The sequence below is a fragment of the Pteropus medius genome, unplaced genomic scaffold (assembly GCF_902729225.1).
Source record: "Pteropus medius unplaced genomic scaffold, Ma_sr-lr_union100, whole genome shotgun sequence".
Classification (NCBI taxonomy): domain Eukaryota; kingdom Metazoa; phylum Chordata; class Mammalia; order Chiroptera; family Pteropodidae; genus Pteropus; species Pteropus medius.
Genome location: NW_024355830.1, coordinates 2,343 through 146,521, shown reverse-complemented (window position 1 = coordinate 146,521; position 144,179 = coordinate 2,343). Strand labels below are relative to the sequence as shown.

General features: G+C 37.8%; 1 protein-coding gene, 1 long non-coding RNA gene, 1 other non-coding gene and 4 pseudogenes across 15 annotated transcripts; 4 read left to right on the top strand and 3 right to left on the bottom strand.

Annotated features, from left to right (window-relative positions):
• Positions 1-47,122: 47,122 nt before the first annotated feature.
• LOC120599918 (uncharacterized) lies at positions 47,123-49,232 on the bottom strand. Its single transcript, XR_005652025.1, has 2 exons — positions 48,209-49,232; positions 47,123-47,422 (listed from the first exon to the last, which is right to left on the bottom strand). It is a non-coding gene; the product is annotated as an uncharacterized LOC120599918 (long non-coding RNA).
• Positions 49,233-59,019: 9,787 nt separating this feature from the next.
• Positions 59,020-59,093, bottom strand: TRNAI-UAU (transfer RNA isoleucine (anticodon UAU)). The gene has a single exon. It is a non-coding gene; the product is annotated as a tRNA-Ile (tRNA).
• A 1,126-nt stretch (positions 59,094-60,219) lies between these two features.
• DPY19L4 (dpy-19 like 4) lies at positions 60,220-123,471 on the bottom strand. 13 transcript variants are annotated; one of them, XM_039859087.1, is made up of 22 exons: positions 123,317-123,384; positions 119,640-119,706; positions 118,761-118,871; positions 116,792-116,888; positions 115,307-115,436; positions 112,794-112,918; positions 105,795-105,885; positions 105,411-105,532; positions 105,154-105,299; positions 97,287-97,410; positions 92,478-92,612; positions 89,872-90,003; positions 89,672-89,770; positions 89,041-89,114; positions 86,379-86,537; positions 85,550-85,669; positions 77,184-77,304; positions 75,373-75,429; positions 74,639-74,721; positions 72,067-72,199; positions 62,395-62,553; positions 61,050-61,277 (listed from the first exon to the last, which is right to left on the bottom strand). In XM_039859087.1, exons 5-22 carry the CDS (start codon positions 115,308-115,310, stop codon positions 61,113-61,115), a joined length of 2,049 nt encoding a protein of 682 aa, XP_039715021.1. In that variant the 5' UTR covers positions 115,311-115,436; positions 116,792-116,888; positions 118,761-118,871; positions 119,640-119,706; positions 123,317-123,384; the 3' UTR covers positions 61,050-61,112. The 13 variants fall into 13 exon arrangements, with proteins under 13 accessions (XP_039715015.1, XP_039715021.1, XP_039715019.1 ...); XM_039859085.1 differs by lacking the exon at positions 119,640-119,706 and having other exon boundaries at positions 123,277-123,393; XM_039859081.1 differs by lacking the exons at positions 115,307-115,436; positions 116,792-116,888; positions 119,640-119,706 and adding an exon at positions 122,148-122,215 and having other exon boundaries at positions 60,220-61,277; positions 123,277-123,417.
• On the top strand, positions 80,062-81,093 carry LOC120599922 (heterogeneous nuclear ribonucleoprotein A1-like; annotated as a pseudogene).
• Positions 116,954-117,072, top strand: LOC120599923 (uncharacterized; annotated as a pseudogene).
• An 8,141-nt stretch (positions 123,472-131,612) lies between the features above and the next one.
• On the top strand, positions 131,613-143,471 carry LOC120599919 (glutathione S-transferase P-like; annotated as a pseudogene).
• LOC120599924 (uncharacterized) lies at positions 132,921-133,039 on the top strand (annotated as a pseudogene).
• Positions 143,472-144,179: the final 708 nt, after the last annotated feature.

The window sequence follows — 144,179 nt, the reverse complement described above, 5'->3', positions numbered from 1 at the left end:
GCCAAGTTGTACACAAGGATTTCAGGTAACAAGAGCCATGCTTGATGGTTGTGGGCCTAGGTTTTGAGGAAGGACATTGTTACCAATTGGATCGTTTTGAAGTTGTGGGCCTGTGCTTTAACTGTGTCCTTCTAGGAAGTCCAGACTTAGTTCAGAATTCTACATCCCACGTTCTATTATTTCTTTCCTAGAAAGGTTTTTGCTTTGAGACAATGACTTCAGGCAACTTTTGATTCCAGAGAACAGGATTGGATTATGAGCTACACCAACTTTTCAGTCTATATGCAGAAAGTCGTAAGGGTTGCTCTGGGCTAATTTCTAAAATCTACTTTCTGGAAATGGAGGTAGAGATTGTAACAGCAATCAAGGATAGCACACTGGATCCCAATTGGAAATGCAGGCAGAAGAAAGGGTCCTAGGATTTGAGATAGGACTCAAATTCCATGAGGACAGACTTGCTCTGTGATTTAAGTTATTCTATCTACTCGATTTCAGATAGCATAGGCTTAGCGCCTTGATTCACAGTCTCCATTGTTCTTTTTGTTAGCAAACGTCAGGCCTTGTGCCCTGGGCCTGCGTCACTTATCCACATCCTCACAAGGGAAGATGATGTAGTTCTTTCTTTGAAGTGATGAGTGTATATTACTGAGAAAATTCACACCAACACTGAGAATTCACTAGTATTCGTGGAACAGAATGTGGATGAGGCAGACTTCGTACTGACCTCCACTCGAAGGTCATGGCCACATTCCCAATCTTATCTGAGATCCAGGGTATATGAAGGCAGTCAGTGATCTGTAAGTCGCCACTGCATTTGTCTATTTGTCAGGAAACCTGCCTATTTCAGTGGAGGCAGAAGTGCCACATTGGGTGCTTTCATAATAGAGCCTGATTATGCTGTAAGGAAGCGAATGGATAGCGTTTGGAATCATAGCTGCCATATAGCTTTATTGTGAGGAAAATGCTGAGTCATTGTGTGGTTACTTCTTCATTGCCAAAATAAACAACTGCTTCAGAATTTCTCTTCAGGCTCCTTAAGACTGAAAGTCTGCAAGAGAATGGCTAAACCAATATGAAAAAAAAAGCTGAGATACAGACATTGAGGCAGTGTCTTCAAAGTGTTCTTAAAAGGCTTCTTTGTCCTAGCAGAGGTAATGAAGTGGAAGTCAACTAGAAGTCTCCTACCAAGAATTAGGAAATCTTGCGATACTAACGAGATTTTTCCGCGGGATTCAGGTGAGAAGTAAGCTACTGGTTGAGGGTAACACACAAAAGTCATGTGAAATTGGGATGATGGTGTTTCGCTCACTTTTGTGTTACCTTTCTATATTCATTAGGAACATTACATAAATATTAAGGAAATAATTTTATCTGTGTATCATAGCCATCCAACAGCCTTTGGAAATGTCATGTATGCAAGAGAAGACTTGCTTGAGGACAGCGGCATAGGGTAACACACACTTGTCTTATTTATCTGCACTGATATTTCAGCTCTGGTCATGCAACCTGCCTGCATACAATGAAAGCAGTGGTCACAGATTAACCATGTTGAAATTTACAGGCCGACTCTGATTAATGAAGTTACCATAGAGTGGTGGAAACCATCAAGAAATTATGCTGTATTGTAACAGAAATTCACAGTCATTGTGAGCATTAGGCTTAACGATTCTGGTGGAAGATCCTCGCTGTTCTTGAAGGTGAAGTTTAGGCTACTACGGAAGAGAGGAAATTGTTTAAAGGCCAAGGATACAATGCAGAATATTGAAAATAAGAGTTTGTGAGATGAGTTTTTAAAAAATTGTTTGAAAATGGAAGAAGAGTAATAAGGTGGAATTCAATTGAAAATCACTTAGAAATCACTAGGGAATCACAAGGAGATCAAGTAAACAACCAGTGGAATTCACATTGGGATCAAAGATTACCACACACTAATTAGAAATCTTCCAAGTGACCAGTCTTGTTGCTGTGGCTGTACATTTTCACTTTACTTCGTAGAATGAACCAGGCTTCATAGCATGAATTAAACTGCAAATGACTTTACCATATATATAACATTGGCGTGACATTGTGTTCTCAAACGTCCACTCAACTTACCCTTGTTCCTACAGAGGACTGCCTCATAGGTCATGGACTTTCAACGACTTTTCTTTTCCTACCGAGAATGTCTTGGGACCGTTTGCCAGGTCCTCTACCTAAAGATGCGTTATCAAAAGTTAGGCTAGATTCTGCGGGCCAAGGTCTCCCCTCTACATCCTACATATAGGAGCAAAACTTGGTTCTGATTCCAAGCTCCACAAACCAGTTTTTTAAAGAAAGGTTCAGATTTTTTCTAGATTTTGTAATGCCCACACTACCTTCTCTTATGAGAAAAAATGCTTGGTGATGCACGGTATGGTCACCTTGCAATAAATGTCTTCAACATGTTCTTAAAGGCTTGTTTATCCTAGCAGAGGTAATGAAGTGGAAGTTGACTGGAAATCTACCAAGAATTAAGAAATCTCGCAATAGTCATGAAGTTTTCCCTCGTGATTCAGTGACCAGGAAGAGACTGACCTGAGGGCAACACACAAATATCATGAGAAATTGGGGTGATGGTGTGGCACTCACTCTTGTGTTACCCTTCTACATTCCTTAGTAACATGACATAAAGACTGAGAAAAGATTATCTGTGTATCTTAACCACAAAAGAAGATTATCTGTGTATCTTCTCATATCTGCATGAGAAGACTCGCTTGAGGACAGCAGCATAGGCTAAGCCTCAGTTCTCATAGGTAAATGCCCTGAGGATTCATCTCTGGTCAGACAACCTACTTGTATACAATAAAAAGAGCGGTCACACATTAACTGCGTTGAAATGTAGAGGCTGTGTCTGAATGACAAAGCTACCTTAGAGCGGTGGGAACTCTAAGTGCCATGATGAGGTATTGTCAAAGAAATGTTGAGTCATTGTGAGCATAACCCTTAAGGTGTGATGGGATAGCCACCCTGTTCTTGAAGATGAAACTTCAGCTATGAGTGTCAAGAAGAATTGCTTAAAGGCCAAGGTCTCCCCTCTACATCCTACATATAGGAGCAAAACTTGGTTCTGATTCCAAGCTCCACAAACCAGTTTTTTAAAGAAAGGTTCAGATTTTTTCTAGATTTTGTAATGCCCACACTACCTTCTCTTATGAGAAAAAATGCTTGGTGATGCACGGTATGGTCACCTTGCAATAAATGTCTTCAACATGTTCTTAAAGGCTTGTTTATCCTAGCAGAGGTAATGAAGTGGAAGTTGACTGGAAATCTACCAAGAATTAAGAAATCTCGCAATAGTCATGAAGGAAATATTGAAAATAAGAGTTTTCAATAGGAAACTCTTATTTTCAACGAGGAAATATTGAAAATAAGAGTTTATGAGACTTGTTTTGAAAACACTTCTTGGTGGCTAGGGGAAGTGGAATAAGGTGCAAGTCACGCAAAAGTCACGTAGTAATCACCACAAAAAGAATGGAGGACAAATGAATACCTGGAAGGATTCATGTGGGGAACAAGAAAGACCCTGCAGGAATCTGCTGTCTACCAGGTGACCAGTCTTGTAACTGTGGCTTTAGGCTTTTACCTTACCTCTTACAATGAATCAGGCTTCAGTTTGTGAATTGTCTAGCTGTGTAGAGTATCCTGTAAATGAGACTGGCGTGGTGGTGTGTATTCAAATGTCCATACAACTTAGCTGCTTTCCCACAGAGGACTAGGCCCTGGGCCACAGACTTCCATCGGCCTTTATTCCTAGCAAAATGTCTTGTGACCATGTGTCATATCCTCCATGTAAAGATCCACTCGGTTAAGTTCGGCCAGGTTCGGCGTGCCTAGGTCCAACCTGCGTTCTGCAAATGAAGAAATGATTAGCCGTGCTTCTAGGCTATCCAATCGAGTAACTTACAAAGCAGGCCAGGTTTTGATTTAGGTTTCCTGATGCCTAAACTATGTTGTATTACCAGAGGAGCAGCTTCGTGCTATAAGGTATGGTCACCTTTCAATCACTGGTTCAAAGGAAAATTAGTGACATGGAACCATTTTGTGCTAGATATGCTGTTATGATGATACTGGTTGGTGTCTTTGGCCCAATTCCCATCGTCAATACTTTTAGTAGAGTACAGGGTCACAGGTGTGCACCAAGTCCACCCATCTTTCTTCTTCCAGGAGATGACAGCTTGATTCCGTAGGCCAAAGTGTTCACAATAGTTCCAGCTACCAGAGGAAAGACTGCCTGTTTGTGGACCTACGTCTTCCCCCTGGATATTTTTAAAATTAGATGATCTTGATGTTGTGGCCCTGAGTTTAACTGCTTCCTTTATTTGGTCAAGGCTTGGTTCTGATGTCCACATTCCCGTTATAATTTTCTATTATAAAGAAAACTTTGGCTTAGATCCAGGGCTCAAGGTGACATTCATTCACAGAAAACAGGCCTGGAACTTGGGCTTACACCACATGCAGTCTATGTCAGAGAAAGTAGGAAGAAATACTGTGGGCTATTTTCTCAGATCTACTTTTTCGAAAAAGCGGAAGGGATTAGAACTGCAAAACATAGGTCAACACCCTGGTTTCTAATAGGAAATAGAGGCCTGAGACAAGGTCCTCATTTCCGTAGTGCCCAAACTACATTCTATTACCAGGGGAAAGGCTTGGTACTGTAAGGTATGGTCACCTTTCAATAACTGTATCAAAGGAAAATTGGTGATGTGGAACCAGTTTGTGCTGAATGTACTGTTATGATGCCACAGGTTGGTGTCTTTGGCCCACTGTCTCTTGTCAATACTTTCAAGGGAGGACAGTCTTGGAACCGTGCACCGAGATCTCCATTCTTCCACCTTCAAGGAGATGACAGCTTGATTCTCGGGGCCAAGTTGTCTAAGTAGATTCAGTTAGCAGGGGCCAGGCTGGATATTTGTGGACCTAGATCTTCAAACTGGTTATGGTTACCAATTGGATGATCTTGACATTGTGGCCCGGAGTTTAACTGCTTCCCCTATGTGGTCAAGACTTGGTTCAGATTTCCACAGTCTCCCTTTTATATTTAATCTATACAGAAAGCTTTTGCGTTCAGCCATGGCTCCAGGCAACATTTGTTCACAGAAAACAGGCTTGTAACTTGGGCTTTAGCCATGTTTCCAGTCTAGGTCAGAGAATGTCAGAAGAAATATTGTGGGCTAATTTCTCAGATCGACTTCCAGGAAATGGGGTAAGGGATTGATACTGTTTGTGCTGAATGTACTGTTATGATGACACAGGTTGGTGTCTTCGGCCTGTTGTGGGGAGATCAATTCTAAGACCCACGGAGCCAATTGAGATGAATTATGAGCCTTTATTAGCAGGCCAGCGACTGACACTCTACCAGGCAAGGTTCAAGGAGATTAGCTCCCAGCTCCCAAAAGAGGCAGTTTATAAAGCCTAGAACCACACCCTGGTTTAACATCAAACAAGCAAACAGATTAACCACACCCTAGTTAACATCCAACAAGCAAGCAGATTACAGAAACAGAAGTTGGCTGTTAGCATACCTTTGCCCAGAACCACACCCTTAACATTCCTCACTGGTTTCTAGGGGAATTCAAATCATTGATTTGTCAACCTGGAGAGGTGGGTAGTGAGTTATGAGAACCATGAGTTTCACTGCCTGCGACCTTTTTTGACATACATAGTAAACAGTAGGTCTAATCCTCTCCTATTCTGTCAGTTTCACCTAAAAGCCATACAAAGACACCCTTTCTTTAGCAGGGAGAGAATTAAGATGGTCCAGCCTGGACCCTTGATAATCTTATCTTTAGTGGGTCCTTTGTCCAACACAGGGTCCATTGTTCTGATGTTTGTTGTGGATGTGCAGCCTTGATCCTGGTATGGTGAATCCAATGACGGCGTCCAGCTACTTTGACCATGGTGGGTGTTGTGAGGATGACAGGGAAAGGTCCGTCCCAGCGGCGCTCAAGAAAAGCAGGCTGTACCTTTTTCACCCAGATCCAATCGCCTGGAGCATGATTGTGTGGCTGGACTGGATACTGAACAGTTCTGGTGGCAGAGACCAGTTGGTGGGTCTCTTGCCATGCGAGATAGAGGGCCTGCAAGGACTTAAACAGTGAAAAATTATGAACTTCTGTTAGCTTTTCTTTCTCTAACTTGGGGAGGAGAGATGGGGGTCTTCCAAACATTATTTCATAAGACGTGATGCCCTTACAATAGGGAGGGTACCGTGCCCTTAACAGAACAAAGGGGAAGAGATTCACCCAGTTTTCTCCAGTTTACAGCTTGAACTTAGTTTGGGTTCCTTTCAAGGTTCTATTCATTCTTTCTACTTACCCTGAACTCTGAGGCCTATAAATGCAATGCAATTTCTAATTGATCCCTAACACCTTTGCTAGAGATTGGCTGGTCTGGGCAATGAACGCCAGGCCGTATCAGACCCCAGTGTTATGGGCAGGCCAAATCAAGGCACTATTTCTGAGACTAATTTCTTTGCTACTACCTGAGCAGTTTCCTGCTTAGTGAGGAAGGCTACAGTCCATCCTTAGAAAGTGTCAATGAACATAAGCAAGTACTTGAATCCGAAGGTTTCCAGGCTGACCTCAGTGAAATCCAACTCCCAATGTTCCCCCGGTGCCTGACCACGGAGTCTTGTCCCTTGTTGTGTTTCCTTGGAGGGCCCTGGATTCACTTGTGCGCAGATGTGGCACCGGGGTGATACCTGGTTGGCCATTTGTTGCAGCCCCGGAATGTAATAGTCTCTTTTCAACTGTTCAATTAACTTGGTCCCTCTCAAGTGAGTGCTCTGGTGAACCTGGGTTATAAGGACTCAGCTCAAGGCCTCAGGTACTACAATGCGGCCGTCCGGGAGCCTAACCCACCTAGTAGACTTCTCTTTGCCTCCCAGCTTGTTGCACAGTCCAACTTCCTCTAGAGTGTAGGTAGAGGTGTCTATTAGCACCCTGGGCAGTAGGGCCGGCAGAATGTCAATTGGCCCCACTGGTTTTTGGGTAGCCTCCTTTGCTGTTTGATCAGCGAAAGAGTTGCCTTGTGCTACCTCTGAGTCCGAGTTCTGGTGCCCTGGGCAGTGGATGATTGCCACTTCCTTTGGCAGCCAAATTACCTCAAGCAGGGCTAGTATTTCTTCCTTATTCTTAATTTCTTTTCTTCCCGAGGTCAGTAACCCCCTTTCCTTATATAATGCCCCATGACATGTGCCGTGGCAAAGGCATACCTGCTGTCCGTGTAGATGTTAACAGTCTTGTTTTCACCCCACTGCAGAGCTTGAGTCACTGCTACTAGTTCAGCCCGCTGAGATGAAGTTCCATGGCTTAGGGCTTGTGCCCAGATGACAGTTTCAGTGGTAACCACTGCAGCCCTGGCATACCTGAGTCCTTCTGAGACGAAGCTATTTCCATCCATAAATAGAGTAGCATCCAATTCAGCCAAGGGCTGTCTGTCAGGTCTGGTCTGGTGCAGGTGACATTCTCTAGGACCTCAAGGCAGTCATACAGGGGTTGGCGAGGGTCATTTCAGGTAGTAGGGTAGCTGGGTTGAGTGCAGCAGTTTTCAGGAACTGTATGTGAGGTGGGTTGAGAAGCAGAACCTGATTTGAGCATTGGAAATCCACCAGTCCAGTGGACTGCGAAGCACTGACTCAACTACGTGTGGGGTGATGATCTGGAGGGTCTGCCCTAGTGTCAATTTTAGGGCTTCCTTGGTGAGGATTGCAGTGGCAGCAATCGCCTTCAAACAGTTGGGCCATCCTGCTACCACGCAGTCCAATCTTTTGGAGAGGTATCAACTGGTCGCTTCCAGGGTCCTAGGGTCTGTGTCAGGACCCCTTTCGCGATTCCCTGTACCTCGGTAACAAAGAGCTGGAATGGCTTTTCCAGGCTGGACAGGGCTAATGCAGGGGCTGTGGTTAAGGCTGCCTTCGGGACTTCAAATGCTTTCCTTTCTTCTTTTCCCCAGGCTAGGTCCTCTCCTTTCCCTCTGGTACTAGTGTACAGGGGCTTAGTTATTTCTGTGAACCCCGGAATCCAAAACCTGCAGTAACCTACTGCTCCCAGGAACTCTCGAACCTGTCGCTTGGTGTGCGACTGAGGTATCCTTAGAATAGCCTCAATCCAACTAGAGGACAGGGTTCTTTTTCCTTTCTGTAGATTGTATCCTAGGTACGTCTCTCGGGGAGTGCAAAGTTGAGCATTCTTAGCAGACACCCGATACCCATTCTTGTCTAACTCCTGGAGTAGGTCTTCAGTAGCCTGTTTACACTCTTAATTCTGTTTCAGTCACTACCAAAAGATCATTAACATATTGTAGAAGTACTACCTTAGGGCGCCTCTGGCGGAATTCTATTAAGTCCTGACTTAGGGCTTCATTGAACAGGGTTGGGGAGTTCCTGAAACCCTGAGGCAGTCGAATCCAAGTCAACTGTCCTGAGTAAAGTCTGTCTGGGTCTTCCCATTCAAAAGCAAAGATGGGCTGGCTAGCTTTGGCCAGCGGCAGAGTAAAGAAAGCATCCTTCAGATCTAGGACAGAATATACTTGATGACTTGGGGTTAGTTGGCTGATAAGAGTGTAAGGGTTTGGATGGTCTCAACTCACTTATTAACCTCCCTGAGATCCTGGACAGGTAGGTAGTCATTGGTTCCGGGCTTCTGTACTGGGAGCAAGGGAGTGTCCTAGGGGGAGTGGCAGGGAACTAAGACTCCTGCCTTCCTCAACCTTCAAATATGAACAGCAATACTCATTCGGGCCTTCTGACTGACAGGGTATTGATGTACCCAGGCTGGAGTAGAATCACTATAATAGGAGGATGATGTGCTGCCAGACCAGGGGAATTTGCCTCTGCCCAGACACCAGAATCCTTTGTTGGAATTCAGTTAACAGGGGGTTTTTAGGCAAGACCCCCGGTGAGTTTGCTAGGGGCTCCTCTAGCAAAAGGTATTCCTCAGACAATGGGCAGGTGAGTAGAATGGCCGGTGGGCCTGACCCAACAGTCAGTTCAGTATGCCCTTCCTTGAAGGAGATCATGGCCTGTAAATTCTGTAGCAAATCTCTACCCAGCAGCGGGTATAGGCATTCTGGCATAACTAGAAATGAATGGGTAATCGTTCCTTTTCCCAGATCTGTTACCCAGGCTTGGGTCCAAGGGTAAGATTTCTCTTGTCCAGTGGCCCCTTTTATATGTCTTTTCCTTTGAGAGTGGGCCCTGGGAGCTCTGTAGGACAGAGTAGGTAGCTCCTGTGTCCACCAAGAAGTTCACAGGCTTCCCCCCAACTTGTAAAGTTACACTGGGCTCCCAGGGGCTCATAATATAGGAGCCCTGACCTCTTCATTCTGTGTCCTCGAAGAGGACAAGGGGGGCCTTCTTTTGGGGGGCTGGTCCTTTTTCAGGGCACTCATTCTTCCAATGTCCATTTTTCTTGCAATATGCGCAGTTTCTTTCTAATATCTGGGACCAACTGACTGACAAAGGCTAAATTCACAGCCCTCCTATTATTATGGTCCTTTGGGTCAATAGGGGTATACAACCGGTACAACTCTAAGAGTCGTTCCAGGAACGCCGCCAGTGATTCATCCTTAGTTTGGATGACCTCGCTTACCTTAGATAAGTTAGTGGGTCGTCGGGTAGCAGACCGGAGGCCCTGGAGCAGAAGCTGGTGATACCGTTGGAGAATCTCCTTACGTTGGTTGGTGTCAGGGTCCCAAGGCAGACGGGTGTTCAGGAGAACATGTTGGACGTGTGTCAGATCGGTGGAAGGCTGCCCGTTGGGCTCTAATACCACTTTTGCAGCCTCCCTCAGGATCCGCTCCTCTGAGGTAAAAAGGACTTGAAGGAGTTGCTGACAATCGTCCCAGGTTGGCTGGTGGGTAAAGAAAATAGTCTCTAGGAGAGAGGTTAATCCCTGGGGTTTTTCTGAGAACGAGGGGTTCTGGTGTTTCCAATTGTATGAATCACTGGTGGAGAAAGGGACATAGACCATGAATGGCCTCTGGGTTTCTCCCCCAACCAGGGAAGCCAATTGCCAGAGTGGGGCCAGGACTGCTGCCTGGTTCGAAGAGTCAGGGAAAGGACCATGGTCTTGTTGGGGCCAGTACACAACCCCAGTGCGGGTGTGGGGAGGACTCTGGAGGGGTTCTGCCTCCCTGTTAGATGGAGACAGGAACAGTTCACGAGGGGAGTAAGGGGGAGGATTAGTGATCTCAGGGTCCTCAGGGCATGCCTGTAAGACTGGGTAAAGAGAGTTAAGTGTCTGTCCAGATGGTTTCTCTTTTGGCACCTTTGGTGTGGAGAGAAGGGCAGACTTGGGAGTCGCCTTTGACTCTTGGCCGCAGTGGCATTCCTTCAAGTACTTAGGGGCATCAGAAACAATATCAATCCACACTTCGATATATGAAGCCTGATCAGGGTGGCCAGGATTTCCGTAGATAATACCCCGTACCTGAAAAGCTGTTCATCAGAGTGACCCCTCTGATGGCCATCCTGTTCCAAATATGGGCCAATCTAACTGGCAGAAGGTCAAAGAGAGTGACACTGGCTCTGTAGGCTTGGGCTCATCTCCTGAAATCCTTAAAATGGTTAAGGAGGCACTGAAGTGGGATAAGACAATTCGAGGAAGAAGCCTGACCCATGTTAGTAAAAAGAGGCAAGATCCCCACAAAAGCCAAATAAGCCAGGGCTAGGATCAGCCCCTGACTTAGCGTCCAGTTGGACAGGGCCACAGAAGCCAGACCTAAGGAAAGAATTGAAATACCACACATCAATATATGGAGTAAACTTATGAAGACCAAGGCAATAGGAGGGTAACAGTACATTTGACCAGTCCAGACAGACAGACACAATACAGACAGACAAGACAAACTAAGGGTAGGACAAAATGCTAGCATACCCAAAAACCTGAATACCTGAACAAGAAACCTGAATACTTGAAGTCAAGTCTGACGTCTCAGACCTTGACCAAACTAGGGAAGTATTGCTGCGTCCAGCCTTCCACTAGTTTTCTTTAGGGCCCACTGAGAGACAGATCCAAGTGCAATCTGACTCACCGGTGAAGCTGCTCCAGATGGCTCGTGGCCAATTGTTACAGAATTGAACCTTTTGTCCACCTGCCCTCCTGGGAGAGTCTGCTTGGCGTCCGGTGCTGAGGAACATGTCTCAGCGGCCGTCCCCTGGATGGGGCAGGTCCTCGCCCAAGGTGGCTGGGGTTGCAGGTCTTAGGAGATCTCCCCCTCTGGAGAGATCTCACCAGGGCCTCCAAATGTTGTGGGGCGATCAATTCTAAGACCCACGGAGCCAATTGAGATGAATTATGAGCCTTTATTAGCTGGCCAGCTACTTACTCTTTACCACACAGGGTTTCAGAAGATCAGACCCTAGCTCCCAAAAGAGGCAGTTTATAAAGCCTAGAACCACACCCTGGTTTAATATCAAACAAACAAACAGATTAACCACACCCTAGTTAACATTAAACAAGCAAGCAGATTACAGAAGCAGAAGTTGGCCATTAGCATATCTTTGTCCAGAACCACACCCTTAATAGGCCCAATGTCTACTGTCAATACTTTCAAAGGAGGACAGTCTTGGAAACCTGCACCGAGATCTCCATTCTTCCACCTTCAAGGAGATGACAGCTTGATTCTCGGGGCGAAGTTGTCTACAGCAGAATCAGTTAGCAGAGGCAGGCTGTATATTTGTGGATCTACATCTTCAGACTGGATATTGTTACCAATTGGATGATCTTGACATTGTGACCCTGAGTTTAACTGCTTCCCCTGTGTGGTCAAGACTTGGTTCAGATTTCCACAGTCTCCCTTTTATATTTAATCTATAAAGAAGGCTTTTGCTTTTGGCCATGGCTCCAGGCAACATTTGTTCACAGAAAACAGGCTTGTAACTTGGGCTTTAGCCACATTTCCAGACTAGGTCAGAGAATGTCAGGAGAAATACTGTGGGCTAATTTCTCAGATGGACTTCCAGGAAATAAGGAAAGGGATTTATACTGCAAAATCGAGGTCAGCATCCTGGTTCCTAACAGGAAATAGAGGTCGGAGACAAGGTTATAGGTTTATAGAGAAGACTCAATTACATGAGGTTAGCCTTTCCCTTTGATTTAGGCTTTCTTATCTAATAGTTTTGAGAGTAAACAGGCTTAGTGCTTTAAGTCCAAGTCTCCTTTCTACTTTTTGTTAGGCAAAGACAGGCCCTGAGGCATTAGCTAGTGTCAATAATCCATATCTTCAAGGGAGGATGATGTCTTATGCCCTTTGTAGTGAAAAGTGCATATCACTGAGCAAATTCTCATTCACACTGACATGTCATTAGTCTCCTGGAGTAGAAGGAGGAGGAGACAGCCTCCTAACTGTCCTCCAATGTAATGTTGTGTCCACATTACGAATCTCCTTTGAAGTCAATAGTATATGCGGGTAGTCGATGATCTTTAATTCGCCTCGAATTTTGTCTATTTATCAGGAAAACTGCCTTCTGTTTGTTGAGGCAACAGTCGCACATCAGCGGCATAGATCATTGAGAATGACTGTGCTGTGAGGTAGCGACTGGATAGTGGTGGGAACAATAGCCGCCAATTTTCTGGATTGTAGGCAAAATGCTGAGTCATTGTGAGGATACCACTTGAAGCCGGAAAGAATAGATGCCTCACAATTTCTCTGTGCAAACCTCAGACTGCAAATTCTGAGAGGGACTGGCTTAACCACCAGGGAAAGAAATTTGAGATATCGATATTGAGGTTCTTCCATCAACGTGTTCTGAAGCGGCTGATTGCAGCCTAGCAGAGGAAAGTGAGGTGGAAGTCATCTGGAAATCTAGTAACAAGAAGTAGAGAATGTCACAATAGGAGGCTTCCCTGCGGGATTCACACAACTGTCAAGAGACAGGCTTGAGGGCATCACAGGGAGTCACATGATATTGAGCCGATGGTGTAGCGCTCACTTTTGATTGCCCTTCTCAAGTTTTTGGTAAAATTTAAATAAGCACTGAGAAAATTATTGTGTCTGTGGAACATAGTCAACTAAAGGTCCTTCAATGGAAAGGTCGTGTCTGCGTGAGAAGGTTGGCTTGAGGACAGCGGCGTAGACTAACAGACAATTTTTGTTACATAACTGGCCTTGGGTTTCATCTCTTTTCAGGCAACCTGTTTAAATGCAGTGAAGCTGCTGTCGAACATGATCTGCATTGTAATTTGGAGGCTGTCTCTTTGACGAAGCCACTTTAGAGCGGTGTAAACTGGAAGCGCCATTTTCTGTATTATAGCAAAAATGCTGGGTCATTGTGAGTAAAATTCTGAACGGCTTCATCTGAGACTCCCGCACTATTTTAATGTGTACTTTTGGCCACAGTTGTCGACAGAAAATTGCTTCAAGTTCAATGACACAGTGCTGAATAGTGAAAAGATGATTTTATGAGATGAGTTTTGAAAACACTTGTTTAAAAATAAGGGGAGAGAAATAAGGTGGAAATCACCTGAAAATCACTTGGAAATCACTAGGAAATCATGCAGAGATCCAGTAAATACCTGGTGGAATTCACATAGGGATCATGGAATACTCCACATTAATCTGATATCTACCAAGAGAACAGTCTTGTTGCTGTCGCAGTACATTTTCACTTTATTCATAGAATGTACCAGGCTTCAGAGCATGAATCGAATTGCAGTCGAGATTACTGCATGTATGAGGTTGTGTGTTGTTGTGCTTTAAAAGGTCTACCATACTTACTCCTGTCCAGCAGATAAGTGACCTCTAGGACACAATTGTCACTTAATCAATGCCAATTTCCTCAAGAGACCTTCTCATGCAGAGTTGTACTTTTGATTGAAGGGACATTAGGTGACTATGTTACACAGAGACTATCATTTTCGCAGTGGTTATCTAAATTTTACCAAGGAACAGAATATGGTAAGTCAAAATAGAGCGCCACACCATCACCCTAATTTCATGTGATTTTCATGTATGGCTCTTAGGCAAGTCTCTTCCGGGTCACGTGAATCCCACGAGAAACCTCATGGTATCGCAAGATTATCTAATTTTGGTATGAGATATGAGGCGACTTCCACCTCACTTTTCCCTGTTAAGCTAAATGAGGCTCTTCAGAACACGTTGATTGACCTGACTAAATGTCAATATCTCAGAGGTTTTTTTTGGTGGTTAAGCAATCCCTCTCAGAATTTGTAGTTAGAGGTTTGGTATAGAGAAATTCTGACGCAGCCATTCTCTACGCCATCAAGTGGTATCCTCAAAATGACACAGCATTTTTTCTACAATACAGAAAATTAGGCTATGGTTTCCACTATTCTCCAGTTGCTGCTGCACAGCTCACTCAGGCTCAACAATCAACGATGCTAATGTGTGACTCTTGACTCCATGAATAGAAGGCAGTTTTTTTGACAGACAAAAGTAGAGGCGAAATAAAGATCATTGACTGCCCTCATATACCGTCGTCTTCAAATTAGATTTGTAATGTGGACACAACATTCAATCGGAAGAGAGTTAGGAGGCGGTCTCAGTCACCTTCTGCTCTACGTAGACTAATGACTTCTCAGAGTTCTTTTGAATTGTTTCAGTGATATATTTTTTTTACAACAAAGGGAAGAGTACATCATCTTCCCTTGTGATGATTTGAATTACTGACATGGGACCAAGGCACAAGGCCTCTCTTTTCCTAACAAAAAGTGGAAGGGATACTGGAATCCAAAGAATTAAGCTTGTCCTCTCTGAAAACTAGTAGATAGGAGAACTTAATCTAAATGGCAAGCCTGTCCTCATGTAAAATGAGTCTTATCTAGAAACCTAGGACCTTTTCTCCAGCCCCTATTTCCTAGTAGGAACCCAGGTACTAACCTGGGTTTTTCAGTTCCAATCCGTACTCCTATTTCCATATAGATCTGAGAATTTAGCCCACAGGATTTTTTCCACTTTCTCTGAAATAGACTGAAATGTTGTCATAAGCCCAAGTTATAAGCCTTTTTTCTCTGAATGAATGTTGTCAGGAGGCCTGGCTCCAAGCAAATGCTTTCTTTATGGAAGAAAAATCAAATGGAGACTATGGAAATCTGAACCAAGTTTAGTCCACCTAAAAAAAAAGCAGTTAAACTCAGGGCTACAACGTCAAGATCATCCAATTGGTAACAATATCAAATCTGAAGACCTAGACCCACAAAAATCCAACCTGGACCCTACTACCTGAAACTATTTTGGACACCTTGGCCAACAGAATCATGCTGACATTTCTTAGAAGGCAGAAGAATGAAGGACTCCGTGCACGTTTCCCAGTCTGTCCTACCTTTAAATTATTTACAATAGAAATTGGGCCGAAGACAACAACCTGTGTCATCATACCAGCACATTCAACACAAACTGGTTCCATGGCACCAATTTTCTTGTTATAGAATTATTGAAAGGTGACCATAATTTATAGCACCAAGCCTTTCTCCTGATAATAGAACACAGTTTAGGAACTAAAAAACCTGGATCAAAGCCTGAACTCTTTTGTAAGTTACTCGATTGGAAAACTTGGAAGCACGGTCAAGCATTGCTTTTAATTTCAAGAAGTGGAGTGGAGACCTTAGCACACAAAATCCATCCTAACTTTACTTAATGGATTTTTAGATAGAGAAGGTGGCACATGGTCACAATCCCTTCTCGGTAAGAAAAAATATCGGTGGATATCCATGGCCCAAGATCCAGTCTTCTGCAGGAACTAGAGTTAGTTGTGTGGAAGTTCGTATGCACAAAACCATGTCGGTCTCATTTTCAGGGCACACTCAAGTGAAAAACATTTCACAAACTAAAGCCTGATTCATTGTCAGAGGTTAGGTGAAAACCTACAGCCACAGCAACAATACTCGTCACTCAGGAGACACCAGATTCCTGCAGGGTATTGTTTGATCTCCACATGAATGCCTCCAGGTATGCACTTGAATGCCATGTACTTCCATAGTGTTTACTACGTGATTTTCAGATGACTTCCAACTTATTCTTCTTCCTCTATCCTCAAACAAGTGTTTCCAAAACACGTCTCATAAGTATTTTCAATATTTCAGCATTGAGGCGTTGGCATTTAAATAATTTCTTTTCGACTGTAGTAGCCTAAGGTTCACCTTCAAGAATAGCGTGGATCTCCCACCAGAAGCATTAAGGGTATGCTCACAATGACTCAGAATTTCTGATACAATACAGCATAATGTTGTTTAGAGTTTCTATGCTCTAAGATAGCTTCATCTTTCAGAGTCAGCCTCTAAATTTCAATGTGGTTAATGTGTGACCGATGTTCCCATTCTTTATAAGCAGTTTGCCTGACCAAAGACAAAACCTCCGGGCTGTTACCTAGCAACAGTCGTGTATTAGTCGGTGCCGCTGTCCTCAATCAAGTCCTCTCATCCCAAAATGACTCTTCAATTGAAGAGCTGTGAGGTGGCTATGTTACACAGGTAATCTCATTTTCTCAGTACTTTTGTGAATTTTACTAAGGAATGTAGGAGAGTAACACAAAAGTGTTTTTCGAGAGTTGTCCTCAGGCCAGTCTCTTCCTGGTGATGGGAATCCCACAGGAAACCCTCGTAAGTATGGCGAGATTTCTTAATTCTTGCTACCAGATTTCCAGGTGACTTTCACCTCATTACCTTTACTAAAATAATACAAGTCTTTTAAGAATGTGATGAAAAAACTGCCCCAATATTAGTTTCTCAGCTTTTTTTTTTTCATATTGGTTTAGCTAGCTCTCGCAGATATTTAGTCAGTGGTTTGATATAGAGAATTTATTAAGCAGCCACCTTTTTTGCAATGAAATGGTAACCACTCAATGAATCAGCATTTTTCGTACAATAAAGCAATATGGTAGCTATGGTTTCAACCATTTACTTCCTCACAGCACACTGAGGCTCTGAATGAACGCAGACAATGTGCGACTTCTCCCACCGCTGACATAGGCAGTATTCCTGACAAACAGACAAAAGTAGAGGCAAATTAAAGGTCATTGAATGCCCGCATATACCACTGACCTCACAAAAGATGTTTAATGTAGACATGACATTCGATTGGAGGTCAAAAAAATAAATCTGTCTTGCCTACTTTTTGTTCTGCACATACTAGTGATTTCTCAGTGTTGATGTGAATTTTCTAAGTGATATGCTCTTGTCACTTCAAAGAATACAATACATCATCTTATCTTGTGAAGGTGTGGATTGGTGACATGGCCCAAGTCACAAAGCCTGCCTTTTCATAACAAAATGTAGAACGGAGACTGGGATCCAAGGCACTAAGCCTATGCTCTCTGAAAACTAGTAGATAGAATAAGTTAAACCATAGGGCATGTCTATCCTCATGTAAACTGTGTCTTATCTTGAAACCTAGGACCTGGTCCCATGCCTGCATTTTCTATTGACATCCAGTGTGCTATCATTGGTTGCAGTTATAATTTCTACTTCTAATTCCCTAAAGTAGATTTGAGAAATTAGCGCAAGCCCTTATTTCCAATTCTGTTCTCTGTGAACAAATGTTGCCTGAAGTCCTTGTCACAAAGCAAAAAACTTCTTAGGAAAGAAAAAAATAAAAAGGAGATTTTGGAAATCTGAGCCTAGCCTGGACCTCCTCAAATGACATAGTTAAAGTCCAGGCCCACATCATCTAGACCATTCACTTGGTAACAATATCCAGCCTCAAGAACTAGACCCACAAACATTCAGCCTGGTCCTAGTTACCTGAAACTCTTATGGACAATTTGGCCTATAGAAGCAACCTGTCATCTCTTAGGAGGATGAAGAATGGACGACTTAGTGCACGCATCCTAGACTGCACTCTCTTGAAAGCATTTACGATAGAAATTAGGCTGATGACACCAACCCTGTGTCATCATATCAGTACATTCAGCACAAAATGGTCCCCCTTCAGCAATTTCTCTTTTACACAATTATTGAAAGGTGAATATAGCTTGCAACATCAAGCCTTTCTTCTGGAAAGAGAAGGTAGTGTGGGGACTAAGAAACCTGGCCAAAGCCTGGACTATTTTTTAAAATATTTGACTGGGAGCTTGGAATTACAACTAAGTATTGCTCCTATTTCTAGGAAGTAGAGTGGAGTCCATGGCCCACAGAATCTAGCCCTATATTACATAACAAGACTTTAGGTAGAGGACTTGGCAAACAGTCACATGACATTCTTGATAGGGAAAAAAAATCGTTGGAAGTCCATGGCCTAGGAGACAGTCCTCTGCTGGAACAGGGGTAAGTTCGCAGGATGTTTGAAAACACAACACCAGGCCAAACTCATATATAAAGTAAATTCCATAGCAATAAGATTCATGCTCTGAACCTTGGTTCATTCATTGAAGTAAAGTGCAAACCTATGGCCAAAGCAACAAGACTGTTCACTTGGTAGATACCAGATAGTGAGTGGTATTCCTTTTTCCCCATGTGAATTCTACCAGGTGTTTACTTGATGTCTACGTGATTCCCTAGTGATTTCTAAGTGATTTTCAGGTAATTTCTTTCTTATTCCCTTTTGCCTGATTTCAAAAAACTGTTTTCAAAACTCGTCTCATTAAACTCTTATTTTCAATATATATCATTGAGTTATTGGCCTTTCAGCAATTCTCTGTCGATAGTAGTGGCCAGTGATCTGCATAAAAGAATATTGCTTGAGTCCCACATGAAGCTATTCAAAGCTGTACTCACAAAGATTCAGCATTTTTGGTATAATACAGAAAAATGGCGCTTATAGTTTACTCCGCGCTAAAGCAGCTTCGTAAAGCAGAGTCAGCCTCCAAATATCAACCAGTTAATATTCAACAGCAGCTTCCATTGCATTCAAACTGGTTGTCTGACCACAGATGTAACCTCAGGCTAGTTATCCAACAAATATTGTCTGTTAACCTATGCCACCCTCCTCAAGGGAACATTGTCCTATAGACATGACATTTTGATTGAAGGGCCATTAGGTGGCTACGTTACACAGACACTACTATTTTCTCAGTGGTATTCTAAACTTTACCAAAGAATGGAAAAGGGTAACTCAAAAGTGAGTGCCACACCATAAACCATATATCACGTGATTCCCTGTGATGCCCTCAGTCCTGTCTCTTGACGGTTACATGAATCCCATGGGAAAGCCTCATGAGTAGCCCGAGATTTCCTAATTCTTGGTATGAGATTTCCAGGTGACTTCCACCTCATTACCTCTGCTAGGCTAATATAAGCCTTTTCAGAATACGTTGGATAAACTACCTCAATTTCTGTATCTCAACTTTAAATTAAGCCAGTCTCTCATTGATTTTTAGTCTACGGATTGATATAGAGAAATTCTTAAGCAGTCGTTCTTTTTGCATTGAAGAGGTATCCTTACAATGACTCAGCATTTTTCCTACAATAAAGCTCTTAGGTAGCTATGGTTCTAACCGCTATCCATTATCTTCCTATCAGCACACTCAGACTCAATTATGAATGCAGCAAATGTGTGACTTCTGCCTCCACTGACATAAACAGTTTTCTTGACAATCAGACAAAAGTAGAGGAGAATTAAAGATCATTAACTGCCCGCATAAACTGTTTACCTCAGATAAGATATGTAATGTGGACATGACTTTCAATTGGAAATCAGTGCTAATTCTGTCTCGGCTACATTCTTTTCCACCCATAATAACGATTTCTCAGTGTTGATGTAAATTTTCTCAGTGATATGAACTCGTCACTTCAAAGAAAGCATTACATCATTTTCCCTTGTGAAGATGGGGATTGGTGACATGGGCTCAAGGTACAAGGCCTGTCTTTTCCTAACAAAAAGTAGAAGGGAGTCTGGGAACTAAGGCACTAAGCATATCCTCTCTGAAAACTAATAGAAAGTATAATTTAAATCTCAAGGCAAGTTTGTCCTCATATAATTTGAGTCTTATCCCAAAACCTAAGACCCTGTCTCCTGCCTGCCTTTCCTATTGGGATCCAGTGTGCTGTCCTTGGTTGCAGTTACAATACCTACCTCTGTTTCCAGAAAGAAGATTTGAATAATTAGCCCAGAGTATTTCTTATGACTTTCTCTGACATAGAATGAAAGAGTGGCATAAGCCCATAGTTCCAAGCCTGTTCTCTGTGAACAAATGTTGCAGAAGTACTTGTCTCAAAGCAAATGCTTTCTTTAGGGGAGAAAAAATAAAACGGAGACTGTGGAATTCTGAACCAAGCCTGGACTTCCTAAAAGGACATAGATAAACCCCAGGCCCACAACGTCAAGACCATCTACTTGATAACAATGTCCAGTCTTAAGATATAGGCCCACAAACATCTAGCCTAGCCCTCGTTACTTGAAACTCTTGTGCACTCCTGGGCCTTTAGAACCAAGCTGTCCTCTCTTAGGAGGAGGAAGAATGGTGGACTCGGCGCACGCCTCTAAGGCGTACTCCCTTGAAAGCATTTACAATAGAAATTGGGCCGATGGCACCAAACCTGTGTCATCATAATAGTACATTCAGCAAAACCTGGTCCCGCGTCACCAATTTTCCTTTAAGACAATTATAAAAGGCGACCATAGCTTGTAGCATCAAGCCTTTCCTCTGGCAAGAGAAGGTAGTGTGGGCACTAAGAAACCTGGCCACAGTCTGAACTGTTCTTTAAAAAACTGGATTGAGGAGCTTGGAATCACAACTATGTATTGCTCTTATTTCTAGGAAGTAGAGTGGAGACAGGGGCCCACAGAATCTATTCCTAATTTTACATAATGAATATTTAGGTAGATGACTTGGCAAACGGTCACAAGACATTCTTGGTAGGAAGAGAAAAGTCGTTTGAAATCCACGACCTAGAAAGTAGTCCTCTGCCGGAACTTGGGTAAGTTGGGTGGACGTTTGAAAACACGGCACCACACTAATCTCATATATAAAGTAAACTCGATTACAATACAATTCATGCTCTGAAGCCTCTTTCACTCTATGATGTAAAGTGAAAACCTACGGCCACAGAAATAAGATGGGTCACTTGATAGATAACAGCTTAGAGCAGGGTATTCCTTGATTACCATGTGAATTTCACCAGGTGTTTACTTGTACTTTGTGTGATTCCCTAGTGATTTCTAAGTGATTTTTCTGGTGATTTCCATCTTATTACTCTTCCTCTATTTTCAAACAAGTTATTTCAAAACTCGTCTCATAAACTTTTATTTTCAATATATATCATTGAGTCATTGGCTTTAAAGTAATTCCTTGTCTACGGTAGTGGCCAAATTTTCGCATAAAAGAATACGCGGGAGTCTCACATGAAGCCCTTCAGAGTTGTACTCACAATGATTCAATATTTTTGCTATAATACAGTAAAAATGGCACTTACACTTTACACTGCTCTAAAGTAGCTACGTCAAGGAGACTCAGCCTCCAAGTATCAACGCAGTTAATGTTTGACAAAGCTTCCATTCCATTCAAACAGGGTGCCTTAGGTCATTTATCTAACAACAATTTTCTGTTAACCCAGATGCCGTCCTCAAGCTAACCTGCTCCTACACACATGACCTTTCAGTTGAAGGACCTTTTGGAGGCTATGTTACAGAGGCATTATTATTTCCTCAGTGGTTATCTAAATTTTACCAAGGAATGGAGAAGGGTAACTCAAAAGTGAGCGCCACAGCAACAACCCAATATCACATGACTCCCTATGATTCCCGCAGGCCTGTCTCTTGATAGTCACATGAATCCCTCAGGGAGACCTCGTGAGTATCGCAAGATTCCCTAATCTTGGTACGAGATTTCAAGGCGACTTCCACCTCACTATGCTATGTTAGGCAAAAATACACCTCTTCATAACATGTTCATGGAACAGCCTCAATGTCAATATCACAGATTTCTTTCCTTGGTGGTCAAGCAAGTCCTTCTAGAATTTGTAGTCTGAGGTTTGGTTTAGAAAATTCTGAGGCAGCTGTTTTTTTCCGTCATCAAGTGGTATCCTCACAATGACTCAGCATTTTTCCTACAATACAGAAAAATATGGCTATTGTTTCCACAACTATCCAGTTGTGCCTCATAGCATACTTTGGCTAAATTATCAACACTGCTAATGTGTGACATCTGCCTCCACGAACAGAAGGTAGTGTTCTTGACAAACAGACAAGACCAGAGGCGAATTAAAGATCATTGACTGGACTGCCTGCATATACCATTGACTTCAAATTAGATTTGTAATGTGGACCACATTCTATTGGAGGACAGTTAGGAGGCTGTCCTGGCCACCTTCTGCTCCACGTAGACTAATGACTTCTCATTGCTGATGTGAATCTTCTCAGAAGTGTGCACTTGTCGCTAAAAAGGGAGCACTACATCATTTTCCCTTCAGAAAATATGGTTGGTGACACAGGCCAAAGACCAAGGCCTGTCCTTTCCTAACAAAAAGTAGAAGGGAGACTGGGACCCAGAGCACTAAGCCTGTCCTCTCTGAAAACGAGTAGTTAGGAGAACTTAATCCAAAGGGCAATTCTGTGCTCACGTAATTTGAGGCTTGTCTCAAAAACTAGGACCTTGTCTCTGGCCTCTATTTCCTATTAGGAATCAAGGTGTCGACCTTGGTTTTGCATTTCTAATCCCTCCCTACCCCTATTTCCAGAAAATAGATCTGAGAAATTAACACACAGCATTTCTTAAGACTTTCTCCAACATTGACTGAAATGTTGGCATAAGCCCAAGTTCCAACCTGTTTTCTGTGAGCAAATATTGCCTGGAGCCCAGGCTCAAAGCAACATTCTTCTTTATGGAAAAGAAAATAAAACAGAGACTTTGGATATCTGAATCAAGCCTTGACCACCTAAAAGGAAGCAGTTAAACTCAAGGCCACCACGTCATGATCATCCGATTGGTAACAATATCCAGTCTGAAGACATAGGCCCACAAACATCCAACCTGGCCCCAGCTACCTAAAACTATTGTGGATATCTTGGCCTACAGAATTAAGAAGTCATATTCTAGAAAAATGAAGAATGGAGGACTCGGTGCATGGTTCCAAGACTGTCCCCACTTGAAAGTGTTTACGATAGAAATTGGGCCGAGGACACCAACATGTGTCATCATAACAGTACATTCAGCAAAATCTAGTTCCATATAACTAATTTTTTGGAAAAATTATTGAAAGTTACCAAACCTTACAGCACCAAGCCTTCCCGTGAACATAGTTTGGGCAGTAGGCAATCTGGATCAAAGCCTGAGTTTTTCTGTAAATTACTCGATTGGAGATCCTGGAAATTGGCCAAGTGTTACTTTTCTTTACAGGAAGTAGCGTGGAAACCTTGGCACACAGAATCTAGCCTAAATTTGCTGAATGAATCTTTAGATAGAGGACGTGGCACACGGTCACAAGACTTTCTTGGTAGGAAAAAAATGTCGATGGAAGTCCATGGCCCAGGATCCAGTCCTCTGCCGGAACCAGGGTAAGTTCTGTGGACTTTTAAATACACAACACCATGCTGGTCTCATTTACAATGCACACTCGAGTGCAAAACATTTCACAAACTGAAGTCTGATTCATTTTAGAGGTAAGTGAAAACCTACAGCCACAGCAATGAGACTAGTCAGCTGGTAGACACCAGATTCTTGCAGGGTTTTCCTTGAATCTCACGTGAATCCCTGCAGGTCTTCACTTGACCTCCATGTAATTCCCTGGAGATTTCTACATGACATTCAGGTGATATCCATCTTATTCCTCTTCCCATATCCTCAAACAAGTGTTTTAAAAACATATCTCATAAACTCTTATTTTCAATATTTCAACATTGAGTCATTGGCCTTTAAGCAATTTCTTCTTGACAGTAGTAGCCTAAGGTTCCCCTTCAAGAATAGCGTGGACATCCTATGAGAACCTTTAAGGGTTATTCTCACAATGGCTCAGCATTTCTGCTACAATACATCATAATGGCTCTTAGACTTTCCTCCCCTCGAAAGTAGTTTCATCATTCAGACTCAGCCTCTAAATTTCAACATGGTTAATGTATGACCGCAGCTCTCATTGTATACAAGCAGGTTGCCAGACCAGAGATGAAACTTCAAGGCACTTACCTAATGACAAGTGTGTGTTAGCCTATGCCACTTTCCTCAAGCAAGTTTTCTCATGCAGACATGACCTTTCAATTGAAGGGCTGTTTGGTGGCTGTGTTACACAGGTAATCTCATTTTTTCAGTGTTTATGTGAATTTTACCAAGGAATGTAGAAGGGTAATAAAAAAGTGAGCCCCACACCATCACCCCAATTTCACGTGATTTTCATGTTTTTCCTTCAGGCCAGTCTCTTCCTGATCACATGAATCCCACAGGAAAGCTTCGTGAGTATGGTGAGATTCTCTAAATCTTGTTAAGAGCTTTCTAGGACACTTCCACCTGATTACCTCTGCTAGGCTAATTCAAATCTTTTTAGAACACGTTGAAGAAACTGCCTCAATGTCAGTATCTCACCTTTTTTTTCATATTGGTTAAGCCAATCTGTTCCAGATTTTTAGTCTATTGTTTGATATAGTGAAATTCTTAAGCATCCTTTCTTTTTGCAATGAAGAGGTATCCTCACAATGACTCAGCATTTTTCCTACAATAAAGCTATTAGGCAGCTATGGTTTCAAACGCCATCCATTCGCTTCCTCACAGCATATTCAGGCTCAATTATGAATGAAATCAATGTTCAATTTCTGCCTCCATTGAAATAGGCAGTTTTCCTGACAAACAGACAAAACTAGAGGTGAGTTAAAGATCATTGACTGCCCACATATACCGTTAACTTCAAAGTAGATTTGTAATGCAGACACAATATTCAATTAGTGGACAGTTAGGAGGTGGTCTCGACCACCTTCTGCTCCATGTAGATAATGACTTCTCAGTGTTGATGTGAATTTTCTCAGTGATATGCCCTTTTCCTACAAAGGGAGCCCTACATCATTATCTCTTGTGAGGATATGGATTGGTGACATGGGCCCAAAGCACAAGGCCTGTCTTTGCCTAACAAATAGAAGAAAGCAGACAGGCACCCAAAGCACTAAGCCTGTACACTCTGAAAACTAGTAGATAGGAAAACCTAACCCAAAGGATAAGCCTATCCTCATATAATTTGAGTCTTATCTAGAAACCTAAACCTTGTCTCCAGCCTATATTTCCTATTAGGAACCAAAGTGCTGACCTTGGTTTTACAGTTCCAATCCCTTCCCCTATTTCCAGAAAGTAGATCTGAAAAATTAGCCCACAGTATTTCTTCCAGCTTTCTCTGACTTAGACTGAAAAAGTGAGGTAAGCCCAAGTTCCAAGCCTGTTTTCTGTGAACAAATGTTGCCTGGAGCTCTGGCTCAAAGCTAAAGCCTTCTTTGTAGAAGAAAAAATAAAACGGAGTGTATGGTAATCTGAACCTATTACGAACCACCTAAAGGAAGCAGTTAAACTCAAGACCATAATGTCCAAAACATTCAGTTGGTAACAATATCCATTCTGAAGAACTAGGCCCACAAACATCAGCTTGACCCATGCTACTTGAAACTATTGTGGTCACTTTGGCCTACAGAATCAAGCTGACATATCCTAGAAGGAGGAAGAGTGGAGTACTCGGCGCATGGTTCCATGAGTGTCCTCGCTTTAAAGTACTTACGATAGAAATTGGGCCATAGACACAAATCTGTGTCATCATAACTGTACATTCAGCACAAACTGGTTTCACGTCACCAATTTTCCTTTGATACAATTATTGAAAGGTGACCATACCTATAGCGGCAAGCTTTTCCCTAGATAACAGAACATATTTTGGGCAATAAGAAACTTGGATCAATGTCTGAACTGTTTTGTAAGATTGGAGACCATAGAAGCACATCCAAGCAATGCTATTATTTCCAGGAAGTAGACCGGAGACCTTGACACACAGAATCTGGCCTAACATTACTTAACAGATCTTTAGATAAAGGACGTGGCACACGGTCACAAGAATTTCTTGGAAAAAAGAAATGTCAAATGATGTCCATGTTCGAGGACCTAGTCCTCTGCTGGAACTAGGGTAAGTTGTGTGAACTTTTGAATACACAGTGTCACGCCAGTCTCTTTTACAGGGTACACTCGATAGCAAAATATTTCACTAAATGAAGCCTGATGCATTGTAAGAGGTAAGGTGAAAACCTACAGTCACAGCAACAAGACTCGTCACCTGGTAGACACTAGATTTCCGCAGTGTCTTCCTTGATCCCCACATGAATCCCTCCAGGAATTCACTTGACCTCCATGTTATTCCCTGGTTATTACTACATGATTTTCAGGTGACTTCAACCTTATTCCTCTTCCCCTATACTCAAACAAGTGTTTCCAAAAGTCATCTCATAAACTCTTATTTTCAATATTTAGCATCGAGTCATTGGCCTTTAAGGAATTCCCTGTAACAACAGTGGCCAAAGGTACACAAAAAAGAATAGTGTGGGAGACCTACATGAAGCTGTTCAGAGTGATACCCAAAATGACTCAGAATTTTTGATATACTGCAGTAAAATTACGCTTACAATTTACAATGCTCTAAAGTAGCTCTGTCAAGTAGACTCAGCCTCTATTTATCAACGCAGTTAATGTTTGACATCAGCTTCCTCTTCCCCTATAACTGTCCTCCAATCGAATGTCGTGTCCTAATTACAAATCTCAGTTGAAATCAACGGTTTATGATGGGAAGTTAATGATCTTTACTTCATCTGTAATTTTGTCTATTTTTTCAGCAAAACATCCTTTTGTTCATGGAGGCAACTTTCGCACATTGACAGTGTTGGTCATTGAGCCTGAGTGAGCTGTGAGGCCATGACTGGATAGTGGTGAAAACAATAGCCGTCAATTTTCTGTATTGTAGGTGAAATGCTGAGTCATTATGAGGATACCACTTGCAGGTGGAAAGAACGGCTGCCTCAGAATTTCTCTATACCAGATCTCAGACTACAAATTCTGAGAGAGACTGGCTTAACCACAAAGGAAAGATAATTGAGATATTGACACTGAGGCTCTTCCATCAATGTGTTCTGAACAGCTTATTTTAGCGTAGCAGAGGAAACTGAGGTGGAAGTCGCCTGCATATCTCATCATAAGATAAAGGAATGTCATGATACTCATGAGTCTTCTCCTCTGGATTCACATGATCTTCAAGAGGCAAGCCTGAGGGCATCACAGGAAAACACGTGATATTGGGTTGATGGTGTGGCTTTCATTTTTGAGTTATCCTTCTCCATTCCTTGGTAAAATTTAGATAACCACTGAAAAAATGATAATGTCTATGGAACATAGTCACCTAATGGCCCTTTAATTGAAAGGTCATGTCTGCATGAGAAAGTTCACTTGAAGACAGCGGCATAGGTTAAAAGAATATAATTGTTAGATTACTGGCCTTACATTTCATCTGTGGTCAGACAACCTGTTGGAACACAGTGGAAGCTGCTGTGGAACACTAAATGTGTTGATATTTGGAGGCTTAGTATGCTTGACGAAGCTACTTTAGAGTGGTGTAAACTGTAAGCGCCATTTTGCTGCATTATAGCAAAAAAGTTAAAGCATTGTGAGCATACCTCTGAACAGCTTCATGTAGAAGTCCCGCAGTATTCTTTTATGTGGACCTTTAGACACTACTGTGGACAGGGAATTGTTTAAGCGCCACTGACTCAATGCTGAATAATGAAAATAAGAGTTTATGAGATGAGTTTTGAAAACATTTGTTTGAAAATAGGGGAAAAGTAATAGGGGAAATGACCTGAAAATCACTTAGAAATCACTGGAGAATCACGCAAAGATCAAGTAAACACCTGGTGAATTTCACATGGGGATCAAGGAATACCCTACACTAATCTGGTATGTACCAAGTGACCAGTCTTGTTGCTGTGGCCATAAGTTTTCACTTTTTTTCCTAAAATGAACCAGGCTTCAGAGCATGAATCTTATTGCAATCGAGTTTACCTTATATGTGAAATTGGCGTGGCATTGTGTTTTCAAAGTCCACCCAAATTATCCCAGTTCCAGCAGAGGACTGACTCCTAGCCTATGGACTTCCAACAACTTTTATTTTCCTACCAAGAATGTCTTGTGACCATTTGCCATGTCCTCTACCTAAAGATTAGTTAGGTAAAGTTAGGCTAGATTCTGTGTCCAAGGTCTCACTCTACTTCCTAGAAATAGAAGCGATCTTTGGTTGTGTTTCCAAGCTCTCCAATCAATTTTGTTAAAGAATAGTCCAGGCTTTGGCCAGGTTTCTTAGTGCCCACAATATCTTCTCTTACCAGAATAAAGTCTTGATGCTGCAAAGTATGGTCACCTTTCAATAATTGTTTAAAAGGAAAATTGGTAATGATGTACAAGGTTGTGCTGAATGTACTGTTATGATGACATGAGTTTTGTGCCATCAGCCCAATTTCTATCGTAAATGCTTTCAAGGAAGTACAGTCTTGGAGGCATGCACTGAGTTCTCCATTCTTCCCCTCCAAGGAGATGACAGCTTGGTTCTATAAGCCAAGATGTTCACAAATGTTTCAGGGAACCAGGGCCAAGCTTGATGTTTGTGGACCCAGGTCTTGAAACTGGACATTGTTACCATTTGGATGGTCTTGACGTTGTGGGCCTGGGCTTTAACTATGTCCTTTTTGTAGGTCCAAGCTTGTTTCAGATTTCCGCAGTCTTCATTTCATATTTTCTTCCCTAAAGAAGGCTTTTGCTTTGAGACATGGACTTTAGACAACAATTGTTCACAGAGAACATGTTTGGAACTCTGGGTTGATTTCTCAAATCTGCTTGCTGGAAATAGAGGTAGAGATTGTAATTGTAACAAAGGAAAACACAATGGATCCCAATAGGAAATTCATGTAGGAGACAAGGTCCTAGGTGTTGAGATTAGACTCAAATTACATGAGGTTAACCTGCCCTGTGGATTAAGTTATCCTATCTACTAGTTTTCAGAAAGCATAGGCTTAGTGCCTTGGTTCCCAGTCTCCCTTCTACTTTTTGTTAGGAACAGACAGGCCTTGTACATAGGGCTCATGTCACCAATCCACATTCTCACAAGGGAAGATGATACAGTGCTTTCTTTGAAGTGACGAGTGCATATCACTGAGAAAATTCATATCAACACTGAGAAATCACAGAAAGGGGACGAGACGGACTCCGTACAGACCTCCAATCAAATGTCATGTCCACATTACAAATCTTATGTGAGGTCAATGGCACATGCGGACTGTCAATAATCTTTAATTCGCTTCTACTTTTGTGTGTTTGTCAGGAAAACTGCCTATGACAGTGGTGGCAGAATTCACACATTGGCTGCGTTCATAATTGAGCATGAGAGTGCTGTGAGGCAGTGAATGGATAGCGGTCAAAACCATAGCTGCCACTTGTTTTATTGCAGGAAAAATGCTGAGTCATTGCGAGGACACCTCTTCATTGCAAAAGAATGGCTGCTTAAGAATTTCTCTATATTTAACCAAGGACTAAAATCTGCAAGAGACTGGTTTAACAAATATGGAAAATAGCTGAGATACTGACATTTAGGCAGTTTCTTCAACATGTTTTGAAAAGGCTTGTATTAGCCTAGTGGAGGTAATAAGTGGAAGTCACGTGGAAATCTCGTAGAAAGAAATAAGGCATCGCAATACTCATGAGGCTTTCCTGAGGGATTCACATGACCAGGAAGAGATTGGCCTGAGGGCAAAACACGAAAGCCACGTGAAATTGGGGTGATGGTGTGTCACTCACTTTTGTGTAACCTTTCTACTTTCCTTGGCAAAATTCAGTAAGCACTAGAAAATGGGATTACCTGTGTAACATAGCCACCTAATAGTCCTTCAATTGAGAGGTCATGTCTACATGAGAAGACTTGCTTGAGGACAGTGGCATAGGCTAACACACACTTGTCATTAGGAAACTGCCCTGAGGTTTCGTCTCTGGTCAGGCAACCTGCTTGTATACAATGAAAGCAGCGGTCACACATTAAAGGCGTTGAAGTTTAGAGGCTGAGTCTGAAGGATGAAACTATTTTAGAGTGGTGGAATCTCTAAGTGCCATTATGCTGTATTGTAGCAGAAATGCTGAGTATTTGTGAGCATAACACTGAAGGTTTCTGTTGGGAGTTCCACACTATTCTTGAAGGTGAACCTTAAGCTACTATTGTCGAGAGGAAATTGCTTAAAGGCCAATGACTAAATGCTGAAATATTGAAAATAATGGTTTATGAGATATATTTTGAAAACAAATGTTTGAGAAAAGGGGAAGAAGAACCAGGTGGAAGACATTTGAAAATCACATAGTAATCACCGAGGAATTACATGGAGGTCAAGTGAATACCTGGAGGGGTTCACATGGAGATCAAGAAAAAACCTGCAGAAATCTGTTATCAACAAGGTAACTAGCTAGTCTTGTGGCTTTAGCTGTAGGTTTTCACCCTACCACTTTCAATGAATCAAGCTTCAGTTTGTGAATTGTTTTGCCGTGTAAATGAGACCAGCATGGTGTTGTATATTCAAACGTCCACACAATTTACCTAATTTCCGAATGAGGACTGAGTCCTGAGCCATGGACTCTGATCGACATTTTTTTCTACCAAGAAGGTCTTCTGATGGTGTGCCACGTCCTCTATCTAAAGATCAGTTAAGTACAGTTAGGCTGGATTCTGTGTGCGAATGCCTACAGGCTACTTCCTGGAAATAAAAGCAATGCTTCACTGTACTTTACGGCGGTAGAACCGTGCACTGAGTCCTCCATATTACTTCCTTCTAGGACATGATAGCTTGATTCTGTAGGCCAAGGTGTCCACAGTAGTTTCAGGTTGCAGCGTCCAGGCTATTCGTTTATGGGACTATGTCTTCAGACTAGGTATTGTTATCAATTGGATGATTTTGACATTTTGGCCCTGAGTTTAACTGCTTGTTTTTAGGTAGTCCAGGCTTTGTTCAGATTTCCGCAGTGCCCGTTTTACTTTTTCTTCCATAAAGAATTCTTTTGCTTTGATCCAGGTCTCCCAGCAAAATTTGTTCACAGAAAACAGGCTAGGAACTAGGGCTTACTCCAGCATTTCAGTCTGTGTTGGAGAAAATCAGAAGGAATGCTGTGGGCTAATTACTCAGACTATTACCTAAAAATATGGGTAGGGATTGGAAGTGCAAAACCAAGGTACAGTAAACCAGGCTTCGGAGCATGAAACGTATTTCAATCGAGTACTTATATATGAGACTGGCGTGGTGTTGTGTTTTCAACGTCCACACAAATTACCCCAGTTCCAGCAGAGGACTGCCTTTTAGGCCATGGACTTCCAACGACTTTACTTTTCCTCCCAAGAATGTCTTGTGACTGTTTGCCAAGTCCTCTAACTAAAGATTCATGTAAAGTTAAGTTTGTTTGTGTTTCTAAGCTCCCCAATCGAGTATTTTAAAGAACAGTCCAGAGTTTTGCCAGGTTTTTTAATGCCCACACTACCTTCTCTTACCAGAAGAAAGACTTGACGCTGCAAGGTATGGTAAACTTTCAATAATTTTCTAAAAGGAAAATTGGTGAAATGGGACCAAGTTGTGCTGAATGTACTGTTATGATGACGCAGGGTTGGTGCTATCGACCCAATTTCTATCGGAAATGCTTTCAAGGGGATACAGTCTTGGAGGCGTGCACCGAGTTCTTCCTCCTCCAAGGAGAGGACAGTTTGGTTCTATGGGCCAAGGTGTCCACACGAGTTTCAGGTAAGAAGGGCCAGCTTGGATGTTTGTGGGCTTAGGTCTTGAGATTGGACATTGTTACCAATTGGATGGTCTTGACGTTGTGGGCCTAGGCTTTAACTATGTCTTTTTCGGAGGTCCAGGTTTGGTTCATAGTTCCACAAGCTCCATTTTATTTTATCTTCTCTAAAGAAAGTTTTTGCTTTGAGACAAAAACTTCAAGCAACATTTGTCCACAGAGAACAGGCTTGGATCTTTGGGCTTACATCCGCTTTCAGTCAATGTCGGAAAAAGTCAAAAGAAATGCTCTGGGCTAATTTCTCAAATCTACTTTCTGAAAATAGAGGTAAGGAATTTAACTGCAACCTAGGACAGCACATTGGTTCCCAAATGCAGGCAAGAGACAGAGTTCTAGGTTTCGAAATAAGACTCAAAATACATGAGGATAGACTTGCCCTGTGGTTGGAGTTATACTATCTAATAGTTTTCTGAGAGGAGAGGCTTAGTGCCATGGTTTCCAGTTTCCCTTCGAATTTTTCTCAGGAAATGACAGGCCTTGTGTCTTGGGCCCATGTCACCAATTCGTATCCTCATAAGGAAAGATGATGTAGTGCTTTCATGGAAGTGACAAGTGCATACATCAAAGAAAATTCGCATCAACACTGAGAAATCATTAGTATGTGTGGAAGAGAAGGTGGCCGAAACAGACTGCCTACTGATGTCCAATGGAACGTCATGTCAACATTACAAGTCTTATATGGGGGGTCAGTGGTATATGCTGGCAGTCAAAGATCTTTAATTCGCCTCTACTTTGGTCTGTTTGTCAAGAAAACTGCCTATGTCAATGGAGGCAGAAGTCATATATTGGCTGCTTTCATAATTGTGCCTGAGTGTGCTGTGAGGAAGCGAATGGATAGTGCTTGAAACCATAGCTGCCATGTTATTTTATTGTAGGAAATATGCTGAGTCACTGTGAGGATACCTCTTAATTGCAAAAATAACGGCTGTTTAAGAATTGCAAAAAGAACAGCTGTTTAAGAATATCAAACAACAGACTAAAAGTCTGCAAGAGACTGGCTTAACCAATATGGAAACACAGTTGAAATACTGACATTTAAGCGGTTTCTTTAATGTATTCTGAAAAGGCTTGTATTAGCCTAGCAATGGTAATGAGGTGGAAGTCACCTGGAAATCTCGTACTAACAATTAGGAAATTTTGTGATACTCACGAGTCTCCCCTGTGAGATTCACATAACTGTCAAGAGACAGGCCTGAGGGTTTCACAGGGAGTCACATGATACTGGGTTGATGGTGTGGTGCTCATTTTTGAGTTATCCTTCTCCATTCCTTGGTAAAATTTACATAACCACTAAGAAAATGATAGTGTCTGTGAAACATAGCAACCTAACAGCCCTTCAACAAAGGTCATGTCTGCATGAGAAGATTTGCTTGAGGAGAGCAGCAAAAGCTAACACACGCTAGTCATTAGGTAACTGCCCTAAGGTTTAGTCTCTGGTCTGGCAACCTGCTTGTATACAATGGAAGCAGTGTTCACACATAAACCGGGTTAAAATTTAGAGGCTGAGTCGAATGAGGAAGCCACGTTAGAGCAGTGGAAACTCTAAGTGCCTTGATGATATATTGTAGCAGAAATGTTGAGTCATTGTGAGCATAACCTCAACAGTTCTGGTGGGATATCCACGCTATTCTTGAAGGTGAACTTTTGTCCTCTACTGTCGAAAACATTTGCTTAAAGGCCAATGACTAATTGCTGATATATTGAAAATAAGGGTTTATGAGACATGTTTTGAAAACACTTGTTTGAGGATAGTGGAAGAGGAATAAGGTAGAAGTCACCTGAAATCATGTAGTAATCACCAGGGAATTATATGGAGATAAGTGAATACCTATAGGGATTCACGTGGGGATCAAGTACAACCCTGCAGGAATCTGGTGTCTACCAGGTGATGAGTCTTGTTGCTTTGGCTGTATGTTTTCACCTTACAACTTACAATGAATCAGGTTTCAGTTTGTGAACTGTTTTGCACTCAAGTGTACCCTGTAAATGAGACCAGCGTGGTGTTGTGTATTCAAATGTCTACACAACTTACCCTAGTTCTGGTAGAGGACTGGGTACTGGGCCTTGGACATCCATCGACAATTTTTCCTACAATAAGGTCTTGTGACCATGTGCCACGTCCTCTATCTAAGACTCAAAGTACATCAGGAAAAACTTGCCCTGCGGTTTAAGTTATTCTATCGTCTAGTGTTCAGAGAGGATGGGCATAGTGCTTTGGTTCCCAGTCTCTGTTCTACTTTTTGTTAGGAAAAGACAGGCCTTGTGCCTTGGGCCCATGTCACCAAACCAAATTCTCACAAGAAAAGACAATGTAGTGCTTTCTTTAAAGTGACAAGTACATATCACTGAGAAAATTTATATCAACACTGAGAAAGCATTCGTATGCGTGGAACTGAAGGTAGCTGAGAAAGACTTTGTACTAACCTCCAGTCAAATGTCATGTCCACATTAAAATCTTATGCGAGGTCAACGGTATATGCAGGCAGTCAATGATCTTTAATTCATCTATACTTTTGTCTGTCAGAAAAACTGTCTACGTCAGTGGAGGCGGAAGTCGCACAATGGCTTCATTCATAATTGAATGTGAGTGTGCTGTTAGGCAGCAAATGGATAGCGGTTGAAACCATAGCTGCCATATTGCTTTATTGTAGGAAAAATGCTGAGTCATTGTGAAGTTAACTCTTCGTTGCAAAAAGAGCAGCTGCTTAAGAATTTCTTTGTATCAAATAACAGACTAAAAATCAGCGAGAGACTGGCTAAACTAATATGGAAAAAAAGCTGAGAATCGAACATTGAGGCAGTTTCTTCAACATATTTTTAAAAGGCTTGTATTATTGTAGCAGAGGCAATGATGTGGACATCGCCTAGAAATCCCATACCAAGAAGGAGGGAATCTCAGAATACTCATAAGGCTTTCCCATGGGATTCATGTGACCAGGAAGAGACTGGCTTGAGGGCATACATGGAAATCATGGGAAATTGGGGTGATGGTGTAGTGCTCACTTTTGTGTAACCCTTCTACATTTCTTGGTAAAATTCACATGAGCACTGAGAAAATGAGATTACCTGTGTAATCAATGGAAAGGTCCTGTCTGTATGAGAAGACTTGCTTGAGGTCGAAAGCATACGCTAACACACACTAGTCCTTAGGTAACTGCACTGAGGTTTCGTCTCTGGTCAGGCAACCTGCTTGTATACAATGGGAGTAGCGGTCACACATGAACCACATTGAAATTTAGAGCCTGAGTTTAAATGCCGAAGCTGTCTTAGGGTAGTGGAAACTCAAAGCACCATTATGCTTTATTGCAGCAGAAATGCTGAGTCATTGTGAGCATAACCTTTAACGGTTCTGGTGGGATATTCATGCTATTCTTGAAGGTGAACCTTAGGCTGTTCTGTCAAGAATTTGCTTAAAGGCCAATGACTCAATGATGAATACCGAAAATAAGTTTATGAGACAAGTTTTGAAAACACTTGTTTTAAAATAGGGGAAGAGGAATAAGGTGGAAATCACCTAAAAATCACATAGTAATCAACAGGGAATTACATGGAAGCCAAGAGAATAACTGGAGGGATTCACATGGGGATCAAGGAGGACCCTGCAGGAATCTGGTATCTAGCAGATGATGAGTGTTGTTGCTGTGGTTGTAGGTTTTCACCTTACCTCTTACAATGAATCAGGCTTCATTTAGTGAAATATTTTGCAATTGAGTATACCCTGTAAAAGAGACCGGTGTGTATTCAAAACTTACCCTAGTTCCAGCAGAGGACTGAGTCCTGGGCCATGGACATCCATAGCCATTTTTTTTTTTTTTTTTTACCAAGAAAGTCTTGAGACCATGTGCCACATCCTTTATCTAAAGATCCGTCAAGTAACGTTAGGCTAGATTCTGGGTGCCAAGGTTCCATTCTACTTCCTGGAAATGATAGCATTGCTTAGCCGTGCTTCCATGATCTCCAATTGAGTAACTTACAAAACAGTTCAGACATTGATCCAGGTTTCTTACTTCCCAAACTATGTTCTTTTACCAGGTAAAAGGCTAGGTGCTCTAAGGTATGGTCACCTTTCAACAATTGTAAAAATGGAAAATTGGTGACGTGGAACCAGTTTGGACTGAATGTACTTTATGATGACAAAGATTCGTGCCTACGACCCAATTTCTATCACAAATACTTTAAAGGGAGGACACTCTTGGAACCATGCACCGAATCCTGCATTCTTCCTCCTTCTAGGACATGACAACTTGATTCTGCAGGCCAAGATGTCAACAATAGTTGCTGGTAGCATGCGCCAGGCCGGTTGTTTGTGGGCCTAGGTCTTCAGATGGGATATTGTTATCAATTGGATGATCTTGACATTGTGGTCTTGAGTTTAACAGCTTCCTTTAGGTGGTCCATACTTGGTTCGGGTTTCCACAGTTGGTCAGGAAGGATGCTTGACCACAGATGAAAGCTAAGGTCATTTATCTAACAACAATTGTCTGTTAACCTATGCCGTCGTCATTAAGCCAACCTGCTCCTACAGACATGACCTTTCAATTGAAGAGCCTTTAGTTGGCTCTGCTACACAGGCACTATCATTAGCTCAGTGCTTGTCTAAATTTTACCAAGGAAAGGAGAAAGATAACACAAAAGTGAGCACCACACCATCAGCCCCACATCATGTGACTCCCTGTGATGCCCTCAGCCTTGTCTCTTGACAGTCGTGTGAATCCCTCAGGGAGGCCTGGTGAGTATCGTGAGATTCTCTAATCCTTGGTAAGAGATTTCAAGGCAACTTCCACCTCACTTTCCTCTGCTAGGCTAAAATAAGCATCTTCAGAACATGTTGATGGAACAGCCTCAATGTCAGTATCTCCGATATCTTTCCTTGATGGTCAAACCAGTCCCTCTCAGAATTGGTAGCCTGAGTTTTGCTATAGAGAAATTATGAGATAGCCATTCTTTCTATCATCAAGTGATATCCTCACAATGACTCAGCATGTTTCCTACAATACAGTAAATAGGCAGCTATTGTTTCTACAACTATCCAGTCTTGCCTCAAAGAACACTCAATTATCAACACTCAATTATCAACACCACCAATGTGCGACTGTTGCTTCCACGAACATCAGGCATTTTTCCTGAGAAAAAGGCAAAACTAAAGGCGAATTAAAGATCATCGACTTCCTGCATATACCGTTGACTTCAAATTAGTTTGTTAATGTGGACACAACATTCAATTGGAGGACAATTAGGAGACTGTCTCGACCAACTTCTGCTCCACGTAGACTAATGACTTCTCCGTGCTAATGTGAATCTTCTCAGTGATATGCACTTGTCACTACAAAGGGAGCACTTCATCCTCAATTGAGAAGATATGTTTGGTGACATGGGTCCAAGGCACAAGGCCTGTCTTTTCCTAACAAAAAGTAGAAGGGAAACTGGGACCCAAAGCACTAAGCTTGTCCTCTCTGAAAATAGTAGATAGGAGAATTTAATCCTAAAGGCAAGCCTGTCCTCATGTAATTTGAGTCTTATCTAGAAACCTAAAACCTTGTCTCCGGCCTTGCTTTGAAGTTTCAGTTTCTACTTCTATTTCCAGGAAGTAGATATGATAAATTAGCCCACAGCATTTCTTCCGACTTTCTCCACCTTAGATTGATATGGTGGCATAAGCCCAAGTTCCAAGCCTATTTTCTGTGAACAAATAAAGCTTGGAACCCAGGCACAAGCTAAAGCCTTCTTTATGGAAGGAAAAATATGACAGAGACTGGAAATCTGAACCAAGCCTTGACCACCTAAAAGAAAGCAGTTAAACTCAGGGCCACTATGTTGAGATCATCCAATTGGTAACAACAATCCAGTCTGAAGACCTAGGTACGCAGACATGCAGCCTGGCCCCTGTTACCTGAATCTATTGTGGCAACCTTGGCATACAACATCAAGATGTCATCTTAAAGGAGAAAGAATGGAGGATTCGGTGCACGGTTCCAAGACTGTCCTCCCTTGAAAGTATTGACGATAGAAATTGGGACGAGGTCATCATAACAGTACATTCAGCACGAACTAGTTCCACATCACCAATTTTCCTCTGATACAGTTATTGAAAGGTGACCATACCTTACAGCACCAAGCCTTTCCCCTGGTCAAAGAACATACTTTGAGCTGTCAGAAACCTGAACTGTTCTGTAAGTTACTCAAATGGAGAGCCTGGAAACATGGCCAAACATTGCTTTTATTTCTGGAAAGCAGGTTGGAGAACTTGGCACATAGAATCTAGCCTAACTTTTCTGAATGGATCGTTACATAAAGGATGTTGCACACAGTCACAAGACCTTCTTGGTAGGAAAAAATGTCGATGGAAGTCCAAGGCCCAGGACCCAGCCCTCTGCCGGAACTAGGGTAATTTGAATGGACATTTCAATACACAACACCACGCCGGTCTCTATTACAGTGTACGCTCGAGTGCAAAACATTTCACAAACTGAAGCCTGATTCATTGTAAGGGGTAAGGTGAAAACCTAAAGCCACAGAAAACAGACTCATCACCTGGTAGACACCAAATTCCTGCAAGGTCTTCATGATCACCACGTGAATATCTCCAGGTATTCCCCTGCCTTCCATGTAATTCCTTGGTGATTACTACGTGATTTTCTGGTGACTTCCACCTTTTTCCTCATCCATATCCTCAAACAAGTGTTTTCAAAACACATCTCATAAACTTTTATTTTCAATATTTCAGCATTGAGTCATTGACCTTTAAGCACTTTCTTCTCAACAGTAGTAGCCTAAGGTTCACCTTCAAGAATAGTGTGGATCTCCCACCAGAACCGTTATGGATTGTGCTTAAAATGACTCAGCATTTCTGCTACAGTACAGCATAATGGGCTTAGAGTTTCAACCGCTGTAAGGAAGCTACATCATTTAGATTCAGCCTCTAAATTTCAACGCAGTTAATGTGTGACCGCTGCACTTGTTGTATACAGGCAAGTTGCCTGACCAGAGATGAAACCTCAGGGCAGTTTCTTAATGACAAGTGTGTGTTAGCTTATGATGCTGTTGTCAAGCAAAGTTTCTCAGGCAGCCATGATCTTTCAATTGAAGGGCTGTTAGGTGGCTATGCTACACAGGTAATCTTATTTTCTTAGTGCTTATGTGAATTTTACCAAGGAATGTAGAAGGGTAACACAAAAGTGAGCACCATGCCATCACCCCAATTTCACGTGATATCTTGAGTTGCCTTCAGTCTCTTTCTGGTCACGTGAATCCCAAGGGAAAAATCTTATGAGTATAGTGAGATTTACTAATTCTTGGTATGAAAATTCCAGTGACTTCCACCTCACTTTCCTCTGGTAGGCTAAAATGAGCCTCTTCAGAACACTTTCATGGAGCAGCTTCAATGTCAATATTTCAGTTTTCTTTCCTTGTTGGTTAAGCCAGTTCCTCACAGAATTTGTAGTCTAGGTTTGGTATAGAGAAACTCTGAGGCAGCCATTCTTTTCACCAACAACTGGTATCCTCACAATGACTCAACATATTTTCTACAATACGGAAAAATGGCAGCTATTGTTTCCACCACTATCCAGTTGCTGCCTCACAGCACACTCAGAGTCAAAGATCAATACCGTCAATGCGCGACTGTTTTCTCTACAAAAATATGGCAGTTTCCTTGACAAACAAACAAAACAAGAGGCGAATTAAAGATTATTTACTGCCCACATATACCATTGACTCAAATTAGATTTGTAATATGGACATGACATTCAACTGGAGAACAGTTAGAAGGTTATCCTGGCCACCTTCTGCTCCACATAGACTAATGTCTTCTCAGTGTTGATGAGAATTTTTTTGGTGATATGCATTTGTCACTACAAAGGGAGCACTACATCACCCTCCCTCATGAGGATATGGATTAGTGACAGGGGCCAAGGCACAAGGCTTGTTTATTCCTAACAAAAAGTAGAAAGGAAACCGGGACCCAAAGACTTAGTCTGTCTACTCTGAAAACGAGTAGATAGGAAAACATAGTCCAAAAGGCAAACCTGTTCTCATGTAATCTGAGTCTTATCTAGAAACCAAGGACCTTGTTTCAGGCCTCTATTTCCTATTAGGAGCCAGGGTGCTGACGTTGGTTTTGCAGTTCCAATCCCTACCCCTATTTCCAGGAAATAAATCTGAGAAATTAGCCCACAGCATTTCTTTCCACTTTCCCAACACAGACTGAAATGTTGATGTAATCCAAAGTTTCAAGCCTGTTTTCTATGAACAAATGTTGCCTGGAGCTCTGGGTCAAAGCAAAAGACTTCTTTATTGAAGAAAAATATAAAACGGAGCCTCTGGAAATCTGAACCAAGGCTGGAGAACCTAAAAAGGAGCAGTTAAAATCTGGGCCACACAATCAAGATTATCCAATTGGTAACAATATCCAGTTTGAAGATCTAGGTCCATAAACATACAGCCTCGCCACTGCTACCAGTAACTATCGTGAACACCTTGGCCTACAGAATCAAGCTACCATGTCCTAGAAGGAGGAAGAATGGAGGACTCGGTTGACGGCTCTAAGACTGTCTTACTTTAAAGTATTTACAATAGAAATGAGGCCAAAGACACCAACCTGTGTCATCATAACAGTACATTCAGCACAAAGTGGTTCCACGTCACCAATTTTCCTTTTAGACAATTATCGAAAGGTGAACATACCTTACAGCACCAAGCCTTTCCCCTGGTAAGACAACATAGTTTGGGCACAAAGAAACCTATGTCAAAGTCTGAACTGTTTTGTAAGTTACTTGAATGAAGAGCCTGTAAGTACAGCCAAACATTGCTTTTATTTCTAGGAAGTAGATAGGAGACCTTGGCACACAGAATCTTGCCTATCTTTACATAACGAATCTTTAGGAGGAGGACATGGTACAAGGTCACAAGACTTTCTGGCAGGAAAAAATGTCGATGGAATTCAATTGCCCAGGACCCAGCCCTCTGTCAGAACTAGGGTAAGCAGTACAGATGTTTGAATACACAACACCACGCCGGTGTGCTGTCAGGCAGCAACTGGATAGTGGTGGAAACAATAGCCACGAAATTTCAGTGTTGTAGGAAGAATGCTGACTCATTGTGAGGATACCACTTGACGGTGGAAAAAACGGCTGCCTCAGAATTTCTCTATACCAAACTTCAGATTACAAATTCTGAGAGAAATTGGTTTAACCATCAAGGCACAAAAACTGAGATATTAACCTTGAGGCTGTTCCATCAGTTTGTTCTGAACAGGCTTATTTTGGGGTAGCAGAGGAAATTGAGGTGGAAGTCACCTGGATATCTCGTTACAAGAATTAGGGAATGGCGCAATACTCACGAGTCTTCTCTGTGGGATTCACGGACCCTCAAGAGACAAGCCTGAGAGCATCACAGGGAATCACGTGATATTGAGTTGAAGGTTTGGCGCTCACTTTTGAGTTACTTTTCTCGATTCCTTGGTAAAATTTAGATAACCACTGAGAAAATTATAGTGTCTGTGGAACATAGCCACCTAATGGCCCTTCAAACAAAAGGTCATGTCTGCGTGAAAAGGTTCACTCGAGGACATATTTGCTTCCAAAAAACAGACTATTATTGTTAGATTACTGACCTTAGTTTCATCTGTGGTCAGACAAGCTGCTGGAACACAATGGAAGCTGCTGTCTAACACTAAGTGTGTTGATATTTGGAGGCTGAGTATGCTTGACGAAGATACATTAGAGTGGTATAAACTTTAAGCGCTATTTTGCTGTATTATAGCAAAAATGCTGAGTCATTGTGAGCATAACTCTGAAAGGCTTCATGTGGGACTTCTATACTATTCTTTTATGTGGAAGTTTGGACACTACTGTCAGCAGGGAATTGTTTAAATGCCATTGACTCAATTCTGAATATTGAAAATTAGAGTTTTTGAGACGAGTTTTTAAAACACTTGTTTGAACATAGGGAAAAGTAATAAGGTAGAAATGACCTGAAAATCACTTAGAAATCACTAGGGTGTCACGTGGACATCAACTAAATACCTGGTGGAATTCACATAGATATCAAGGAATACCCCGCACTAACCTCATATCAACCAAGTGACCAGGCTTTTTGCTGTGGCCATAGGTTTTCACGTTACTTCATATAATGAACCAGGCTTCAGAGCATGAATCATATTGCCATCGAATTTACCTTATATATGAGATTAGTCTAGTGTTGTATTTTCAAACGTCCACCCAACTTACCCCTATTCAAGTAGAGGCCTGACTCCTAGGTCATGGACTTCCAACGACATTTCTTTTCCTACCAAGAATGTCTTGTGACCGTTTGCTGAGTCCTCTACCTAAAGATTCATTATGTAAAGTTAGACTACATTCTGTGGGCCAAGGTACCCACTCTACTTCTAAGAAATAGCACTACTTGGTCATGATTCCAAGCTTTCCAATCGAGTTTTTAAGGAACAGTTCACGCTTTGGCGAGGGTTTTTAGTGCCCACCCTACCTACTCTTACCAGAAGAAAGACTTAGTGCTAAAAGGTATAGTCACCTTTCAATAATTGTCTAAAAGGAAAATTGGTGACGTTGGACCAGGTTTTACACAATATACTGTTCTGATGACACAGGGTTGGTGCCATTGGTCCACTTTCTATTGTAAATTCTGTCAAGAGAGTAGAGTTTGGAGGCATGCACCTAGTCTTGAGAAATGCAAAAGCTGAATTCATACTGTTGATGATCTCTCAGACCCCAGTTGCCCATGTGCAGTTCTGATGGTGATAGTATGGTGGTGATTATGGGGTGGGGTCATTCCTGTGAACACAGTCACTTCTGGAGCCACTCAGGGGCTGGGCAAAGTCAACAAGAGGTGGGTTATAGCAGTGATCTCCAACCATTTTAGCACCAGGGACTGGTGTTCCTATGATAATCTAATGCCCGATGATCTGAGATGGAGCTGAGGTGGTGAGTGATGCTAGCGCTGGGGAGCGGCTATAAATACAGATGAAGCTTCGCTCTGCTCACCTGCTGTACGGTCTGTTCCTAACAAGCCACGGACTATGCAGATATGCGGCCCCGGGGTTGGGGACCCCTACTCTACAATGTCTTGTTTCTGTCCTTTTTTCTACAACCTGATTCAAATTTCCTGCCCTTGTCATGTTTTCTCTCCCACTTCTAGACATGTTTGTATTGTGTATAAATCTGTTTTCTAATATTTACTTAGTGTTCTGTATTAAATTAGTGCTAGTGATTTTCTTTTTCAATTATTTTTTGCTGCATATGAAATGCCAAATCAACTTCTGCCATGTATTAGCAGGTGAGCCCTGACAGCTGGTGTCAGTGATTCTCTGAGTGGCTCATGATGGTAATTGGTGAATCCTGATGGGTTGAATTTCCTTGAGGTTCTCTCAATCCTAACCCTGGACACTGAGAATACACTGGGAATAATTGCACAGGCAGTGAGGTGTAATGTGAGTCTTTATCTTTTATACATTTAAATGATAGTTTTATTGATTCTAGTGAAGACTGACAGTGTGTAGTTCAACAAATTCAGCTGACGAAATACTCCAAGATGCCATGTTTCCTTTTCATAAATAGCTGAAAATAAGGAGAATTTTATACTGTATGCTTAACACAAGGTTCACTTTTCGGGAGAAGCAGGAACACGCTAATGAGAAACAGAAACAGGGTGATCGGTTCACATTTTTTTGTTAGGCTGGGATGCCATGGTGCTGACATTCTATGGCTTAGCAACACCCTGGCCTTTGGGAGGCCCTGGATAATTGCCAAAATCACCTAATAGTGGAGCTGTTTTGTCGGCTAGTTCTTTCTGAAATTAATGGTATAGACTGAAGCGATCCATGCTCAGTGTTAAGAAATCAGGAAAATAGAGAAAACTATAAAGAAAAATACAAAAATTCAAGTAGACTGAGATTGTTGGGAAGAAAAGATTTAAGGGCACACACACTTCAAATTTTAACAAAATTAGGATCATTCACTGCTTATTTTTTGGTCCTAATTTTTTGCTTTCTATTTCATTATGAGCATTTTCCTATGACATTTTTCAAAAGCACAAATTTTAATAGCTATGCAACATTTTACTTGTAGTGAAAAACACTGCTTTAACTATTCCCCTGCTGCAAAAACATTGATATTTCCTTTAATTTCTTACTATTTCTATTTGTTTTGCTTTTATAAATAGCACTGTAATAGCATACTTAAATCTAAAATCATCTCTATAATAAATTCCTAGATATGGAATGATTGGGATAAAATATATGATTGCTTTTCAAGATTGCAATACATATTGTCAAATTGTTTTTCATAAAAACTGTAACATAAGTTTAATCGGCAATTTTCTTTTCTTTTTTTTTTTTGTGTGTCAAAATGAAAGTTTATTAGAAAAGGGATAACACTCCAGACAGTGTGGTCTCCTCTCAGAGGCAGAGAGTGAGAAAGACCTGTGGCAATTTTCAATATTTCAGAAAGCCTAAAGAAAATCATAAATTCATAATAACTAAGTCATTTTTCCTTTAGACTGAATTTATATAAACTCTGTAGGGTAATAACAGCACCTACCCCATAGTAGGTGCTTGCATTAGCCAAAGTTATCTGGAGAAACAGAACCAATAGGATATGTACATGTATGTTTATGTATATATGTTGTACGTGTATATATAGATTGATTGATTGACTGATTTTAAGGAATTGGCTCATGCAGTTATTGAGGCTGAGAAGCCCCAAGAGCTCCAGTACAAAGGTATAAATTCCATGTCGAGTCTGAAGGCCCAAGAAGACCCATGTCCCAGACCAAAAGCTGTCAGGCTGAGAGAATGAATTCTCTCTTGCTCAGGCTTTTGTTCTATTGAGGACTTAAAATGGACTGGATGAGGCCCACACACACGGGGAGGGGAATTTGCTTTACTCAGTCTGTGGATTAAAATGTTAATCTCATCCAGAAATACCCTCATGGACATACTCACAATAATGTTTAACCCAACATCTGGGCACCCCATGGCAAGTCAAGTTGATACATAAAATTAACCATCACAGTGCTCAATAGCTTGCTTTCTTCCTTCTTTCACAGAAAGAAAAAGGAATGCCGTGGTGGTGATACAGTTTTTCTCTACTGCCTTATTAGGCTCAAGGTGTTGCCCCTTGCTACTTGATTTTCTAGTGCAACACTTGGAATACCCATGAGAATGTTTCTCTAAGATTTTGTCTCTACTGGAAAAACTATTCATTATCCTTAGTGCACCGGCAAAGTCCAGTTATGATCTACAATATTATATTGCTCAGGGTTCTTGGTTGCAGACAACAGAATCCAGTCTAATTAAAAAAGTGGTTATTATAGAGTATTAGGCACCTTAAGGGATTTCTTTCAAAGACTTAAGATTTTTTAAAGTGCAGTTTTAAGTTCACAGCAAAATTGACAGGAAAGTAGAGTTCCCATATACTACTTGCCCCCCCACACACATAGCCTTCCCCACTGTCAACATCTCCCACCAGAGTAGTACATTTGTTACAGTTGATGAACCTACATTGATATGTCATTATCATCCAAATTTAAGTACATAGTTTACCTTAGAGTTGGTTCACTCTTGGTGTTGTATATTCTATGGGTCTGGACAAATGAATAATGAGATATATCCATCATGATAGTATTGTAGTTTTACTGCCTTAAAAATCCTCTGTGCTCTGCCTATTCTACCTTTCCCCAACCTCACCCCTAAACTCCTGCAACCTCTGATCTTTTCACTATCTCCATAGTTTTCCTTTTCCAGGATGTAATGTAGTTGAAACACAGAACATAGCCTTTTCTGATTACCAAGTGCTTCGTGCGCTTAGTAATATGCATTTAAGTTTCCTCCATGTTTTTTCATGGCTTGATAGCTTATTTCTTTTTAGTACTGAATAATATTCTATTGTCTCAATGCATCACAGTTTATTTATCCACTCACCTGGTGAAGGACCTCTTGGTTGTTTCCAAGATTTTTTGGGCAATTGTGAATTAAGCTTCCATAAACATTTGTGTGCAGGTTTTGTGTGGTCATAAGTTTTCAATTCTTTGCTGAAAGGAGTCATTGTATGGTAAGAGCATGTTCATTTTTGTAAGAAACTGCTAAACTATTTTCTAAAGTAACTATGCCATTTTACATTTTCATCAGCAATGAATGAGTTCTTGTTGCTCCACATCCTCATCAACATTTGGTGTTGTCAATGTTCTTGATTTTGGCCTTTCTAATGGGTGTGTAGTGGTGTCTCATTGCTCTTTTATTTTGCATCTCCCTGATGACATATGATGTGGAGAATCTTTTCATATACTTATTTGCTATGGTGAGTTTTCCGTTTAAAATCCTTGTTAGTTAATTTGGTGTTTTCTTATCGTTGAGTTTTAAGAGTTCTTTGTATATTTTGGAGCTTTCTATTGGTATAGTCTCAAGCTCAAGCTTTCCTTACCCATGTCCAGTCTACTAATAAGCCCATTGAAGGTATTCTTTATTTCTGTTACAGTATCTTTTATCTGTTGCATTTCTTTTTGGTACTTTCTGGGAATTTCTATCTCCCTGCTTACAGTTCCCATCTGTTCTTGCATGCTGTCTACTTTATCCTTTAGAGCCCTTAGCATATTATATCCTAAATTCCTGGTTGGATAATTCCCTCTATGCCTAGTTTTGATGATTGCTCTGTTGCTTTGTCTTTTTGTATGAGAGTCATTATTTTTCACGGAAAAGCAGAACTTTTTGTTTCACTGGAGCAGTGATAGTCCTTTTACAAATCAGTTCTGAGCTCCCAACACATTTTTTCAAGTCACATAGAAAGTTTAAAAACATGTTGTCCAATACAAACCCGAAAGTAGGACTAAGTGTTTGTGAGTCAGGCAGGACCTACCATTTTATGGCACCCTTCCTCTGGAAGAGTTTAAGTGTGCATACATATCGCAGCCGTTTCATAGGTACCTCAAATGTAGTAGATGGCCCTCAGGCACCCCACACTGCCCACCAATCCAGGGCAGCCACAGCCTGCCCTCTGCTCCCACCATCAGGGCCAAAGAAGCCACGAAAGGGGCTGTGAGCAATCACTTGTCAGGGCTCTGCTCACTCACAACCTCTGCTGCCCTTGGCCTCCTCTCCCCATGCCCTCAGGAAGCATTAGCCTTGAGAGGGGCCTTAGTTTTTGCCTTTTTATTGCACACAAAATGAGGGCCACATGGGGAAATGAGGTCTAAAGTCTATGATTTCAGAGCTGAGGGAAGACCACCACACCAGAAGACCAATTCAGCCCACAGGCTACCCAGGAAAGAGATGGATAAGCTGCCCATTACAAGAAAATGTGTGAAGGGCCTCATGTTGCAAACTGCTATGGGAGTGCCAACTGTTATTTTCCCAGGGCTGCTGTAACAAAGTACCACAAATCAGGTGGCTTAAAACAACAGAAATTTATTCTCTCACATTTCTAGAGACTAGATGTCCAAAATCAAGTTGTGGGCAGGGTTGGTTCCTTCTGAGGGCTCAGAGGAAAAATCTATTCCATGCCTCTTGTGTAGCTTCTGGTAACCACCAGCGTTCCTTGGCTTGTAGACACATCACTCCAATCACTATCTCTGTCTCTGTCTTCATGTGGCCTTCTCCCTATATGTCTCTGTCTTCTCATGGCATTCTCTTATTAGAATACCAGTCATATCTGATTAGGGCCTACTCTAATGGCCTCATCTTGATTACATCTGCAAAGACGATTTCCAAATAAGGCGACATTCATAGGTTAGCACTTCAATAAATCTTTTTGGGAGATACAATCCAACCTATAACATGTAGCAAAAGAACAGATATCTGTCTGCAGGTGGGGAAAAGCTTCAAGGAAGAGGTAATAAAGAGGAGAACCTGGCCAAGGCCTTATCACACACGGTTACTTGATGCTTCAAAATCATTCTGTTTTGAAATGATAAAGGTGTAACCAAGAGTTACAGCATAAATTCTGAGAAGGCAGCTGCATGGGCTTATGTGTCAAATCCCACTACCCTCATCTCCAGTTTTTTGGATCCCGGCAAGCTCTCTCTGAGCCTCTTATCTCCTCATCTGTAACAATACAAGTATCACTACCTGCTCCACAATGTGAGATGTGAGTTCAGTGCCTGGCACAAATAAGCCCGCAGAAAAATGGCTTCCTACCTGCTCCCTCCTGTCCCCTGCCAACTTTGTCAACATTCTCTTTACTGCCCATTTTACCTACTTTTAAAGATACTAGTTGAATAAAGAAATGAACTGAATCCTATACATCCCTTCAAGAATACAGACCTCTCCTGTTTAATGCTGAATGGTTTAACTTTGGGTATTTTACAGTAATTAGAGTAGTACTTCTGAAAGACGTTTGATTTAATTTTACATATTCTACAAAAGTTTACCCACATAACTGGTATGAATCTCTTTCTTGATGTAACATTAGATTCTAGGCTCCATTGCACCAGGCTGGTAGAGAATGTAACCCCAATCACTCCTGGGCTCTCACTCACCTTCCTGGGGCAGTGTTGAGCTTTGAGTCATAACATGATGCCAAAGTTTCTCTCATTCCAGCTGCATGAGCTCTTGGGTCTGTGGCTCTGTGGCATCCAAGCCAAGAACAGCGTCCCCACCAGTGTTCCACTTAGCCAAGCCCTGCGAGGCTCTGCCCTCCTCCAGACCAGACACAAAGCAGGGGTCTCCCTGCCTGGGAGAATATTCAGTACCCTCCCCACCCCATCAAGAATGCATCATGTATCCTGCTACCTGCTGGAATGAGAGACTATAAAGGGAGAAATAAGGAGTAAAAACTACAGATAAATTTTTCAAGAATCCGTCTCTCCATGCAGGATTTTCCCTAAGGTTCACCCAGATAGAAGCATGGGCATGTCAGCAAAGGAGAACCTCTAACGGCACATTTCAACAACCAGCTTTAAAATGCTAGGGGGGGAAAAAGTTTTGACCACAAGTTAAAATCCTTGAAAACTATTTTCTTAAAAGAGAAGCTAAAGAGAAAAGATGCCTAAATAAAAGTGTCTATGTTGGAGAGGGGAGGCAGTAAGAATCCGTGACCCTCAGGAAACCATTTCACCTCTTCTAAAGCTATCTGCCTCGTAGGACTGTTGGGAGGATTAAAGGAGAGTCAGCACATAAAACAGTGCAGGCTGCACAGAGCTTGATAAATTTGTGTATGTTACTATTGTTATGACTACAAATGGGAGTCATCACTACGGACAGCAATTAGAAACGATGCCCAACATTATTTTTCTTTCACTATATATACAGTACTAGAAGCAGCCTTCCCATTTCTGCAAAATTCTCGAAAAGCCCTTTCCGGAGATTTTTAAAGGAACACACACTTACCCCAAAGGCCTGAACAAAGGTCATATAACTTGACTTTCTTCCTTCAACCCATGAAGACAATTCAAGTTATGACTTCAAGTTCAGGGGCCGAAGACACTGAAGGCTAAGCTTCCTACATCATGAAACCATTTTTTCTGGCCACAATTCATGTGAAGAGGTAAGTCTGTGCATTAAAATTACTCTTGCAGCTATAAATCTCATGCATATTTCATATTTACAGCCTAAGAATCTGAAAACACACAGTGAAAGACTAGCATATCACTTCTCCAGAAAGAAAAATCCCCATCCCTATCCTGTGCCTTCCCTCAATGGGCAACTAAGAAGTTTAGCTTTCTAAAGAACCAAAACTATCAAGAAAGGTACATTTAAAAACTTAACTTGGCTCACTGTGTCCCACCATGCCACGATAGCTTTAAAGCACAGCCAAAACAATAGACCTAGGGCTGATCGCAGTCCGGTTAAAGTCAGGCAAGTTTAGGATGATTAAAATGATCGTTGCAAGAGTCAGCAGGAGCTATTCAAACAAGGACAAGTGTTTCAATCAAATGACTTGCCAGCTTCTACACTGTTTGGTTTACACCAACTGGAGACTTACTGTGTGCATGGGGAGTAAAGGCAACAGCTGTAGGCAGTCCTCTTCCCACACCGGGACAGGGATGCAGGGCACATCTCGAGTATGGTCTGAGGTCCAAAGGACATTAGTCAGTGGGCACCATAATGTGAGTTCCCAAGAGTTAATGGAAAAGCAGAAACTTGAGCAAAGAGAAGTATGGGGCTGAGGGTAGGGAAAAGAGTTCCAGAATAAAAAAAGCATCTTTGAAACGCATATACTATAATTAAACATTGCATATCATAGTTAAGCTAAAAGTACCAACAAGTAGAGTTGTGAGTTAAACTATACTAACTTTTTGTCAAAGTGTCATATTTATTGTAGTACTTATAAATTTTGTAACCACTTAACATTTGTAACACCATTTTTTATTATCTTTTTTTAAAAAATGTGTCACTGGTGAAGTTTTTGAGGATTGTGTACCAACCTCACTTATTCCATAAGCCCTATAGTTTTTTTTAATAACTTATCTTGAAATAATAATACAGGAAGTTACAAAAATAATACAAAAATTCCCCTGTACCCTTCACCCAACTTCTGCCAATAGTGACATCTTCTGGAGCAATAACCAAGACACTGGTACAGCACTGTTAACCACAGACCTTCTTCCATTTTGAGCATTTTTTAAAATATGCATTCATTCATGTGTTAAGCGACCTCTTCTCATGTCACATGCACCTTTCTCATTCACCTTTCCTCACTACTTTCTTTCCATCTACAAGCCGAACCACTTACCTAACCTAACTCTCCATGCATCCTCATTTCCCTATTCTGATCTCCTCTACCACTTAAGTTTATCTTGTGCTATTATATTTATGCAAACTAGTCCAAAACCTTTTGGAATAACAAAGAGAAACATATATATTACATATTACATATATATCTATATTAAACTTTGGTTTATGTCTCAACACCTTTGCAAACATTCCCTCTCAAAAAAAATATTTTAAAGAATCTATTTCTTCTACTTAAAATCTCTGTCTCATCAAATTCCTGTTCATCCTCTACTCTGGGTATCTTCCTAATTTGGCTGAAGGCTGGAACATCCTTCAGCCAAATTAGGAAACCTCTGTCTATTCTTCCAGGCAGCACTTATCAGAATGTATAAATGATTCTGATGTGTTAATACACTAATAAAATGTATTAACTGTTTATTTACATATTTGTCTTCTTGACCAGACTAGTAGAACAAGGAACATTTTTCTTCCTCCTTGCTTCCTTCCTTCAACAATTACTTCCTGAGACCTACTCTGTGCCAGGTTGTACAGTGGGAGCCAGCTCTGCTCTCAGGGAATTTCTGTCAGGACATGCATATTAGCCTTTGTAGGCTACTGGCAATAACTGGAACTACATAAACATTTACTGGTTGACATTTCAAGCAATTCCTCACCCTTCCCACCAATGTAAGCCTATGAATATGACATGACACTCATAGGTATCTCTACAATCTTCAGTTCCCACGCAGAATATCTTGGGCACCTTTAAAAAATTGTGAAATTCGAATCGCCAAGCTGGCAGGGCTGCTAGCCTGAATCAGTGGGCAAGGCAGCAAGCATTTACCTCCTGGTGACCTGAAGGGAAAAAAAAAGGCTTTCTGCACTGAAAGCTCTCCAAAATCTTGTAACTTCACGCTTCGCAAAGCCTGACTCCATACCTGGTACCAGGGCGCAACAACAGAGCTGCGCGGGCAAAGCCCCTATGCCACACTCACCGCTACAATTTTCGTCTGAATCTCGCTCAGATTTGCTCCTTCCTCCCATCAGAGTGCCTTGAACTCTTCGTCAGGTCAACTCTTCGCCGGGTCGTTCATGGTTCCCAGGTAGGCGCCAAGTACCGCCACACGCCCACACTTACAAAACGTCAAGAAGGTCAATTTAAGGAACGTCAAATTAAGACCTCGTCTCCCCGAGTCCTTCACTGCCCCTCCGGTTCTCGGAGAAGACCAACTCTACCAGGAGAGTCCCAGAGAGGGTAGCAAGAAATGAGCACACGCAAAAGTGAGGGTCCCTGACCCCCAGGGCAGAGTCAGCGCCGCAGGGTGCCCGGGCGGGGGCGAGACCCAGAAGCTTCAATCAATACCGCCCTCTAAAATCAGAAACGACGCGTGCCAACATTAGAGTCTCCGAGCGAGATCCAAAATCAGGGCTCGAACATCACCCACAGGACATCTCGGGCCGCCCCTCCCGAGGCTCTCCTCTCTTTCTCCCATGCCCGACGGCGCGCTGCAGCCGGCCACCTCCACTTCCCCGGGCAGCGGCGGTGCTGGCACAGCCTGGGGAATGGCCACGGAGGCCGCAGAACTGGGACCACCCGCCGCCTCAAGACGCCGGACAGTGCCCGCTGGGGGAAGGGTCAACTGGCCCGCCCGTCGGGCAGTTTCCTCACGGCGGGTGCACCTTGATGCAACCCCACAGAGTCCCGCGTGTCTAACTGGCGCCGCCTCTGGGTCGCCCTGGAGCAGCTAAATCCGGCCGCTGTCCCCGGAGAAGCGCTGGTCTGGGGGAGCCGTGAAGAACAGTTGGTCTTCAGGCACTAGGCGTGACGCCCTCCGGGTTCCAGCGGAGGAAGCAAGGAAGGGCGGGAGCCACACGACCTTTTCAGGCCGTCTGGGTGAGAGCGGGCCCCTCCGAAGCTCAGATTGAAAGGAAGCCCGACGAACGGGTAAAAGCAAGGCAGAGAAGCTTCGGCGGGAGAAGCCCACAGCCCAGAGCTTCCAGCGAAGGGGACGACTCCGCCCCAGATCCTCCGCAGCCAATCCGCTCCCCTCGATTAGCATCGGCCCCGACACTACAGTCGCATCCGGGACAGCTAGAGACCTCGCGGCTACAGGTGTTCGCTGGGGGCGGGGCAGGCTTCCCTTCACTTTGTTAACTCGGTTTCTTTTAGTGCCAAAACAGCGTTCTCCTCTAAATACTCGCCCGGGGTCAGGATGCCTCCCAGCGGGAACCGACTCCGGAAACAGTCTCCGCGTAGTCCGCCCACCTGGGCCTATTCTCAGGTGTGCCCAACCTTGCTGCAGCAGCCTAGATACCCGGCAGGGGGCCCACGTGCACTGTGCAGCCAGCTTAGACGCGGGCGTGGGGGCGTGGAGGCTCGGGAACTGCCGCACAGAGCTGTGGCGTCAGCAGCTATCCTGTGGTATTTTTGCTTGTTTCCTAAGACAAAGCTTGCGCAGCTGAGAATGATCTGAATCCGCTTCCGGCTGAGGTTGCTGCTCAATTCTGCCAAAGAAGTCCTCATCTTTTAGATCTCCTATTTCCATAAATCTGAGGTAAATGCCAGAAGCTAGCAGAGAGTGGATTCAGCTTTAAATCCTAGTTACATTTAGTTGTATAACTGTTATTTGTAAAAAGGGCATGATAGTACTAGAGTTGTTAAAGGATTAAATGAAAGAATTATGTCAAAACATATAGCCTGGTGACTAGTACAAAGTAAAAGTTCAATAAGCTTATTATTAGATATGGCCAATGGCCTGGTCCAAAACTCAAGTTGGGCCAGATTCTCTCTCCCAGAAATTTGAAATAATAATAGGTTACAGCAATAAATAAAAGGGAGTTGAAGCTGAAAAGATGCCATGACCCATGGAATGGGCCAGGCCCAGGTAATAAGGAAGTGGGAAATGAATAGGTAGAAGTAAGTAATTGTTAAGAGAACAAAGGAGATGCAATGAGATGCAAAGACCACTTGAGGACCATGTAGCAAATAAGACTCTGGTTACTTAAGAGGTTTTGGCTCCTGATACTTTTTCCTACAATGAAACCACTCCCTCCTCAACTTTTATTAAGGTAAATTAACTTCTGCTCTTTGCAAGTGGAAGTGCGAGACTACAGGATTCCTCAGTTGTGATTGGAACAAACTGACATGATATCACTTAAGTTGCTGGCTTAATCCAGCAACTTAAATAGGAGTTTCCAGTTGGTTCTCTGCTCCAGAAAAGCAGGTGGTCATTGGAAGAGACCCATTTTAACTCTGATCACACATTTTTCATGTGACTAAAGCAGGGTTAATTTAAGAGCTAGTCCTGTGTGATGATGCTTTTCACCATTAAAGATGACTGAATACTTAAATCTAATCATAAAAGTTAATAACAAATTTGTTCATATTAATACTCACTAGGGACTTTAGAAAGTATCTTAAAAATTTTTTAAATGAATTTTTTTTTTTTTTGCTTAGAAGAATTATAAGTCCTTTGAGTAATATAAAGGTATATTGCTAGTTACTTGGTCCGATGAATTTCTATTTTACTTAATAAGCCAATCCTTAGGGTTAACTCTTGCAGAATTCCTAATGCAATATTTAACAATTAAAAAAAAAGACTGTATAAGAGCTGTGCAAGTGTTTACATTGCTATATATCAGGAAGTGGATAAAAACTTGATATTGAGATATTAGCTTACATTTACTAGATACTATGTGACAGGAACTAAAAATGCTATACTTAAAATCAAATTTTTATTTACCAATTATCCTACAGCGTAAACATTATCCTCATTTTGTACTTTGTCACTGCGATTAGGAAGTTCACTGAAGAGTATAACTGAATATCTGCAGCAATTACTTGAGCCTAGTTTTTATTCTTGAGACATTTAGTTTATCAAACTGACAAATCGCTATTTCCTCATTCAATAGCTCGTCACATTTTTCCAGGTAAGCAATAACTATTAATTTTATTTCCTTACCAATGATACTACCAAGAGAGGAGAACCAATTAGTAACTACTATAAATGATCTGCTAAATTTTTCTCGTCATTAATAGCCTTAAAGTTTATGTATACAGTTCCAGATCTGGAATGCGAGTGTAAGGAGACCCCTGTGAAATAAGCCTAATAACAATTATTTTTGAGAAAACAGCCATTTAAATATCTGGAAATTGACCTGAGGGCATACAGTAAATGAATTAGTTATTAAAAAAAAAATTTTAAAGTCAAAGAGAATAGCCAGAGTGACATTTGAACCACTATCCACTCTTCTCCCTCTCCAACCCCCAGCTCAGTATGATGGAAACTCCACTCCAGGTGGATAAAGCCAAGAATACAGTGTTACCTCACCCTCTCAGTTCTCAGCCAAGGATGACAGTATCCTTGGAAGGGCAGGCAACCAGAATTTCTCATCTACCCAGCCACGTGTTACAAAGGCTAAATTCCAAGCAAGTAAGAACAGAGGTGAGGGGCTACCTTCTTTCACCCAGCCTCCACTCTTAGGGTAGAAGCGCCTTCTCAGACATGAGACACAAATAGTGGGCCTCTGGTCACCCTCACCCTAGCTAATTGGTAAGGCAAAGGTTCCAAACCAAGAGAGGCTACAGCCCCACCCAGAAGCCTGCTCCTAAAGTAAAAATGTCAGAGTTGCGTACCTACCACTACTCCTAGCTCAGAGCTGTGGCTCAGTAATTTTTGTCTAGAGAAAAAACCAGGATATAAAACAGGGCTCCAAAGCTATCCCCAAAAGAAGTGACTTTATTTGAAAGAGTGTAAGTTAGTTAAAGCCTAAGGGTGCTCAAAACAGCAGATTTTGGTGGAAAGCAATTAAGCTGAAACTGGCGCTAAACCAAAGGCCACCTAGTTTACCAGAGAAAACCAGGGAAAAAGAGCCCTCCTGGCATTAGAGATAATCACAAACACTGACACTACCCACCCCCCACCCCACCCCACCCACCCCACCCGACACACACACAAAAAAAACTACCTATTCAAAGGAGCCAGGATTTAATTGGATCAGGTCGTGGAGTAATCTATACTCCAGGGGATTGTTAAAAACAAGAGAGCAATCATTTTATGACTACTGGAACTTGATAGGATCAAGTAGACAGTAAGGAGCCCTGCTAAAACCATGGTCGTCCCATAGTGACTGTGTACATGCTCAAGGCAGTAATATCTGAGGGCCAACATAAGAGGCTCCACAGTATGGAGGAAATAGACATCACTAAAATAAGTCCAATCAGACACTAAAGAGTTAAATAAGCCAACTAGAATAAGGTCCAGGGGATGGGGTGGAGGTGGAGGGGCTATCAATGTCCAAAGTTGCTATAAACAGGAAATACCAATAGATTATCTTTTAAAAGAAACAAATGGAAATTCTGAAGCTAAAAAGTACAATACTGAAATGAAAAATACACCAGAGGGGCTCAACAGATTTGAACGGAAAGAATTAGCAAATTTGAAGACAGGTTGATAGGGATTATACAATCCAAAGAACAAAAAAAAGAATGAAAAAAACTGAACAGAGCCTCAGAGAAATGTAGGTCACCATTAAGCACATCAACATATGTGTAATGGGAATACAAGAATTCCAAGTATGATTTTTAAGAAATTCTTAATGTTTACAATCAAAAAGCTCAATAAACTCCAAGTATGATACATGCAAGATCTACTTCAAATATATCATAAAAAAATGCTTTATCAGTAACATCAAATGTAACAATGTAATCAAAATTAAAGGCATTTGTGCTTTAATGAACACTATCAAAGAAATGAAGCAAACCCAATGAATAGAGGAAATATTTCCAAATCATACATTTGGTAAGGAACTTATATCTAGAATATATAAAGATCCTTATAATTCAGTAATAAAAAAGACAATCCATTTAAAAAGGGGCAAAGAATATGAATGAACATTACTGCAAAGAAGATACACAAATGGCCATTAAACACACAAAAAGATGCTCAACATCACTGGCCATATAGAAATGTGAATTAAAACCACAATGACATAGCACTTCACAGCCACTAGGGTAGCTATAATCAAGAAGAAAGAAATAGCAAGTGTTGACAAGGATGTGAAGAAATTGGAAACTTCACACCTTATTAGAGGGACTGTAAAATGGTAGTCACTTCGAAACCCAGTCTGGTTGTTTCTCAAATAGTTATCATAGTTATTATATGTCCTAGAAATTTTACTCACAGACATATAGCCCAGAAAAATGAAAACATGCATCCACCCAAGAACTTATACACAAATATTCATAGCAGCATTATAGCAGCATAATAGCTAAAAAAGTAGAAACAACCCAAATGTCGATCAGTTATTGAACGGAAAAGCAAAATGTGGTATATCCATAAAATATTATTTGGTAATAAAAAAGGATACATGCAAAAACATGAATAAACCTTGAAACGCTATGCTAAATGAGATGCCAGTCACAAAAGACCAAATAGTATATATTTTTTGATTCTCTTTATGTGAAATATCTAGAATATGGAACCATAGAGACAGAAAGTGTATTTGTAGGAGTTGGCTGCACATGGAGTGGTTAAGTGTGACAGCCAAAAGGTATATAGCTTCTTTTTTAGTTATACAGTGATAAAAATGTTCTAAAATTGATTGTAATGATAACTGCACAACTCTGTGACTATACTAAAAACTGTTAAACTGTACACTTTCAACAGGTGAATTGGATGGTATGTAAATTATACGTGGATAAAGATACAACAAAAAAGGTTCATACATAAAAACAGACAAGTTAAATTTTTTGAGAGTTTTATTATGGAAACAAAACAAGGTTAATTGTTTTGTAATTAAGCACAAAATAATTTCATTCTTGATAATAGGTACACGTTACAAAATCTCAATTAGTTTATGAACCAATTCTTTTAAAGGATTTATATTTACTGAAATTAACTTATTCTTTTGCAAAGACCTTAGTGTACTGGAGGAACATATTTAATCTAAATATTCATTGTCATAGATATGATTCAGAAGTCAACATACATAGACAGTTTATATTCATATTTGTTAAACAGCTATACAAAGCTATTAACTTAAAAAAGGATTCTTTAGGAGATATTTCAAACTGTAAGTGTGGAATGCGTGTTTCTTTCTGATACTATAATTCCACTAAATACAATGGTCAGATGTTCAGTGTATCTCTTACAGAACTGCACTATATGCCAAGATTAAAATATTGCAAATTCTAAGATACTTATAAACAGAAATGATTCAAAGATGCCTTTATGCTAAATCCAGCAAATCTTGTTCTAAAATGACCTTTTTATTATGAAGAACAAGTTAAGTATAATGTTTAGAAAACTTAATGGATGGAAAACAGTTGAGGCAAATATATTCCTTTGCAATTTTCACATGTAATTTTATTTAAGCTGTTTACACATTCAAAACTTACTAATAAAAAACTTAATAATGAGTTATTTCCATAAAAAATTGTTCAATTTTACTTACAACTTTTCAGAGCTGTAATTTCAATACAAAATGGGATCTAAAACTATTAGCAAATAGCAACAATACAGACTATGTATTTTAAAAACTAGACAAATGGAGACTAGCTTAAGAAGTAAATCAGCAAGTAGTTATTTGCTTTACAAAAGGTTCTTAAATATACAGGATAATTCATAACATATTCCCTTTAAATATTCATGTATTTAAAATCAATTTACCAAAAAAATTGATTGACAACTTTTAGCAACCCCACCAATTTTATAAAAACAGGCAATACTTTTATCTGCAAAAGGCATCAAAACGTTTTAGTTCAAATTAGAAAGGGCTAAAAAAAAAAAACACCAAATTTTAAAAAACATAACAGTTTAACAAGATGGCTATCACTGTGCCCTTCAAGAAATTCATAATTTTTTTTTAAAGCATATTTTTTCAGTCCCAACTTATAACTCACTTTGACTTCCATTTCTGCTTTTCCTTGAATCAATCTGGACTGTGTGGAAGAGTGCCGCAACATTGAGGCTATTGGTGATTTGGGTTTAATATCCTGAAAAAATATGCTGTCTGTATATATAAAGTAATAAAGAAAAAAGTTAGTTCTGAAATACAATGCATACTCCCTAGGTTGTAAAACCTACCAGTCTAACAAAAAGCACCAAGATGCAGATGACAAAGAGAGAAAAAACATGAACCAGCACAAAGTCATTACCATATTCCTTATCAGATTAAGTTTTATTTGTTGGATTGTTTGGTATTTGGGAAGCTAAATAAATGAATTTAGCAAGCCAGAATCCCATGACAATCCATAACAAAGATTTGCCTATTAATGAATTAAAGTTACTAGTGAAAATAGCATAGTGAGGACTCTTTGTGCCTAACAACAGAGGAAAAAGTTAACAGATTTTTCTTATGGAAAAAAAAGAAATGGAAATATGTTTTTGGAAAATAAAAGATAAACTATGAAACAACAGTAAGGCACTTATTTCAATAGTTTTACAACAGCAAAGGCAAAGTATGTTTTGTATTTCTTCAAGAAATTCCTTCCGCACAAAACCATAAACTTTGCTCTTTACATAGATTTTTTTTTTACTCCTCTTTAATTCTCCCCACACACACACTTCCACCCCTGACCTACAGACCAGACTGGACCGGGGCCTGGCACCCCGAGGGCCTGGCGCAGGGTCCATGGCTCCACCTGGGGTGCAAACCCAGGACCTTCTGCGTATAAAGCAGACGTGCTAACCACTACACTATGGAACCACCCCTGCATAGTAGATCTTAATTGTCAAATCTAAAAACTGTAAATTACCCAAATAGAATTACTTGCAGAATTCTTAATCTTTTGTTACTCTACAAATAATTAAATGCTCCTCAAAGTTTTTTAGTACTATTGTTTTAACTATAGTTAAATTTGAAGCAAATAAGCTTATTTCTCATATCCAATATTATTATTTCTATATTAAAGCTTTCATTTCCCTTTTCAACCAATGCTGAATGAAAAATTCGTTTAAAAAATTCAATTAAAAATTTTTTCAATTAAGTTTCTCTGAATCTATTTTTTAAAAAAAGGTTGAAAAGCAAAAGCAACTTATTAATATGTCAAAAACAAAAAACAAATTTAGCATATTTGATCATAATATCGATACAAATCAATTAAATATTTCATGCTACACAGAAAATAGTTCTATTTCCCTTCAAAATATGCAAGCTGACTTTTAAATTATAATGTTTTACATGCTCTAATCACAAGTAATACCATGTGACTTTTCACTATGTACTTAAGTAACATTTCCTAAAGGCTTGAAGCTAAATATTAGTGAATCACTATTAAGATGTAGAGAGAACTTGAAACACCCTGCCTTGCTATCTTAATTGTTAGAAATGTACATAAAAGCATGAAATGAGAACCAATAAAACAAATGCACTAGATATATGACACCACCATCAATTAAAAAATATATGCAACAGAAAAATAAAGATAAAGATGCACCCTTCTAATGTAGTAATTTAGAGTAATGAAATTGCAATTTTTACAGCACTCTAAAATTGAAAATTTTGAAAACTTGTTCACTGAACAGGTATATAAAGTAAAACTAAACATGCATCCCATCTTATTAAAATGCTAATATCTACCCTGAATCTCTTTATAAAGCCAAATTAATATTTTTAGGATTTAACAAATGATTAAAAATTTGAAAACATTTAACTTCAAGGAACAGAACATTCAGACTATGAAACTGTACTATGAATTTTATTATAATTGTCATTTTGTTCATGTTGAAGACTATCAGTTTCATAAATAATAGCACTTGTTTTATAATAAATATATCTGTATACAGAGGTATGTTTAACAGCATCTACATGTATCTCTAGAAACTGTTGTTCATTTTAGTGTATATATTTTTATTATGATAGAGATTTTTTACTTAATACTTCAGTAAAAAACATGTGAAGAGTATATACTCCATAATCATATTTTTTAAAAACCTGAATTCTTGTAAAATGTCTGTTTTAAAAAATATATAGGTTAACAAGTTACTGTTTTATCATGATTAAATGCTATCAAATTCATGGACATAAGTGAAAAAGCTAACCACTTACTAGTCATAAAATAATAAAATACAATACATGCTCTATATATTACTAAGAAAATGCTCATTTATATAATCAGATGATGAGAGTAGTAATATGGAAAATCAGGATATGTCTTTACCTATATCCTTAAAAATCACTTTCCTTTATATCATTTCCATTTTAATTTAAATGCCACATATATTCAGCTAACATTTAAATTAGTTTTTATTGTAATATTTCAGTTCTATTATAAACCAAGAAATACTTTCAGAAACTGTCTTGAGGGTAAGAATATTCTTTCCTTCTATTCTGTAATTATATTACATTAAGTATGTATTAAATGTTACATTTGAGATATATACTGACTTTGAACATATTCAAATTCAAGGTCAATGTTATGAGAGAATGAAGATTTTGAGGAAAATTTTATAATACTTTAGAAGGTGAAATCTTTAAAGACCAAGTAACAGTAAGAATACCTGGCTGGAATATAGCCGAGTGGCAAGATTTCACATTTTACCAAAGGACCGTAATGCTTAATCATCTATCCCCCACAGAACTTTGGATCCAGTTAACTGCAGGAGCAGGGAAAAGCAGCAGCGTTTCAAATGTCCATACTCTGATTTAAAAAGACACCAGATAGATAGAAGAAAATCATGTTTTATTTCAGGTGGTGTAAGTCTTTGAAATGAAGGCTCAGTATTTTCAAGACTGAAAGGATATCACAGTGTTGATTTTATATACAAAGTAGGATCTGTTCCAGTACACTCTAGTGAAATAATTCACATATGGAGAATAGTTAATTTTGACCTCATGACAAAATCGCCCATATTTTGAGTAGGTTAACCTGTCACCCTCTTCGTAAACCACCTATGAAAAGATATGAAACATAATATTAAAAAGCTTATAGAGAAATGCAATCAATGTACGAATATTTATACGAAAAAATACATTATGCTAAACATGGACAATTCCACCTTGTTTAGCAAACATCTCACATTAATTAGCACATAGAAGCCTTTTCATAGGACAATCACCAAATACACTAAACTTCTGAGCTTCCCATTGAGATTGAGAAACCAGCATAAAAAGTTTCCAACTTTTAAAAGATTTAATCCTAAAATATAGAAAGCTATGTCTCCATAGTCCATTATCATTCCTCTGAAGAGCCTTATCGTAGAGCCTACTAAGGCAGAGAAATGAACATATAATATATTCTTGCTGTACATTCGAACACTTCTCCTGATATAGAACTGACTCACAATTATATAGTAGGCAAGTAAATTTTTTATGACTTATCCAGTGCAAACTTTTACATTCTCTTCTTAATTATGTTCACTAATATAGCTTAGCTAACTTGAAAAGTTTTCTATAATAAAACACTAAATATTATTCTAATGCCTATGAAAGAAGTCAGAGAGCCTACTTTAAAAGAGTAAAAGGTTAGGGAGCACTTTAAGATCTTGTTCCCCAGCATATGTCGTTGGGTTGGCTCAAATAAACTCTTATAAAACTTTAAAAAAAAAACTATATTGAAACCAATATAGTTTTATTAACCAATGTCACCCCCAATAAATTTAATAATAAAAAGACTGTAATAATGAAGTAATTTTTCTAGATATGTATCAAATTATAAGAAATTTCAACATAATGATGCAACTAGTTGCTCTTTAGATTATTATGAGTTAAAATAAATCATCGTTCAAATCAAATTATGCTTTTTTAAATAATAAATGTTGAACATGCACAAGTAAAGGCAATGAATAAGGAATCCGGGTATTGGTAAAATTTTTCTTCTTTGTAAAAATGGCCAACTTTTCTTTTGTACATTGAAAAAATACTTCAAACTATTGTTAATAGCCCCCCCCATTGTTATATAGCTTTTAATTATATTCTTAGTTTAATTCCAAAAATAAAGTTTGATGATTACAAGTTTAAATAAAGTCATTTCTCTCAAAAAGACTTAACTTTCCAAATGGTTACTTACATGGCCATTTGCAATGTCTAATAAATCTTTAACCCTACAGCCTCTCATGGTTCCCACTTCATTGCAGATAGCATCTTCTACAATTAGGTAATTTGCTTTATAAGATGTCAGTATTTTATAAACATCTTCAGCAGATCGCTTTGAATAAATTTGATAGATCTGAAAGAACACAATTAAAACAATTATTTTAAAAGACATTTAAAACTTCTGTAAATCAAAAAGCATTTACTGTCTATGGAAAATACTGCATACTATCTATGGAAAATAAAGATATTCACTAAGACTCGATTCCTGCCCTCAAGAAGTTCATATTAATATGCTATTAGACATTTGTATATTTTCTTTGGAGAAATGTACATTCAAGTCCTTTGTCCATTTCCCCACCCCCCAGCTTTAATGAGACATAATTGACATATAACATTGTATAAGTTTAAAGTGTACAATGTGTTAATTTAATACTTATATATGGCAAAATGTTTACCACCATAACATTAGCTAACACCTTCATCATGTCAGGTAAAAACATTTAAGATCTTACTCCCTTAGCAATCTTCAAGTATATAATACAGCATTGATAACTATAATTACCATGTTGTACATTAGATCCCCAGAATTTATTCAGCTCATAACATAAAGTTTGTACTCTTTGACCCTCCAGACCTAGGTAAGTATCACTCTACTCTGATTCTATGACTTTGGCTTTTTAAAATTCCATATATGTGATATCACACAGTATTTGTCTTTTCTATCTGACTTATTTCACTTAACATAATGCACTCAAGATTCATCCCTATTGTTGCAAATAGACTTTCATTTTTAAATTGAGCAAATTTATCTTTTTATTATTGAGTTGTAATAGTTCCTGTTATTTTTTTTATTACCATATATCAGAGTATTTTATACTTATTCTAAACAAGAGATAAAGTCAGCAAGATTAAAAATAATTTGACTATTGTTAGAAAATAATGAATGAGCCAAAGACGCTTAAAACTTATGTCTTGGGGGTGGCTCCATAGTGTAGTGGTTAGCACGTCTGCTTTACATGCAGAAGGTCCTGGGTTCGCGCCCCAGGTGGAGCTTCGGACCATATGCCAGGTGCAGCTTCGGACCATATGCCAGGTGCGCCAGCTCCCCCGCAGCCCCCACCCCAGTGTACCGGGTCCGCCAGGCCCCTGGCATGTGCCACGAGCACGTGGGAGGTGCCCCACTTTCAGAGATACAGTTCTTAGAAACAGTGGCAACATCTGTAGGTCAGGGGTGGAAGTGGGGTGGGGGGCAGTTAAAGAGGGGGAAAAAAAACTTACGTCTTGATTCCATGGCATTTTTCATTACAATTTTGCTGACATTATTGGATAATAAGCCCTGGATATTATTACATATTAAAGTTTTTCAGCTTTTCTGAAATGCTAACATTGGACCAGCTCTTATTACCCTTTAGAAAATAATAAAATCACAAATGTTAGGCCAAAACCATCACAAACTATTTGTCCTGAAAATATTGAGATTTGAAAACTAGACTGCACAAGTTCCCATCTATTTACAAAATATCCAGTAGCTGCTTACTATACATTACAGTTGCTGTCTATCCAGCACCTTTTGGTCCAATGTCCTCTGACATGCTAGAGACACTGATGTAAACATTCCGTGGTGCACTGAATGTTAATAAATCAAAAGGAAGTTTCTCAGTCATTTCACTTTGCTAAGTTTCAACAGGAATGGTTCTATCCTACGCAGCCTATACCTCTTCATAGATTTTTTAAACATACACTTTAAGTTTGAGGAGACTGTAACATACTCTTGTCGTGGTGTTTTAAAAACACACTTCTATTCGATGGCAATAACATTACTGATAGACTAGGGCAGGGCTTCTTGAACTCAGCACTACTGACAGTTTAGGCCAGATAATTCTTTGTTGGGACAAGACAGAGACTGTTTTGTGCATTGTTGAATGTTTAGCAGTCTTCCTGATCTCTACCCCACTAGATGCCTGTAGAACCCTTCATCTAATTATGACAACCAAAAATATCTCCAGACACTGCCGAATGTCCCTGGGGGCATAACTGTCCCATGTTTGGGAATCACTGGCATAGGAGATGATACGAAAATCAGTCACATGTTATGAATTATAAATAGCATCTAATTAAAATGATATAGTCTCTCATTTATGGAGTGCAGTTTGAATTTTAATTTAACAACAAATTTACTCAGTACTTGCTAGGTACCAGACACCAGGAAGACAAAAGTTTGAAAAAAAAACATGGTTCCTATTCTCATAGTCAAGTCACATAAAACTTAAAACTCTATCTAAAATGTTTAATTAGAATCTGAATTAACTGTAAAAGATTCTGAAAGTACACATTAGAAAAAAGACCAACCAAAAGAAAACAAAGCCATGTCAGAGTTGCTTGGTTTAAATCCACAAAAAATAAAGTTCAGACATATGCTGTGTATATTCTAAGCAACAGTACCTTTTAGAAGTGCAGCAAATACTAATTAGAAGCGTCTGTCTCTCAGGTAAATTACTCTCAGGTGGACCTCCCTATCTCTGACCTTTACCCTGCTTTAATCTGTTCTATGACCATAATTAACTCTCCAAAACAAATCTAAGCATTCCATCCTAGTCTTATTAAAGATCTTTGATAACTCCCAAATGCCTCAAGGGTAAGTCTAAATTCTTTAGCATGACATTCCAGGTCCTTCAGAATTTGGCCTTAATTTATTTTCTAGTTTTATTACCATACAAATTTCATGGCTCATGTTATTTTTTCAGACTAAACTCATAGGTATTCTATTTCCAAACAAGTTTCTACTCATCCTTTGAAACTGAGATCAAGAGAATGCCCTTTATGAAGACAGATTTTTGTAGGCAGAATTGATTGCTACTGCTTTTGAACTCCTCTTTGTACTTTCTGGGTTTATATGTGTATATGTATGTACACATAGAATTACAATTTAACAGTACATAATAACATAATAGCTAACATTTAAATTTTTCAGGCGTAGTGCATTATCTCATTTAATTCTCATAACTAAGAGGTGAAAACTATTATTTCCAGATTCATAAACTTGCTCAAAATTAAAGAAACTAAGGAAGACACAAATAAATGGAAAGATATTCTATGCTCGCTAGACCAGATAGACTTAATTGAAATTTTTAGTGTTTCTCCCCAAAGCATCAAACTATACATTTTTCTTAATGGCACAAGGAACGTTTTCTAAAACAGACTACATGTTAGGACACAAAACAAGTCTCAGTAAATTTAAGAAGATTAAAATCATATCAAGCATCTTCTCTAACCACAATGGTACGAAACTAGAAATCAATTACAAGGAAAAAAAAACTGAAAAATGCACAAACACATGGAGGCTACATAACATGCTACTAAACAATAAATGGGTTAACAATGAGATCAAGGAATCAAAAGACACCTTGAGACAAATGAAATTACAATGACCTAAACTCGATGAACACAGCAAAAGCAGTTCTAAGAGGGAACTTCGCAGCAATATAGGCCTACCTCAAGAAATAAGACAATCTCAAGTAAACAATCTAACCTTACACCTAAAGGAACTAGAAAAAGAACAGCAAGCAAAGGCCAAAGTGAATTGAAGGAAGGAGATAATATAAATCAGAGCGAAAATAAATGAAATAGTCTAAAAAAACATACAAAAGATCAATGAAACCAACAGCTGGTTCTTTGAAAAGATAAATAAAATTGATATACCTTTAACCAGACTCATCAAGAAAAAGAGAGGACCCAAACAAATCAGAAATAAAAGAGGAGAAGCAACAATTGATTCCACAGAAATACCAAGAATTATAAAAAAATACTAGGAGCAATTATATGCCAACAAATTGAACAATCTGTAAGAAATGGATACATTCCTAGAAACATACATTCTTCCAAAACTAATTCAAGAAGAAACAGAAAATCTGAACAAACCGATTACTACTAATGAAACTGAATCACTAATTTAAAAAAACTCCCAACAAACATAAGTCCTGGACTGGATGGCTTCACAGATGAATTTTACCAAACATTCAAAAAGAAAGAACACCTATTCTTCTCAAACGATTCCAAAAAATTCAAGAGAAGGAAAGCCTCCCAAGCTCACTCTACGAGACCACTGTTACCAATTTCAAAACTAGACAGAAACATTACCAAAAAAAAAAATCTTAGGCAGATATCCCCGATGAACAAACATGCAAAAGTCCTCAACAAAATATTAGCAGACTGAATTCAACAATACATTAAAAAGATCATACACCATGATCAAGTGGGATTTATTCTTGGGATGCAAAGTTGGTACCGTATCCACAAATCAATTAATGTGATATACCACATTAACAAATTGAAAGACAAAAATCATAAGATCATATCAATAGATGCAGAGAAAGCATTAGACAAAACCCAGCATCCATTTATGATAAAAATTCTCAGCAAAGTGGGAACAGAGGGAACATATCTCAACATAATAAAGGCCATATATTACAAACCCACATTTAACATCATACTCAATGGGGAATAACTAAGTGTTTTTCTCAAGATCAAGAACAAAACAAGGATGTCTACTTTCAGCACTTTCATTCAACTTAGTATTGGAAGTCCTAGCCGCAGCAATCAAACAAGAAAAAAAAATAAAAGCATCAAAATTGGAAAGGAAGAAGTAAAAGAATCATATTTACAGATCACGTGATACTCTATAAAGAGAACATTAAAGAATCCATCAAAAAATTGTTAGAACTGATAAATGAATTCAGTAAAGTAGCAGGATACAAAATTAATATTCAGAAATTGGTTGCATTCTATATATCAATAACGATCAGAAAGAAAAATTAAGAAACAAATCCCATTTACAATTGCATGAAAAAAATAATACGTAGGAATAAATTTAACCAAGGAGGTAAAAGACTTATACTTGGAAAATTGTAAGTCTCTTAGGAAAGAAACTGAAGGAGATACAAATAAATGGAAACATATACTGTGCTAATGGATATGAAGAATTAGCATCGTTAAAATGTCCATACTACCCAAAGCCATCTATGGATCCAATGCAATCCCTATGAAAATACCAATGGCATTTTTCACAGAACTAGAACAAATAAGCCTAAAAGACCCCAAACAACCATAACAATTTTTAAAAGGAAGAACAAAGTTGGACATAACACACTACCTGATATCAAACTATACTACAGGAGGCTCAAAACAGTATGGTGGTGGCATAAAAATTGACATATAAATCAATCCAACAGAATAGCCCAGAAATAAATCCACGCCTATATGGTCATTTAATCTATGATAAAAGAGACGAGAATATTCAATGGGGTAAAGACAGTCTATTCAATAAATGGTACTGGGAAAACTAGTCAGATACCTACAAAAAATGTAACTGGAGCACCTTCTTACACCACATACGAGAATAAACTCAAAAGGAATTAAAAACTTAAATGTAAGACCCAAAACCATAAAACTCCTAGAAGAAAACATAAACAGCAAACTCTCTGAAATTACTCTTAGTAATATTTTTTTGGATATGTCTCCTCGGGCAAGGGAAGCAAAAGAAAAAATAAACAAATGGTAGTTCATCTAACTAAAAAGTTTTTGCACAGGAAAGGAAACCATCAACAAATGAAAAAAAAACCTACTGAATTGGAGAAGATATTTGTCAATGATACATCTGATAAGGGGTTAATATTCAAAATTTATAAAGAACTCATACAACTCAACAACAAGACAACAAACAATCCAATCAAAAAATGGGCACAGGACTTGAACAGACATTTCTCCAAAGAGGACATACAAATGGCCAACAGACGTACAAAAAGATACTCAAAGTCAGTAATCATCAGGGAAATACAAATTAAAACTACAATGAGATATTACCTCACATCGTCAGAATGGCTATCATCAATAAATCAAAAAAAAGTGTTGGTGAGGATGCAGAGAAAAGGGAACCTTTGTGCACTGTTGGTGGAATTGCAAATTGGTACGATCACTATGGAAAACAGTTTGGAGGTTCCTCAAAAGATTAAAAATTGAACTACCTTATGACCCAGCAACTGCACTTCTGGGTATTTATTTAAAGAAAATTAAAACACGAATTCAAAAAGATATATGCACCCCCATGTTCACTGCAACACTATTTAGTCAAGATATGGAAGAACCTAAGTGCCCAGTAACGGTCAATTGGATAAAGACACTGTATGTAGTACATATGTACAATGGAATATTATTAAGCCATTAAAAAAAAAATCCTATCATTTGCAACAACATGAATGGATCTAGTGAGTATTATGCTAAGGGAAATAAGTCAGATAGAGAAAGACAAATACCATATGATTTCACTTATATGTAGAATCTAAGGAACAAAATAAAAGAACAAACAAAACAGATACAGAGAACAAACTGGTGGGTGGTTGGGGGGCTGGGTGAAAAAGGTAATAGGATTAAGAAGTACAAACTGGTAGTTACCAAATAGTCATGGGGCTGTAAGGTGCAGCATGGGGATATGGTGATTTGTGTGTGGAGCAGGTGGCTGTTGGATTGGTTGGGGGGACCACTACATAAATGTATGGATGTCTGGCCACTATGCTATACACCTAAAACTAATATAAATAATAACGCTCAACTCTGAATTAAAAAAAAAAAGTCTGTGTTCATGGATTGCACGAATAGTTAAAATGTCCATATATCCAAAGCAATGTACAGATTCAATGCAACCCTTATTAAGATTCCAATGACATTTTTTGCAGAAGTAGAACAAATAATTCCAAAATCTGTATGAACCACAAAGGACCCCAAATAGCCAAAACAATCTTAAGAAAGAACAATAAATCTGGAGGTATAACACTCCCTGATTTCAAAATATACTAGTAAGGTATAGTAATCAAAACAGTATGGTATTGGCATAAAAACAGACAAAAAAACTCAATAGAACAGAATAGAGCCCAGTCAATAATAATGTAGTAACTATGTATAGTGCCCAGGTGGGTACTAGACTAATCATAAATTATATAAATGTCTAACCACTATGCTGTACACCTGAAACTAATATAAAATATTGAATGTCGACTGTAATTGAAAAAAAAGAGAGACCCCCAGAAATAAACCTACACATATATGGACAGCTAACTTACCACAAAAGTGTCAAGAATATACAATGGGGAAAGGACAGTTTCCATAACAAATGGTGTTGGGAAAACTGGACAGCCACATGCAAGAGAATGAAACTAGACTACCTTACAGCATACACAAACATTAATTCAAAATGGATTAAAGACTTGAATATAAGCGCCAGGCCCCAGGTACACGCCGCGAGCGCATGGCAAGAGACACCCCGCATTCAGAGATCCAGTTCTTAAGGGGAGACAGCAACATCCATAGGTCAGAGGTGGATATGGTGGTGGGGGGGAATTAAAGAGGCGGGAAAAAAAGAAGACTTGAATATAAGACCTGAAACCATAAAATTTCTGGAAGAAAACATAGCTCCTTGACATTAGTCTTGGTGATGTTTTTTTTGGATCTGACTCTGAAAGCAAAAGAATCAAAAGCAAAAATAAACAAATGGAACTACATCAAACTAGAAAGCTTCTGCAGAGCAAAGAAAAGCATCAACAAAACAAAGGCAAACTACTGAATGGAAGAAGAAATTTGTAACCGACAAGGGCTTAATATCCAAAATACATAAAGAACTCATATAACTCAACAATATCAACAAAAAAAAACTTGATCAAAAAATTGTCAGAGGATCTGACTAGATATTTTTCCAAAGATATACAGATGTAACAAGTACACGAAAAGATACTCTACATCAGCAGTCCCCAACCTTTCTGGCACCAACTACCGGTGCTCCTATGAGAATCTAATGCCTAATGATCTGAGGTGGAGCTGAGGTGGTGCTAGCACTGGGGAGTGGCTGCAAATACAGACGAAGCTTCTTGCTTGCTTACCTGATCCTCACCTCCTACTGTGCGGCCCAGTCCCTAACAGGTCACGGACAAATACCCTGGTCTGTGGACCTGGGGGTTAGGGATCCCTGTTCTAAATCACTAATCATCAGGGAAATGCAAATCAAAACTGCAATGTGATATCTTTGCGTACCTGTTAGAATGGCTATTATTAAAAAGGGAAGAAATAACAAGTGTTCATGGGAATGTGGAAAAAAGGGAACTATCATGCACTATTGGTAGGATGTAAATTGGCACAGACACTATGGAAAACAGCATGGAGTTTCCTCAAAAAATTAAAAATAGAACTACCATATGATCCAGCAATTCCACTCTGGGTATTTATTTGAAGAAAATGAAAACACTAATTTAAAAAGATATATGCACCCCTATGTTCACTGCAGCATTATTTACAATAGCCAAGACATGGAAACACTCTAAATGTCCATCAATACATGAAAAATGTGGCACATATATACAATGGAATATTCAGCCATAAATAAGAATGAAATCTTGCCATTTGCGAGAACATAAATGGACCTTGAGGGCATTATGTTAAGTGAAATAAGTTAGAGAAAGACAAATGCCATATGATTTCACTTAAATGTAGAATCTAAAACAAACAAACAACACACACTACCACAGAGAACAGATGGTGGTTGGTGGGCAAAATGGGTAAAGGAAGCCAAAAGGCACAAATTTCCAGTTATAAAATAAAAAAGGCATGGAGATGCAATGTACAGCATGGCAACTATAGTTAATAATACTGTATGGCATATTTGAAAATTGCTAAGATAACATCTTATAAGTTCTCATCACAAGTAAAAAAATTTCTGTAGCTATGTATGGTGATGAATGTTAACTAGACTTACTGTGGTGATAATCTGCAACATGTACAAATATCAAATCATTATGTTGTACACCTGAAACTAATATAATACTGTATGTCATTATGCCTCAATTAAAAAAAAAGGCACTGTGGAAATCTCCTGCCCCCAAAAGATATTGCTCAAGGTAACAAAGCCGCTATATGGGAAGATAGCGTTTGAGTCCAGAATCTCTAATTCCAGAGTCTGCATTCTTAGAGTCTAACCTTTATACTATAGTGTAACTTCTATGATGCTATACTTCTTCCTTAGCTTAGAGTATACCTGAAAACTATATGAAATCCTCCCAAATTAAAAAACAATATTTTGAACTCAGGTTCAGCTGGTAATTGCCTCCAGATATCATTTAAATCCATAACAAACATTCAAAACAATATATTCTCTGAACAATAGTAATTAGATACTATTCTAATGTTATACTAAGTATAACAGCCCATACTAAAAAATAAATCACAGTGGAATAGAATTTTACCTTGGAAATATAAAGTGTACCAAGACATTAACTGATAGCTTTCCTTCAATAATCTGATTGAGAACAATGATATTTTCAAAATTATGTTTCTCTTTGTGAAATATTACACATCAGTTCCCCCGAAACTCTGAAAAATTAAATGTTTCTCCAACAAACATATCTATACTATTCATAAAACCTTTAATAGTTTAACTTCGGCTCTTTTCGCTAAATGTATTACACAGCTTTTTAAAAACTAAAGCTAATTAACTCTTCTAAAATTGTTTAAATGTTCCTAGCTAACCAGGACTATACACGTCATTGCAAAACTATACTAAAATAGTGATGTTAAAAAAGATCCACATATAGAATCTAAAATGCCTCACATTTTCGTTTCTCTTGAGAAGATCTTCATCATTGTAAAGAGGCAAGCTTGTTACCATCCAGCCAGTACATAATTTAATCACACCCATTAACTGTGGACTTCCTGCAAACACAGCTGCAACTGGAGCTTGCCTTCTGCAAAAGAACCATAAAGATTAACATACTGGAAAGGTAAGTATACTATTTAGATCACTGATTTATATCAACTCTGAAACACCAGACAACTTAAAATGTATTGTACACTTAAGTTTCAATGTCGGCTTTCATTTCACTTCTGCTTTCAAAAAATATCGAGCACTTACTACGTTCCAGGAATGATTTTAAAGGATGAAGATACAGAAAATTTTTTAAAGGTGGGTGGTAGAGACAAGACCCCTGTTTTCAAGAGTGAGTAGATAAAAGACAATAAACACAGAAATCAGGTCACATTAATGTTATTACAAACTAGTGCAGGATAATGGGATATAGTGACAAAAATATACTATTTTATGTAGTGTGATCAATTCAATAATGATACTGGGAATTCTCAAATTCATCTTTTGCAAATATTAACCACCACAACCCAACTCCTTCAAGATCCATCTATCCTCCTGTTCCTTCCCTACCTTTACACACATATCTGTCTCCAGATAGCACATGTAGGACTTCTCCTGTTCTCTGAACCAGGATCCAAAGTCCCAGATGGATGCCACTTGCAGGACTAAGAAACTCAGAAGCAGATCCCAAAGGTCTACTCTATCCCTATGTGTTAGGGATAGTGCCAAGTTCTGGAAATACAGATGGCACACAGCCACTGTCCCAGTAATGGAGAAACAAACATGAAACAGAATAATTACACCACAGGAACACAAATGCCCAACGGTCTGAGACATAACATCCCATGTTCAGGCCTTTGCTGTTTTTGAAAATATGTATTATGATAAATCACACACATAAATGTAACTCCCTCTTTTGTTAATGAAAACATAAAGCTATATAGTCAGTGGTCTATAATGGTTAATTCACAAAAAGTATTAATAGACAATAGTTAAGACTGATCTAAAGAAAACAATTTTTATTTATATGAGGGGGTGTCATTACAATATAAGACCTTATAAAAAGACCTATTCTCATTTCCATATACCTATTCTATAAACTTATTCCTCATTTCTAGAAATATTTTTTTGTCCCTCCCCCGACCATAGTTTTCTGGCCTTTTTTTGTCATGTTTCAGTTTCTCCTCCTATGTCTTCAATAATTTTCAATGCAGTTATTTCAGTCTCAATCCATGCAAAATAGCCAGAATGATTCTTCTTCCTATAGCTATGCTCTAGGAAAAAACCTCTGGTACTGGTCATATGACTTGCTTTGGCCAACAAACAATAGCAAACATAATGTGAGCAGAAACAAAACATACTTGACATTGAGACTTGCCATCTCTTGCTGCTTTTGGGAACTCTACAACCGCTACCTTGTAAATGAGCCCAGGCTACCCTGGGCTGGATGATGAGAGGCATGTGGCCAAGTCAATTCCATCCCCTCAGCTGATACCTACCCAACCCAAGACACATCAGAGCTGAGGTGGCCCAGACAAGAAGAATCCTCCCCACTGTCCACACTCAGCTGACCCTAAAAACTGTGCAAAACAACACGTTTGTTGTTCATAAGCCACTAAGTTTTATGGTAGCCTATTATGCAGCAAAACTTACTGACACACATTTTATTATCAGAAATTGATATAGATCTAATTCTAGAGAGCTGATTTTTGCTATGTTAAACTGTTTCTTCATGTGTTTTGTAATTTTAGAGCTCAACTTCATGAAGCTTTATTTGTGGAATCCTTGTAACCTGCATTGATATATCAGGTATTTTGACTACCCCAGAACCACTTTTTATTCTGATTTCTTAATTTTGGGTTTCCTGGATCAGTCAAGTGTCATTTCAAACTACTACCCCATGTGAGTTCAGATCTATTGCTATAAATTCAGAGGAGAGACCTTTTTAGACCAAGAGCTGAGGCCAAAGCTTTCTAATTATCTTTCTCTGTCACTTATGGATCTTTTGCTAGTCTATCCTTTCACTAATAGTGTTACTCCTTGAGGACCCCTTAGTTTTATATGTGTGTGTTGAAGGAGGGAAAAAGGTGCCTCAATTACAATTCTCTCCTTCCATAGACCTAAGACCACATCTCTTGTCCTGGTAGGCATTAAAACTGAAATTAAAAATCTGGTTACCAAGACTAGCGATCTACCATTCATCCACCTCCAAACCAGGGCAAAACAAACAACCTTTTGAATATCTAAACGAAAGGATATTTGTTCCTTTTTATTCCACATTTCTAGGTGTTTGATGGTGAAGAGTCTCAAATCTCAAACTTATCAATGCTAAATTTTCAAAAGAGATGAGTTCAATTAGAAAATTAGGATAAGTCCAATAAAATATCCCTAAAAATATCCCTAAAAACACAGTGAAAAATTCTTGAATTTTTTGAGAAGAATTTGAAAAACTACTTTTCCCTCCTGAATCCAATTAATAGCATGCAACGATTGGTTAATAGTTTAACAACAGTCTTGGGCAGGGCAGTCCAGTTCTTACTTTATCCAGGTCATGAGTTCCACTGTATCGGGGTCATAGAATTCTTGTAGTTCTGTTAATTCTGTCATTAATCTTGGAAAAAACTAAAACGCAAAACAAAATCCCCCAAAAGTTTAAGTATCTAGAAAGTTTAAAACTGTTCAAGACCAAGAGACTAACATAAGGCAAACAATATTACAACATTGTTCTTATTGAAAAAAAATCATAGCTCACTTTACTTTCAGTGACCTGCTCATCCTTCTCAACCCAAATCATCTATTTATGGTTAATTTACTGCCTAGACTCAATAAACAATTTTATCATTAATAAACAACTAATCATCAATGTATCTTTTTTGCACATAATAAATAAAGTAATTTTGGGTCAAATAATTCACAAATTTACTGGCAATTAGTTTCACATTTATTATAAGCCAAAGAATTTATATTATTTTATAGATATTTAAATTTTGGAGTACCCAAAATACTTTTAATATTAAGACCGATTTTTTCAGCAATTTCCTATTTCAATTATAAACCACATGACAGCATTAGAAATTTGCATTAGATGGCATTCTAAAAATGTTTTAGTGTTTCTCTCATGTTCCTAATGGTAAAAAAATTAAACATTATTAAGAATATCATACTTTATTTTGTTAGAACAGTGTCTCAATATAAGTATTCTATACATACATATATATTTATCACTATTTTGTAGGTAAAGTACATCTTTATATAAAAATCTGATTTTCTTACCTCTTTCCATAAGCTGAGACCTATTATAGTGGGCACAGCCATGCTCAGAATAAGAGCCTAAAATATTAAAACAAAAAGCATTATGGATAAATACATTTCAGAAGATACTTTACTAGACATTGACTCTATGACCAAGCACATAATAATATAGCTATAAAATTTCAGTTAAAGAAATTTAAGTCAGCATGAAAACCTAGTTCACAGAGTGAGATGGGTGAAGACTAATGATGAGTTTAAGACATATTAAACACATTAAGGCAGAACACAGAAATGGTTAACACTCATAATATTTCAAATAGCAAATTGATATTTGATGATTTTGCCAGGAATTTAAGTTATGAAGAGCACACAAAGGTTAATGAAATGCTGCCTTAAAAGCTAACAACAATAACAAAAAGAGAATGAATTAATACAGGAAAAATCGCTAATATATAACAATATACTAGCATGCTAAAATAAAAATGTATAAATTCCTCTGGAAAAGTCTGGCAAAACAGAACATGACTATTATCAAAGATAATCAATTATTCATCATCTTCCTTCCAAAACCTTTCTTCTCATTGTCCCATGTCCATTGGTGACCCCATGATCCATAATCATATAAACCAAAAACCTAGGAAACATCTGTGATTTCTCCCTCGTCCTCACTCTCCTATACTTAATCAAGCACCAAGTCTTATTAATTTTACTCACTACTTTTTTCACTCCAGTCTAGCACAGTAATAATTGAATGGCCTTGCAGTTAGAAAAATGTGGGTATAAATCATGGTTTCCAGACTTATAAGCTATGTGATCTCAGGGAAGTTATTTAACCAGTTTAAGCCTTAATTTTCTGTCTATAAAATACAGATAACTAAATTTAGCCAACAGATATTTGTAAGGGTTAAATAGAATGTGAAATACTTTGAAGAGTACTTTGAAGAGTATTTTCATCCACCACTGCCTGTATCTGAGTGACAGTATCCCTCCTCACTCCCGTCTGTCATCCTTAAACCTATCCTTCATAGACCTGTAAGGGTGAGCTGAGAGAAAAATTTAAGTCTGACTTCTCACACCCTTGCATAAACATCTCAGTCTATTCCTACTGCCTGGATAAGACTTAGCACCACAGCATGACACTCAAAGGCCTCTGTGACTTTATCTTCCTCAATTTCTCCATTCTCATTTCTTAAACACACCCCAAACTCATATTTAAGTGCCAACAAAACTAAACATAACATGATTTTTCTTTGCTTGTTTTTATTCCCTTTGATTGCATCATGTTCTTTGCCTGTGTTTATTCCTTCTACCACAAGTACCTTTTCTTTCTCCATTTGACTAATAACTCAGCTTTCAAATGTCATACTGGAAAGTCTTTGAATCCCTAACAAACTGAATTAAGTAGCCCTTCTCTATGTTCCAAAAGCATCCTGTCAATACTTTTTATTACCTGTTTTTATGACCAGGAGATTGTAATCTACTTGATGAAATTAATCATGTTTTAGTTATCACTGCAAATAGCAGGGATAGCACAGTATAAATGCTCCATTCACAGTGAAATCATAGCACAGTTCTAAATCAAACCAAGAAAAAAATAAAAATTCTTGATAACCTATCACATTTATTCACTTTATTTACCTTTTATGTCTTAAGTTGTCTGAATTAAAATGCATTACTTTTATAACCAGAAATTATAAAAAAAAGTCACAGGATCTTTTTCTACTTGTAAGTCAATCTGATTGACTCATGCTATTTCAATGATATTCAATTCAGTTTCCATTTATATAATTAGAAGAGAAACAAGTACTTAATCTAAAATAACAATGACTCACCAACAATACTGGGTGTATAGTTCGTAATCGAAGCCACTTGAAAAGTGTCATCCAGAGTTCAGAAGAACATACACCAGATGCTGCTAACATACACACATAAGGAGTCCAGAGGTATTTCAAGCTGGAAAAGACAAAAGAAATCACATATGAGATATCCTATGAACATCATTATTAACTAATTTCTCTTTTCTGAGTTCTTTCCTATTACCTATGCAATTACCACAAAGTTGAGGAAGAATAAAAAAGCTTAGCCTCTAATTTTCAGCAACAGATTGTTTCTTAAATAATCAAGAAGATGTGTGTTCCTGTTAGAATAGCTATAATCAACAGGACAAGTAATAATAACAAATGCTGGAGAGGATGCAGAGAAATAGGAACCCTCATACACTGCTGGTAGGACTGTAAACTGGTACAGCCACTATGGAAAACAATATGGAGGTTCCTCAACAAACTAAGAATTGATCTACCATATGATCCAGCAATCCCTCTACTGGGTATTTACCCCAAAGACTTGAAAACTCATATCTGAAAAGATATCTGCACACCAAAGTTCATGGCAGCATTATTCACAGTGGCCAGGACATGGAAGCAACCAAAGTATCCTATAATAGATGATTAGATAAAGAAGCTGTGGTACATATATACAATGGAATATTACTCAGCCATAAGAAGAGATGAAATACTGCCATTTGCAACAACATGGATGGACCTTGAAATAATCATACTAAGCAAAATAAGCCAGACAGAAAAAGTTGAAAATCACATGATATCACTTATATGTGGGATATAACCCTAAAAGCAACAAATGAACAGGACAGAGACTCATGGACATGGACAATAGACCAGTGGTTACCAGAGGATGGGGGTAGAGGGAGGTAAATGGGGAAAAAAATAAATAAATAAATACATAAATACATAAATAAAAATAATACATGTGTTACTAAAATGAGGTTGAATAGCATTAATATAGATGAAGGTATAGCAAAATTGTAATCTTGGAGAGAATATGAACTTATAATTTTTCAGAAGGCAATATGGCAGAAGCCATAAGAATTTTAAATACCTCAAGACAATCCCATTTCTAGTAATATAGTTTACAGATATATTAGCATAAGTGTGTAAGATACACATAGCGGCATAGTTTTAATAGAAAAAAATTTGAGACCTAACTATCTTTCAATAGGTATTGATTAAATAAATTAAGAAAAACAAAAAAAGAAAATGCAAAGTTTCATGTATTCCGTTTGCCTGGTTTTTTGTTTTTTTCTTTTTTTAAGGTAGATTTATGGTATAGCCAAAACATAACATCTGGAAAGATACTGCTAATAGTGGTGACCTCTGAGGGGTGGGATGAAAGGATTTTCATTTGTTACTTCATATATTTCTACATTGCTAGGGTTTGTTATAACCTGCATTATTACTTTTGAGATTAATTTTTAAAAAACAAAGATTAAAAATTGGGGCTCTTAGAAGATTAAAAATCTAAGTGCATGGAAAAATAAACTTTTGCAAAAGACAGTAAAATAAAATAAGAGACAGTACATTACTTTATGCTGTAAGTTGTAGAGGAAACAAGAGGAACCCATTATCCTAAGTAATGGTGAAAGCTGAAGATGAAAGAGGAAGTTTTAAACGTGCAGATGTCAGTGCTTCATACTGATTATCAAGGAAAGATAACATTTCAGAAGATAACTTTTGTAATTAATACTAAGGAGAACAACAAGATCCTTCCATGACATATATTCCTTAATGCTTAACTAGAAAGAGACTAAAAGAACATAATATAATGTGAATGATTATGGTTTTATAAAACAGTAAAGCTATGCAACGGGGAAAATAAAGTAATATTCATTCATCTAATGAACATTAATCATGCACTGCAGGATAACCAAAGTACTAGAGAGGAATAAAGAAAAATAAGACATGGCTCCAGCCCTCAGGTCTTATCAAGATGGAAAAAAACTGAACATATGGAAAACAGAAAATAAATATTAAAAAATTATAAGGTTTAGGGGTTTAGGGTTATATGAAAGCAAAATGACCAATTTGAGAGAAATGCACTTAATGAAGGTTTTTAAGAAATACAGACTTGGGCCTTGAGAGAAGTAGTGGATATATATAGAATTCACATTGCTAAGACAGAAGAATTGCTTTAGTTTCCTCTGGTCCTAATTTCTTAATTTCTGAAATATCAACCTATTCTTCCAGTCAGCAGAATCAATACTAGAGTCTGGCTTATAGCTCCAGGGGACACCATTCATACTGAATTATATGAATATAACATCCCCTGGAACACAAACTTCCTGCTCTAGAGATTAGATCATTAAGCCAAAGCCATCGATTTCTCTGTATCCATCCCCTCCTTATCATTTTATTGCCAGAGCTTACTAGTTAATATCTCTACCTTTAGACTCTCCTTTAACTCAGCCAAATTCCAAATGAATCTTCTTCAAATATAACTATGATTAGACACTCTCTGTTCAAAACTCTTTGATGATTCCCCAGTCCCTACTGAAGTAAGTGAAAATTCATCTAAATGGTTTTCAGGGCACTCTAAAATATAGTCTTGACTTGCCTTTCCATTTTTTTCCTACCACTCCTAAAAATGATTAGTGTTCCAGACAGTTTGCAGAACAATCACAATGTTTCCATCCATAATGCATATATAGTTTCTCCCTCCTGGTACAACTGCACCCCTCTCTGGTTGCTGCCTTAGACTCTGATTCCCATTATAGCCAGACTCCTTGAAGTCCACATTCATCTTTTCTTTCCTCACCTTCTACTCTCTGATCATGTCTTCCTTTAAAAATTCCTCTTTTGGCCTTTCTGCTGGTGGATGCCACAAAGTAAGCATAAAGTCTTTCCTCCCACAGTCATCATGTCTAAGTCAGCATCTCCCAAAGAGCCCGAACAGCTGCAGAAGCTCTTCATTGGAGGTTTGAGCTTCAAAACAACTGTTGAGAGTTTGAGGAGCCATTATGAGGATTGGGGAACGCTCACAGACTGTATGGTGATGAAAGATCCAAACGCCAAGTGTTCCAGAGGCTTTGGGTTTGTCACATATGCCACTGTGGAGGAGGTGGATGCAGCCATGAAGGCAAGGGCACACAAGGTGGATGGAAGAGTTGTGGAACCACAGAGGTTGGTCTCAAGAGAAGATTCCCAAAGACCTGGTGCCCACTTAACTGTGACAAAGATTTTTGTTGGTGGTATTAAAGAAGACACAGAAGAACATCGCCTAAGAGTTTATTTGGAACAATATGGCAAAACTGAAGTGACTGAAATCATGACTGACCGAGGCAGCAGTGGCTAGAAGAGAGGCTTTGCTTTTGTAACCTTTGATAATGACTCTGAAAACAAGGCTGTCATTCAGAAATACCACACTGTGAACAGCCACGACTGAAGGAAGGAAAGCACTATCTAAGCAAAAGATGGCTAGTGCTTCACCCAGCCAAAGACACTGAAGTGTCTCTGGAAACTTCGGTGGTGGTTGTGGAGGTAGATTTAGTGGGAATGACAAATTTGGTCATAGAGGAAACTTCAGTGGTCAAGGTGACTTTAGTGGCAGCTGCGGTGGTGGAGGATATGGTGGCAGTGGGGATGGCTATAATGGATTTGGTAATGATGGAAGTAATTTGGAAGCAGCAGAAGCTCTAACAATTCTGGCAATTACAACAACTCATCTTCAAATTGTGGACCCACGAAAGGAGGAAACTGGAGGCAGAAGCTCTGCCCCTGTGGTGGTGGAGGCCAACACCTGGCCAAACCACGAACCCAAGGTGGCTGTAGCAGTTCCAGCAGCAGCAGTAGCTATAGCAGTAGCAGGAGGTTTTATTTACTGCCAGGAAACAAACTGGAGAGGAGAACCAGAGAAGTGATAGAGAAGCTACAGGTTACAACACATTTGTGAACTCAGTCAAGCACAGAGGAGGCGGGGCCTAGCTGCTACAAAGAAGACATGTTTTAGATAATACTCATGTGTATGGGCAAAAAACTGGAGGACTATATTTGTGACTAATTGTGTAAGAAGTTTAGTTTCCATTCCGTGAAATTTGTAAAGCATTCCAACAGAGGTTTTTGGGTTTTAGAGGTTTTTTTTGCACCCATGCAGTTGACTGCTAAATGTCTTTTTAAAAAAATTCCTCCTTTGGCTCTGAGTTTCAGATTTTCCTAGGGTCCCCACGCTGCAGTCCCTACTACCACTCATGCAGTTTCCAATTCTTAAATATTTTAGTTTTGGCCTCTTTCCTCCATATCCACTGCTACTCTCTTCTAAATTCTATTGTGACACCTTCTTAATTGGTTTATTTTCCTTAGATATTGTTTTTCTTAAACCTTTCTCAACCATTGCTTCCTGAGAGATCTTTAAAAGAAAATCTGAGCATGTTAAATTTCTGCTTAAAAATACCTAATCTGGTCCCTGCTTATATTTCCAGACATATCTCCTGCTACTTCCCTCAAAATTATCCCATACTTTTAGTTTTCAGAAAATACTTCTGTCCAGATTATATACACACAAGACAATTTAAAGTCTGGCCAATCTCTACTTATCTCTCAACACTGTCACCTCATTTAGGAAACTTTCCTTAAACTGGACTCTTTCCCGCCCTTCACAACTAAGTTAGTACCTCTCTGCTGGGTGACCAAAGCACTCTATGTATACTTTTCTGATAGTACTTGTTTTACTTTATGCTAATTCTTGATTTACTTATCGGGAATAGGATATCTCTAAAAAGAAAGACTATATCCTGTATCTCTTTTATTCCTACTGCCTACCTAGCAGAGTGTCTGGCACCTAATAGGTGACCATGCATCTAAATTACATGAATAGGTGATCATGCTCTTATCAGCCTAGTGAGTAAATTATAGAATTAAAGATGAAAGATAGAATAATGAGGATTAAACAGTCAAAAACAGGATGTTGAATTTAAAATGGCAGACCCAACAATGAAGACTGGTGGGAATGACAAAAGGCTCTTTTGCAAAGAGAAATAAAACTGAGAGCGCAAAGAAGAAAAAAAGGAAATCATGCTCCAAAATTTTACTGCTACAAGGCAGTGAGATAATAACTCAAACATGAATCTTTTAAAACATACATAGCTTAATAAAGTTCTTCACCCAACTTATTAGGCATTATGGAATGCTAACTATTAGAGTGAACCACTATCATTGCTTCTTGTTTCCATAAAGAGATTCCCACAAGTCATGGGTTTGGCAGTCTGATAAAATCTATGAACCCTTTATAAGAAAAGATTTCTAACTTTATAAAATAAAATATATGGGCTTACGAAGAAAACCAATCATATTGAAAGTGATATCAAATAGTAAAAATAAATTTATAACAGCAATATTTGTACTTCTATAGTAATACATTAAATGCAGGTCTAGTAATGACTACTTTTGAAGTAGTGATGTATAAAAACATTATTTCAAGATATCTGTAAAAAATTAACATGATGAGAAAATAGCTATGTTTTCTGTTGGGAAAAGCAACACAGGTAGTGCCTAAATTACTGTGATTTAGTACCTACATTCATAATTAAAGTAAATTTATCTTAGAAAATCTTATACTGGATTAACATCTTCACCTCTCCCTATCTCCACTGTCATCCATTACTTCAGAACCTTAATCGCTCCTCCTCATAAGAGTGATTTGCCTGATTTGTGAGTGTAAGATAAAGACTTGAGCACACCCAATCAAACATTTCTAGGCTTCTATATTTTGCATCTTCTGTCTGCAGGTTGTGTGTGTATGGGCACAGTAGGCTTACCAAGGCTTTGCTTACTCATGAGGGAAGGCCTGAGACTGGGGACTAGAATCAACTTGAGGTGGAAGACATTAGAAGCCCTTTTGATCATACATGAAGAACTGTTCTCCAATACACTTTTTATGAGAATCACAATTATTATTTTTCACCCCCAGCTGACTTAATCCTATGTATTATTTCTCATCTGAATGCAAATTTCAAAGAAAGGAGTATCATTTATTGAACCCCCATCGTAAAAGCCCCAATGTTAACTAATCAAAGTAAATCAGGTTACTTTTAGAAATCCCAGAAATTAATAACAAGCAGGGTCATAGCATTTATATAAAGATAATTTATACTAATGATATTTCAATCCTTGGATAAACTTTTCTTTCAATATTCTCAAATACTAAACACATTTTATTCATAATTGGAATACTGTCTTTATAAACAATGGGTAGTATTTATTCTGGGGTAACCATTCTGATTTTTTTTTCCTGATCTTATTCTGATTGTAAAAAATTTGAAAATACTCAAAAAGTATAGAGGGATACATTTTTTTTTAAATTACACATAACCTAGTCACTCAAAAATAGTCACTTTATTTCCTTCTGATGTTCATGTATGATATATACATACACACACACATACACACATTTTTAGCAAAATTGTGAAAATGCTGTAACTTCCTTTTTCATTTACTACTACATATCTATATAGTATTATATATTCTTGAGTAATTTTTTTAATTAATTAATTTATTTTTTATGGTGATGTTGGTTAACGAAATCCTGTAATTAATTTTTTTATTTAATTATTTTTTATGGTGACGGTTAACGAAATCCTGTAAGTTCCTGTAAGCTGTACATTTTAACAGTAAGGCATATATATATATATATATTTACGATGTGTATTTACCTCCCATAGTTAGATTTCTTTCTGTCACCACATATTTGACCCCTTTACCCCTTCTACCTCCCCCGTCCTCTCTGATAACCACTAGTCTATTGTCCATGTCTCTTGAATAATTTAAAAAAACATAATTTTGAATAGCTGCATATTTTCCAGAGATGGATATATCAAAATCTAAATGTAACACAATCAACCAAGTGAAAAGGAAACCTATAGAATCAAAGAAGATATTTACAAATCATATATCTGATAAGGGGGTAATATCTAAAATAAAGAATTCCTACAACTCAACAACGAAAATTCAAGTAACCCAATTAAGAAAAAGGGCAAAATGCTTGATAGATGTTTCCCCAAAGAAGATATACAGCCAACGAGTACATGAAGAGATGTTTGACATCACTAATCACCAGGGGAATATAAGGTGAAACCACAATGAAAAATCACCTCACAACCATTAGGATGGCTACTATCAGAAATATACAAATAACAAATGCTGGCAAGAATGTGGAGAAACTTGAACCCTTGTGTACTGTTGAGAGAATTGTAAAATGGTATAACAGCTATGGAAAACAGTATGGAAATTCCCTAAAGAGTTAAAAATAGAAGTATCACACGATCTAGCAATCCCAATTCTGGGTATATACCCGAAAGAATAGAAAGCAAAGTCTCAAGGAGATATTTGCACACCCATGTTCATAGCAGGACTACTCACAATAGCCAAGAGGTAGAAGCAACCTAAACGTCCATCAACGGATGAATGGATAAACAAAATGTGATGTATACATATAAAGGAATATTATTCAACCTTTAAAAAGTAATCCCTGTCACAACATGGATGAACCTTGAGGACATTAGGCAAAGTGAAATAAGCTAGTCACAAAAAGATATGTACTATATGATTGTACTTATATGAGGTATCTAAAATAGTCAAATCACAGAAACAGAAAGTAGAATGGGAGTGACCAGGGCCTGGTGGGAGAGAGAAAGGGGGAGTTTTGTTTCATGGGTATAGAGATTCAGATTTACAAGATAAAAAAGTTCAATGTGAATACACAAGTATGTGAACATACTTAATACTACTGAACTATATATATGTACTTAAAAATGGCTAAGATGGGGCTAAGATGGTAAATTTTATGCCATATTCTTTTTACAATAAAAATGAAACAAACATAATGATCTGCATGCTCTTAAGTACTCAGTTTACATGCAAGTAATCTGTCTAATAAAGAGATGGTTAAAAAACTACAAATTTCTAAAGATGGTAACATTTCCATCTTTCATCTAGAAAAGAAAAAAGGAAAGCTCTGGTATAAATTAAAATTTAAGAATAATTAACTTTAATTAATATGCAGTTTCATGGTGCCTTTTATTATATTTATGTTCGCGTATCTTATTTACCTCCATTAGGCCATAAGTCACATAAGGTTAGAGACTGTGTGTCCACCTTTGTTCACCACTGTACCTCCAGCACCGGTTTTAATGCCCGGCCCTTGGAAGACATTCAAAAGTTTCTGAATAAATTAATGAATCTGTAAATGTCAGTTCACTATATTATAAATACCTTTGTAAACTCTAGGTAGATTAAGAAAATTTTAGACTTTAGTTTTTATAGTTTTATAAATGCATTCTTGAAAGTATCCACTTATTACCATTAGAAAGAATAATTATTTGTAAAAACAAATAGATCAAATAAAGTACACTTACCCTTCTATAACCATTGCAAGAGAACCCAATAAAATAGTGTGAATCACATGATAAATTATTTCTGGCCTTTCTCCAATTCTTCCATCTTCAAGAGTAACAGTTTCTTTCAAGGACTTACCACTACAGAAAGGAAATGTGTTTTTCACAACTTTAAAAATATATATTTGAAAAATCAGAGATCTTAAATTTTTTCATAAAAAGGAATATAGGTGGTCCTTAAAATTTGAAAGTATATTGCACTAGTCAAATACTAATTTTTATACCTCCAAGTTTTTGAAAATGGCTTTTAGAACCTGAATATTACTGATTCAGTGAAGACTAAAAATTAAAATTCAGAAATATAATTCAAAAAATGTTTTAGGATCCTTTCCAAGATCAATTAGTGATTAATGAATCAATATAGTTAAATCATAATTTGAACAACTAAGTTCTCAAAATTAAGATACTACACATACAACCTCCTTTCAAATATAATAAAAACAGTTAAGCTTTATAATTTAAAATCACTTATACTACTAGCTTCACTTAAGTTAAAACAGAAGAAATTATTCTTAGTTAAGTAAAACTCCGAATGAATTAGTGAATGATTTTGTGACAGTTTAACTGATTATTTAAATATTACTCCTACACTAAATTGGGAAATTACATACTTAGATATATAAACTTTAATTTAAATTTTATCTGGTCAACTTATAATACTATTTTAAATACTGATGAAAAGAGAATGAAAGTAGAAGCTCTAAAACAAGTACACAAATATTGGAAGAATATTAAAAATAAACATTTTACATATATATTAGAAATGCCACTGATGTTCATAGGTACTTACTTATTTCTCCTAAAAATAACTTGCATCATAGAAAGAAAACAAATAATTAACACTAAAATATAGAAAGGTAATAAAGAAGACTGTGTCAATCGCAAAAAAAATTCTTGAGATGGTGCCTGCAGGGATTTTTGACATAGGAGCCAATTCAATGTAAAATTCCTAGAGAAGACAAAAAGCATATTAAAATAACAGGTTTTAAACTACTGAACGTAAAATCTTTTTTAACTCAAGTAAAAACTTAAACAAAACACATTTCCTAAATCTATTCACTTATAACAGCCAGATCCAACCCTTTAAAAATGAAGATAATAGCATTAATAACTTTCCTCAACAAACTGCTCTAATAAATGTAAAACTACTGCTTTTTGTTACAAGTAATATGACCATATCTAGAGCCCAAGATGGTTTCAAGGGAGTTTAACTTTCTATTTTTATCTGTAAGAGAATAAAAAATTTAACTGCCTAATAACTTAATCTGCACTATCCAATATGGTAGGCTACTAGTTACATGTGGCTATTAGCACTTATAATGTGGTCAATGCAAATGGAGATATACTTTAAGTACAAAATACAGTTTGGATTTCAAAGATAAAAGAGAATGAAAACAAGAAATACGAAAGTATCTTAATAATTTTTATACCATTTACATATTAAAATATTTTTGATATACTGGATTAAATAAAATATAATTAAACTCACTTGTTTCTTTTTACTTTTTTAATGTGACTACCAGAAAAGTATGTATGTGGCTCACAATATATTACTAATAGGCAGCTTTGATTGATATTGATAAGTGTAACTCAACTGGGACCTATTTTAAAAAGAGATAGCTAATTATTAATACAGAAATCATAACATTTGAAATGTAAAGCTTTTGAGCTATATGAATCAGGATAAACTTTTACCCTAAGCTAAATGTGAGCAACAGGACTCCTAGTTATATGCAACCTGATCTGCATTCTCACTTCCAATCTACCTTTCACCTCCATTTCATATTTAATCCCTTGCCCTGGGAAAGGAGGTAAGAGGTGGAGTGATGTTCAGGAGTGCTCACAGAGGGATGCCTACTTCACAAATCTCTGGACTTAGAATAAAAGGTTAATTTTAGGTTTACAGTGTGTCAAACAGCAGTACAGCTGTATCAAAGAGGCTGCCATCAAAATATCTTGTACCTACAACTAATGTTTCTTTTTTAAAAATGTGCCTATTAAAGTTATTAATTCTATAAAGGTCTAATTCAAATCTCAATTTAACGAGTATTCTTTCTGTATCCCCCCGTCTCAATCTTTCCTTCCCCATATTCCCACAGCACTATATTTACCTCCCAATTATCGTGCTTAATACAATCTTCCCTGTGTTAGACTGTGGTCATTTTTGTATCCCCAGAGTGCCTGGCCTAGTATCCTGCACATCCAACAAATATTTATTAACATTCCTTTAGTGGTTGTTGAAAGTCTGTTCAAGACACATTCAACAGAAATGTGTCCTGAAATTCTGATAAACTTCAAATCCTAGCATCCAATTGGCATAGTTGAGGTTAAGGCATTTACTGTTTATACCACTCATGTCATTCATTAATCACACAAAAACTATCTATGAGATAGCAAAAGACAGGGCCCATGTCTTACACTTAAAACACCTAATGCATTACCTTGTAAAGTAAATCTAGTACCTGATATGCTAAACAAAAGGGGACTTATATAACATCAACTAAGAAACAATGAACAAAAGCAGTCCTTAATCCTAGGTTCATTCTAGGGTCTTCCAAGGTTAAAGGGAAAGTCAATGAAAAGGCCAGTCAATTATGAAGTCTACAACTAATTTTTACTAATTGCCTGCTGTGTCAGACCTAAAAGACATGGTCCCTTATCCTTCTGGAGCACATGGCTTCTTAAAGGATCCTTTTATCTTAGTAGACCATCCATATATGACTTACACTTCAGAAGATTTCTCTAGTGCTTTAACTATGTCAAATACTTTGTTAGTGGTGATATATCAAAACATGAAACTTCATGCACAGTATCTAAAATCCCATGTAATCACAGCAAATGATAATAAGGTTCTAAAGTACATTATGTGAATTAAAGAAATGTGTAGGTAAAAATATATTTTCTGTTATGCAAGTAGACTCTGTCAGTACATAAAATCATGTAGTTCACTTTAGGTTTTAAAAATGCATTTAACAAACAAATGAACAAAAAAGGCACAACACTATTCTTGAATTTAAAAAATCAGCTTCTGGTCCAATGCATTATTATTAACTCAAGATAAGATTCTGTGTTATAAAATAAATATGCCTATGCCCTTTTTAATGTAAGCATTTTGCTGATGTAGTGGTTAAAATTACTTTGATACTTTATTCATTTTAGATCTGTTGTTTACTCTGTCCTTAGATTACATCATTGCTCCTCATTACAGGAGAATATAGCCTCAAAATACTGTGATGCTATTAAAGTTTAAGTATATCTAATTTATAAAAGACCTAAATGAGATTTTTTTAATATGAGAAGAAACATTAACATTAGATTTATTCTAGATATTATAATATCCCAAATTATTTATTTCCGAAGTGGTATGTAATTAGGTCTATACTTCCTCCTTTATTTTTGTTCTTTATCTAAGTCGTATAGAATTAGGTAAACTTACATAATCTAAAACTTACTTAGTCATATTTAGTCCAAATTTTACTTCAAGGAATTTCAGCATGTGCCCATTTTCTTCGTGTGGGACAAATATCTGAAGGGGAAAAACACTAGTTATGACAAAGAACTATTAGCTATACTTACTTACAGCAATGTGTTTTTGTCCAATACTAGAAAGAGAAAATATAGTAAGACTACAAAACAAAAAATATGAATAAAACATTACATGGTATAACTATGAAGCAAGGAGATTTACTGGCATAAGTCAATCATATTACCTTATACTGAAGCATAAAACTATAATGAAGAAGTAAGAAGATTTCAAGTTTATCCCACCTGGCTTAAGTAACTTACCCACTCTTCCAAACACCTTTGACTCATCTCAATTTATTCCATATATTACTTAATGTTAATTGGGTAATAATGACATTTTAAATTAAATGGAAATTATGTATTTTTTAAGTATATCTAGAAATGAATCATAATCCTATTTTCTTACCTAATATGTTAGGCAGGAACATTGGTCAACTCAAAATTTTACTGTATTAACTCTATTACATTGTTATCTCGTTACTCTCATTAAAATTTAATCCACTGTATTTCATTATTTAATTGCTCTACTACATGAATCTCACACACAGAGTTACTTACCTTCATTACAATATTCAATGTCACTGTCAGAGTACACACCAAGTAAAAATTAATCACTTTCATTATTTTAGCTACTAAAGTTTCCTTCTTCGCATTTAGCTGTGGGGGGAAAACAATCAAATAAACAAAGCAATGAGGTATAAAAAAATTAACAATTAAAAAAGTCACCATAAGAATGATAAAAAGGCAGTTCTAATTACCTGAAGGCACTTAACAAGCATCAAGGCTACTACTAAACTTAATAAAGGAGACACCAATAAAGCTGAATTCTCAAACTGCAGTAAATATCCCAGAAAGAGAGAAAATATATAGATTTTATAAACTTCATGAACCTGTTGGGACAAAAATAAAATGAATGAGAATAAAATTAATTTTGTTGTACATATTTTCATTAGTTTTGTTTAGAATGGATTTGACTATAATTATAAAGTAAATGTTCTATTATAATTTGGGACAGTATTGTGCAAATGTTCAATTCCTATTTTAATGTTATGATGTGTAATGAATTTATCACTTCCTTCTTAGAAAGAACTCTTGCAAAGCTAAAAGCTTTAAAACCATGGACATCTAAATCAGACTGGAAAAACCTTCTTCAGTTCTAAGTTCTGACTTAATTTCACTTGGCTTACCTTGTTATTATTAAAATCTATCGATGCAACATCGAACTGCATAAATCCAAAATCATAATCTTTGGCAGCGGTTACAAAAATCTATCCATTGAAAATATACTACCATGAGGATAGTACCAGAGAAAAATATTTTTGCATTTGGTCTGTTTAACAGTGAACATATAAGAAAGTTAAATTTAATGTCCTAATAGAAGATCTCTCAGGAAAGTTTTGTCTTAGTAGATTTCTTTTCTAAAATTTAATAATATAATTATTTAATCTATCATAAAGTTAATTACTTTTAGAAAGGGAAAATTAAGACAAAATATAGGCATTAGGAGGGAACAAATGAAAAGGGAAACTATTAAAAAAAAAAAAAAGAAAGGAAAGAAAGAAAGAAAAAAGTCCCTAAGGCCAAAGCTGTTTAAAAAAATAAAGATACCTAACTGTTGGGAGGCTGAAGCAATGACTAAGAGAGGGAACAATGGGATTTTCTGGGTGCTGACAATGTTCTATTCTTGATTTTGGATGCTGGTTCTATAGTTATTAACTGTCTCTTAGCTGCAAATTTCTCTATCCCTGCCTCATAATGCTGGTGCTCGGACTCTGCAATCTACATTTCTGCTTTTCCAGATGGCTTCCTATTAAGCTCTGCCAATACAAAATGCAGGAGATATTATCAGGATGGAGGAGAAATAAGGAGCTTGTTCCTTCCTATTACTACCTGTCTGCTTACAGTTCCTGTGAGCATCACCTTAGTGATGCTTCTTCACTCCAACAGAGCAATTCCTTCCTGTTGAAGAACCAGCTTTATCCCATCCTCTTGCCCCAGAGACCCAAAGAGCAGCTGGTCAGAGCTTCATTCTCAAAGGTCTGAGTCCCATTTTCACAGGGCCCTTCTTTCCTGTTCAGACACTAGCAAAACTGAGCAGTGGCCCCTCCTCAGAGGCTGAGTTTCAGCTCTACAGGCACCCTCCTCCAAATTTCAATAATTTCAAATTCTTTCTCTGTTCCCTCAGCTCTAGAGGTGGTAACTGCTTCCTGCAGCTGCTACTTCTATGATACTTTCAGGTTTTTACCACCCTTTCAATTAGCAAATGAATGATTTTATACTCAGTTAATGATTCTTTATATTAAATTCTCTCTATTCCAATAACCTAAATGTTGGTACTAACCAGGATTCCAGACCACCTGAGTATATGAGATAAAGAAAAGAAAGAGAAGAGCAAGAAGATTCCTAAAATCTGGCTTGGATGAGGTATTAAATACTTAATAAATATTTATAAATAAAGAAAAGAAAGAACTGGCAAAAAAGGAAAAAGATAAACGGAAAGAACCAAATGTTGATGGGAACCTTTAAAGACCTCTGGCAGGAATATAAACTGATACAGCCATTCTAGAGAAAGGCTTGATATCTAGTTAGGTTGAATATGCACATATCATTTGACTAGTAATTCCATTATGAAGTATATACTCTAGAGAAATCTTGTACTTATGTGCCATATGACATGTATAAGAATGCTTACAGCAGCACATGAACAATAAACTGGAAAATAATGAATAGTCCACCAACAATAGAATATATAAATAAATATAAATGAATAAAATATAGCTCTGTACATGACCACTGATGACTCTCAAAAGCAAATCAGGCAAAAGTAAATATTTCCAAATACATATTTTTTAGGATAACATAGATAGGTGGTAAAAACCATGAAGAAAAATAGGAAAGAATTAATAAGATTCAGGACAGTTAACCTCTGTTGGGGAGGAAGCAGAATGTGATTGGGGAAGAGTTAGAGAGAGGTTTCTGGGGTATTCAGACACTCAACTTATTGGCCCAGGGGGTCAAAGACCCATACTTTATTCTAATAATGTATATACAGCATAATACACTCTTTTATACATGTTCTATTTTTCACTCTTTTTTTTTTTCTTTTGAAAGAAACAAAAATGGAAGGAGAAATACAGAAATGGAGAGGAAGTAGAGGGTGACTTTTCCCTTAAACTGGGTTTAAGGGTATTTTAAAGTACTTCTAAAAGGAACAAAGGATAAAGAATTTTGCAATCTTTTGAACAGAAGTATAAATCAGAGCCTATTATAACATTTAAAAATAACACTAAATAGATTTAAGATTCGATATTGCAAAAAACATTTCTCTGGATTTAAAAATCATAATTTCAAAATGCCATAATACCTTGTCACTTCGCTCCAATGAAAAACTATCTAGCAAGAACAGAGATATTGCTTGAAGAAACAAGAGATAGTGGCTGTACTCCCACATCATCATAAACGTGTAAGTTGAAGCACTCATCAATAAGTAGCAAAACCTCTAGGGAAAATAAAAGAAAGAAACTAAATATCAATAGCTTTATTACTATAAAAAAATCTTTGAGGTTGTCACTTCAAATTGGCAGCTGTTAGTAGTTTAACTATAATTCTCGAAACTTTATTTTTAAATCACATAATCATTACTAAATATTTATAACACAATAAGATCTTAAAACACTCTAGAGAGAAATCAACCACTTGTCCTTCAAAGTTCAACATCATATTGAAAATTTCCAGAAGACAAAGGAAAAAAATTCCAGTACAATTTTCTTTTATCCCCAAAGAGGTAAAGAAATAAATATATAAGAAAATGGTAAAAGATAAAAATAAAGAAAATAGTGGCCTTTACTAGACTTGGCTCTGGTGGGCTTTTTTGTTATTGTTAAAATAACTCCTTTCACCCTACAAACTAATTTCACTTCCATGGTGCTTACTGTTTTCATAAGCGCTTCTTCCATTTAATTAGTCTGTTTACACCTCAGCCTATTCCACAGCCCATGGAAGAAAGTCCACTGTTTTTTTTTTTAATTTCATCTCAACAAAAGAATGGCCTTACCTGTCCCCAATGCTTGTACTGTCAACCATATAAAACTGTTTTCCTCTGCTGAAGAATTAAACACAAGGATTTCATTGCTTTGCCTGATACATGCCTGGGTAAAATCAATACTGTCCTTCCAAATGTCATCTCCTAAGTGATCCCTTAGTGAGAAAGGAAGTCTGTGAGAAATCCATTAGCATATTTCTAACAACAGTGTCTACTACTTCTGAAACCAGGGGGAAACTGAGTCGGGCTCTTGCTACCTGTGCCATTAAGCCAAACAACTGACACAGGAGTTGGACTAAATAGAATAAGTGTTTATTAGAGAATTGCAATTTCCCAGAGACGAGGCTTCTGCTCCAAAGACCTGGCTCCCTGGGTATCTCAGGAGCAAAGACTATATAAGGGAAATTGGTAGTCATGGACTAAGGGAATAGAGTCATGGGAACTAAGGGAGCTAGGGTGGCTCAGGTCATCTATCTTGCATTTTCAGCTGGGGCTTGTTTCCCAGGCCACCTGGAGGGGAGGAAATGCCTTTCCCAAATGAGTGAGAGCAAAATGCGCTGCTTACAGGAGCAGAATAGCAATTTTGAGAACAGCAGACCAGCTGCCTTTCTTGGGTAGAGCAGGCAGATGTTCATGAGGACTGCCAAAGGAGCAAACAGTGCCCATGGGAAAAGCAGAAAACGTCCATGGGAGCAGGCACTGCCCAGAGTCCTTTGTTCATTGTCTTCCTTGGGGCTGTTGACCAAGTAGCCTTTTCTCTCTTCTGAGTACATAGGGGTCCTTCTTGACTTTTAGAGATCTACATTTTTATTCTCAATTCCTCCATCAGCAATAGTGTCCAATAACTTTGTTCTGATAAGAACAGTGAAGGAGAAGGACAATAAGGGTCAAATCAAGAAACCAAAGATAAGAATCGTGGTTCTCTAAATCATTCGGTCTCAGCTGACTAACTATACTGATTGATAAATGCCAGAGTCAGAAATATAAGAAATATAATCTTATATCTCAAGAGATATAAGAATTTTCCAGCATCCTGAATAAGATTAACACCAGTGAATAAAATGTAAGAGATGGAAAATTTCCACCAGCTGGTCAAAGAATACCAATCACAAGGCCCAGAAGATCTCAGCAGTGGAACACATAAGTTTCTGTTCTATGAAAGTGTTCTGGAAATCTTCTAATGTGGAACAACAAGAACTGAAAGAACCATGTCTGAAACCATCATCCCCAGAGAATCCAGTTACAGAAATCAGCGAAGGCTCAGATCTAGATCAAGCCTAACTAACCTAACTGGCCGTTTGGAGAATACTTTGGGGATGCTGGAGAAAAGTTACAATATAATGAAATATTGTGAAATAAACTGCTAATTCCAAGTGTTTATTCTCAAACTACTTAAGAGCATATAGTGAAAATAGATAGAAATAGAAGTCAAACACAATCTGGACAATTAGCTAAGCTTTTTCTTTCTCTGAAGATTTTCAAAATTCTGTACACTCTTCTCTACCCCTTACCTTACTTACTCACTTCATTTTCAACTATGCCTTTACTGGGAACTTTTTTATGTATATTACTTAAGTGACACATTAAATGGGTTTCAGTAATCGACCACATATGTCTCTAGATGGCTTCAGATAACAGCACAAAAGATTTGGGCTTGGATATCTTGATGCAACTGGGACCATGAGATCTAGTCTCAAGAGTGGGAAGCAAAGTGCAAAATATATGATTAAAATATACATGTTGCTGGAAAACTACTCAGGAATGAAAACAAGTAAATTACTGATGCATGCAACAACCTGGATAGATGTTAAGGGCATTAAGCTGAATGAAAAAAAAAAGCCATTCTTAAAGAATAACATACTATATAATTCCATCTACAGAACCTTTCAAAGCGACAAAATTATAGTGACAGAGAACAGATCAGTGGTTGCCAGAGGTTAGGATTGGGGGAAAGATGTGACTATTACAGGGTACTCTAAGGGAGTTTCTTTGTAGTGATAGAACAGTTCTATACCTTGATTATTGCGATGGTTACTCAAATATACACATGATAAAAATTCATACAACTATACATATTCCTTCTCCCTCCAAAAAAGTACATGTAAAAAAAGTTAGAATAAAAAACACACATACATACTTTGAATTCGTTTAAGATAAGTAGTAGAAAGAATTCCCTTACCCAGCTTCCCCCAATGACAATATCTTACATGATTATAATACACTGTCAAAACCAGGAAACTGACATTGCTACAATACTATTAATTCAGGTACAGACATTTGTATTTCAAAACACACATAGATGTGTATGTGCAGAGTGGAGTCGAGGGTATGAACATAATTGAAGAATAGAGCAGTTTTGCTTTTAAAAAAATCGAATCGTTAACCTGAAGGGTTAATAATACACCATGGTTAACTTGCTTTTATTTTTTTGCCATCTTTAAAAAATAAAATCCTTAATATTGTTATCCCTTTAATATTTGCATACAGATATTTTGCTCTTGTTGTGTATTCTTGAGTACTAGATGAGTGGCTAGTTATAAATAATCAAATAACTGATAAATGCAATTTTCTCCTTTATCTTAACAGAGGAACATAGGGAAGGAAGAAAAGGGGGAATATGTTATGAGTACTTTGAAAACAGAGAAAGACAATTGTGGTTAAATAAAAAATGAAAAACAAAATGTAACCGAAAATAAGAGTATAAGCTATATGTGGACCCTTTAAAAAAGTACAGGGTCCTTGGTAAACACTAGTGACCTGGAGAGAACTATCCTTTTCACTGTATATCCATTTGCATTGATTGATTTTTACCATATGTGTAATGTACATATTATTTTTTAATTTTAAAAAAGTTGGAATAAAAAACAGTTAAAACATAAATATATAACATGGCAATGAAAAGATATCCAGAAAAATATCAAATATGATAGAAGGGAAAAAAATAAGTTTACACTACATAACTTTTCCATAACTCCTTTTAAAATAAATTAATTTTATTTAAAAGATACTTAATTAAACCTTTTTTAGGCAACAAAAGTTTTGTTTTAGTTCAAAATAATCGTATATACAAAGAAGCATAAGCAGTTCATTTTAGTATATTTACTATAAACTTTTATTCAAAAACTTTAGGACTAGTCTTCCCTAGGAGAAGGCTGCACAATCTAACAGAATACCCAGTCACAGACTCCCTGATGACTAAAGAAAATATTCTTGCTCAGAAAGCACTTTATACAAACACAACAAAAGGAAAATTATAAATCTGAAATGTGTTAGTATTATTCTACATTAAAAAAGAGAGATAATAGCTTCATAAAAAATGAAATAAAAAGTTTGCAATGCTTGGAACATTTGTCATCACTGAAGGGAGGAAAGAATAGTACATTTTTCAGAGGTTTCAAAACAGAAAACAATTAGTGCATCTTATTTCCCAGCCAACTGGGTTCAACAAAAGCCTTGCCTTGGTCCATAAGGTCTCTTTTCCTAGCCAGGAATTCTTAACCAAAGATAGAGGACTGCTACATTTCAGTTAATTTCAATATAATTGGTTGCCTTTACAATCACTTTTATTTTACTTTATGCATTTAAAATCATTATTCTGAGACAGTCTGTAAGCTTCATCTGACTACCAAAAGGGTTTACGTCAACAACAATAACAACATCTAAATTCTTTGGGACAATCTCTTGAAACTCACTAATCTACTTACACCTCAGTCACAGAAAACATAGGGTAAATAGAAACTATACAGTGCTACCATAAAGGTTAACATTGCTATCATTTGTAGTCACGCTTTATAGCTTCATTAATATTTAACTTATGACCAAAGGCCATCAGTGTTCTAGAAGTGAGAGCAATGATAAAATAACAATGAGGCACTAATTTTCAAAATACGATATTCTTCATATATTTGTCAAGTAACTGCACTAAAACAAAAGAACATCTTCTTCCTCCTAAAAATAATTTACTCTCGAATTATAGAACAATAGTGTTATTTATAATAAGACTACTCAACTACATCCTTTATTGTGTAGTAACAACTAGGCTTCATTAAATTTAACTCTTAATATGATTAACTTTAAAATTATGTATGTTTGTAATACATCAGAATTGTGACAAATAAATTTGCATCTTACCTCTCCATAAGTATTTAAGTTGCTTTTTAAATAGCCTGTAAGTGCAGCAACTTGGCATGCAAAATATGGTAGTGCCCAGTTTTCTCTTAAAGGAATGGAGTTTTCAATTCTTGTTGTATCTACCCTAAAATAAACCACAGATGAACAGCAAAATTGCAAGACATTATATTTGTGTAACACTATACTTTTCAAAGCACTTTCACAAATATATCATTGTTTTCTATAACAATCCTGTGAGTAGACATAGACAGAGCCACCACTGCCTATACAGCACCTTTGAGCAAATTAATAGTGTCTCATCCCTTACTCACCACCCCCAGGACCCCAGGACAACTTAGTGCTGCTGTGCACTGCTTGATAAATAGATGGACTTCTGTGAGAATTTGAAAAAGGCATCCCTACTCTGGCAGATAGAGCCTCGTGCTACAGCACACAGCTTGCTCCAGGTTTCAGCCTCCATCCTCCCTTCCCTTAACAAGATGGTTACCCTTCTTGAGAGCACAAAATTAGCAGGCCTGGCAGATGCGAAGCTCTTAATCCCCTTATATATGAAATATGAAGTGAGCTCAGAGAGGTGATATGACTTAATTAAGTCACAGAGGTAGTAAGTGGCACAAGTAGACTTTGAATGCATTTCTTCTGATATCTAATTTAATAATCTTTTCAATCAGCAGCTTACCCAGAATTAACATTACAGTAGTCCTTTATGTGATATCTATAGGCCTTTGAAAATTCCCAGAATCACAAATACAGAATGTCTTTGTAAGCTCCTCCTTAGCTTCTCAATTTTCACTGAGAGCCTGTTTTCTCCTCTGTGTATCCTCACACCACAATACCTTTCCAACAATCATTAAATTTGAATCTCGTACACTCACTCAATGATTATTTTTCATACAAAAAACAAAGGCACTATTGCTTTAAAAACTTTATGTAAATTGCTGCACAACTCTCCTAAGTAATGAAGATGGACATACTCACAGGTAATTCGTTCCATCAATTGTGGTAGAGCCATACAATAGGATACTACTTAGAAAATAAAAGGTAATGAACTACGGATACACCCAACATACATGAATCTCAAAATAATTATGCTGAATGAAAAAAAGAGACCAAAAAAAGTATACACTGTGTGACTTCATTTATATAACAATTCTAGAAAATGCAAACCAATTTATAGTGACAGAAAACAGTGGGACAGTAGTAGAGGTGGGGTAAGAATAAAGAGGGAGGAATTACCAAGAGGCACAAGAAAACTTTTGGGGATGAGAGATGTCTGTTATATTGATTTTACTGATAGATTCACTTGTGGCTAAATGCCTAAACTGATCAAATTGTACACTTTATGTACAGTTTATTCTATGTTAATTATACCTCAACAAAACTGTTAAAAAGTATTAGAAGAAAACTTGTCTTCTATAAATGTACAATTGAATATATATTAAAAACAAGATCATACCTGAACATTAATGAAATAAAAGCTGTAAAGAACTTAGCGGTGTCTAGAACCTAGTAACAGTATTAGATCTCAGCTTTCATAATTCTATAATAAACTGTTTTACTTAATAGTATATTATGAGCACTTTCTGTAATATGTACATGTCAATAAACATACTTCAAAAATATGTACTGAAAACAGCACATCACTGTATAGATCTATCATAATCTAATCAATTCCCTATTGTTAAATACTTCCTTTGTTTCTGAATTTATGTTATAAAGTTTTTAAAAACTCGGACCAATGTTTTTATGTAGTAATCACTGCTTTCGTTGTTTAGTTTTAATCTTTTAATCCACTTGGAATTTGTTTTAGTATGAGTGCAATAAGTATTTCTTTTCCAGATTTGATGTTCTAATACCATTTGTTGAACATCATGTATTCTAAAGGCCAACTATTTCATACGATAGTTTCATACAATAAACTGTTGTGAAAGTTAACTAAGACAAACAAGAGATTCACATGTCATAGTCAGAATGTGGGAATGAAGAAGAGGATATCTAGTCTCAATTCAGGACTCTGCCAACCACCCCATCAGCTCAGAATTGGGAAGCTGAACCCAGCAAGCCCCATTCCAAAGCTTCACAGATTGCCCCCACCCAGCTCACAGATTAGTGACAGAATAGTGCAGTGAAATTGCAAAACTACACCAAAAACACTGACTGGAGAAGGGAGAAAAGGAAGGGATCCTTCTCCTCTGGTCTCTGCAGTACAAACTAAGTAGGATCTCTGCCAGTTATTCTCTATACCTGGACAAGCCTCTTCACTGCTATCTTCCTGGACATCTGTGCTATTCCATCTCTTCCCCTCACCATGCTTCGTGGTAGTGAGAACCAGAACGCTAATAGTGGGGCATGACAAAATCAAATAAAATCCCCTTTTTCTGGCAGAGTCTAGCAGACAGCAGCACAAATCAGCCGTTCAAAATTCTTGTTAGATCAACTGGGGTTCAAAGACCTGAAGATACATTCAGAGAGATCAGCACACTCTGAGTTTAATTTTGTTTTCATTTTGAACACAACATTTGGATAATCACCTTGTAAATAAAACTCACTATTGCCAAAAGATTTGAGGACTCACTTCCATGTTTGTGTTAACAATCTAGGTGGCAACGCAGTACTACTTCAACTGGTTTGGGCTAATCAGAAAAAAAAAATGAGATGGTCTTAATACTAAATGATGTATTGCCAAATAAAAAATAAAATGATGTTCTGATCATTGTGGTAAAAACAATTTCACAGTGGACTAAACAGAGCGACATGATGAGAACTGAATCATTTCATGGTACCCAGCTACGTAGGTTTGTTTTGATACTCAAAAGAACCTGCTGGACTGAGTGTAGAAATTTGGCTTCAGCAAAATATGATTTTTTTCACATTAAATTAATATTTTCAGTTACTATCTTACTGGTCTGTTATTTCACTAGTAAATTGGTTTAATAGTAGCACAACTGCTTTTAAGCATAAGAAGCTTACCATGTTTTATATTTAAGTCACATTATAATTCAAACTATTTAAGCCAACACATAGAATCCGACAGAAGTTTTAAATATAAAGTATGAGAAACATTGAGTTATTAGATTACACATGTAAACCAGTTGGTATGTCAACATATAACGTGTGAGAGTTTAAAAACGTCTATACAATATCAGTATAACTTTTAATGGCTGCATGTTCCTTTGTATCAATTAATTACAATTTACCTAACCATTTTTTATATTTAAGTGGTTTTCTAATTTTTCATATTATTGAAAATAATACTATAATAAATAAGTTTAAGTAGTAAACTTTTCCCTCTTTTTTCTGGATGACTTCCTTGGAATAAAATGGAATTCCAAAATCCTACTACCTAAAATTAAAAAAACTTAGACCTTCACAAGCATCCTAAGTACGCCAATATTATCACAACAGAACCAGCATCATGTGTTACCACTATTTTCTGTTAACTGTACATTTGGGACATGTGCATTCATTGCATCTTACCTCTTTACCATTCCCAATATAGTTACTTTTTTCCCCAAAGATTAAATTTAATAGACTTTGAATCACATATTGTCTTTGCTCTTCAAATATATAAAGATGTTTCCCCTGAAAGTGATACCTAGGTATGTATATGTAGACGAGATTTTCTAGTATGCCTACATCTTTTAAAGTTTATAACACAGGAGCTATTTTACGTTGCTTTTCCTTTATGGTGTTAAGAAACAAGTAACCAAAATACGATTAAGAACACTACCAATGATTGTAATAGAATGGAATAATTAAAATCTTTTTATACTTTTCTGAGCAATCAGATATAAACTCTAAATCTTATGAATAAAAAAGACATTCTTTCGTGGCATTAAGATATTTTCTCCAATAAACTTAATTTTTTTAAAAAAAAGATATATTTTGCAGTACAGTGGACCCCTGAACAATGCAGGTGTTAGGGGCACAGAACCCTGCATACCTGAAAATCTATGTATAACTTTTGGCTCCCCAAAAACCAAAGTCATCGCTCAATATCTACACAAAGGATTGGTTCTTGGACCCCAACTCATACCAAAATCACGGATGCTCAAGTCTCTTGTATAAAATGGCATAGAACAATGCATACTGTTGGCTTTCCACATCCATGGATTCCTAATTACGGATCGAAAATATACTGTATTCAATCTGAGGTTAACTGAATCCACAGATGTAAAATCTGGGATATGCAGGGCTGACTGCAAAAAAATGCACATATAAGTTGACCCACATAGTTCAAACCCTTGTTATTCAAGGATCAACAGTATAAGATATATACCAATAAAAAATAAACAAAATGCAAAACAAACATTAAAAAAAACTGCTTGCTAAGTATGTTTTAATTGCCAAAAGATACATTTTAGTAGACTAGACCAGGTTAATTTTTCTACTTAAGTCCTGTTCCAGCTAACTCGAATATACAGTGTCACTAAATAAGGCAAACAATTGTCATCAAAAAAAAAACAATTTTCTTACAATTCTTACTAAGGTCTCTAAAATACTCTCTTTGACAGTGAGTTTTAACTTCTTTACTGTTATTATTTTTACATGAAAAAGATGCCTGGACTTCTTCAAATTTCTGATGAAGACAGCTCTGGAGATTAAAGAAAATGAATATGAAAAGTTCATTGCAGTCTCCAAGATGGTTCACAATGGTCCCTGCCTCTTGGTATTAACACCCTGTGTAGTCACTTCCCATGTTGCACCACAACTAGTCTGTGACAAATAGTATATGGTAGAGTGATGGTATATCGTTTCTGAGATTACGTTATAAAAGAATCTGGCTTCCACTATGGCACGTTCACTGCATATTCTCTTGGATGATTCACTCTCAAGGAAACCAGCAGCCAAGCTGTGAACAACCCTATGGAGAAGCCCATGTGATGAGAAACTAAAGCCTTCTAGGCCAACAGCCAATAAGGAACTGAGGCTTCTTATAAACGGCCACATGAGTGAGCTTGGAAGTAAATGCTTAAAGCCAGTAGAAGGCCCTGAACCAGAGCCACCCAGCTAAGCCACACCAGATACCTGACCTTCAGAAATTGTGAGATTATGTTTATTGTTTTAAACTGTTAAGTTTTGGGATGATTTGTATATATAGCAATAACTCATACATCACACAATCAAAAAGCAATCCTTTTAGAAGGTCTATATTTCAAATAATGCTTGTATTATACTATATAGCATTTCACTCTAAAAAGCAAGACTTTCTAGACTTGGTCTATGAGTAATGAAGTAACTTTCTATGAGTGTGCTATTAAATTTCTAATAATGAATACTAAAAATTTTAGAAAAGTACATGGCAACTTAAAATATTCTCTAACGGGCACTTTCTGACATATCATCTTCTCTCCCTAACTAACATCCCCACCAGATTCTCTAATACTATTCTATATTAAAAGAAACCAGAGAGAAATGTGTAATTCCAAATCTTTCACAGGGAATGTACAAGGTGCTTGCTTGCCTTGTTGAGCCAGAAAACAAAGTTTTTAAAAATTAATGAAGATATGTCAAAAGAACTCAGAAGTCAGCCTGAGAGAACTCCTATTGACCAAAGTGTTACAATTTGAGCAACAAAAAGAACAATTATGATATTGGATTTAGCCCTAATGAAAATCCCTAAGTAGAGGAAGATATTAAAAAAGAGAACACCAGAAGAAGTTTTTAGCATATCTGAGACAGCTACCAAGAAAATCTCTTATTAGAAGTTGGTAATTAAAGTGAAATTAAACATTCGTCTGACTTTCTAATATGAACTGAATTTAAAGATAACCAAAGAACTCTGGTTAAGTAAAAGAAAAAAAAAAAAACACCTTTGAAAAATGAAGAATGTAGCTAATGAAAATAGCAAAGTATAAATTTTATAAATCCTAATGAAATTAGTCATTTCTGTAAAGATTACTAACTTGAGTTATAACCCATAGGTAAATAGTTAATGGTGAAAAGGACATTCATTTGGTGCCCCAAAACACCATACAGATTATTTTCTAGTCTTAAGAAGAAAACATGATTATTCAATAGAGATATCAGACTGTCATCCCCCCAAACCAGCAGTCAATCTCAGCTTTACTCAGGGGAGGCCAACTAAATACCATATAACTTCTAATGTCACGGAACATGAAAAGCACATCATCTATGATACATTTTAATCAGAAATGTTTATCTGGAACCCATTAAGCCTTTAGATATAACTTCCAACTTATGGAAACAAAAGATATAAAGGAAAAAGCTAGATGACACCACAAGAAAACAGCAAGAGAAATCCATATGGTGTAACAGTGTGTAGCACAACTGAGTAAGTTCCTTCAAAAAGCCATTGTCATAAAAAAGGGACTATGTTGAATTTAAAGAAAATTAAGGACCATAACCAGATGCAATATGTGGTCCTGGATTAAATACTAATTTGGATAATCCAGCTATATGTGGGGTATTTTGGGGTCAATGAAGGAAACCGTAATATGGACTGAGTATTAAATAAGATAAAAAATTATTGAATTGAAAAGGCAGACTGCCAAAGAAAGCAGTATATAAAACACTATGTACAATATATCTCATTTTGACAAAAAAATACATATACAAATACACACATGCTGCATACATCAAGGTATAAAAAATACTGAGTGACCTCTAAGTGGTGGAAATGTGAAGTTATTTTATTTTTGCTGGTTTTAATTTTCCACAGCATACATATATTGCTTTTGTTATAATAAAGTTTGGTTCATCCCTGTATTTTTAAGAAAAAATATACTTAATTCATAAAGCTAAATAGCTATACTTGAAAACTTCTAAGGAAGATTTAAACAATTCTTTATACCAAATTCTTGCCAGCTGTGACTATTAAACAAAGCCTTGTTAAGAGATAACAGCCCTTAATGCTGAATCTCAGTAACTTGAAAGTATTATTATTTTTCATTTGGCAATCACTGAAAGAAATGGGTAACAGAAGAAATATTTCATTTTTTAAAATTGAATAAGGGTTATGGAGGGGAAAGTATTATGAGGAAGGAGAATGCCATAATTCAAAGAATAAATTTTTTGACACTGACCAATGTCAATAAAAATTTTATGACATGTCTCAAACCAGCCCTCCATTTCAAAGAAGCCCCATCCTCTACTCTTTTTACTCACTACTAAAGAACTGAGGCTGCTTTGCTCACCAAAAGGGATGGGTTTATTAATTCAAAGCACAGTCATAGATTAATATAGATTGTTATCTGTGGTAGTTAACTTTATAATAATGTATCTGATGCATCTTCCTGCTTTTCATGAAGCTTATGACATCAATTTTAAATAAAAGGAAAAAAGAGGTATATCCATAAGTCACTACATCTGAAAGTAGAGATACAAGGTGGGTATATTATTTTTTAAATTGTTGCATGACAAATGATCACAAATATAGTGACTTAAAACAGAGATTTATTAGCTCACAAACCCAGCAGAGTATGGCTGGATTCTCTTCGGGGCTCCTTAAGCTAAAATGGAAGCATCAGCCAGGGCTACACTTCTTATTGGGGCTTTTATAAGCTCACTGGTTATTGGCAGCAGTCATTTCCTCCTCACTTCAATCCAGCAACAGTGCAGCAAATCCTTCTCATCCTTAGAGTATCTCTGATTTCCCTTTCAGTTGAAAAAAGCTCTCCACTTTTATTTTTAAGAGCTTATAAGATTAGATCAGGGCCACCAGGTAATCCTATTTTAAGGTCAACTATGCCATATGACGTAACATAATCACAAGAATGGTATCTCATCAAATTCCCAGAGTGGGGATTAGTGTGTAGAATATCTGCGGGGGAGGGGGCATGGGAGTTACAAGTGACTACAACAGTCACAAAAAATTGTAAAACTTAATTAAAAACATCTTTCTTACCTGTTAATAATGAACCATGACACAGTAAGCATTCCTGCTAGCCAAGTTCCACTCATAAGCCAACTTGTAACAAATAAAGCAGCAACATATATTCCTTGCAATCCAAAAACAATACCAATATAGAAATATACTGGCTCAATAATCTCCTAATTGAAAAAAAGAGAGAGAGAAGGAGATAATAGGATGACATTAAATAATTTTGAGGATTTATAGGTATATGAGAAAATAACTATTATAGTAAAAAGAAAAACACATACATTGCTACCAGTTGCTTGATATAAAACGCTGGCGATAAGTTCTGGATATAGAGACATTTGCTGCACTGCATTTATGGTCTTCAGAGATACAGTATTATTATTATGTGTCAGTTCATAAACACCTAAAGACAGAAAATTTTTCCTCTAATTTATTTATTCTGCTTTTACAATAATTAAGCATGTCATTCAGAGGTCATAAATATTTTAAATTATTATCAAAAAAAATCTCAAAATACTGTGTCTCATTTTTTCCAATTATTTTATTATGTACAAGAAAGAGCATACCTATATTCTGAGACAAATCTCCACATTCAAGGGCTCCTAAATAGCACGTATAATTTTAGAAAAATATTATTATTAAAAATACAAATGTGGTTATCATACCTCTTTCAAATGAAGGCGCCTTTAACATATCTTTATAATAAGAATAATAAATGGCACTGTCACCCTGAAATGTGATTTCCCGTTCAAGCTCCTAAAAGAAAATATAATTATTTAAATGCCAGTGTCCTAAATTTGAACTGCTATCTTCATTCTCTCTCCTTATCTTCTACACTAATGCTATTTACTTATCCTTATATTCCAAGATATGTTTGAATTTTCCTTCCATTACTAGTGGCCATATTAAATATAATAATCTGGCAATCATTTTAATAAAACATCTAAGGTTTAAAATGGATTGTAACTCACAAGTCATTTATAATTGGACCACTTTCTTACTCTATACTCAAAATATATAAGGAAATTCTAGAAGAAAAACCAAAAGAAATGCCCTAAGGATAGCAAGAATAATAAGGAAGGTAATAAAAGATGCTTGCGGTGTTATTAGTCCCTAAGAAGAAAGTAAGTTTAAGAAGTAGCATTTTCTATTACTATTCCACTTCCCTGTGTATACAAAACAGCAAGCTGTTACTTAGTACTTTTCAAGAGCATCATATACAAAATCAGTGCTTTTCAAATGAACTTCCAGAAACATAAGTAAATCTTAAAATTCTGAAATTTAGGCTATATAAAACCCGACATATAGGTAGTCAAAAACATTAAGAAACCGTGTGCTTGTTCTGCTGAATCAGACTTTCATAAATCTATAATCTTTTAGAGAGGTCCAAGAGAGCGGCGGCATAGAAAGACAATGAATTTGTCCCATCCTATAAACAACTCAAAGATACACGTATATAGAGATCAATTACTTCTTCAAGGCAGCTGAGGGCTGAACAAAAAGCTTCTGAACAACAAGAGATTGAATAGAGAAGCCTGAGAAACCATGGGAGCCCTCCAGAGCTGCAGGAATTCTTGGGGTTGGAGGTGCTGGTAAGTGCCCTTGTTTACCTTCCCCTCCACCTCCTTAGAGTGGTTGGGGGCTCCATCCAAGTGTTCTGGCCTACCTGCAAGTTCGCTGCAATGTGTTCCTGGACACATTGCCCAAACCCATTTCAGCCCCAGACAAAGGAAGCAAGCAGTATCAATAGGGCATCAATAAATACACTTGCCACTCCAGCTCATCATGACAACGCCCTGACACCACAGACACCATAAGCACACGACTGGCTCCTACCAGCCAGCCAAAATAATCCAGCATACACAGCCTACATAGATGTCACTTCTACATAAGGCCACTTTCTAAAGACTGAGATAGGTATTTTCTTTAATTCATAAAAACAAACACAAATAAAAGTCAAATAAAATGAAAAGACAGAAGACTTATAAAGGAACAAAAAAGATCTAAAGAAAAAAAACCCTAAGGAAATGGAGATAAGCAAACTGCCTGATAAAGAATTCAAAGAGGACTTCTCATTAAGATGGCTTGCCTCCTTTCTGGACCACATTAAAATTATTGGGAGTTGCCTGAGGTCTGACTGAACAGAAGTCCTACAACTGGGGATATACATAAGAGGTCCCCTGGAGGCTGGTAGGAGGGGCAGAGAGCAAAATAGGCTGGTCCCACGATCTCATATGGTGGTTGAGAATCCAGAGGTATATCTTGGCTGTGGAGAGCCCTCTCCCTTCCCAAGGAGCAAATGATAACAGCCACGGCCAGTCTTCCCAGTCTAGGATTCCAGTGCCAGGAGGAGAAGTCCCTACAACCTCTGGCTATGAAAAACTGCAAGGATTGTGGCTGAGGAAGATGAAGGGCTGTGAGAATTGCAAATGTTCCTCTTAAAGGGCCCCTGCACGGTCTTACTCACTGATGGACACACTCTGAGCGTCAGAGCTGGGGCAGCTGCTCAAAAAAATGCCAGGGACATACTGGGAGGAACAGAATTATCTTGCTTCAAGGCAAGGACTGAAGGGACAGCTTTCTCATAGAGAGAAGTGCAGGCAGAATCCATATTGCTTTGTTGAGCCCTCCTTGTCCTGGTGTGCAGATGTGGGAGGCCATCACATCTGAGTCTTCACCACCTGGCTAACACTGGTTGCTCCACCCAGGTGATACCCTAAGACCCCACCCCTCCAAACTTGCAGACCCACCTAAGCTGCGTCCAGTGGCTTTTCCATACAAATGGCCTCTCTTGGTTCATGCTACGGATTTTCCTAAAATCTCTTAAAGGTTCACAAAACCATAACAAGCAGCATCTCACCTGGGCGAGCCCTGTACCTCTAGCTGAGTGGCCCCAAGCCTGGCACTAGAGGCAGCCAGCCTCGATTTGCATCTTGGCCTCTTAAGGCACCTCTAAGCCCAGCACGGGTGGTGACCATCTGCTTGCTGACTCTTGCCAGGTGGCCCCAGACAGTGCACAGGCTGCGCCTGAACTTGTCCTGTAATGGGGCCCCTCCTAAGAGGACCGGGAGCCAGCAAGCCCAGTGGCCAGCTTTGACAGGAGATGAAGCACCACTTGGGGCTGCATCTGAAAACAACACACCCAAAAGGCAAGACTGGGCAGGCACCAGAGCCCTACTAAAATCCTGCTCCATAGAGTAAGCCCTTCACCACCTAGTCCTTACAACCAATCAGCCTGAGGGTCAATCCCTCCCACTAACATGCAAACAGCAACCAAGGCTCAACTACAACGGGAGGGCACACAAAATCCATACAAGAAACACATGTGAAGCACCCAGCTCAGGTGACCAGGGAAGACTGTGCCACTGGGCCCCACAGGACACCTACCAAGACTGGGAGACACAGCAGCTCTACCCAGTACATAGAAACAAACACAGGGAGGCAGCCCAAATGGGAATACAATGAAACATATCCCACATGAAAGAACAGAACAAAGCTCCAAAAAAAGAAGTAAACAAAATGGACACAAGCAATCTACCAGACACAGAGTTCAAATCACTAGTCATAAGGATGCTCAATGAAATTAGTGAGAACTTCAACAAGAGATAGTAAACATAAAAATGGAGATAGAAAATATAAAAAAGAACCAGTCATAAATGAAGAATACAATAACTCAAATGATGGACACATTAGAGGGAATCAGCAATTTTGATGATAAGGTAGCAGAAAACACCCAACCAACAAAAGCAGCAACAACAACAACAACAAAAAAAATGAGGCTAGTTTAAGGGGCTTCTGGAACAACATCAAGCATCACAACATTCGCATCATAGGGATACCAGGAGAACAGAGAGCAAAGAAACCTGAAAATGTATTTGAAGAAAAAATGACAGAAAACATCCCTAATCTGATGAAGGAAAAAGACATACAAGCTCATGAAATGCAGAGTCCCAAATAAGATGAACTCAAAAGAGGCCAACAAGACATATCTTAATTAAAATGCCAAAGGTTAAAGACAAAGGGAATCTTAAAAGCAGCAAAAGAAAAGCAATTAGTTACCTACAAGGGAGCTCCCATAAGATTGTCAGCTGATTTTGCAGGCCAGAAGGGATTGGCACAAAATATTCAAAGTGATGAAAAGCAATGATCTACAACCAAGATCACTCACCAAAGCTATCATTCAGAATCAAAGGACAGATAAAGAGCTTCCCAGACAAGAAAAAGCTAAAGGAGTTCATCACCATCAAACCAGTATTACAAGAAATGTTAGAAGGACTTTTAAGAAGAAAAAGAAAAAAGATGTGAATACAATGGCAATAACTATATATCTAGCAACAATTACTTTAAATGTAAATGAATTAAATGCTCCAATCAAAACAGAGTGGATGAATTGGATAAGAAATCAAGACCCTTACACATGCTAGCTATATGAGACTCACTTCAGATTAAAAGACACACACAGACTAAAGGCTGACGGATAGAAAAAGATGTTTCATGGAAATAGAAACAAAAAAGCTGGGGTAGCAATACTTATACCAGACAAAATAGACTTTAAAACAAAGGCTGTAACAGAGACAAAGAAGAACCCAGTAATCCCCACTTTTGTGGATTTATCCAAAGAAACCCAAAACACTATTTTGAAGGGACATATGCATCCATATGTTCTCTGCAGCATTATTTACAATGATCAGAATATGAAGGCTACCTGGATGTCCATCAATGGATGAATGGATAAAAAAGAAGTGGTACATTTACACAACAGACTATTACTTAGCCATAAAAAAAAATTTTTTTAAAGAATGAAATCTTATGGCTGTCTGGTTAGCTCAGTTGGTTAGAGCGTGGTGCTTATAAAAAGAATGAAATTTTGCAATGACATGGATGGACCTAGAGGGTATTGAGCTGAGTGGAGTAAGACAAAGAACGACAAATGCCACATGATTTCACTTCCATGCAGAATCTAAAGAACAAAACAAACAAACAAATAAACAGAACAGAAACAAACGCATAGATAGAGAGAAATTTTCATGGTTGCCAGATGGGAGGGGGGTTGGGAGGATGGGTGTAAAAGGGGAAGGGATTAAGAAGTACAAATTGGTAATTACAAAAGTCATGGGGATATAATGCACAGCATAGTCAATAATATTGTAATAACTATCTATGGTGTCAGAGGAGTACTAGATTTATCAGGGTGATCATTTTGTTAAGTTATATAAATGTCTAATCACTGTTGCACACCTAAAACTAATATAATATTGTATGACAACTCTAAATTAAAAAGAAATAATTAAAAAAAGAAACCAAGAGTTTATTAAAAAAATAAAATCCCTCACAAATTTTATTAAAAATTTAAATTATAAAATCTCTCACAAATTAAAAAAAAAAACAAGGGCAGAGGACCTGAATACATTTCTCCAAAGAGGACATACAGATGACCAAGAGACATATGAAAAGATGCTCAACATCATTAATCATAATGAAAATGCAAATTAAAACCACAGTGAGGTATCATCTCACACCTGTCAGAATGGCTATCATCAATAAATCAACAAATAACAAGTGCTGGCAAAGATGTGAAGAAAAGGGAATCCTCATACACTGTTGGTGGGAATGTAAATTAGTGCAGTCACTGTGGAAAACAGAATGGAGATTCCTCAAAAAATTAAAAATAGAGCTGCCATACAATTCAGCAATTCTACTTCTGGGTATTTATTTGAAGAGAAAAAAAAACAATAATTTGAAAAGATATATGCACCCAAGTTCACTGCAGCATTATTAGAAGTAGCCAAGATATGGTAGTAACCTAGATGTTCATCAATAAGTGAATGGTTAAAGAAGATGTGAGATATACGTACACATACATACAACAGAATATTCAGTAATAAAAAAGAGTAAAATCTTGCAATTTACAACAACATAGGTGGACCTAGAGGAAATTATGCTAAGTGTAACAGGTCAGACAGAGAAAGAAAAATACCATATGATTTCACCTATATGTGGACTCTAAAAAAACAAATGAATAAACAAAACAGAACAGAAACAGACCCACATAAAGAACAAGCCGATGGTTGCCAAAGGGGAGGAAGGTGGAAAGACGAAATATTTTTAAATCTGTATTTTTAAAAGAAACTTATTCATGCATAATATTTATCAATACAAAAACAAAAGATATCAGAGTAGTTTTCACAAAGTTTGATCAACAGAACTTCCTAAGTTATAAATGGATGTTACCGAAAACGAATTCTATAGTCAAATAGCCTGTGTGAAAGGCTGGATTAAAGAAAGTTAAATAGGTTTCTTTATTGAAAGACTTTTCAGAATTTCAGTATACATTATGCATCATCAATCTCCAGGAGGATGTCTTTCTCAGTTATATTTGATCAGTGAACCCTTTTTTTCTCATTTACAGCTTATTAATCTAAATAAATTTCCTTAAAAGGATTTTTTTATGAATAGAAACAGATTTGTTTCTTTCTAAGGTTTCAAAGACGTAAACTCTTAATCAGTGTTTCTCAAATTTAATGTGCATATGAAATTCTTAGAGATCTTATTAAAATGTAGATTCAATTATAAAGTAGGAACTGAAAGAATCTGAAGTTCTGAAAAAGCTCCCAGATGACACCAATGCTCCTTGCTCATAATGCTATGAAAAACAAGGTTCATGAGGAATGCCTTCTGTATTTCCAAATCTCCGGTTGCTCTCAATTTTGCCCACACAACAAAATTGCTTACAATTATTTTTTGAAATAATGATTCCAGTCACTCCCTCACCCTGAACTATGAATCTGTGAGGGAAGTCATTTTTTGAAAGCTCCCCAGATGATTTTATTGTATATTCAGTTTGGGAACTACCAAGAGTTTATCTGGATAACATTTTTAAGGAAATAAGATATGCTACAGTAATAGCTTTTGTCAAACCAATATATTCAGTTAAATGTTTTGGTGGTGCTAGGTAAATCAATGGCTTAAAAACATTTAGTCAGCTTAACTACTTGCTCAAAAGTAAGAACAATAACTAAACAGTTTGGGCTAAAAGAAAACCGTTTAGAGTCAAGTAGTAACACTGTGAACTTTGTTAATACACATTAAATCTGATTATGAAAGTAAGTTTAAAACAAACTTATCAAAGGCCAAATAAACTATGAATATAATTACAGTGACTAAAGAGTCGTGGAATATACATGATTTAAAACCCAACATTAAACATACTAATATGAGGCAACATCTGAATACCGCTATGCCTGTTAATCATTTTCACCCACCCCAAAACATTCTAATCACATAATCTAAAAATTAATATATTTTGATGCTGGAATTTACGCAGATTGTTTCTGAAATGTAAACTATCAAAACCACTAAAAAGCTGATTAAACTCCATACCATTTCACTGTCATCAAAAGTCCCTGATAAATTAATTGCACGAAGGAAAGCACCCTCATAGTTATTTTATGGCCTTGAATACATTCTATTAAAATTTTCAAGGTTGATACTATGACTGTGTTCTCAAAACAGCTTCTACACCATTTTGTTTCTAAACGGCTGTAAATAAGAAAGCATTTGTCATATATAACGCACATCTATTTTGGCTCCTTAGAAAGCACATTACCTAAATTAATATTAAATACTAAAACAATTTTCACATGCTCAGAAGTCTTTCTTCTTACCTGCCTGTTTGAAAACCAGAATTTCCGTTCATGGTATGCTGACAAATAGAGAGCATACATCATACCACTAGTAACTGCTGCAAGACAGCCAATGAAAATCTTTGCAAAGCGCTGAAATAATACGTCTGAAAAAGCATATTAAAAGTAATCAGATGTAGATCAAATATTTATATTTATGCATTTCTATTAAAAGGAAAAGTAATCAAAGGTTAATATATACCCTTCATATGATGTGATGAAAATGGAATTCTAACTCTGTGGTATTCCTCCCCCAAATTTATAATCCTAATCTATTCATGAGAAAAACAGCAAATTCCAATAGAGAGGCATCTTACAATATACTTAACGAGTATTCCTCAAAACTGTGAAGACCCTCAAAAACAAAGAAAGCCTACGAAACTGTCACAGCCAAGAGGATTCTAAGGAGACATGGCAACTAAATGTAATATATCCTGAATGGGATTCTGGAACAGGAAAAAGAACTTTAGGTAAAAACCAAAAAAATCCAAATAAAATACACACTTCAGTTTAAAATAATGTGTCAATATCGATTCATGAATTTGGAAAACTGTGTGTGAGGTGGTAGTAACATGCGGACTGTACTATCTGTTCAATTCTTCTATAAATAAAAAATATTTTTACAATTAAAGCCTATTAATTTAAAAAAGAAATATACTAGCAAATATCTAAAGAAAAAAATACAGGTTCATTCGGAATTACTACTGATATTTTCCTTTATCAAGGAATTTTTTCTTTATTAAAGAATAATTTACATACTATAAACTACAACCGTTTGAAGTATACAATTCAATGGCTTTTGATGATTATGTATTTAAAACATCATATACAACTGTTATATATAACTACCTCTTGATGAAATAACATAAAACACATTTGGATTTTCTACACACAGGATGATTTAGTCCTGCTATAGCTATTAAGATTAATAATAAGCATAAGCCTAGGGGCCCAAAGCACAGTGTTCTGTTACCGGATAACTGAAAGTTTGTAAAAATCAACTTGTCAATTTATTAGTTTAGCTAAACTAAAATCTTAGTTATTTTCAAAACATTATTTCATAAATATTAGTTTGCATAGCATATTAGAGACATTAAAGACTAGCTATATTAATATGAACTATATTCAAAATGCTTGAAAAACATTACCTAATAAATATTAGTGTAAGTATGATACAGCTGTTTTAAAATTACTCTTTCCAATAGCATGTGTAAAGCATCCTGGCACATAGAATTCAGTAAAAAAAACAAATAAGAAAACTCATGTGTGGTGTCAGTTTGGCAAATGTAATTCAAGGCTTCTAAACATGGATCTTTTCCTGTTTTTTTTTCCATTAAGTCTTAGACAGTGGCAAATCAATCCTAATTATTAGGGGCTGTTATAAAAATATATTCAACCAAATCTTATACAGATGGTACCTGATCTATAGCATTTCTACTTACAACTTCTTGACTTTATGATATGCATTCAGTAGAAACTGTACTTCAAATTTTGAATTCTGATCTTTTCCCCAGCTAGTGGTATATGGTATAATACTCTGTGATGCTAGGCAGCAGCAGACAGCCACAGCTCCCAGTCTCGCAAATGATCACAATGGTAAACAACTGACATTCTACCGTGTAGTTTAAATGCATTTTCAACTTAGGATGCTTTCAACTTACGATGGGTTTATCAGGAGGTAACCTCCTTGTAAGTTTAGGAATATCTGTATATAAATGCCTTACCTTAATATCAAATATTTTGTTTCTGAAAATTTTTTATAAAGAGTAAAAGATGGAATTAAGCTATCAGTATTTGACATAAGTAGATATATTTTAGAGAAAATAAAGAAGCTCTGGGCCTCTGGACCTTAATGTTTTTACAGTCTTAAAAAAATTATCATTTTAATTGGAAAACTGAAAAGGATCTGACTTCTAAGTTATGTTAGTCATAAACCAGCCTAATCAGATAAATTCTCTGTGCTCCAGTCCCTTCATTTGTAAAATGCTGATCATGCACAAAAATACATAAATACAGTATCAATGGTATAGGGCACAGTTAAGTAATCTTTAAAGCGCAGGAAAAGCTAGTGACACATTAAGAAATGTAGAAGTTGATCTCACAAAAAGTAAAAAATAGTACAAGTACATTAAAAAATATACAATACTTGCCAAAATTTTAAGAGTAGCTATATCTACTGGAATTATGCATATATTTTATCTTTATTATACTTTTCTCTATTTTCCACATTTTCTGGCCTGAAAATATGTTTTTGTAGTCAGAGTTAAAATACTATTCCATAGTTGTTATATCTGGATTGTTTAATTATATTTTTTATACTCATTTCCCAAGAGTTAAAATACTATTTCATAGTTGTTATATCTGGATTGTTTAATTACATTTTTTATACTCATTTCCCAAATGCTTTAAAAGATTACTCTATTAGTTAGCTTTGTTGTGATAAAAATGTGACCCCAAACTATCGGTGGCTTAAAAAACAAAGGTTTATTTCTCACTCATGTTACTTGTAGGTTTCAGAGTTAAGCGGTAACTCTCCACTCAATTCCAGACTTCAAATTAGCTCTGGCTCTCCTTGTATCTTCTTCAGAGTTCCAGATTGGGATCAATCCTTACTTGAGACATGTTCTCACGACAGAAGAAAAGAGGAAAACAGGCAAAATCAGCCTCTTACAGCTTCTGGTCAGTAGTAGTACACTGCTACTTCCAGTCATATTCCATTGGCCCAGCAAGTCACATTGATAAACCCGACACTGGGGTAGGGAAGTATACCCTGTTTCAGAGGGGTGCTCCAAATCACATAGCAATGGGAAGGAATGCATAATCCACTTTTAGGGAAGAGAGCAAACATTTGGGTAGAAGAAAAGGTTCCAGCAGAATCTGCTTCATTAATCACAAATATTCACTTCCCTCCCAAAAGCAGAACACTCACTCCTCCTCATGAAAGATACCCTAAGAGCAGCTTCCTCAGCTTGCTTCCTGCATATAGAATATAGACTCAAACATCATTTTAAGACCTCGATAGCTGTGTCCTTCTAAATCTAGGCTGGCAGTTCTTTTGATAGTACATCTCTCTCAAAAGCTTAGCTTGCAATTCTCTAGGTATTTACCTAAGAGATATAAAAACAGATGTCCACGAAAGGATTTGTATATGTTCATAGCAGCCTTATTCATAAAAAGTAAATACTGGAAACTGCTCAAATGTCCAACAAAAAAAAGGGATAAACAATTACACCAACAAAAATGAATCTCAAAATCATTATACCGGATAACATACTGAGCTAAGTGAAAGAATCTAGACACAAAAGCATACTTGTTGTATGATTCCATTTAAATGAAATTCTAGACATGCAAAGTTAATCGATATTGAAAAATATAAGAAGAGTGGTTGTCTTGTGGGGTACAGAGGAAATCTACTGAAAAGAGATACAAAGGAACTTTCTGGGATAATGGAAATGTTCTCTATCTTATTTCAGCTGTATTCAAATGGCTAAACTCATTTATCACCTACAGTCTGTGCATTTTATTTTATGTTAATTATACCTTAATTTAAAATTAAATCACTCATTTCTGCAAAGAATAATTCTGTAGGCTTTTTACTTATTTGATTCCAGTCAGCTCCATATTCCAATAACTATACTCATAATTGTTTTCCTAGATATGCCTCTTTTAAAGATTTAACATGTATTTTGAGCTTATCTAATTTTTGTGGGACCACATTCTTTGTCCTTTTCCCCTAAGTGCTTTGTCCTACTATAAGAACTTACTAGGAACTACCTTAATTCATTTATACACTTTAATAAACTATGTGACAGCCATGCCCTTGATTTGGTTACTGCCCTGAGAATTCACCTGAATCGGCCTTTCTTATTCAAAGTATTTCTCAATTTTAATTTCTGACTAGTTAAAAAAAAAGTTCTCACTTCAACACTGTAAGTCCCAGAAATTTTGGATTTTCTATTTTCCTCTTCATTCCTACTTACAAGTAGGCCAATTCTGTTCTAAACACATCTCTTTCCTGTAATCAAATGCAGCTGATAATCAAGGCACTTTAGTCACATTGTTTTGCAATCTTGTTACCTAAAATAAAAAATTAGTATTAAAATTACAACTATTCACTCAGAAGTTTTATAAACGTTTTGTCAGTCTACGGCCATGCCACCCTGAACGTGCCCGATCTCGTCTGATCTTGGAAGCTAAGCAGAGTTGGGCCTGGTTAGTACTTGGATGGGAGACCATTTCAGAATACTAGGTGATGTAGACACACAAACGTTTTGTCATAGCATAATATAGATTATTTTTCCAGCTTCCAAAAAGTTTTCTTGCTGCTAGTCCCTCAATTAGATCTGGAGATGACCTACTGTCTTTATCTTATTTGAGTAAATATACATAAATGGGTGCTCAACTTTGTATGGGTAGGAAGCAATTTAAGAAAGCTGTTCAGATATGGTTCAGAAGGATAATGGAAATAGAAGGACCTCTACAGGGTGGAGCCAAGAACAATGAACTGGGAAACTACTTCCAAGGAAAACAATTGGGGCCTAATCAAGAAACATTCCCTACCCGTAGGTAAGAAGACCTCTTATTTATCTACTACAGTATCAGAACTGCTATGGACCAGTGGCTGATGTATGTCTCTCACTCTTCCTCTTTCTGAATGAAAGCATTTATTTTGGTTATCCTGTCCCTATCCAACAATGTATAATGAGAAAGGGGGCACGTGCAGAAGTGCAACTGCTTTGCTAAGAAAGGCCTGCTTGCAAGGTAGGCTCTTGGTTGGCATTTGAGACTTGGATTTCAGGAGGGTTCCCACCATTCGCTAACTGACAAGTGGTTTACTCTGCCTTCTTTGTTTGTACAATGTGGTTCATGCTACTGCTTTCCTCCTGGGACACTAGAATTTTGGTAGATGGTAGGCAGAAGTTACATGACCAGCCACCAACAAAAACCCTGTGCAGAGTCACTAATGAGCTTCCCTGGTAGACAAAACTATAAACATCACACTCTGATGCTGAAAGAATTAAGTCCTTCCTGTGTGATGCCATTTGGAGAGGAATCTTGGAAGCTTGTGCCTAGTTTCTTGTAGACTTCAGCCCATAAGCCTTTTCCCTTTGCTGAATTTGTTTTGTATTATTCACTGTAATAAATCATAGCTGTGAATACGATTCTAATTTGACACCCATTAGTCCTTCTAGCTAATTTCAGAAAATGGGGGTGGTCTTGGGGATCCCTGACACAGAGCAGATAACTTCTTTTAATTTATAGGTCTCTGAGTCATAGCTGACCCAGATGTAGATAAAAAGACCTTGGGCTTAAAGACTGATGCCATGATTAGAGATAAGACTGAGTTTCTTCCTTGGTGTAGAGGAGGTAGCAAATATATTTCATCTGAGGGAGAGAAAATTTTTATGACTAAAAAGATGGAATATGGTAGACTGTGATTATTATTCCCAAATATTTTGTCCTTTCCTATAAAAAGATTACTCATCCCTGCCCCCTAGCATGTGACCTGCAATGCTTCCCTGTAGTCAGAGTATACTTCTCCATCCCATTATCTGGATTACTTATATGACTGGGTTGGGCCAACAGAATGAGTATAAGTAACAATGTACCAGTTCAGTAGAAACTTTAAGAGGCCCTGCATGACTGCCTGCTCTCCTGCTCTTTTTCTCGGCCACAAGAAAAACATGTCCCATATAGAGGCTATTCTTTTGTGACACATGAAGTTACACCAGCCAACCTGAAGGCACGATATGTAATGTTAATCAGAAATAAATGTCTGTTGTAAATGAGTGAGATTTAGGGGTCGTTCTACAGCAAAATCTAATGAAAGTAGACTGATATCACACCATGATTAAAAATGTTTATACATTTAAAAAGTTACTATAAAATACACTACATAGCATAACTATTTTTGTAGTAGCACAAAAACTCCAGATCTACCTAACTTACGTTTTGGAGCTCTTTCAGGAACTGGAGTCTCACTGATTTTCTCTTCTTTGGCAGATTCTTTATTTTCTGAAGACTTTGGCTTTTTTCTTTGGCGCAGTTCTATAGCTGATCCTTAAAATATTTGAAAAGTTATTGCAACATGTATCAAATTATTCTGTCTATATCCTGAATTATGAACTTTTATTATGCTAAGGCAAAAGTCACACAAAGATCTCTTAGTATAAAGATAACTTTTTTCATAATTAATTTAACACTCCCCTTAAAACTCTCTTTCCTACAAACAAGAAGACAATATAGTTTCCACCTCCAACCTATGCTTGTGCTTTCAGAGTCCTATTGATAAACCAATGAGCTCTTCTCCTGAGCTGATGCTATTTTCAAAATATCCCAGAATAAAGTCTTTTCCAGAATGACTGGGGAACAAAGTGTTATACAATGAATTAGCTTATTAGTCTAGTTATCTGAGTATCAAATACATAATTCATAATTATTTTAATCAAAATATATAATGCATTAATCATAAAACTATAAACAATCCTGAAAGTTCTGCACAATTCCACAGCACTGTAGTATCATTATCATTCAATAGTCATATAGATTTATGTATTATAAAATAGGCTGAACCTATAAATATCCCTATATTTGGAAGATCTCAAAAAATTTCCCAATATTAGACTATCTACCCTTTATATATCCAATAAAAAATGTAATGCAAAAGTACCTTCAAATTAGTAAACTAAATTCCAAACTGAACAGGAATTTACTATATTCAGTCTTTACCTACTTTTCTTCCCTAGAATTAATTATCCTATGGGGTAGGTTTTGCTGTTGTGTAGGTACAGAGTCCTGTTAAGTTTATAAGGTGGTACAAGAATTTACCTCCTCCTTAAAGAAGTAGAGTTTTTTCTTTTCTCTTAGGGATGACTTTACGCTATGAAATATGAGCCTAACAAGAGGAGTCAAAAAAGGAGAAATGAATCAGCTACTGCTGCTGATCGGTTAAATTGTTCTCTAACTGTACTGTAGAAAATGAATAAATTTTAAAATAGCTTCAAAGCAAATTTATGTTTGCCAAAATATCTTTAAAACTGGCACAGTGAGAAAAAAAATTGTATATGTAGTCAATTGTTTACCATTTCGATACCATCAATTATTGTGTAGTCATGTTACGTAGTGAAGCCACCGAATAATTAGAAAATGACATTAGAAAAACTATACTGTGAATTTTGAGGAGTTTTTTGCATGCAAATATGGGTCAACTAATAAATACTATTATAGCCCTTCTCGTGATGCCCTTTTAACATTCTTCTTCTATGGGTTAAAGCAAAAGTTAGAAGCAGTCGACAAGAATGAAGATTTATGTAAAGCCAAATAAAGTCTTCAGATGCAAGTTATTATTTTTAATTTTATCAAAAAAGAATACAAGGAAAAAATATAAGAAGTTTACTTAGTAGTACACGTGCATGTTAAACACATTAATAGTACTGGATTAAAAAACTTAATTGGATAACTTCAGAAATCAAGTTAACAAATATACTGAAGTAATTAACAAATGTATGTGACCAAAGGGATAGGTAGGTATTTTCATTAGATTCCAAAGGCACACATTTAAGATAAATTGGGAAGAGGATATTCACATAAAAGGTGTTCTTTACAAAAAGCTATCATTTCCTTTTTTAAAAAAATTCTTTATGAGTCACTTTACAGGGACTTAATAAAATGTTCACTGTGCACATAAATGGATTTTAATTATAAAAGTACAACTTACACAAAACTTTTGCATTTTCCCAAATAATATGAAGCATACAAATCTTAACAGTCATCTCTCACGAATCTGTATTAGCAATGATAAAGACCACACAAATAAATACTCTAAAAAGGATCTATAATACTATATTTGCTTAAGTAAGATGCCATACGTTTTAAGATACTATTAAGTAAGTTTTACAAGGGGAAAAAACATTACCATACTAAATGCATGCACTGATTTTAAAACATGCCGATTTCAGTGGCACAAAATTGTGGGAGCAAAAAGTACAACTTGGGAAATACAGCATTCATTTTAGCCTATATCTTCAACCTGTTCCTAAAACTAATTCTTTGCCTGTCACCAAGTAACAAATCTGATTGACATAAATTTCACCTTATTTCCTTTATATTGATCTTATAACTTCAACACTGATAAACGATGTCAAGAACCTCTATGTGGATAAGTGACAAAGGCCAAAGCAGTGGAAAAACTGGATTATTAATTCCAATAGGAAAGCTCTAAGATAAAATTCAAGTTTCCTTTCACTATTTTACTTTTTAGCATTGCAAACAAAAAAAAAAAAATCAAACAAAATGAAAATGATAACATAGCCTCAAAAACAATCTGCTATTTCTGGTCCAATGATCCTCACAGGAGATAACACAACTACAAACAGGCTTTGCAAATGTCCATCCAGACTACAAATAGTAATTTCCAAGTTAAGTGTTAATACTGCTCTACTCAAGGTTGTCACTTCTTTCTTGGCTCTAACATTTCTTTCAGAAAGCATAAATATGAACACTCTGACTCTCTGTAGCATAAAGGAAGACGTTTTTTGGAAGATGAGATTCCTGAAGAGTATTTACTTAGAAAAAAAGTGGGGTAATGAAGAGGATCCAAGTGAGTGTAAATGATAAGCAAAAAGGGATATAGAGAACATGTGGACACAAGTAAAACAGACTATTTAATCTAATTTTAGTACAGTGAATATAAGATAACGTGTGTCTTGAAAAAAAGTATCAAGTGCCAAATAAATGTAAAACACTCAGAACAATGCCTGGTACACAGACATGCTTACGAATATCATTATTAGCATTATTATAATAATGAATAAGAAGTTAATTACTCACTGGTTGTTGACAATTAGATCCAGCACCTACCACAGTAAGCAGCCAAATTTTTATGGAATTTAAAAATGTGTTGAATTAAATATATTTTAATTAACCTGCAATCCATTATTTGTCTTATATAAGATGCATTTAATTACTCTGGAATATTTGTAATTCTACGACCAAAAATCATTTTTTCATTTTATATCACATAAGTAAAATTTCACAAATATATTCTTAATTGGTTCCACATCACATCTATTTAATTATGTGTAACTACAATCTAAAACAATTTCTCATTTTGTACGATGCAGAATATTAAAGACTTTCAGTACCGCAGTGTTAATATTTTTATGCTTTAACTTAAGCATGAAAGTGCTCATAGTAACATACAAGCTACTTTATCAACCTACATCCGTGGATTTACAATTAGTCAGAAAAGGAAAAAATACCAAAAAAATGTCTTAAATAATATACTGCAACCAAAGATAAAACCTAGGCAACAAATAGAATTACATTATTCCTTACCAACTACAAACAGTTTTGTTTTTGAAGCTGTTTTTGGGTTGAGTCTCAAATTTAGGTCAGTTTTAACACTGAAAATTCAAGGACGAGAAAGCAAATATGAAGCCAGTGTGAACATAGAGACAGGACAGCAAGTCAGAGAACAGCAAACATTTCTTACAAATGAATTTTTAAAATCGCTTTCCACTGAATTCTTGAAACTCCCTTTGCACTCTTGGTTCATTTAGTAAGGCTTAAATCTCAGTAGATCATATTCAAACTCCACTCATAGGGTACAAAGGCACGTTTTGCACCAAAATGAAAACTGCTCGGTCAAGCGTCACCGTCAATATATATCTCTTCGTGAAGCTAGTACGGGTATCATAAAGTTATTATGCCGTGAATGTTTCTCAGAATAGCTATCACTAGTTAAGTTATTCTCAACTCCCCAATCTTTCTCTCAATAGCTATCATTTTCTATAACTAAATATTGCTGAATGAATTAATTTTCTTGGCACTGGCCCTGCGGGGGCATGGAAAACTTTGTCCACCCGACCCATTTTCGTCCCCCAAGCACTCCTGGCCTCCCAATTCCCCCTCAACTACTTACAGGTCTCAGCCGTTTGCCATCTCCCCATACCATATAAGTAAACTTGGCCTTCTTTAGTTTCTGCTCGTTCATCCCCTCCCAATTCACCTTACATGTTAATCTCAAATCCCTGCCTCTTTTGTCCCTTGGCATGCGCCTTCTCTAATCTGGGGACTGTTTTTGTTAGTATCCACAGCCTCCTAAAGAGCACACTCGGAAGGAGGCATCTGGTTAAACAACTATCACTTTATAATACGCACTCAGTACCTAAACCTACATCTTCTGAATCAAACTATATCCCTCGTCCCCTGAATTACGTGCTCACAGCCCTCCCTCTCAAACACACCCCCCACAGGTGCTGCTCTTCCTACCCGATTCCCAACTCTAAGCTCCACCTTTGTTCCCACTTCCGCCGACAAAACTTTGGTTTCTTCACTCCGCTCCTTCTGAATTTCTCCACAAACCTCCCCACGCTGCCCTGCTCTTTCCCTCCAGCCCACCCCGAGCAGCTTCCCAGATCCAGGCCTCCGGGCCCCTTGCGCCCCCGCCCCTCTTTCCCGAGACCTCAGGAGACAGTTGGCGCGCTGGACCCCTGGGCCGTCACCTTCTTCCTCCGCCATCGTTTCCGCGGAGGCCGGAGTTACCCCAGCGGCTCCCGCCCTCTGTGTCGCCAAAGCCCTCTGCAGCCCGAAGTCCGCTGCGGGCCGCCGCGCCTCCACTTCCTGACCCGCCCCTTTCGGGTGCCTCCGCCAACCGCGTCCCCCTGCACGCGCCCGGGAACCAGAGTGCGCGGAGCGGAGAGCGGCGAGAGCGTTTGGCTGCTGCGCCTGGACCTGCGCGGGCAGGAAGGCGACTCGACGCCCAGGCGCCGCCCACGCGCCCGTGCCTCCCGGGGAAACCAGGCTTCTGGTCTCGTCGCAGCCCCTTCACCTCGCCGTCGTTACCAAGGTGGGCGCGCGAGCGCCCTTTGCCCGCGACTTGCGTGATTGGACTCATGGACTTAAGAGAATACCACCACTGACACCTTCCAGATGCAGCCCCCATCCCCGCCTCATTTTACAGAGGGGAAAGTGAGGTCCAACGAAGTGCTAGTCATAAAGCTGGTCAGAGCTAGAACTGGAATCCAGGACTCGAGACCCCTCTCGGGGCCTGCATTCTCAGAGAGATTTCGGAGCGCTGCAGAATACTCATTATGGGTTGGCGCTTAGGTTCAGTAGGCTACTTGACCATTCATTACAAGAAAGAAGCTTGTAGTTAGAGCTTAGTGTCTTTAACTACCCAAACTGGTTAAACCAATATATTTTCATTTCATGGTATTTTTTTTTAAAACATTAATACTATGATCTATGAAGGAGGCAGGACGCATTTAGATATTCCAGAGCAATGGACCATACTTCTAACTTCTTATAGTGCTTATGTCTTCACTTTTATTACATGTAACATTCTACGACAAATATCAGGAATACGTAGAAGTAAATTTAGGAACTAACAAAATGCCATTTTAGAGCAAGAGAAAAAAGCATAAGAACTCAGTGACGTCATGGAGTAATTATGGATGTTCCATTCTTAGCAGGCAGCAATATTCTCCTAACAGCACCTTTGTCAACTTAGGATGTTTGAAGAGCAGCTCTCAGTTTTCAATACTGTGCAAAAACAGTTCCAGAACTCTGCTTATGCCTTTGGTTGCCTGTAAATTTGTCTTGCTGTCAAACAACACTGGACCAGTAGTTAGAAACAGTAGAGGATACCAGTGAACCAGAAAAGACCTGAGTCAAAGCAGGGAGAACAGAATGTATGGACCTAGAAAACTGCAAGATAGAGCAGAGCGCATGGACATGGGCTGCAGATACCAGAATGTTCCTCATCAGATGAGCCCAATGCAAGTGCTCCAACTCATGGAAGAACAATACAATGGCCACTGAAGACCACTGTTTTCCAAGTCAAAGGTCTTGAGCTGATGTGCGTTCCTCCTATAGCTCCTTCACAATCACCTCAAGGTGACTGATGGACTGAACAGTAAATTTGCCTGCTCTATACAGTAATGGATAGAGAAGAAATAGCTTCCTAAAATGAAATGGAAATATGAAAGAAGAGCTAATTATCCAATCTTTAGACAGAAATCAGTGGAATTATGACTTTGATCCTGGCAGAAACATTTTTCCCTTGACTCCTTAAAACCTCCACCTAAGGATCATGAGACTGGCTATCATTATATCCCCAAACCTGTGTAATTTTGTTATGAGGGAAATAGGCCATTTTTTATTCAAAGTATATCATTCATCCAAAAAGGTAGACTCCAAACCGCTCAAGATGTTGCATTACAGCAGGTATTATAGCTGACTTTTCAGTAGGTCATTCCATAATCCTATAAGACCAGCTCCTTCCAGATGATAATGCACATAGCTAGTGGTCACATGATCCTAGGGTCTCTTCCTGTGATAACTTGATTATTTTACCTCTGCAAACCAGTTTCCAGTCCAATTCCTTCTTTCCACAGATGCATTACCTTCAGCATTGAAGGAATGGTGTACGTCAGAAAACTTACTAAATGTCATACTAGAATCCTACATGGACTGCATGTGACCACTTGCCATCCCTTTAATACAAATTGAACAATAAGAACACACAGAACTATTTCCGTGAAATTCCATAAGTCATAGTCAAGACACAATGTGAAGGATTTGTTTAAAAAAAATCCTGTAGAAAGTTTATAAAGAAACCAGTATTTGAACAAATTGTGGAATACAAATACAACTATTTTTAAGTAAAAACAAAAAAAAGGAAGGGGGATAAAGGGTGCATGTCAGTTTCTCCCCCAGTTGCTTCCTCAAGGAGGCCTCACTTGTTCCTCATTTGAAACTGTGCTTCAGTGCCTCCTGAATACATTTGCCCCGTTGTCACTCATCATAAGGGTCTCTTGTCTTTCTTTTCTGCTGACTGGGAAAACACAATTATATAAACCAACAGAGGCAAACTGGGATTATGTAATCTTTCCAGGTGGGATACATTAAACAATGTGTATTCTATTTAAAGATTTTTGAATTGAACATACTAGACAGTTTGGGGCATTTTCTTAAGTAGTTTTATTGGAGTTAACAATCCCCTAAAAAAGATTTTTGACCAAATTGCTCATATGAAATAATACTCATAAATAAAGTAAGTCATTATTGATACTATAACCCATTATTGAGATTTTCCCAGGCAAAGCTTCTATTTTAGTATGCAGTTTACCGACTTTGTACCAAGAATCATTTCTCTTTTCTTTTAGGGCGTAGGACCTACCTCTAAATATTTGTGAATTTGAATTGAATTAAATTAGAGTTGCCAGAAAAAAAATTAAGACACTTTAGTATAATATGTCCCATGCAATATTTGGGCCATACTTATACTAAATATTATTTGTTATCTGAAATTCCCACTTAACTGAATATCCTGATTTGGGTTTGGTTTGTTTTCTTGTTTTTGCTAACTTCGTCAACTCTATTTATGGATGCCACCTGAGCATCAATTACTCTCAGGCCTTCCAGGCACATGTAAATAACAGATTTAATTCTTTCTTATGACATAGGGAAGGCTGTTAAATAGCATGTGGACTCCATGTGCTTCAAATGCTTCAATTCAGAAAAGAATATGTCATTCCCAAAGCCTCGCCAAATGAAATTGCTTCTGCCGTTTTCCCACCCTACAAAGGGCTCAGGCTAGACCTGGGTGGGTGTAGTGCAGTCAAAAAAGCTGCCACTCGACTACTCAGTCAACCAGCAGCTGGAGGAGATGATTTACCAGGCATCTCTAGACCTGCTGTGGTGAGGACTAATCATACTTCCAAATTATAGATCTCTTAAAACCAAAAGGGCACAGTGATTTTGGGGGGAAAAAAATGTTTCCCACCAAAATGTGCCTTATCACCATAACGATTTATGTGTGACCATTTAAAAATATGTTTAAATTATAATATAAATAATAAATTGTTTAAAAATTATGTGTAAGGAAAATTACTATGACTTTTTTAAATACAGTACAAAAATTACCAATGATTATATGATTTAAATATAGATGAAGTTTTAAAATCCTGTTAGAATCCTGGATAAGCACTCTGGTTCAGAATAGGCCCCTGAAAAGCCCATGCTACATGTCCAGTAGATGGCAGAAGCAGCTGAAATCATGTTTAGGTAAATTTCATACCATACTCTCTTTGGATGTGTTCTTCAATGTAAAAAGTGACTGAATTTGTATAGTACTTCAATGTGAAAAGCATGCTATTAATAACTGGATTAATGCTTAAATTTTAAATATTTTAAATGGTGCTTAAGAAAAACAATTTTGCTGTTTATCGACATTTAAATTTATAAAAATTCTTAAAAGAAAACTATAGAATCACATTAGTTTTCACCTGCAGGAATGCACATAAATTTATTCAACAAATATTTATTGTATATCTTGCAAGCACTGGCTAGTCACTAAGGATACAGTGGGAAAGAAGATTCACATTGCCCTGATGAGAGTTAAAATACGGGGAGCTGATTACAGGGAGATCTTACTAAGTCTAGTGGGTCAGGAAAGGCCTTCTTCAGAAAAATATTTCTGAGTCGCCGTTAGTGAAGAAAGGAATAATAAGAAAAAAATGGTGTTTCAGGCACAGGAAATGAAGACTAAGGCAAAGAACTGGAAAAAGTACAAAGTGTAGAGGATGAGAGAAGGAGAGCCTTGAAAAAGTTCCAAAGGTAGGTAGGAGTCAGCTCATGCAACATCATGCAGTAAGATATGTGTGGATTTTTTTCTATAGCAAATGGGGACCTTTAACAAAAAGATTTTAAGAACATGTAATCATTGTTAAGTAATCATTGTTCTTATCACACACACAAAAATAAAAAGAGTGTGAGGAAATTTTTGAAGGTGATGGATGTTTGTGACATTGATTATGGTGAGGATTTCACTGGTGTATACTTATCTCCAAACTGATCAAATTGTATACATAAATACAACTTTTTGTATCTCAATCATAAATCAATAAAGTGATTAAAAAGGAACATATAATCAGGTCGGTTTTTTAACTTAAAAGATTGTCTTTTTTAAAAAAAAAAAGCATTCTGGCAATAGAGGAAAGCAGATGAAAGGAGTCCAATATTAGGAAAAAAAACTGGTGAGATGCTGGTGACTAGAATGGTGAGAAGAGGAAGCTGAGTTTCTTAATTTTAACACCTGATGGTACATGGTGCTGGTTCCTGATGTAAAGAGAATGTAAGGAGAAGCAGGTTTTTGGAAACAGAAAGTTAAGTTTTATTTTAAGTATGTTGAATTTGAAATGCCTGGGAAGACATCCAAATGGAAATTTCTGTTACATTGTTGGGTATAAATGTCCATCGTTCTGCAGAGAAGTGTGGAAGTAAATAAGTTTGCCCAGAGAGTGAATAGATGGAGAAGGCAGCTGAGGAAGGAACCACAAGAAACATCATCAGATAGGGAAGGATGAATCACAAAGAAGGCTGAGAAACAGAACAAGCAGAATTCCACATTTTTTTAAAATGTGCTTTTTCGTGTTTAACTCTACTATCATATGGGTTTTAGTTGTAAAATACAGGCTTAAATTTTAGTGTATAACAGCTGTTTTGTTACCCATTTATCAACATCCACTTTTAGAACAGCAACAATAGCAGCTACTAAATAATTCAGCTGCTGAAGTAATGGCATGCTGGCAATAAAGTAAAAGGGCAGGCCAAAGGAACACGATTCTGTAAACAATTAACTATATTTGGGCAATCCTAGGAAAAGAGGCTTAACATATAAAGGAGCAACTATGAGACTATTAACCCACACCAAACGGTCTCCAAATCTTACTTTATATTCCAGAACCCTTTATTTTCTATGCCACCGTGAACAGATTCTATTAACCTACCCCTCAGTTTCCTAGTCTATAAAAAAATAACAGTATTACCTACTGTAATAGGTTGTTGTGAAGATTCATTTAACCAACAAATGCTTATTATTGTCGGGCTTACATGTTTTCAGTGGTTTTGTTGTAGCTTCCAAGGTAGTGATTACCAGCTTGGAGGTGGGCTCCAAATATCCCTCCACCCTGCATATTGTGGAATCCCACTGAACTACTTTGAAATAAGGACATTTGCCCTTTAACATAGGTCTAAGCATTCCATCACTGTAGGGAGCATGCATAGATTTCTTCCACAGTGAGCTCCCAGGAGACAAAAACCAGCTTCCCCATTTAAAACCAGGAGATTTTGTCTGTTGGAAAAGACACCAACTCAGACTTCCTACAGCTTCATTGGAAAGGACCTTATCAGGTGCTTTTAATCAGTCCTTGTGCTGCCAAATTACAAGGTATTGACTCTTGGATTCATCTTTCTCATTTTAAAGAAGGCTCAGACTCCAGAAGAACATTAGACTTCAGAACCCATCTCTGAAACCAGACTATGCCTAACAAAGTCATCACTAGGACGAGAAGCAGATGTTTCTCCAAGACAAGCAGACGATCTTAAGAATAAAGAAACTGACACCTGATGCCTGAACTTTCACCAGAATACCTAACTGTAACAATTTTTCTCTTATTCTATTCCTTACCATTTTTACCCTCTTATAGTAAGATCCCCTAGAAGTAAGCAGCCTGGGATCTATTTTTTTCTCTGATAAGTTTACTATGCCTTTCCTACTTTCTTTATCGTTTAAATGTTCACTTGTTATGATAACAACTAAATCAAGCATCCTTTTCTTCTTATCCCTTTTTATAACCATTTATGCTTAGAAAGATAGTGTCTTGACAAAGCTCTCCCAAAGTGCAGCTAAAGGAGGTGACCTCTCTGATTGTTGGATATGTCATCAACAATCCCTCAATCAATAGAGGACCAATATTTACTTAGTTGTTCCTGTTACCAGTTTTGCAAACCTAGGCCTCCTTAGTCCTCTGATTATATACTTCGAAAATATATTTGGGAGGAGAAAGAAAAAAACATGACCAGTTTATATGTAGAATTTATCCATCTATTGGATATCAAGCAATTGAATTCTGGCCAACATGCACACAATTCCACCCTACATTAGAGAAAATACCTTCTATTATATCTATGAATGAGACTACTCTTGGAGGAATACTTGTGCACCATCTGGGTTTATTTTGGTTTGTAGAACTAGAATAGAACTGCCCACGCCCCCTCAACTAAGGGATGGGCATACAGGTGTCTGAACAGCTGGAAACTAGAAGGGGTTTGCCTATTAAGACAATTTATTACACCTATATCTGTTCATAGAAACCCTCTATCATTTTAGTGGCCCTATTCAATCAGAATAGAAACATTGTTAGATCCTAAAGGGAACTGCTGTCTGGCTACAATGACAGCATAGGACAAAGCATTCTCAGTATACTAATCCCTAGTGCAGGGGTATATATCAACAGAGGTAAAATAAGAAATTTACCTGCTACTATAAGTCAAACATCTGAAGAAATGGCTAAAGCTATTTCTGCCCAACAGGAATCTCTAGACTCCCTTGCTCAGGTAGTTTTAGACAATTGTATGGCCTTAGGCTACATGGTGGCTAAACAAGGTAGAGTTTGTGTTGTTGCCATACTATTTGCTGTACATATATATAAATGCCTCTGGAGAAGTAGAAACCTGATTAGAAAAAAAAAATCACTCAATACGCCGATGGCTTCAGAAAGTAAGAATGAATAACCCATTACATGACTTAGCTGGTTACTTTCTTGTTAACACTGGGATGATGTGAAATCCAGCATCACCCCAGCAGTATGGTGGTGGGGTTCTCGGTTCTTCCCTGCCAATGCAGTAAAGAATTACAGGTCAGAGAGATTTAAAAGTAAGATTTATTGAAAGTACATTTTAGAAGGAGATGGGCCAAGCTATAGAAGGCTGCAGCCCCATGGAATTTTGGAGGTGAAAAGATAAAAGATAACAAATGGAGTATACTCCAAGGGAGGAGCAGGTTTTTAGCAAGGAGAGCTGTAACAGCACAAAAGTGGGGAGGTCTGTATTATATTAGGGCCATGATGGGTGCTTACAAAGGCGTTCCTAGGTGATTGGCACATGAGGTCATTCTGATTGACATTTGGCTGTTATATAACTCCTTGCCATCTGCACATGTGGTTACTTGGAATTCAGTCTGTTATAATTAGGACTTTCTGGGCTTAGGCATGATATTATAATGATGATATAACGAGGCTAAGGTTATGGGCAAGTTAGAGTAGTACTTTCTGCGCAAGTACTTGTGGCTGGTTAAGCCAGCTGCTTTTATGGCCTTTGTGCCCTAGGACTTAGGCTAATTTATAACCATAAAGGGGGGATTGTTTCTGGGAGGTCCTTAAAGAAGATCTTCAAGGGAGGTTTCTATGGTTACAGAGCTGGGCCTTCGCTCCTGTTGCTCATGTCTGTCTAACTACCTAACATTTTCCTCTCAAGTATTAGGGACCCAAATCACTGTGATTTTGGGGTGATGACCACTCTAGCTACTTCAGGCTGAGAAGGGGCGAAGGTGAAGGATTGGGTCCCCTATACTTGCTCTCTGTCAACTGGAGGCAAAGGTTGTCGATACTCAATCTAAGGGTCTACAGTACGGTATAGGATCTATTGATTGGACTGGGTGATATCTCACTTGAAGGACCATCTGGAGATGAATTGCTTGGACTCTGGAAGAAATAAATTGAACAAGGCAATTTAGAAGTGATGGTCCTTGGAGGAGAGAATAAAAAATAAGAGTTGAGGAACAACAAGTGGCAGGAAAAAGGATTGTATAGATGTGAATTGTAGAGATTGTATAGGTGTTATAAATTAGCCCAAAACCTAGGGCACAAAGGCCATAAAAGCTGCTGGCTTAACCAGCCACAAATGCTTGGCCTGATTGGTTGTTATAGAAACAGCACTTTTCTTTGAGGTAGACGCATGCTCTCCCTTGTCCTTCTGTCAGAAGATCCAAGCCTCTTTGATTTTGAAGTACTGCGCCTGCTAAGGAATCCGGTTATTCCTGGATTTGGGTCAGGGCAAAGGCTGTCTCCTTGATGGCATTTCCTCCAATAGCATTTCCTCCAATAGCTCTCTTTGAAGGCCAAATGTAGTGCTGCCTGTAGTTGCCCCTGCAATACAAAACTTATCCTGGTTTTTCTTTTTTTGAAGAGGAACCTCAGAGCTTCTGTTGGTTCACAGGTGTAAGTAGAGTCTGCTGTACAGGCCTCTTGAGTCTCAGGATAAGGTTTGACTCAAGAGTGGTAGATCCAATTGGAGATTCTGAGGACCTTCATTGCAGTTAGGGAAGATAAAAGAACAGGGTATGGTCCCTTCCAAAGTGGCTGTAGCTGAGAGACTGGAGAATTATCCTCATACATCTTGGTTAATAAATTAGTTGAGTGACCTGACATAAGAGCCTAGGGTCATAGAGTCAGGGTGGTAGGAGAAGAGAGATTATCTATTTACTGTAAAATGGTTCCCCCTAAAGTGAATTTTGTAGATCATGAGCTGAAGTTTGGCTAAAGAGGTGAGGACTGTCCTAGCCCAGAAGAGGGCTTGGGTATTTAGGTATAAATAGATACTTATCCCATAGGCAACAAAAAGGCAAAGTAAAATAGAGAAATTGACTTCTTGGTGACTCCTGAAACAGTGCAGGTTTGAGAGGAAAAGGGTCCAGAGAAGGAAGTAAGGACAGAGTAGGTGGCCCCTGTTTCCAAAAGGAAAGTAATTGCCCTACCTGCTATGTCCAATTGTACCCTTGGCTCCAGTCCATTGATGGAAATTTCTTGTAATGGGACCAACTGGAGGGGGCCTTTCAGTCTTGTGCAACTGTTTTGAAGCTTGTGGCTGCCTCTGACCCTGGGGTCCTTCTACCCTTGGGGCAGAAGGCAGCCCAATGACCCAACTGGTGACATTGTCTTAAGCAGATTTGGGAGGCTTGTCTTCGTTGGGACATTTTTTGGCCCAGTGGCCAGGTTGGTGGCAGATGATGCACTTCAATGAGCTCTTCCCTATTGGGAGCGGAGTACTTGTGGACCTGGGCTGTGATTGACCTTGAAAGGCCACTAGTATCTAGGGTACCTAGCTTCTATCCTTCCTTCCCCCTCATGAGCCTGGGGCTCTAATGCCTGGTCTGATAACGTCTGTCCCAGAATAATCATGGTGCCCTTCTAGGTGAACTAATAAAAAAGTATAATATGTTGGAAGGTATTACTATACCCACTGGGTTGTCAGAATAGCTCCCAAATCTATGGCAATGCCACCTTGAACAAGCCCGATCCTGTCTGATCTCAGAAGCTAAGCAGGGTCAGGCCTGGTTAGTACTTGGATGGGAGACCACTTAGGAAGACCAAGTGCTGTAGGCATAAAAAAAAAATAAAAAATAAGGGATTGTAAATTGACAAGTTCCTTACAATCTGTGAGGTCAACCAAGGGTTGCCTCGCCTAAAACAAAAAAAAAAAGAAAAGAATAGCTCCCAAAGTTTGCTTTCATCTGTTAGAGCTCTATAAGTGAAAAATGTTTGTGGACGAGTTGGGGTCCAAATTCTCCCAGAGCCTCTACTAAAGAGAAGACCTTCTGTGGAGGTGTAGACGTAGTCTTAGATGGTGGGAGAGATTTTCCCGGGTATGGAGAAGTGGAAGAAGCCAATGGTCTGGCCAAGGAAGAGTCAGAAGAGGAAGAGGTAGACTTATTAGAGTGAAGTAAAGCTACAGTAGTTAGACTGTACTTCTGTAAGAGGGAATCATTTTTCTCAGAGTAGGAAAAGGCTTGAACGTAAAATATCTCTATTTACCCAGCCGTTTATAATAGACGTCTAATTGGAGTGTGGTGATATAATTAATGCTCCCATTAAATGGCTAGATTTCCCCATCAGGAAGTCTATATTGTGGCATCTGCTTTTTCAGAGTCTGTGGGTCAAATTGAGCCCAGTGTGCTGGAATACAGCCAAGAGGACTCTTAGTTGGTCTTTATGATTGCTTTCCTGTCATAAAGTATGGATCTCCAGTGTAGGAGAGGCAATTGAAATGGTAGATGGTGAGACCAGTTTGGGAGGAAGCAGAGCAACTGTAAGATAGTAATGATGTAGGACAGGGAAAATTCCCCGAGTAGGGTAAACTCAAGCCCTACACTGAGAAAGGAGGTTCTTGGTGAAGTATAAGAATTCAAAGGTACTCTAAAGTCAATAGGAATGTTCATTAGAGTAGAGATAGCACTTCACAGTGTGGTCTCCTCTCAGAGGTAGAGCGTCTGAGAGACTCAGAGGGACAGAGACAATAGAGAGACGGGGACAGTGAGAGAGTAAAGGCCTCGAGAAGGACCAGAAGACACTGAGAGGGACCCCGAGGAGTGTTTGGGGAATTGTTTATGTGTCACTTTTTAATTCCTGTGAGTTACAGTTTAAGACTTTGTTAACCCATCTCCTTTGATATGGACATGCAGTGAGAAAAGGAGAGTATGTAGCACTAAAGGCCCGCTAGCAATTCTTAGTCTTTAATCTATAGGTTCCCCATGGTTTTAGCCAGAGGAAATGAATGATTTTATTTTGCATAGGGCAACCACTTAAACTTTTTTTTTCTTGTTTCCCCTTCACGGTGTGGGGAATGGATTGTTACCAATCTCAGCAGAAATCTTCCTTTGTTCTGAAGTTGTCCTTTTGGGCATCTGCAGGGCTGATCAGCAAACTGTAGTCTCCGAATGTAGCCTGACTTAATATTTTAGTTCTCTTGCTTCCTCCCTACATTCTGGAATAGGAAATTTGTTCCCATCCATATTACAAATTATCATGATATTTATAGACTTACTGATCATGTTTATAGCATTTAAGCTTATGGCCTACTGTTTTTCTCATTGTTTGAAGTCAACTGTATCTACTAAAATTATGGTAGCACATAGAAATGATTCATCAGGATACTGCATTTGACTTTTGTAATGCTGAATAAGTATATATTCCCTTATATTTTAACTATCGCTTTTGCTTAAAGCCATGTTCTGCTACTCTAACTTCTTATGTCCTAGTCACCTAGCCTTTATAGACTTTGGCCACCGGGACTAAATCCCCTATGAAATTTTTAATTTCCCTCTTCCCTGTGACAAGAGGGATGTAGGGCAGGGAGCCATACCACTCTGGCAATGACAATGGGACTCAAGAATCATCATTGGATTCATCCGTACTGTCACTTCTACCAGGTCTGATGCAAAAGGGGAAATGAGGACTTCTCAAACTTTAACATAACTTGTGTACCAAAATTTGGATTTTTGCAACTTGAGCTCTGAAGCTGCTTGCAGAGCATAACTTTGCCCCTTTGAGCTCTGGGAATCAAAGTTTTGCACTCTGCCTTTTTGGGATATTGATTTTAAGCTGTTTATTAAGAAACAAGACTCAGAAAGAAACTTGGACGCTCCCCTTCCTGCCCAAAGGATTCTCATAGAAAAACCTACTTTGGGAACAGGATCTTAGAATGTTTGCCTTAGCCGAATTAAGTATGGTAAATAAGAGGGTTCAGGCAGGGACCTGTTAGCTAGATACCCACTGTGTGTCCCATTGTCTGAGTTGCCCAGCAAGAATTTTCCTTGAATGTTCCACTCTTCTTCAACTACCTGTAAATCGCCCATTCTCACTTCTGAAATCTAATACTCCATCCCCTACCCCTTTCTCTTTTGTCCAACAATATCATATATACCCAAAGTTATTACCTGTCTTTGGAATTTTCATGCTTATGGGAATTCCCCATGCAAATGTATTAAATATTTGATTTTCACCTGTTAAAGAACATAGGTCTAAACTAGGAGAAAGTTAAGTAGTTTGCTTCTGAACCTTTTCTCCCGAGTAGGCTCACACTTTGGGATCTTGGCCTTTAATATCTCAACAGAAAGGAGGTAGCAAACATGTAGAAAAAGAATTTTCTCCCTAACGCATTCACTCAGTGCTTTGACTCCCAAATTTTATCCTGGTGGCTTTCTGATCCTCAAAGTTTAGATCACCCGCTGTCTAGTCTGTTTCCTCATATTAGCACACAGACTGGAGAACAGATTAGTGCACACCTGTAACCTTAAACAGAAGACATTCATACACAGAATATTCTACCAGTTTACCTCCTACAGTGGCTAAGTTTTAAACTTGTAGCTCCATTTTAAACTTGACCCAAAGAACTTGCTTTAAAATAATACAACAGTGGGAGAAGTGAGAAGGAAGCAAGATTGACTTGGAGTTCATCACTGTTGAAGCTGGGTGAAGAGTACATGGTATTCAATATTCTATCTACTTTTGTATATGTTAACACTCCCCAATCCCTACCTTGCAGAGCTGGGTAAAGCAGGGAGAAGAGAAATTGTGTAATCAACTATAAACCTAAGAGATTATCCCTGAAGGTCATTTTAAAAATATATTCCAGTCCTCTACTCCTTCTCTTCCTTCCCCATTACCCTTACTCATTTCCTCCTATTTTTCTATTCTGCCATTAGAAGAGCAGTTACACAAGATACTATTTCAGGAGGCTAAATTAGCCTAGGTAACTTTGATTTTGGTGAAGACAAGGAAAAGCCTGGGTGACATTAAATGTCTGCCAGAGACATCAAAGAAAAGAGGAACACGGACCAGAAGTTCAGCTTGCTTACAGAACTCTGCCACCTCCTTGCAGATGATGGCAAAGACCCAAAGCTGAAGTACAAACCTGAAAGCAATTGCTCCATTTTTGTAAATGACACCGGCAAGGACTGGGACTGAAATACTTTCCCAGGTGAACTAAACTTCATTCAGTTGAATTCTTAACAAGGGCAAACAGAAATGTGCTAGGCACTGAGTGTAATACAGGTAATACTTCCTACCTTGTGGTTATAACTGAAATTCAGAATTGATATATTTGATCTCTATAAGAAGATTATACACGTCTGAAATGGAGAAGTCAGTTAAGACTTAACCATGGTCCTAATGAGTAGGATTTGGATTAGAGAATATCAGAGAACTCAGCATCAGCAAGGACAGAGCAATTGGGAAAAAAGCATGTATAAAATGCAGAAACACTAAAGTTCTGGATCTTATTAGTTTTATGTAGCTTAAATAGGTTTTCAAGTTGTCAGGCAAATAGAGCTCCAGTAATATGATGTAAGGAGCAAATATACCTAGGACTATTGTAATAGTTAAGAATGTCATAGTTTCAATAATTAATGCTCTAAGGATGGTTGTTTTAACTGTATCTGCATAGCTTTTACAAATACTTATAAACTTAGGGAAAAACCTTACCCCTCGGGAAAAGATGGCTTACCCATGCCCATCTACCATTATTATAGCTCTTCTAATAACAAAAAGAATGTAACATTGAGATTAAACAGGTGAGTTTTATTATCAAATGTAACAATTCTACAAAATCTCAGTAGTTTTGTAAATATTACTGCCTATCTTTCAGAGCTCTGGGCAGACAGCATTTTAAGGCATCAAGTATAAAGAACATTTTTCTGATCTTAAGTGCCAGTTATCACCAATTTTCACACAAATTGTTTTTGTTTTTAATTTTTTTCCTACTGCAGTCAAAGGGCCATTGCTGGTGAGCTCAAGAGGGGATGTCTGGCTCTCCAAGGTGTAAATCAAAGTAATGCAAAGTAAATAAAAATAGCAGCCACATAATTCTGTATGGCACTGCATCCAAGCAAAGGACAATATGAGTAACTTAAAGAAATGTGCACTGAGTTAATCAAATCCTGTTTTCCTCTTTGGGGTTACATGAGGCAGCAGTACTAGCTAGCTAGTGTCTAATATTGCACTTTTGCAGCATAAACACATAGTGCTAAACATTGACAGCATCAGTACTTGCTCTAACCACATCAGTGTTTACCCCTCAGTCTAGCTTGCTGACTATAATCCTATGTTTTAAAAAGTTTTAATCATTTGACATAAGGCATTAGAGAAAAAATTTTTAAGGCTATCTTAATATATACAAGCATTCACTTCAGTTAGTACACTGCTTTCTAGAATACACTTTTCAAATAGTCTCATTTTCGTGATAATAAAAACTATGGAATTCTCTTAAAGTCCAAACCATCAATAATGGGAAAAGTACAATATCAAATAAAACATATGAAGCCACAATATTCAGTTATGGGTCAAATTAGAATTTACTAACTACACAGAGCTGTTTCATTTTTGGTTTTGCATTCTGGCCTCTAGTTCATTCTTATTTACAACTGGTACCTGCTAAGAAAAAAGATCCAACTTTTTAACTATTTGTTTTGCGGTAGGTGCACTATTCTAATTTATCCCACGGTATTTTAAAAATTGTTTTCATTGGTTTTTAACTATAAGACTGAGACTTGGCCAAGAGACTGAGCAAATATTAGTTTTACTTGTTAAATTTCTGATTTAAGTATTCCAAGACCTTATTCTTGAATTACTTAGTAAGAGGGCACGACTGTGCAGAATACAGGAAGATGAAGAAAGGAAACACATAAAAATGGAACTTCTATAACAGAGTTCCCAGTGGGAACTGTAGATGTAAGTGTAGTATTTTTTCCCCGAACACATAAAACTTAAGAAACACCTTTGATGCCATGTTGCTGGAAGTAATAGAGACATTTGATTTCCAATTCACATTTGAAATGCCTGTTTGCAATCAGCAAGGAGCCAGGCATGCTGCTTGCTGTAAGGATTTGGCTTCGCTGGCTCGAGCTTTCCACTCCAAAATATAGGCCTTCTGTCCAATCATGTTTGCTGAAAATACTGCAGCCTGAGTACAGACAAACTTCCCTGACGTTGCTAGAGGTTGTCTTATGTCTGAAGGTTTCAGGATCACCATACATCTTTCAAACACTGAAAAAAAGAATAAAATGAAATATTACAGCCTCTCAATTTTTCAATTTTTAGGAGCCATAGAAAATGATTTTGCATTCCAAAGGTCTACAAAAGCTTAAAGTTGTCCAAATGTTTATTTTACACAGTCAGCATTTATACAGCAAATTGTGGGGGAGTATAGCACTGACAAAGAAAGGTTATGTGACAACTTGCATTTCCACAATTCCACTCTTTGTATTATCATGCATAGAATAATGTGCTCCACCTCCCCACTTGACTCATCTCCTTTATTTTATTCATTCCTTAGCCTGGGTCCCCAAGTGATCACATCATTCTTCTGATATTAGACAGTTAATACACCATTACTGAAATACAAAACCATTAAGAAAAATCTTTAAAATTAAATTCTAGTATAAGAAATTTCAAATAATTTCAAACAAAAATACCTGAATCAATAAGAAGCACTGAGGCATGATGTTGTAGTAACTTGGGCTCTACATGCTAGTGACTAGCTGATCACCCACCTCTATGTGGGTTAGTTTATTTCATCCTCACACAACCTTATTAGATTACTACGTTTTCCCCCATTTTACAGATTAGAAAATTAAGGCACAGAGCAATTAAGCCAAAAATTGGCTTAATTCAGAATCTGAACTTGGTATTGGTTCCATTATGCTATTGCACTTATACACCACACAAAAACTTTAAAATGGAAGTATTATGCAAACTTCTACATGTAAATAAAAATCAGAGATGAAAATCAAAATAAAAATAGCTCTTCAGAGTTCGGTCCTATTAATGTGGCCAGTCTGAAATTGTGGTCAATATTAGATTTGCTTTAATAATAGATCCTAAAATTGGTACAAATTTAGAAGCAGGTATTTAAAAAATGGTAAAATACTAGTTTGTTAGAATTCATTTTTAAAATATGGTTTACAAAGTGATCATAAGTTAGCACTTAGTGTAGAACAGTGTATATTCAAAGCTTCTCTTTCAATACTAAACACAAATAAGACAATCTCTACCAATGACCCAACAACACTATTGCCCAATATCTATTTTACCCTTCTTTTGACAACATCACCAGAATTTTCGTTGAATAACTAACTGTCCCTTCGCCTGATCTCAAGCCCATAAAGAGACATCTTTACCACTGAGCCCAATAACTGTCCGAGACATAGCCAGTTAGAGCCCTGCATGTTCCTGGCCATAGAGGTTTCAGAGACGTACTTAAGCCAGGCCAGTGAAACTCAGTTCCTGTCTTGCTTCCGGACTTGACATGAAAGGGTGTATGCCACGAGTTGCTGGGAGAATCTCATTGGGAGAATTTGGCTTAGAGTAAGCCCTTGGATCCAGCCAAGTCAGTCAACCCCGGGCCTGTCAATTACCAGAGTCAATGAAGTCCATCTTCCACATTATTATTATTATTATTTTATTATATTCTAGGAGGAAACATCACCGCAGTAGATGGTGAAAAGTACACCTTCGCATTCTTTGAAAATGTGAAAAATGTCAAAGAAATAAAAGATTTAACCTTCCCAGACCTCCTTTTTAATCCCAGGGGTATCCAATGAGATTTTAGGGTTTAGCAATGAAACTGGAGATGCCTAGCTGCTAGCAAAAAAATAAAATTAATATATACATAAAAAATAAAAATCTCAGATTTACAAGGAGAAAATGTTTCCTATTCCTTTAGAAGTTATAACTTCAAACATTCATAAATCTCCTTTACAGTAAGATCTGTCTTAAAACATGTTTTATTTTACACTAAACTGTCATTAAAAGTACTATGTACAAAGAAGTTTTTTAATATATCTGGATTTCACCAACTGGTGTTATGTACTTTGGAATTTACATAAATCCATTAAAAAGCCTGAAATTAGTTGTAATATTTTATTTCCTTATAATAATTTTGACATTTCTTTTCTAAAAAGTATGTCACTTGTGACACTTCTTTGTTAGGACAGAGGAATAGTGTCTTCTTACAGAAAAGAAAATCCATAACTCGGATTCTTTAATAAAAGGAGGTATGTTTAATAACTTTTTTCTTTTTGTCACTTAAATCAATAGACTCAACTTATATTTAGCTGTTACTGCTCCCTATTATAAAGACTAGTTGGAATAGGAAGAGAAATCTTGTCTAATTTTGAAAGCTCCTTATTTATCCAAAGAATAACTTGAATTTTCTGAACAGAAACTAAAATATCATCACTATTATCGCCCCATCCCCAAATACACACACACACACACACACACAGCACACATATGTCTATATCTATCTATCTATCCTCTATCTTATCTATGAATGAATAGATAGATAGATAGATAGATAGATATATATATATATATATATATATATAACAAAAGACAGCAATTGTTTTCAACCTACGAAGTAATCCGAACTATACATTTAAGAGACCAGGTATAAAAAATACTCTCCAAATGAGAGCTACATGGAGGTTTTTTTGCATAAAACTTGGCTGTTGTGACAATACCAGGCTTAACATTAATTAGAGGAGCCTCCAAAAATACTCAGTACAGACAAAAAGCTTTCACAAAAGGTAAAGGAATCTATTAACACTTCATTTTTTACTCTCAGCCTCTAGAACTGTGAGAAATTAAGTATTTGTTGTTTAGAAGCCACCTCATCCATGGAATTTTGTTATGACAGCCTGAGTGGACTAAGACATTCACTAAATGATCAAGGTCGACATTACCAGTGATGTCATGTGGGTATAACTTCGGTTATCATGTGATGAGAAGGGCACTTCATCTCTATGGTATTGTTTCCTAACACCCATTACCCCAGTCCAATCACAAGAAAGACATCAAACAAATTCAAACTAAAGGACAGCTCACAGAAGACCTCAAAAGCAGTATGCCTCAAAACTGTCAAGGTCATGAAAAACACGGAAAGACTGAGAAACTCACATGGACCAGGGGACACTAAAGAGACAGATCAGCTCAGTGCAATATGGAATCCTAGATGAGATCTTGGAATAGAAAAAGGACCATTAATGGAAAAAAATGGGTGAACTCTGAATAATATCTGAAATGTAGACAATGGTCAAAACCACTGCCCCTGTAACCACAGCAACAAGTTATTTGTATTTATAAGAACTGTATAGTTTGTAAAACTCGTTTACACTCATTAACCATCTCATTCTCACCCCACCTCCTAAAGTGAATTCATATGTAGAAGTGAATTTATGCCCATTTTCAGGAGCAGAAATACAATATCTTTAAAGAATTGTCATCTACACATGTACATAAAATGTACTTATAGCCAAGCACTTGTTGACATTTTAATGTATAAGCTGAATATGCCCCATTGAGACTCTAGGAATATGAGAATTGGAGTTTACAGAGAGTCTGGGGGTGCTGGGGTAGACGGAGAAACACCAAAAACTTTGGCCATCTGAAGAGGCATTTTTCTAGCTAGCTATCACATCTCCTTCCCTGGAGGGCCTTTTGGGTATCTTCAGTGGCTTGTGAGGTGTTCTTGGGAGTATTTTATAACAAAGAGGCATTTATCTACAATAGTTCTTGGGGCACTCAGCAAATATTTGCTGGGTTGAGGGGACAAAGCTACAGGAGAAGACACACACTGATTTCTTTACCAGACTTTATTATGGGCTTTAGCTTCCTTTATCTGATTCTATAACCAGCAGTGACATTATTCTTTCAAGAAACTTTTAGAGCACTGTATTAGTTGTCTGTGGCTGCTGTAATATATTGCTTCATTTGGAGGCTTAAAACAACAGAAATTTATTCTCTCACAATTCTGAAGTCAGAAATCAAAGTGTCAGCCAGGCTGCATCTCTAGGGAACAATCTGTTCTTTGCTTCTTTCCTAGCTTCTCGTGGTTGCATGTGTTCTTAGCTTGTAGCTCTATCTCTCTAAACTTTGCCCCCACGGTCACATTGCCTCCTCCTCTCCTGTATGTGTCTGTCTCATCTCCCACTGCCTCTTTATTATAATTTCATTTAAGGTCCACCCAGATAAGCAAGGATAAGTTCCTTCTCTGAAGATTTTTAATTTACATATTTTGCCAAATGAGGTAATAGAAATTCGAAGGGATTAGGATATGGACATATTTGGGGGCCACCATTCAGCTTACTACAGGCACTTACTCTGCCATGCTCTTATTTCGTCAATTGAAAAAAGCACCAAGCCTGAAGCCAGAAGTTCTGGATGTTTGGTCAGCTTGGTCATTAACTGTATGACTCTGTGAAAGGTGTCTAAACTCTCTGAGTATAATTTCTTCATCTGTCAAATGGAACCATCAGAACCTGTCCTGATGCTTCACAGAACTGTGGTTAGACTCAAATGAGACTAGTTATAAAAGTGCTTTAAGGGGGAGCTCTTCTACCGCCACTGGCTCTGTCTACACCTCAAGCATGCTGCCCTACACCTCCTTGTTCGAGGGCGCTGCAAGGCCATGCATATGCTGCTGGCTGACCAGGGCCAGAGCTGGAAGGAGGAGGTGGTGACCAAGGAGACCTGGCTGCAGGGCCCTCTCAAGGCCTCCTGTCTGTACCGGCAGCTCCCCAAGTTCCATGATGGAGACTTCACCCTGGACCAGTATAGTGCCATCCTGCGCTGCTTGGGCCTCTCCCTCAGGTTGTGTGGGAAAGACCAGTGGGAGGCAGCCCTGATGAAGTGGCAAATGACGGCGTGGAGGACCTCTGCTTTGCAAAACATTACCCTCATCTTCACACCAACTGGGCAGGACTATGTGAAGGAGCTGCCGGGGCGCCTGAAACCTTTGGAGACCCTGCTGCCCCAGGACCAGGGGGCCAGGCCTTCATCGTAGGCAATCAGGTCTCCTTTGCTGACTGCAACCTGCTGGACCTGATGCTGAATCACCAGGTTCTGGCTCCTGGCTACCTGGACTTCCCTCTCCCTGCTCTCAGCTTGCGTGGCTTGCCTCTGTGCCTGGCCCAAGCTCAAGGCCTTCCTGACCTCCTCCGAGCATGTGAACCTGCCCAACAATGGCAACGAGAAACAGTGAGCACTTGTGGCACCCACAGGAGGAGGTGGGGGCTGCCTGCCAGCCAACCAACCCTTCCCCAATACCAATAAAGTTCCTGAGAAAGAGGGGGAAAAAAGTGCTTTAAGAGTGTCAGCCACTCTACTGGTGTAAAAGATAACTTCTGATGGTAAGTTTGATAACGATATGAATGAGAGAAATACACAATCACACATTAAGGTTGAGGGGAAAGAAACAAGGTCCAAAATTGCATAAGGGCATCAAAAAAGAAGCTGAAAAGAACTATTCATTTGGTTATTTCTGGATGGTGGAATTATTAACGTTTTCTTTGTACCTATGTTCCCAAGCTTTACAATAAGCACATAATACTTGAATGAGTCTTACCTCCCAGGGTTGTTGAGGTAACATATGCCAAGTATTTCACACAATATTTTGTGAATTTTAAAAAATTCTCAATAGGCAGATTAATCTGATGTTTTTAGAATAAGAAAATGCAAATATCTGAAGGTTTAACAAAGCACACAATTTGTTATTCTATCATGACCCCAAATATATAAACATAAGATAGAATTAGAAGTATTGAATAATTGTTATAGTCAATTTAGGACATTTCTAAGGTAATATCGAAAGGTTCCATCTCTAGTCATTTCTTATTCAATATACTCATTTTGTATCAGTATACTTTATCAAATTCACAGACACCATTAAAGGGTGAAATAAAGAACATTT

Bases quoted from the DNA above. Each gene is read 5' to 3' on its own strand.
- DPY19L4 (XM_039859081.1), bottom strand. From the start codon at position 123,332: ATGGCGGAGGAAGAAGGTGACGGCCCAGGGGTCCAGCGCGCCAACTGT. The intron at 89,771-89,871 runs GTAATTAGAACT...TTCCCCCCACAG, and splicing joins TGCTTGTTAAGTGCCTTCAG to CTAAATGCGAAGAAGGAAAC. The intron at 61,278-62,394 runs GTAAGTAACCAT...ATCTTTTCATAG, and splicing joins TAGACATTGCAAATGGCCAT to GTGGTTTACGAAGAGGGTGA.